The 112,661-nt window shown below is 35.6% G+C and overlaps 2 protein-coding genes across 2 annotated transcripts; both read left to right on the forward strand.

The window, feature by feature from the left end:
- Positions 1 to 1,984: 1,984 nt before the first annotated feature.
- SLC5A8 (solute carrier family 5 member 8) lies at positions 1,985 to 51,407 on the forward strand. The gene is made up of 15 exons (XM_031938043.1): positions 1,985 to 2,345; positions 10,878 to 10,943; positions 15,347 to 15,398; positions 21,030 to 21,097; positions 21,627 to 21,781; positions 31,585 to 31,725; positions 33,292 to 33,421; positions 36,874 to 36,962; positions 40,294 to 40,406; positions 41,447 to 41,514; positions 43,056 to 43,142; positions 44,920 to 45,134; positions 45,591 to 45,694; positions 46,191 to 46,270; positions 47,752 to 51,407. Exons 1-15 carry the CDS (start codon positions 1,995 to 1,997, stop codon positions 47,872 to 47,874), a joined length of 1,842 nt encoding a protein of 613 aa, XP_031793903.1. The 5' UTR covers positions 1,985 to 1,994; the 3' UTR covers positions 47,875 to 51,407.
- Positions 51,408 to 68,214: 16,807 nt separating this feature from the next.
- Positions 68,215 to 107,905, forward strand: LOC100916840 (sodium-coupled monocarboxylate transporter 1-like). Its single transcript, XM_023505537.2, has 15 exons — positions 68,215 to 69,065; positions 70,136 to 70,201; positions 72,601 to 72,652; positions 80,526 to 80,593; positions 81,681 to 81,835; positions 83,726 to 83,866; positions 90,446 to 90,575; positions 92,494 to 92,582; positions 93,988 to 94,100; positions 97,833 to 97,900; positions 98,515 to 98,601; positions 99,891 to 100,078; positions 101,925 to 102,028; positions 103,923 to 104,002; positions 106,539 to 107,905. The coding sequence occupies exons 1-15, from the start codon at positions 68,715 to 68,717 to the stop codon at positions 106,623 to 106,625; spliced, it is 1,779 nt and encodes a 592-aa protein (XP_023361305.1). The 5' UTR covers positions 68,215 to 68,714; the 3' UTR covers positions 106,626 to 107,905.
- The last annotated feature ends 4,756 nt before the right edge of the window (positions 107,906 to 112,661 follow it).

The raw sequence follows: 112,661 nt of genomic DNA on the forward strand, positions 1-112,661 counted from the left end.
GTGCCACTCTTAGGCAGAATTATCTCTATACCAAGACTTGGGCAATCTAGATGAAAAGATCCACTGCCACCTGTTGAATAGAATTCCCCTAAGATCAGAGATATCTGCTAAGACTGGGTGGAGTCTGGCCAAGATTGAGGAGAGTTAATTCAGTGTTCTTCAAGATATTGAACTTTTAAATGAGTATAGAAAAATGAGGGAACTCTGGAACTCCCCAAATCATTGATTGTTAATAACCATTTATCTCTCTCAAAAATCTACTACCCAAAAATCATATTACATAAGGCTTGTGACTTCAATGACTGTGTTATTAGTCACATTTTTAAGGTAATGGGATGCAGTTCTGACTCTTCCTGTACCAGGTCACCAGAATGATGAGGTTAGCCACCAAATGATGAGGTACAGGGTCAGACCCCAAAAGAAAATTGAGGTTACAAGTTGGTGTGGCAAGTTTTCTCAAAAGAATTTGTAGGCTTAGATCCTCCAAATCAAAGAGCAAAGAATTTATTGTGCTGTTCTAGGCTAAATTCTAAGAGAAGTTAGCAAGAAAAAGGGTTTTAACAATTATCAAAGAGAAAGACAAGTTCCCTAATGGACTTCACAATTCACCAGGAGGAAGATGCCATAAGGTGGATTTATGTTATTGACTGGAGGGCTCAATTCTTAGAGAAGTTAGCAGACTAACCCCCAAAATGGGGTTAGTGGGCAAATGGATTACACCATTGACTGGTGGGCAAACCATAAAAGGTATTTAGCCCCCTAAAAAGAGTTAGCTATCACAAGATGTTAACCATTGACTGGTGGGCTAAATCCATAGAGAAATTAGTGTAGATCTACAGGACAAAGAGATGTTTTATAGGGAAATAAAACCTGGGGGTTTGACATAACTGGGCTTTCCGATTGGAGAAGCAAAGGTGGACTTTTTAGAGACCCTCATTAGGGTCTCTAATTAATTATTCTAATTAGTCATTAGTCATTAATCTAATTAGTCATTCCCTCATTAGGAATAAAATTGTAATCAAAAGTCCACTTGAACAACAAGCCCTACTCAATAAGAACAAAAAGCCCAGTTAAGGCTGAGAACTCTAATATTTCTATTTCTATACAGTCAGGGCTCCTCTGAGCTTGGCTAAAGGAGTATTATGATCCTATCAATGCTTCAGTTTTCCCTGCTACCGCCTACTTAGATCCCCAGGACCTCATTGAAATTGCATAAATGCATAGAATTCGCATAATTATTGCAACACAGAATCTTGAATATTATCAAGAGTATGCTTATGTATTATCTGATTTGCAGATGTGTCTTTATAAACATATGTGTCCCAGTATTACTAAGATCACACGCACGGCTGGAGTCCCAGGAGCAGACAAATACGTTTGTTTTTCCTTCCATCCTTTAGAAATCTGGAGAAGGTAAGATCTACGGATCTTTCTCCACAGTCCGAGAAGTTAGCTGTTAAAAGAAAAACCCCTTGGTTTATTTTCCCGTAATGCCAGGAGTTGCAGAAACAGTCTAACACATACTCCTCCTCCTCCAGCCTCTCCCTCTCCTTTTAAATTTGCATCTGCCCTTCCCGATGGGGTGGCCAAAGTTCCCACTTCCTGCTAGTTCGCTGACCAAGGTTCGCAGACATCGCACTCCTTACCTGTGTCACCAGCCTCGCTCAGGTCCCCGGGATCCAGCCCAGCTTTGCCGTCCCCGGAGGCTGCCAAGCAGTGAGTCGCTGGCAGCTGAGTCACTTACACCTGCTCAGTCTCTTTGCGCACCTTCCCACACTTCCAGTCCCGGACTCCGAGTGCCCGGCTCCAGGCGCGTCCAGCTGCGCTCTCCGCCCGTCCCCCCGGTGGGTGGGTGAGTGGGCCAAGCAGGAGATCCTCCCCGGAGAAGACTCCAGGGGTCCGGCGGATTGACTTAGGGACACTTGTGTCACACTCCCCTCCGGCCAGGTGCTCCCCCAGACGCCGGCTCCCTCCGACACCTGCGCTGCGCAGTCATGAGCGCGCCGCGGGAAATCGGCACCTTCGTGGTGTGGGATTACTTGGTATTCGCCGCGATGCTGCTCATCTCCGCGGCCATCGGGGTCTACTATGCCTTCGCGGGGGGCGGCCAGCAGACCTCCAAGGACTTCCTGATGGGGGGCCGGAAAATGACGGCCGTCCCCGTGGCGCTGTCCCTCACCGCCAGCTTCATGTCCGCGGTCACAGTCCTGGGGACCCCCTCGGAGGTCTATCGCTTTGGGGCCATTTTCTGCATCTTTGCCATCACTTACGCCTTGGTGGTCATCGTCAGCGCGGAGGTCTTCCTTCCAGTCTTTTACAAACTGGGAATTACCAGCACCTACGAGGTAAGATGCCCCCCTCGACCTCTGAGGGGTTTGGTTTGGGCAGATCTTACAATACTGAATTTGGCTTTCCCATCGGAGAAACAAAGGTGGGGTTTCTAGAGACCCTCCTCAGGGATGGAACTGGACTCAAAAGTCCACTTGAACAAAAAGCCCTACTTAATAAGAAGGAAAGGCCCACTTAAGGCTGAGATCTCTAATATTTCTATTTCTATATAATCAGTGCAATACACTGATATACAATGCAGTACAATAAGATTGTAGATTTAGAATTGGAGAGACCTTAAGGGTCATCAAAATCAACCTTCCCTTCCCATTGGGTCCCAGAAGAGATTAAATGACACGGCCAGGGTCACTCTAGTATTAAGCAGTGAGTCCTCCGATTCTAAATTCTGTAACATACTTCCTCCCCATTTAGGAAATCCTTTCTCCTTTCCCCATCATCTCTTGGGAAGGCTGCAATGACACTGTCAAATGTTTATTTAGTCATCCTCTCAACCTTGTTGGCTCATTGGGAAGCAGAAGGGTGGAAGGATTTCCACGACAATTTGTTGATTTCAGAAGCTTAACACTGTATCTTTCCCTCCTGAAATTTGCCATAGGGATGATGTATCCCAAATTAAGGTTGGAATGAGGGCTAGAAAAATAATATTTCTAGCTCATATTATGAGAGGGGATGGACAAACTGAGCCGGGAACCAAAAGAGCTGAGCTTGGATCTATTTTGAATTCATTTTCCAGGTAAAATAGTAAAGCACCTGATGACAATCCCCATCCTGGCAATTAACCTCCCTATGTCCTGGCACAAAGCAATTATCCTATTCCTTCCTCCGTTTGTTATCTCTGAAGGGTGAGATTAAGTACACCCTGTTCTTCTCTCATACCTATATAAAGGAAACAAGGCTTTTTCTAGATGATAGATAGCTGATCTTGAGGTCAGGAAGGCTTGCCTTCAAGTTTTGCTTCTCAGTGACTACAGAAAAGTAACCTAATCTTTTAGTGCAGGGCAATTCATTGAAATAAATGACAGCTGACTGATCTGCTTTAATGAAGGGAGTGTTCAGACTGGGAGTTCTATACAATGATGAAATCTCATATCTGGAAACACAGATATATATATATATATATATATATATATATATATATATATATATATATATATATATATATATATTATTTATATATACACACACACAGGTATGTAATAGAGATTGGGACATATACTATGTGTATATGATAGAAATAAACATTATCTTAAGATGTTCATGATACTAGCACTTTTCTCCAATATATTTCTTAGAATCATGGCATACATACACAGAGACACATATATATGTGAGGTGACATGGTTTAATAGATAGAAAAATGACCTTACAATATCATTAATAATATAAAAATATAATAAATATTTATTTATTTAAATTTTATTTATGATTTAATTTATATATTTATGTATAAATAGATCTTTATAGATAAATATACAGAAAGAGACTCGTGTGTATATTTATATAAACATATATGTATAGAGAGAGGGAAGGACAAAGAGATGGAGATAGGAAGAGGAGAAAGAGAAAGAGAGACAGACAGAGATAGAGAAAGGAAGAGAGAGTGACAGAGAGAGTGGAAGAGAGAAGAGAGAGAGGGAGGGGTAAAGAGAAAAGTGGAGGCAGAGACAGAGATAGACAGAGAATGAGAGAGACAGAGAAGGAGGAGGAATGGAGGGGGAGAGGGAGAGGGAAAGAGAGAGGGAGAAGAAGAGGAAGAGAAAGGGAGAGGGAAAAAGAGGACTTTTATTTTTTTTCAGAAGAGGAAACAGGAGGTTAGGGGCAGAAGGACTAATCTACTCTCCTTAGAAAGGGGAAGGTATAATTCTAGAATTCTAATGCTTCATTAAATAGTTAGTTTAGAGGATATGATTTTCACATTCCATCTAACTTCTGATGAATCTTTTATTATTGGGGAAAATGAAACCCTAATTTACATCCAAGACGACCACTTTTTCACAAAATAGAGAGAGGGAGAGAAAAGAGGGAGAGGGGGAGAAAAGGGGAGAGTGGGGAGGGGGAGAAAAGGAGGGAGATAGGCAGAGGGAGACACAGAAGGAAAGGGAGAAGAAGAAGAAGGAGAGAGAGGGAGAGAGAGGGAAAGGGAAAGGAAGAGAAGGAAAAAGGGAGAATGAGAAGAGAGGGAGAGAGAGAAAGAGAGAGGGGGGAGAAAGGGAGGGAGAAAGGGAGGAAGATAGGTAGAGGGAGAGGCAGAGAGCGAAAGGAAATGGGGGGAGAGGGAGAAGAAGACGGAGAGGGAGAGAGGGGAAGGAGAGGAAGAGAAGGAGAGAAGGAGAAGAAAAGGGAGAGGGTGAGAGAGAGGGAGAGGGAAGAGTAAGGAGTGGATTTGTGATTTTATTGTAGTAAGAAACTCTCCCCACTGCAGATCAGAAAATTCTCTGAATCTTTTAGTGTTAGTGAATTTTGCCACTCCCACAGCCATTCCCGTATGTCTGAAGTCAGACTTGCAGCTTTCCTGGCTTCTCCCCATCATCGGGATGACCCCCCAACTCCCGGGACCCTCCTCTCTCTCTGTGATCTTTTGAACCTGTACAGTCCTGACATTCATAGCAAAAAGTGCACACAACATAATTATAGGCTGTGCTTCTGTAAAATACTTTAGAGAAAGCTGTTAGGCTCCTGGAAATCCTACATTGTCCTTCTTTCTACCTGCACTGGGCTGGGAGCTCCGGGAGGGCCATATTGTCTTTTTTTCTAAATTCTCTCTCTCCCAGGCCTGGCTCAGGGGGTGCTCTGCATTCTCAGGACACTGAAGAATCTGTTGACATTGCACAGGGTTGATGCTTAATCAAGATAGCTTGAAATTTAAAAAGGAGGTGGGAGACAAGAGCCAGGAAAGAGAAGGACTTTTGAAAGGTGACACAGAAAGTTCAGCCTTGAATTTGTGGTTGGACAGAGATGCCTTCAGCGGTCATCTTCACCTCCCTCCCTTCCTCGTCTGTTAATTAATACTTTGAATCTCAACAGACAAGTGTTCCATTTCATACAGCATAACAACCAGAGGTCAGCAGTTCCTAGTTAGTCTATTTGCTCCAATCGACAGAACTGATGGGCAATTTCATAGTGAGGATGCTTCCGTTTCCGTGAGGTACAATGGAAAGGGCTGGTTTTTGAGTCAAAGGATCTGAGTTCTAATCCTGATCTTGCCACTTCTGTGACTTATTCAATACCCTTTATGAGACTGTTCGCCTTTCTGTAAAGTGAAGGGGTTGGGCTATCTCTGGTCTCTTCCCTACCAATCCAAGTTTGCATGCTGGCTCCCCTTAGTTTCCTTCAATGCTCAGCTTTTTCTTGGAAAATTTTCCAGATCTTCACAGTTGATATTGGTTTTTATTTTCTCTCATCTCACCCCCAGCAAATTATCTCATTATTAATTTCTTTTAGATTCAGAGCTGGGAGAGATCCTTTCCTTATCCAATTGTCACATTTTAAACGACAGGTTAAGTTACCTGCACAGGTAGTAAGTAGCAGTGTTTAGATTCAAACTCAGGGCCTCATATTCTAAATCCTCTTTCACTTGTCCCAATTATCTCATTTATATTTCACTATATTTAGCTCTATTCTCCTATGGAATGTAAGCCTCTTAAAGCAGGGGCTATTTTTTTTTTTTTGGTTTTGTTTTTATCTGTGTATCTCTAATACTCAGAGGAGTGTCACAGGCAATTGTTTGTTCTGTGGGGAGGGGTGGGGCTCATTCTCTGATTTTATTGGTACTAGAACTGGTCCAAAAAACCACACATACACACAAACAACTCCTACTACTCATCACTGTCTTAAATTATTTTCCCTTCCCCTCCCTCTTCCCTTCTCTCTCCCTTCTTCTCTTCCTTTCCCCCTCCCTTCTCTCCTCCCTCCCTTCCTCTCTCTCTCTCTGTCTCTTTCTCTCTTTTCCCCTTTCCCTCTTCTGCTCTTCTTTCTCTCTGTCTTTCTCCCTTTGTTTTTCTGTCTTTCCCCCTCTCTGTCTCTCTCTCTCTCCCTTTCCTCTCTCTGAACTTCTTTTGCAGTCTGATGAACTTGATAGATCCTTCTTAGGATGATTGCTTTTAAATTCATTAAATACATGAGGTTAGAGAAACCAATTATAATGAAATATAGTTAACAAAATATTGAAGAAAAACAAACAATAGCAATTTCACAATCCCCAGGTTAAGAACTTTTGTCAGAGCAGTCATTTTCAAATTTTAGGTTTTAGGACTCCCTTATTCTCTTAAAAATTATTAAGGAGCTTTTAAAATCTGATAGCTTTTGTTGTTGTGGGTTATATTTACCATTATTAACTGTACTGGAAATTAAAAATCCTGGTATTGTAAGGAAATTTATTTTAACCCCATAGGGTCCCTGAAGGGGTCATAGGATCCCCAGGGATCCCTTAACTCTACTTTGAGATTTGCTGTTTTAGACAGTTGTCTGGAGGAATAAGATTAAGTGAATTGCTCAGTGTCACAATGCTGCAGAAGCAGGAATCAATCCCAGGTCTTCCTTCACAAGCCATATTTCTCTATCCCTATTGCCACTCATATGGTAAGTGCTTGATGACTGCTTGTTGGAATGAACTGAATTGGAGAGTGTCATTTAAAAAAAAATCAGCTGACATTGCTGTGAGATGGATCATGGCTATTTTTCCATGTTCCTGCAGGAAGTAGCATCTTGTTGTTGTTTAGCTGTTTCAGTCATGCTTAACTCTTTGTGACACCATTTAGGGTTTTCTTGACAGAGATACTGGAGTGATTTGCCATTTCTTTCTTCAGCCCATTTTACAGGTGAGGAAACTGAGGCAAGCAAAGTAAAGTGACTTGTTCAGAGTCACACAGCTAGAAAATATCTGAGGCTGGATTCGAACTCAGGAAGATTCCTGATTCCAACCTCAACACTTTTTATCTATTGTTCCCCCTAGCTGCCTATGATTACTCCAGAGTGATGGGATGTAACTCAGGTAGACAGGGTCGAGTCTAGGAAATTATGGGAAAAATGCCTGGATAGAGAGCAATCATTCAAGAGAAATTGGTCAAAAGCGAGAGGAAAAGGGAATTTTAGAAGCACATCAGAAAAATAGAAGCCATGAGTTCCAATGGTCTTGTGATGAAGAGAGACAACTACACCCAGAGAGAGGACTGTGGGAACTGAGTGTGGACCACAACATAGCATTCTCATTCTTTTTGTTGTTATTTAATTGCATTTTGTTTTCTTTCTCATTTTTTTTCCTTTTTGATCTGATTTTTCTTGTGCTGCGTGATAATTGTATAAATATGTATACATATGCTAGATTTAACATATAATTTAAACATGTTTAACATATATTGGATTACTTGCCATCTAGGGGAGAGGGTGGAGGGAAAGGAGGGGAAATTAGAATGCAAGGTTTTGCAAGAGTCTGTGTTGAAAAATTATACATGCATATCTTTTGAAAATAAAACACTTTAATAAAAATAAATAGAGGCCATAGAAGAAGCCACTAAAGAAGGAGATTTTAATCTCTTTTGTATCGTTAATCCCTTTGGAGGGCTGATGAAGCCTATGAACAATGTTTGTCAATGAATAAGATATATATAAGACTACAAAAACCCCAATTCTATTGAAATATAGCTAATAAATTAAAAAACAAGTTTACCAATTCCAGAAAAGCTAAAGTGTTTCTCTAGGACATTCTTTTCATGTAAGATAAAAAAATTGGGGCATCTGAATGGTACAATGGATAGAATACCAGGCCTAGTATCAATAGGATCTGAATTTAGATTTGCCCTCAATCTGTATGGCCCTGAGTAAATTATTTAACCCTGTTTGCCATCGTTTCCTCATTTGTAAAATGAGCTGGAGAAGGAAATGGCAAACCACTCCAGTATTTGTGCCAAGAAAACTTCAAATAGGGTCATGGAGAGTTGATTATAATTGAATAACCCTAAAAATTGATTGTTCAATTGGAAGTGTAAATATTTTCAAGCTCAACCTTATTGCTTGGGTTTCACATCTTTTTAATGTTTTACCTTCCTTTGTCTAACACTAGCTGCTAAAAGTCATTTTGGAAAATATAATTAACTATGTCTTCAGAGCTCTATAGCTTACAAGAAAGGTAGTGCGACCTAGTAGAAAAAAATAGTGCAAATAGGAAAACAAGGGTTAGAATCCCAATTCTGATACTTACTGGCTCTGTGACTGGGCAAATCATGTAACTTTTTTTTTTCTTTTTTTTTTTTTTTTTTTTTTGAATTTTTTTTATTTAATAGCCTTTTATTTACAGGATATATACATAGGTAACTTTACAGCATTAACAATTGCCAAACCTCTTGTTCCAATTTTTCACCTCTTACCCCCCCACCCCCTCCCCTAAATGTCAGGATGACCAGTAGATGTTAAAATATATTAAAATATAACTTAGATACACAATAAGTATACATGACCAAAACATTATTTTGCTGTACAAAAAGAATCAGACTCTGAATTATTGTACAATTAGCTTGTGAAGGAAATCAAAAATGCAGGTGTGCATAACTATAGGGCAAATCATTTAACTTGTCTAAACCTCCTCATCTGAAAAATAGGGAAGAATAATGCAGTTATCACCCACATCACAGGATTGTGTGATTGTGAAGGAAATTTTTTTTTTAATTTTTATCTATATCCCTGTTTTTTCTCCTACTCTGGTTTGATCAGGGGTGTGAGGATAGCTCTTAAGAGATGAGTCTGTCCCCTTTGGGATGACTTGATTGTAAAGAAAGAGGCCTTCAAAGAGACTTCTTCCTAAAGTGTTATAACAAAGTCCCCAAATGGAGAGAAATCTTCTAAACCTGTTTCTTCTTTTTTTTTTTCTCGATAGTATTTTATTTTTCCAAATACATGTAAAGACAGTTTTCAATATTCATTTTTGTAAGACTCTGTATTCCAATTTTTTCCCTCTTTCGTACCTCCCCTCTCTCCAAGATAGCAATCTGACAAACAAACCTTTTAAACACAATTCCATATTTATCATCTTGTGTAAGAAAAGTGAGACCAAAAGGCAAAAAACCATGAGAAAGAGAAAGCAAATAAACAAACAAATTAAGGTGAAAATACTATGCTTCAATCCACAGTCAGCTTCCACATTTCTCTCTCTGAATGCAGATGATATTTTCTATCCCAAGTCTATTGCAATTATCTTGAGTCATTGCATTGATCATCCCATAATCTTGCCATCTACAATGTTTTCTTGGTTCTGTAGAACCTTGCTTCTTAAACTGTGGATTGTAGCCCTATATGGGAACTTATAACTTAATGTAGACATTGAGAAATTTTGATTTATTATTAGTAGTGATTTGTATAACTATTTTATATGCCTATATATCCCAGGTCACATAAAAATTTCTTGGGGGGAAAGAGATCTCTAATGTAAAAGGTTTAAGAAGCCCTGGTCTAGAGGTAGAAGCACACTGGGGTATCTTTGGGATCTCCACTTATGGGAAAGAGACCCTCTTTAACAAACATTTTTGTAGCAGCTCTTTTTGTGGTGGCAAAGAATTGGAAAATGAATAGATGGTCATCAGTTGGAGAATGGTTGAATAAATTATAGCATATGAAAATAATCGAATATTATTGTTCTATAAAAAATGATGAACAAACTGATTTTAGAAAGGCTTAGAAAGATTTACATGAACTGATGCTGAGTGAACCAGGAATACACTGTATACAGTAACAGCAAGATTGTGCAATGATCAACTATGAAAGACTTGGTTCAATGATCCAAGGCAGTTCCAATAAATTTTGGATAGAAAATGCCATCTGAATCCAGAGAGAGAACTATAGAAACTGAATGTAAATCAACACATGTTGCTTTTTAAAAAATTTTTTTTCTTCTATTTTTTTTTCTTCTTGTGGTTTTCCCCTTTTGCTATGATTTTTCTCTCCTCCCAATATGATTCATTAAAAATGTGTATTAAAAAAACAATAACATACATGTATAACCAGAAAAAAGAAAACAATAAAAAAAGGGAAAAACACTCTATTAAGATAATATCAGTCCTCTAGGGGGGATAACATAGACGACAAAAAGTGAGATAAAGGTATTTGTCCTTATTTAAGTCAAGCAACATTCTATGTAGGACTTGTGAATTTCATATAGATAAACAAAGAAAAAAATCCAGAAGTAATAGGGTCCCTTTAATTAACTCACTTCCCCTAACTTTGAGCCCTGTTTTGTTTGCACTGTCATATACTGTAGAGTTGGACTGTCTAATGTTAACTTGGGCCATCAATGGGAATTTCTTCCTTTATCATTAGTTTCATGATTCCTAGATTGCTCTTCCAAGTTCTCAAGGATCCTGAGAATGGTTTATTCATTTGGGGGATGGATGGCAGGTGATGGTCCTACAAAGGATCTGGGCTCTTCTGCAGGGTTTGATCTTCTGATTCTTGTAGATTTAAAACTATGTTAGACACTCTTCTAGGATGGGAAGTATTGGTCATGTCTACTAAAGTATTTTACCTTTTTTTCTTTTTTAAAGTACTTAGAGCTTCGTTTTAATAAATGGATTCGCCTCTGTGGGACCATTTTGTTCATCATTCAAACGGTAAGTAGCTCTCCAGTGTACTTTTTATACTTTTGCAATCTAAAATGTTTTGGTCAAATATCTATGGAAACTGGGTGTCTTGTTCATTGGGAAGCTTCTAAAAGAGTTTACAAAATTTTGGTCTAAGTGAAAAGGGAAAGATAAAAAGAGAAATAGGAGAAAATGAGGATGACAGTATTCCTGTTATTATAGAGTATTGAGAACAGAGTTTTAATGAACTCAGAAAATGTTCTGAGTTTAAATCTTACTAGACAGTCACTAGTTTTGTGATATGGGACAAGTCAAAACTTTTCTGAGTCTCAGTTTCCCCCAGACAATAATAGTATCTACCTCCTAATGCGATATTTCTAAAGTATGTTGCAGACCTTAAAGTACTACATAAATTTTAGTTGTTTATAATAACAATTATTATTGCCACAATAATGATTGTTATTCACAAATAGGATTATTTAGATGAATCTGTAGACTTGGTCTGAAAAAGTCATATAAACTTACTTAACTTTGGGCAATATCTATTAAACCCCAATTTCTTCAATTAAAAAAATTGTTGTAAATAACTTAATATGGCAAAGATATTTGAAGATTTTATTGGAAATGCTCAAGAATTACTGATAATTCCCCACATATAGTTAAGAATTGCAAAGCACTTTTCTCAGTGTACTCCTGTGGGGTTCAGCTAGGTGGTGAATATACAAAGGATTTGATGTGTTCTGCACAGGGGACTCATATTGACAAATATTTGGAACTGATGGAGTTATATCCCTTCATTTTGACAAATGAGTAAACTGAGACCTGAAGAAGAATAGTAATTTTCCAAAGCCACATAGCTGGTAAATAGGGTGGCAAAATTTGAATCTTCATCTTGCTGACCCCTGGTCCAGAGCTCAACGCCTGCTGCTATTTGATCATTGACTTATGTCTTTAGAGCTAGAAAGGGATTTTACAAGTCTTCTTTTTTTACTTTTATACTTGAAGAAAGGAAACTTGAAATGATTTTTTTATTAAAATAAATCAGAATGTGTATTTTTAATATCTGCTGATTATAGGATGGCAAAAATGAGTCTGGAAGTGATTGAAAATAGCCCAAGACAGTCTTTTGTGGGAGAATTTAAGAAATAAATACTTGGAGGAATGGAAACAAAAATACTTAAGCTGAGGAAAATTTAGTTTTTGAAATGAAAATTAAATTAAAAATGAAAAAGCAAAGTTGTAAAATCAGGATTTGAATCCAGATCCTCTGACCTCCAAACTCAACATCCATTCTTTTTTTCCCCTTTTCTTTCCAATCATATGTAAAGGCAATTTTTGACATTCATTTTTTAAAATTCTGATTTTCAAATTTTCTCCCTCCCTTCTTCACCTCTCCCTTCCCTAAGATAGTAAACAATTTGATATAGGTTACATATGTATACTCATGGAAGATATATTTTCATACCACTCATCCAACATTCTGCTTCGTTTTCACTTAAAAATATTATTTTAGATAATGTAAATTTATGGTTATTATTTCCGCTTTAGAGATGAAGATCCTGGGTTTTAGAGCAAGGACCTAATTTGCTTTGGATCATGCAGTTTCTATGCATTTCACACTAAGTTCTTGACTCTCAATGTACTTTTCTATTCATTGGAATGATAAGAATCAAATATCAGGAAGAGAAATTAAAAGCCAACAATGGATACTTGTACAGAGACTCATCATTTTTGTTTGACACTTCGAGAAGAGGAGATTGAAAAAGGCATGCATGAATCAAAGGTGGCTTTCCAAAAAAATTATTAGGTCTTTAATAAAAGAAATACCAAATGCTTACTCAACTGAAAACCAGCTTTTAAATTGGGAGGTCATAAAAATCACACATTGATGAGCTCTCCTTCAAAGCCAAGCATTTCCTCAAAAAAACGATCCAAGAACACAGGAATGTGCCAGGGAAATTGGCTCAACCTGGTTCAAAAGCTTGGCAAAATAAGTCATTTTGAAGTCAGGAATGTTAATTGTTGCCTGAAGTGTTTGGGGTTACTGATGTGGCAAAGGGCTGTCCCAAAGAGCCTCTCTGATTCATCAGGTTCAGCACTTCATCGTGGATAAGGATTTTGGCAAAGCACAGTCAGTCTCTCAGGAGTGAATCAGTGGGAAAAGCTGGAAGACTTTTCTTCTTCATTTTGATAATTGAAAGTCACGTAGACCTTTGTTATAGTGACTTGAATGTTGTTTGGGCCAAACTTTTATCCTGATTCTCCAGGAGGTAGGAGAGGAATAAAGAAGGAGAAAAGGAAAACTGCTCATACTTCTTGGCTTGAGCTACTGAGAGAAGTCTATAGCTAATATGTACAATTAATGATTCCTATTTTCCCTGCCAATTCAATCCTTCCCTAAATCATTCTTTAAAGTGCTCAGAAAAGTGATTGATTAGGAGTGAGGAACTCTCATTCCCCCCCATCCCAAGAAAATTTCTGGACATGTTTATGGTTTTTTCAGTCACCCACACACATACACAGCAGCGAAGATGGAAATGCAATTTTGTTTTAAAAAATGATGTGGGAACAGTTAGGTCACAGTGGATAAAGCACTGGCTCTGTATTCAGAAGGACTTGTGTTCTCAGACACTAACCAGCTGGGGGACCCTAGACAAATCACTTAATCCTGATTGCCTCCCTAAATAGAATAATAATCATAACGGTGCCAAGTTATTAGGAAATAGTTCCATTAAGAGAAGTAAAGGTTATATTTTACTGGCTAGAAAATAGTTAAGCAGACTAAGCTATACCAATGAATATAATATATTCCCATAAAGACAAAAAAGAAGGATATATAGAAATATGAGAATATCTATATAAAGTCCTTCTAATGAAGAGAGAGTAAAGCTAGGAGCATGGGAGTGCAGAATGCCAAAGCTGGAAGCTAGAATGCCCTAACTGAATAGGGATCCCTTTTACATCATCTCCACAATGGGGCAATGGAAAAATCACTAGCTCCAGAGGAGAACCTGAGTTCCAATCTCACCTTTGGTGATTGCTACCTGTTATTTTCGGCATGTCATCTTGGAGCTCAATTTTCTCATGTGTAAAATAAAATGCAGAGTCAGAATTAGGTAGATTCCATGCAGTTCTGTGTCTGAGCCCTATGCTTATCCAGTTTGCATGTGAAGATCTTCATCAATGGGGAGCTCATCTCCTTGAAAGGTTATCCCACTGTTGGACAGCTCCAAATTCCATCTCTGACATTTTGATACTTTTTTCTGGTTCAGTTCTCTGGAGGGGGGAAGAGGATGTTCAGTCCCTCTTGCAGGAGAATCCTTCAAACACTTGAATTTAGCCATCTGGCCTCTCTTCTTTATGACCCTCAGTCCATATGCCACAGATTTTCTCTACTCTAGGCTGACTATCCCCTAGCCCTTTGGTCAACGCCAATTCTGCTTGTCTCTCTGGCGATAGACTCTAGTTTTTCAGTGTCTTTGCTGAAATGTGACAGAATTCAACAAGAGTGGGTGTGGGTGTGATTCATTTTTGGAAATTCCTGAACTGTTCAACAAATATTTATTGAGTCCCTAATTGTATGCAAAACACTATATTAAATACAAAGAAGAAAACAAACTAATTTCTCCACTAATGAAGCTTATCATCTAGTAGGAATTGAAAAATATGTGCATAAATAACAACAATAATGTTATAATAAAAGGTGTAATGTTCAGAGTTGGCAATAGTTACTAGACCCAATTGAAATATTATTCATATGTGAGGTACATTATTTTAAAACATAAATATGAGTTAATGTGTACAAAGTGTTTTGTAAAGTTTAAAGTACTATATAAATACTATAGTAGTAGTTAGATATAGCTATTACTATAGCCACTACTAGATATAGTACTGTATAAATCTTATTATTATTAACTACAAGTTAAAAACACAAAAGAAGGGAATGGCCAGAGAGTAGGAAAATAACTAATGGGTAATAATAAATAAAGTTGAGATGCAGGAGGGGGAAAGCAAGGCTTTCCTAAGGAGTCCTAACCCAGGTGGAGGTATCAGGGTAAGGAAAATTCAAAAGGTTCTCATGGAGCTAATAGAAGAAGACAAGACCATTGGATAAAAGGACTTGTATTTTTCATTCATTTATCATTTAATGATTAACATATATATATAATTTTATTAGTAAAATTATTTACACATGTAGTCAACAAAACATGAAAATTAATTGTTGGGTTCATACAATGAAACTACTTATTCTGGAGATGGAACCAGCTGGAGGACACAAGAGGGAGAGGATATTTTCTCTCCATATACAAAATAAGTTAAATAATAGAGAGTTACTATTGCAAATGAACAATAAATGGGCTTTAAATTTTAAAAATTAATATATTGTTAAGCTGTATTATTTGAGTTTTCTTACTCTGGTTTTCCTTTTCTAGATTCTATATACTGGAATTGTTATTTATGCTCCAGCTCTTGCTTTGAATCAAGGTAAATTTTTGAATCGTCAAGGATAATGGTTTGATGTAGCACCATGATGGAGATGAGCTTTTGGTGACTTTCATGGAATCATGGGAGCCTAGTCTAAGATCAAAGGTTCTTACATATTATAGTTATCAGAAGAGACTTTAGAAGTGAGCTCAATGAACCCTTCATTTTACAGTTAAGGAAACTGAAGCCCACAGAGGTTAAGTAAATTGCCTAAGGTCTCAGAGATACTAAGTGGCTCAGTTAGAATTTGAACTCAATTCCTTTGATACCCCTGCCTTCAAATCCAGTATTTTCTTTCCAGCTCACAAAGTTATCTTTTATAAATTTCATGAGAGATATGGGAAATATTTCCTCCTCTTACATAGTAATTCTCTTTATGTGATAAAAACACTTCCTAGAATCTTAGAATCTTTGAGTTTGAAGAGACATTAAGCTCCATAGTTCCATTTCATAATACTTTATTTGGTATTTTATTTATTTATTTAATATTTTTCCCCAAATACATTCAAAACAAAAATTTTTGAGTTTGGGGGAAGCTAGTTGGTGTAGTGGATAGAGCATTAGCCTTGAAGTCAAGAGGTCCTGAATTCAAATTTGACCTCAGACACTTAACTCCTGGCTGTGTGATCCTGGGCAAGTCACTTAACTCCAATTGTCTCAGCAAAAAAACAAAACAAACAAACAAAAAAACCCTTGAGTTTTAAATTCTTTCCCCCATCCCCACCCATAATGAAGAAACCACATGTGAAGTTCATAAAAGTTCCATAAAAGTCAAGTATATGACACTGTATTTAAAAAGCATATGTTTACTTTTTTCAAGCAAAAAGACTAAGAAAGTTCTACATATTGTAAACTTAAAACTATCCTATCTCTATGTCCTGCTCAACTGCCTTCTGTTTTTATGTGCTTTATTTTTTTATCTTTATTTTTGAATTAATAAGTTTTTTTCTTTTTTGCTTTAAAAATATTGGAATATACAAATCCATAGCTTTTTGTCCCATACTACTCACTTTTAATGTCATCTCCTACAGCTCTCCCTAAAGGCAGTCATCTGTGAAGTCCTGCTGACTTGCTTCTAATATACCTTTAAAAATATTACAGTGACCCAATTTTAGATTTATCTGTCATAATTCTCATTTCTTTTCTTTTCTTTTTTTTTTTTGCTGAGGGAATTGGGGTTCAGTGACTTGCCCAGGATCACACAGCTAGAAAGTATTAAGTGTCTGAGACCGGTAGATTTATCTGTTCTTAATTCATTTTGGCACAGAGATGTCATTTTGGCCTGCTTCATTTCTGACCTCAGCTTATTGAAAACTCCCTAGGCATCCTGGTGTCCTCTTTCATTTTGTCATATTTGTATTGAACTAGTTCCAATACCTGATTGGCTTAGCCTACTAAAATTTAGATCTCTCAAATTCAAGAGATCGGGTAGTCTGTCTTACTGGTAACAGGGTACCTAGAATTACAGTTGTGTGTGTCCAGGGGTCCTCAAACTTTTTAAATAGGGGGCCAGTTCACTGTCCCTCAGACTGTTGGAGGGCTGGACTATAGTAAAAACAAAAACTTTGTTTTGTGGGCCTTTAAATAAAGAAACTTCATAGCCCTGGGTGAGGGGGATAAACGTCCTCAGCTGCTGCATCTGACCTGCGGGCCATAGTTTGAAGACCCCTGGACTGTACCATCACACTCAGCCTAGGGGTAATTTATTTGGGAGAGAAAAAGCTAGGGGAAGCTACATGGTGCAGTGACTAGAGTACTGGCCCTGAAGTCGATCTGGTCTCAGACACTTAGCATTTCCTAGCTGTGTGATTCTGGGCAAGTCAATTTTATCCCCAATAACCTTGCCAAGAAATCAAAAACAAACAAACAAATGAAAAACAAAAAAGAAAGAAAGAAAAGGATCATGGCAGTCTCAAACTTTAGATAGAAATAAAATTGTAAGAGATGACATCTTTTGTTATCTCATTAAAGATCTAAAACTGAAGATGGATTTTATGTTTGGAAGTCCAGCATGGAATTCAGAAAGTCAGCATTGTGCATGCAGCTCCTTAGTGAGGTAGTTCGTGCTTATCTTTGTGCTTATCTTAATTATAGATATGATGTCTGTCATGTAGTGCTGATAACAAACTCTTGGAATTATGATACTATGGAACTTGAACTCTCCTGATTTTTTACAATAGATATTAAAAAACCCTACTAGTCATCAGTTACTTGGGATGTACTTTGGAATCAATGTAATGATGTTTGTCTGATATTCACTATTCTATCCAGAAAGGTCAGAATCTTTTGTAACTCTAACATTGTTATACAATCACATTGGTTTAGTTCATATTTCATGAATACATCTATTAGCCATTAGAAGTAATCTTTACAAACTATTTATTTGCTTCTAAATGAAGTTCAGTTTTAGTTTTAATTTTAATTTAGGGAATAAAAGTCTAAGAACATTAATTTTCATCTATTAAAATATCTGGGCCTTTTATTTTTATTAGTGCCTTGGTCTCTCTAAGAAAGGGAATAGACATTTATACAGCTCCTTCTGTGTGCTATGTACTATGCTAAATATTTTACTAAAGTATTTAGGATATATAATATATACATACTTTATATTTTATATACTATAATGTTAACATATTATAGTATATGAAAAATATATATATATATAAAATATAAAATACTAAATAGTTTGATCCTCACAAAAAACCTGGGAGTTAAGAGCTGGTATTAGCACCCAGATTCTCTGATCCTCTGTTCCTTCCTTAATTCGGCCACAGAAATCTGAATGTATATTCCTTCCTACTAGCTGTGAGATAGTGGACAATTCTCTTAACTTCACCTCAGTCTCAATTTCCCCATCTGTAAAATGGGGATGGCCCAGTATAACTCAGGAAGACGAGTTAAAATTGGCTATGAGACATTGGGCAAGTCATTTAACCATGTTTGCCTCAGTTTCCTATTCTATAAAATGAGCTGGAGAAGGAAATGACTTAACTACTCCGGTATCTTTGTAAGAAAACCCTAAATGAGTTCAGGAAGAGTTGAATATGACTCAAACAACAATGGGGTTGGGGATAATAATAAAAATTCTTATAGTACTTATATCACTGAAGTTTTATGGATTAAATGAGGCATTGTAAATAAATAACTTTACAGCTCTCGTAGTGGTATAAAAATATCAATTATTATTGTTATTATTATTAATTACTATTCCTCTTACCGTGTTTCCTGACACACTCAGTGATAGATTGCTTTAAATATTTAACTTTGACCTAAAAAAAGCCACTAGGTGGCACAGGTGGATAGAGGGCTAGACCAAATTCTACCTTAGATACTTTCTGGCCATGTAATCCTGAATAAGTCACTTAACTTTTGTCTGACTCAGTTTCCTCACCTGTAAAATGTGAAGTAACAGCACTGACCTCCTGAGGTTTCTCCAAGGATCAAATGATATAACATACACAAAGTGTTTTGTACACTTTAATGTATTACATACATGGTAGCTATTTTTGTAATTGGTATTATTTTTATTGCCAGACTACTTCTCTGATCCCCTTCCATTCCTAATCTGCTGGAAGGGCAAACTTTATCCTAACCACTTCTATAATCCTGCTCCTTTCATTAATGGAAGGAGAGAGAACACTTTTATGAGCCCTGTCCTTTCTAAACATACAAGCTATAAGTACTCTTCTCTAACCTGACACCCCACCATCCACACTGACTTTTTTGCTTAGAAAAAATAGAAATATGTGTTTTATTCATTCATTCCTCTCAAGCTTATTTCTATTCTCTCTATGTCTTTGAGATTCAATGAGTTATAAAAGATGGAATTCTGAATCTGGAGTCAGGAAGAATTGGATTCAGATTTTACCTGAGATGCTTACTAGCTGCATGGCCATAGGAAGGTCCGTCCATTAATGACCTTGGCCATGTCCGTTGAGCTCAGTTTGTTCTCTTTAGTTTAAAATCCCATTGAGTTCTAAAGATGGGATTTATGTCTGCTTACAGTCCATCCATACTTTAGAATCATAAAAACCAAGGATAAATAGAACAAGAAGGGATCTGAGAGCACCTTTTCCTCAGCTGTTTTATTTGCTCAGATGTGATAACTACACTAAATTTTTTGAATTGTAAGGTATTAGAGAAGTAATTAGAACATGACATCTTTTTTGTTTATTTTTATTTTTTATTAAAATTTTTATTTACAAAACTTATGCATGGATAATTTTTCAACACTGACCCTTGCAAAACCTTCTGTTCTAAATTTCCCTCCTGCCTTCCTGAACATGACATCTCTTAAACCCAATCTGTCTCATAAACTGATTTGGTGTTGGAGGACGACTTTAATTTAAATCCTGGTTCTTTTGCTATTCATCTGTGTGACTTTGAGTAAATTATGTAGAGCTTTATTTTCCTTCTTTATAGGATGTAGGGTTTCTTTGTCCAAGATCACCTCTCAGGTCCTATCCAGCTCTAAGTCCTTTGAAAAGAAGGAAAGAAGGAAGGAAGGAAGGAAGGAAGGAAGGAAGGAAGGAAGGAAGGCAGGAAGGAAGGAAGGAAGGAAGGGAGGGAGGGAGGAAAGGAAGGAGAGAGGCAGGGAGGGAGGGAAGGAGAGAGGGAGAGAGAGAGGGAAGAAGGAAGGAAAGGAGGGAGGGAGAAAAAAAGGGAGGGAGGAAAAGAGGGAGGGAGAGAGGGAGGGGAAAAGGGAGGAAGAGAGGGAAGGAAAAAGGGAGACAAAAAGGAAAAGAGGGAGAGAGAGAGGGAAGAAGGGAGGGAAGAAGGAAAAGAGGGAGAGAGGGAGGGAAGGAAGCAGGGAGGAAGAGGAATGAAGGAAGGAAGGAAGGAAGGAAGGAAGGAAGGAAGGAAGGAAGGAAGGAGGGAAGGGAGGGAGGGAGGGAGGGAAAGAGGGAGGGAAGAGGCAGGGAGGGAGGAGGCAGGGAGGAAGGGAGGGAGGAGAGGAAAGAAGGAAAATAACTGAAGCTCAGAGATATGTAGTCATTTGTTCAAGTTCACACAGCATTTGGATGCAGGTACTTGGTCAGACTCCAAATTGAATACTCTGTATTGTGACTATATTTGTTTCATGACAACTTTCTGAAGTTTGGAAAGTAACTTTAAAGAAGCTATGGCACCATACTGTGTGGTTCAGACAGCATTTAATAAAAAAAGGCTGGAGAAATATCTAGAAGCAAAGCAAAGTTTATTATACTGTTCGAGACAATCGAAGGGAGGAAGCACCGTAGGGGGCAGGGTCAACACTTTTTATCCCTAACGCAAATACCCCCTCCCACCACTGACCCTCATCCTTACTGGCTGAGGATCTTACATTCTAAACGCAGGAACTACCCAAGAAATTGAACTTGACCAATAAGTACATAGTTGCCCATATTTGACCTAAACAGAAAGACACTGGTGTCATAGGAGGATAACCAGGGGACTTAAGTATGTCCTTAGGGGATAGCAGGAAAGGGACTTAAGTATGCCCTTGACTTGATGCTTAAAGTCCTTCAGGCCTACTCCAACTCTGAAATAGATGAAGCCTTACTCAATTTTCACAACTGTCTTGAAAGATCTCAACTCATCTCGTTCAATACCATTTCATGAAGATGCATTTGTTTTTTTCTGTTTTTGCAGTCACTGGATTTGATCTGTGGGGCGCAGTTGTTGCCACTGGGGTGGTCTGCACTTTCTACTGTACGATGGTATGCTCGTTCCCTGTTTCTACAGACAATTACTCATTGGCTTTGCACAATTTAAATTTCCAGTAGCCAGTCACTGTTCCTTTCCTGACAGAAAATTGATTGCCCATATTTTTTTAATTACACTAGAAGGATTGTCAAGTTGGAATTATTAAAAAAAAAAAAATCCACTAATTATTTCTCCCTCAGTTTCATTTGATTCTTTGGTGGCAGTATAGGGGAGCAGGGTGGAGAGAAATAAGACTAAAAGTTGGAATAAGGAAGAATACTTGGGGAAAGAAATTTTGGATACAGTGCTCTGTTCTGACCTGATGGAGTAGTGTGGGAGGAAGAATGTTAGATTTCACATCAGAAAGTCTGGATTCAAATCTTATTTAATCTTGAATAAGCTACTTATAATATAAGTGAATCTCATTCCTTATGGATAAAAGAAGGTATTGGACTTACTGGCTTCTAAAAGCCTTTTCAGGTCTAAATCTATGAACTTGCCATCAGAATGATAATTTTCCAAATGAACTTTTTCTCAATAAAGGGCGGTCTCAAAGCTGTTGTCTGGACAGATGTTTTCCAAGTCGGTATCATGGTAGCAGGATTTGCATCCGTGATCATACAGGCTACTGTGGTTCAAGGTGGGATCAACAACATTCTTAATGATTCCTATTATGGAGGAAGACTGAACTTCTGGGAGTAAGTTTCCATTTATCTTTTGTGTTATTTGTTATTTGTCCGTTAGTAAATAAGCAGAATAAATTTTCCATAGAAACACAGTACCATTTAAAATAATAGCAAGTGAAAATATGTTTAAAAGGCTTGCATATGTATAACCCACATCAGATTGTTTGCTGTCTTGAGGAGGAGTGAGGTAAGGGAGAGAGAAAGAAAAAATTTGAATCACAAAATCTTACAAAAATAAATGTTGAAAACTATCTTTTCATGTATTAGGAAAAATAAAATACTATTGAGAAAAATAAATAAATAGACCCTGAATAGTGTGGGACCTAGAGAGAAACCAAAGAGTTGATCCCTAAGGCAAGCAGATAGAAGGCACTGGTAGAGATATGTTTAATCCCATGGTCCCACCCTTTGGAGAGATTGTCCAGTCTGGTCCAAACCCCTCACTTTTCCATATCCTGTCAGATATTTCAATCATGTCCCTGAGGTTAAATTTTCATAAAATCTAGTCATGGACCATCCCGTGATTCTGCCTTCCTTTGGGTCAATCCTCCATGGCACTCTGCCTTGTGCTATCTTTTTCTTACCCTTCCCTCATACCATGTGGTATCTACCTTGATTCCATGCTTCTAAATCCCATTTCTCCTCCTTACAGCTAATTAACTCTGTTAGGGTATTCAGGATTTAGCCTGCCAGCTAAGGACATGCTCTAAGCTCATGGGGGGCTCCCTTTCTACTGGGTAATTGAGTTCCACTGAGGAACTTGTCTTTCATACGCTCTTTCACTCTATTTCAGATTTACCATTCCCGATGTCTATGGCATCCCTGCATTTTGTCTGTAATCTATTCCCCTAAATAATACCTTTTGCCAGAGAGAATGACCATTGTGAATTCTTCACATGACTGGACCCCACTTTTGGCACCTATCATTATCTGGTGTCTACTTCATCCATTTTGGTCCTAGACACACATGAACATGGCAAGGGGGAAGGAAAAGGGGAAAGACACCACCAGGCAGAGTGCTATGGTGAGCTGACCCAATAGAAGGCAGCAGCCATAGGATGGCCCATAAGTAGATTTTATAGAGAAAATTTAACCTCAGGGACATAACTAGGATTTCTGATAGGACATGGCAAGGTGAGACTGCTGGAGACCTCTACAGAGGGTGGGGCTCAGGGGTTTGATATAATTTGGATTTCAGAATGGACAGCCTCTCCAGAGGGTGGAACCATGGAGTTCAACTGATTTCTATCAGTGCCTTTTGCCTATCTGCCTGAGGGATCAATTCTTTAGTTTCTCTTGGCCCAAAATACCATTCAAGATCTTATCTCTCTGACTTTCTCTGTCTCTCTGTCTCTCTCTCACACACACACACAGATTGTGTGATCATTGACATATCATTCAGACTTGACATTTCCTACATAACTCTTAGAAAATGACAAATTGGGGGGCTATTTTGCTGGTTTGTTGTGGGTTTTTTTTAAATAAAGAAGCTTTTATATAGACACCTACTATGTGCCAGACTATGCTAAGGGCTTTACAATTATTACCTCATTAGTTCCTTATAATAGCCTTAGGAGATAGACTGCTATTATTATCCCCATTTTGTTATTCTTGTTGAGTCTTTTATTGTTGAGTGTCTGACTCTCTGTGACCCCAAGCCCACTCCTCTATCTACTGCAAGATTTAACTTCCTAGGGAAACATGTAAGAGAGACTAAGAGACTTAATGATTAGGTACTGAATGCTTCGGACAGAGAGAAACTAAAAAACTGACCCCTGAGATAAGTAGGGAGAAAACTGATAGAGATCAGTTTAGCTCCATGGCCCCACCCTCTGTTCATTCTGAAATTCAAATTATGTCAAGCCCCTAAACCTCATTTTTTGTAGAAGTTTCCAACAGTCTCACCTTGCCACGCTCTGTCAGAAATCCCAATCATGTTCCTGAGGTTAAATTTTCCCTATAAAATCTACTTATGGGCCATCCCATGGCTGCTGTCATGCATTGGGTCAATCTGCCATAGTCACTCTGCCTCATGGTGTGTTTTCTCTTTCCCCTTCCCCATACCACGTGGTCTCTCTCCTATTTCCATTATGCTTCCCAACTCCACTTCTCCTTACATCTAATTAACTCTTTTAGGGTGCTAAGTCCCTTTCAGGATTTAGCCTGCCAACTAAAGACATGCCCTAACCTCATAACTGTGAATTCTCCTTGTCGTTCATATGCTCTCTCATTCTTTTTCATATTTACCATTCCCAGTGTCTATTGTATCTCTCCATTTTGTCTGTAACTTATTCCTCTAAATAAATCTACCTTTTGCCCAAGAGAATGGTCACTTGAATTCTTCACATGACCAAATCCCAATTTTTGGTACCTGCCATGATTTGGTGCAAAACCCTACATCATTGCTCATATCACCTAATATGGCTCAGAGATAAGATCTAAACTCAGATTTCTCCCGATTTTGTTTCCATCACTCTTTTAATTGTCCCAGAATAAACAATATGAATACAGCATGCTGCATTTGAGGCACAAACCTACTTGAAATAATTTTATTTAATTTAACATTAATATTCAAACATTTCAGAGGAGGAATGGGGAGAGAGAAAGAGACTGGGACAGGCACAGAAACAGAAAGACAATGTACAAACTGGCATGCCTTACTCCCATTGTCTTTCTCATGACCTTACAAATGTCCTTCTACCCCAACACAACTTGTGGTAACATTTATAACAATCTTTAGTAAAGGAAAATAATAATAATAATATATTAAAATTTAGTTTGAGGTAATATTCCAGAACAAGACTCAATACTAGATTCTTTTCTTGACTATTTTCTTTAAGGATTATAAGGGTGTCTTCCCAGAAATCAATATCTCAATCCTTTCAGAATGGAGAGAGGCTCACTTGCTTTAGGGTGTGAGAAACAAAAGATCTTAACAAGACATGAGGTGCTCTTTGTTTAAAATTTATTTTCAATCCTTAATCCACTTCTTTAGAAAGGCCTTTTGTGTTCAATTTAGAATCCATCTAAAGGGAGGAAAGAAAATCTGGAAAGGGATGTTAGAATGGATAAATATTTTTTCTTAATTTCTATTGAACTCAAAAGGAAGTTTTTAAAGGTACTTTCATGGTTCTCCTATTTTGTGCAAATAGCACAATTAATTGAAGCATAATCTACATTTGTTTATTTTATAGCTTTTTTTTTTTCTGTGGGGGGAGATATTACTTTCCCAGGGTCACACAGCTTGTATTTGAGGTCACATTTAAATTCAGGTCCTCCTGATTCTGTGACCAGTACTGAAAGATCAATCCCCAAATTTAAGATCAATCTTAAATGCTTATTTGTCATCTTCTACTTACATGCCCTCCTAGCTACTATTTTATTTATTTATTTATTTGTTTGTCTTTCTCAATAGCTAGCTGCTCCTATTTGCTCATTTTAGATCTCGATTTTGTATTGAGACACTTAACAGTAGCTGTGTGGCCCTGTGGGCAAATCCCTTAACCCCAATTGCCTTGCCTCCCCCCCCCCAAAAAAAAAAAAAGAACAGTAGCAAAATATTTGGCTCTCATTAGTTCAGAATATAACATTACCTATGCTTTCAGTTAATATAGTTAATTTAGAAAAGAGGCAAGCTATTTTAGATGTTAGAACACTTTGAGTTGAGGTGCAAAAAGGAATAGTCATCAAAGGCACAGTTCAAACATGTCTGAGTCTCCAGCCAGCCATTTACTCTCTAATAGTTGCCAGAAGGATATGCAGATTAACAGTCCTAACTAAGATCAGGGTGGGTCCAATATAAAAGCCAATGCAACTTTATCCTGCTGGTCAATTAGCCAAAGCAGATATGATATGGACTTACTCAGATATTCTGAATCTATATACTGATTCTTTTAACATAATTATAGCTATCACCTGGAGAACATCCTTATTATTTGTACAATCCTACAAATTATTTTAAGTATTATTACTATCCCCTCATCTGAACTTTTGGAGCATACTACAAGTGCATGATTGGAAAAATTATAAAATACCTGGCTTATATCAGTTGACATTATTCTAGGAGCAATATTTTTGACCGACTTTGAGATTTCTTTGAGGGATTGTCACAATGCACTGCTCAGTCCTGCATGCATACTTCCAGACATTCCTAACTCATGTCCTAGATTCATTCATAAGGCCATTGATTGATGAGATGCTGCATTATCATTCTGAGAACCTCCAATTAGAATTCCATAGTCATAGATGGAATCTTGAATCTTTGAACTGTCCAACATTGATGAGTGAGTCCATCAGGTATGGCCCATGGCTTATCTATCATTCAAGAAATTATGAAGGTTGGGGCATTGCTTTGTCTACATCAGAGTATTAATTCGTTGTTGTTTGTACTTTGTTCTTGGAGAGCACCAGGATATCAGGGAGGTGATGCTGCAACATACGAGTGAATTGGATTTAAGTGAGGGAGGGTGGGCAAAGTCACCAGCTTCACTTTCCCCTCCAGAGCCATTGGGGTCCAGAGGCAAGTTATAGATCAAGATGACTGGCAATGACCCTCAGAGAGTGACAATTTCATCCATTGATGGAGAAGGTAGAAGGCTCTGGAACTGATTTAATAAGTTCCTACAAGAAAAGTGCAGGCCTTTTATAATTGTACCAGCTAGTGTATACTCCAGATTGAAATGGCATTGTTAGTTTTGTCAGAGAAATAAAAATGCAATTAAATATGGCTTATTTCCCCTAGGCAGTTAGGCCCCTAAGTGGTAGAGGGGTCTAGTTAAACTGTGTCAGATAGTTTTTGTCTTAGAGCAATGAGTACTGGAAGGTGTTAAAGAGAGGGTAATTTTAAAATCCCAGAAATCAATATCTCAATCCTTTCAGAATGGTATGTCTTAGTTTGCTTGTTTTACCTAATAGCCTCCTTTTAGATTCTATAATAAGAGAGCAATATCTCAGATCAGTTGTACCAGGAACTATAGTTATAATCTATTACCTTTCAAAATGTAGTGACAGTAGAAAGAATAGCATGGTCCTAAGTGATAACAATTTATACATCATTCATTACAGACATTGTGTATACTGATATACAGATTTAATACCTCTTGTAAATGAACAGATTCTGGCCATTGAAATTCGTTGTGTTCAGTCATGTGTGATGGACTTTTCATTGGCAAAGATCCTGAAGTGGTTTGCCATTTCCTTTTCCAGCTCATTTAACAATTGAGAAAATTGAGGCAACCGGGGTTAAATGACTTGCTCAGGTTCATAGCTGGTAAGTGTCAAAAGCCAGATTTGAACTCAGGTTTTCATAACTCCAAACCCAGTGCTCTATCCACTGGGCCATCTACTTGTTCAACAGAAGAGTCCCTTGTGCAATTTCAGTCGAACATTATGAAATAAGAGCAACAATAATATTAACTATAGCTAACATTTATAGAGGGCTTACTATATATATATATATATATATGTATATGTATATTTATTTATTTATATACTAGGCACTATACTAAGTACTTTACAAATACTATCTTATTTGATCCTCATAACAACCTTGAGAGATAAGAGCTGTTATGATCCTTATCTTATAGAAAATGAAGTAAGCAGAGTTTGAATGACCTGACCAGAGTCATATAGCTATTGTCTTAGGGCAGCTTGGAACTCCGATCTCTGTATTTACATCCTAGAAGACTTTCTTTTATTTAATTTTTTATTTTGAATCGTTTATTTTATCTTACTTATCTTTCCTGATGTGTTCCTGCCTCTCCTCATCCCAGAGAACCTTCTCTCATGAAAAAAGACAGAAAAAAGAAAACCTGTTCATTATGTATGGAATTAATTGAGTGAAGACTCTCTCATGGGAATATAGTCTTAAACAATACCTTAATTGTGACTTGAGATTTTATAACAAACAGAACTCTAGTTAAGAAGTTGCAGGTGTTTGTCCCCTCCTGTTTCCCACCACCTCTTAATGCATTTAAGTACCTCTTTTTTTTATTCTCTTATTTCTGGGTTACATTTCTGCCCAATTAGAATGTAATCCCGGACTCCTCCAAATAATCAAGAAAAGACCAGGCTGGGGGTGGGGGGTGGGCTTTGGGGGCTTCTTCATTCAGGCTATTTAATCTTGTATTTTGCAGTTTTCACTTTGCACTCCATTTACTGACAAATATCTTGTCAGATGGGAGATGCCCTTTCTTGAGAGATTGTGATAATCCCCTTTTGCTTTTCCTTACTCTGAAAGTTTGAATGTTTTTGTGGTGAATACTGTCCCACACAGTTATAAGTAACTAAATTCTGATATTGTCGGTAGTATTGCACAACCAAATTGCTCTTCCTCCCATCTGCAGAGAAAGGAGGGGGAAACTTTTTTCATATCTCATCTTTAGGAGACTTTCTTTTAGAAAAGATGAAGTCCTTCTTGAGGATGGGGACAAGGAAATCCTTGTAATCACATGCTCTTTTATGTGAAGGGTTTACTTGATTTTAAGAATAGTTCCTTCCCAGGTCTTTATACCTCTAAAAGCACAACAAATTCATACGAGCCAACAGTGAGATTGTGTAATTCCCTAAGGAAAAGGAAGCAATTCATATCTACTTCATCCCACATTCCCATCTGCCCAGTGCTGAGGGCTAAGCAAGGTATAATTTGGATTAAAATCAGTTTAGTTCCAGAGCTGGGAGATGAATTATAATAGCTTATTATTTAGTTTTAGCTTACCTCTAACAACACACAAGATGATTACAAACAAGGATAGTATCAAACTTCTTTATCTAATGACAGATATGCCCTGATCAAATTCTGCCAGCCTAAGCAGTTCAACTCTGCTACACCAAAAAAAAAAAAAATACAAAAACAAAAAAAACTTCCTCTAAGCATTTAAATGGTCCCTCACTTCTCTTTAGTTGATCATGGAAGTCTTTTGAAGAGATATTGCTCTTGGACCCAGCTGGCTTTTACTTGGGATTCAAGTCACAGAATCCTTTCACCATTAAAGAAAAAAAAATATACTAATATTGCGCTCTGTGTTTTAAGCACAAATCCACCAGAAATAATTATTTGATATTAATCTAATATTCAAGCATTTTTATTTTAGAAAGATATCTAAACTGGTATAGCATAGCCCCTTCTTAATCCTTGTTGTTTAATCAAGATTGATTCTTCATGATCCCATTTGGGGTTTTCTTGGCAAAGATACTGGAGTGGTTTGCCATATCATTCTCCAATTCATTTTACAGAGGAAGAAACTGAGGCAGAGTAAAGTGATTTGCCCAGAGTCATCCAACTAGTAAGAATATAAGACTGGATTTGAATTCAGGAAGATGACTCTTTCAATTACTTAGTTGATCCTCAATATATACCTTTACCTCAGGATGATTTGAAGTAGCAGTGATCTTGAACAAGGAAAAAAAATAATAAAATATTAAAAGTAGTTTGGGATTCCAGAACAAAAATCAATACACTGTTGCAAGAATTTTCAGGGTCCTTACCAGCCACAGCACGAATAAACTAGTATAGTATAGGTAGTTATACTGAAGGTCAGGTGATGGACATATGTGTCTAATAACCTGAAAGATGAGGCCCATAAAATGACAGTATATTAAAGGACAAGAGGGGATGCTAAAAGGGTTATAAAGACCTTCAACATAGCCATTTACATCAGACTAAAGAAAACAATATCTTCTTTATCAGTAAGTTAATTAACATTTGCTAAATTCCTACTGTACATTTTATAAAGAGGAAAGAAAAGGGGGTGAGTTCTTGGAACTATTCAAAAGTTTAGGAGTTTTGGGGGGTTCTTTTGTTTTTATAATTGTAAAGTGATGGGGGGAAAATGAAACTTAGAAGTAGTCATTCAAAAAATTGTATTACAGAAAAATAAAGTAATATAATTAATAGCAAATAGAGCACAAAATGGAGTCAGTTATCTTCTCCTAAAAATCTACTCTCAATACCATTCTTTTCTTGATTCCTCCCCTCAAGTTATTCTAAAAGTCTCCACCCAAAAAACAGTATTTCAGTTCTTTCTAAATGAAAAAGGGTAGGTCACAGCTCATTTATTTCTGAGTTTGAGGGGAAGACCAGGCTCTAAACAAGACAAGAGATATTCTTTCTTCAAAATTTAATTTTCATCCCTAATCCATTTCTTTAAAGAAGGCCTTTTGTCATTGACTAATTAATTGATCACCTTTCCAAGAATAATTGGTCATCTTTTCAAGACCAGAAAGGGAGAATCTTGAATGGTTTTTAGGCCAGGGAAATATTATTTCTTAGTGTTTTCAATTGAACTAAAAAGGAAGTGATAAGTGTCTGAGGTCACATTTGAACTCAGGTCCTCCTGACTTCAGGGCTAGTGCTCTATTCACTGCACCACCTAGTAACCCTAAAATGTTTTTAAAAATATGATTCTGTGATACTCTACTGCACTATCTTTTAAAAAATCAAATAGCAAATATCTCATTGTGCTTGACTTCGGGGAACTTTAGAGATTATTTAGTACCTAGAGGTCAAATATATGGGCTATAGGTAGCACAATATTTCCTAGTATATAAAGAGGTCTTCAATGTGAGATGTGATTAGCAACGGAATTGATAAAAATTAATCCCTGAGGTAGGCTGATAGAGATCAATTTAGCTCCATGGTCCCACCCTCTGGGAAAGTTCCCCTGTCTGAAATTCAAGTTATGTCAACCCTCTGAGCCCTTCCTTCTGTAAAAGTCTCCAGCAGTCTCACCTTTGCCATGCTCTGTCAGAAATCCCAGTCATTTCCTTGGGATTAAATTTTCCCTATAAAATCTGCTTTATGGTCTATCCCATGGCTGCTGCCTTCCATTGGGTCAGTCTACCATAGTACTCTGCCTGGTGGTGTCTTTCCCCTTCCCCTTCCCCCATGCTCTGTGATATCTCCCCCAACTCCACTATTCTTCTCAAACCCACTTCTCCTCCTTATAGCTAATTAACTCTTTTAGGGGTCTGAGTTCCTTTCAGGACTTATCCTGCCAGCTAAGGGAATGTTCCAACCTCATGAAGGGCTCCCTTTCTGCTGGATAATTGTAAGTTCCACTAAGGAGCTTGTCTTTCATATGCTCTCCCACTCTGTTTCATATTTACCATTCCCATTGTTTATGTGTCCCTTTATTTTGTCTGTAACCTATTCTCTAAGTAAATCTACCTTTTGTCAAAGAAAATGGCCATTGTGAATTCTTCACATGACTGAACCCCAGCTTTTAGTCGCTACCATCATCTGGCATCTCTACACAACCCACATCATTTTGGTGCTCTAACCACATCAGTATAGACTCAGATTAAAATGTAATTGGAAAATATTTAATGAAACAATTTTTTAAAAATTTACATATATTTAAAAGAATAGCAAGTAATACACAATAGATTTCCAGTTTCATGTGTATTATTCTTTTTATTATATAGTTATGAAAGTGCTTGTTTTATTCCATAAATTAATAATAAAACAAATAAAATACTTTAAAAGAGAAATAAAAAGCATAAATGTTACATTTTAAAACTAATTCAATTTGTGCTCCGCAGGGATTTTTATGTACAAATTAATGGTGCCGCATTTATATTGGAGTTTGACGCCAGTGGTTTAATCAACACCATTACTTTGTAGAGGAGGGAAACTGAGGAACATTGACATTCATGAGCATCTACATAAAAACAAGGCATCCTTCCTCTCCTTTATGTTTTGAATGTCAAAGAAACAACTTTTTATTTCATCAACCTCAAATGTGAAATAATTCAGCAATGTAATTTTGTGTGTGTGGCAGGTTGACATTGCCTGTCTCCTATTGTTTTCCATTTAGTTTCAATCCAAATCCTTTGCAAAGACATAGCTTTTGGACAATCATCATCGGCGGGACCTTCACATGGACCACCATCTACGGTGTTAACCAGTCCCAAGTCCAGCGGTACATTTCCTGCAAAAATAGATTCCATGCAAAAATGTAAGAAAAATTCCAGCATACATACATATCTTTTAACTATCCTTCAGCATAACTCTTTTATATGATTATTTTATATAACAATAGTGATGATAAAGATGATGGTGAAAGGCAGTTTGATATAGGGCAGTGATTCCAAATATATACATATACATAAATATACTTGTTATTCTGAGAATCTCTTTTATTTTACTCATCACATTCTTTTAGATTTATTTATTAAATGCTTACAATCATTATACTGATAAATTTTGTACCCAAATCTCCAAATTAAACTTTATTTCATAATTTCATATAATTATAAAATATTTTATTTTACTTCTAAATATGAAAACTGATGTAATTGCTGCATGACCACCAAAATTAATGATCATGGTCAATCACTGTAGAAATAGATCTATAATGTTTCAAACATATCATACTTGTCACAGAGGAGAAATATATTTGTAAAATAATCAAGCAACTTCTTACTGTTTAAGATACCATTAAACAATTTTTAGGCCAGCTAGGTGGCACTGTAGAGTGTCAAGTCTGGAGTCAGGAATTCTCATCTTCTATTTGCCTCAGTTTCCTCGTATGTAAAATGGACTGGAGAAGAAATGTCCAACTAATATCTCTATTATTAGAGACCCCAAAATGGAACATGAAATGACTGAACAACAAAAATAATTCTTAGTTCAAATGCTTTATGCCTTTGTGTGAATTAATATACAACACTCCCCACAATTTTGTTAAATGGCTTAGAAATGTTTATAAACTCAACTGGTCTAAATTGAGCTAGTTTTTCAAGAGTAGGGGGTTCTTTTCTTTTGGGTGATTTGCGGAAATGGCACTCTAACATAAGAAGTATCTTCCTCATTAGCTTGCCACCAGTTTCCAATTCTGTTTCTGATACACACTAGTTTTGTGACCTCCTCTATACCTTAGACAGCTCCATAAGAATATAGATAACAGAGCCAATGGCTATCAGCTTTGGATTGCAGGGGAGCTTCCTTAATGGGAAATCCCTATACCAATAACATCTTAGGTCTGGACCCTCTAACTTATCAAAGTAGAGTTTCCTAGTCATAGTAGTAGTAATAATAAAAATGATGATGACAACATAAAAGCTAGCATTTATATAGCATTTTAAATTTTGAAAAGTTTTATAAATATTATCTACTATGAATTTGTGAATTGATTTTCTCTGACACCATAATAATTTTCTGTAATCAGATGCTTTTTGTGGTTGTTATTTTTTGCTCATTTTTTTTGGCCTTTTCCCTTTCTTTTAAATTTGAGGAAACTGAGGCAGACAGAGTTTAAATGATTTAACCACGTTACACAGGTAGTAAGTATCTGAGTCTGAATTTGAATTTAAGTCCTTTTTTTAATATTTCAAAGTCAGAAACCAAATTTATTATTGCACCAGTATAATGGAACATATGAGATACAGTAACTTAGGTCTTCCTGACTCCAAGCCTAGCAGTCCATCATCTGTGTCATTGAGCTATAATTTTAGTTTCTAAAATGCTTTGAACATAAGTGATTGATTTATTAATCATTTGTTATTATTGTTATTTTCACTAGGTCCCTTTACATAAATCTCGTAGGACTCTGGGCAATTCTTACCTGTGCAGTATTCTGTGGACTTGCTCTTTATTCAAGGTACCATGACTGTGATCCATGGACAGCGAAGAAAGTATCAGCCCTCGATCAGGTAGTTTTTTTTATTATTGCCTTAAATGAATTAACCAAGAGAATTACAAAACGATCTCTTCATTTTATTTTATTTTTGTTTTTTAATTAACAAAACTTAATAATTGCCAAATAGAACAAGGATTTCTATATGCATAATAGAACAGAAAAAGAGTATTGTAGTGAGCCTTCTACTTGATCTGCTTTGGGAACTTCTACAAGTTAAACACATAAGAAATAGACATACTAGAAACTCACTTTCATGAACTGCTGGAAAACATTTGGCAAATTTATACTGTAATTGTGATAGATGGATGAAGAATCCTAAACCCAATTTAAGATGTAGAAATGTGAAGAAAAATACTTATAATGATAAGTAGAAATATTTCTATCTGAATAACAACTCAAATAGAACTCAATAATGAATTCGTTTGGTCAGATTGAGTAGGAGTGTAAAAATTGTTGAAATAATTCTCACTTATGTCTAGTCTTTTGAAAAGAAGTGATCCTCAAACTATACATCAGAAACTGAGTTACTGTTTAAAAAAGTCACAAAATTCCAGAAAGCTTTTTCTGAGAAATGACTCCTGAACACGGTTTATCTTTTGAAAAGTTTCTTAATGATGATGAAACAGGTTCATCTCTGTTTACTGAATTCTAATTTAAAAAATACTAGTGAATCAAATGCTACTAGTTCATTCATATGCTAGCATACACATTGTCATAAAATACACTTTGTGGAAAATTTAATTTGTAACATCTTTGAAAATTCTTTGGCAATTAAATTTTCCAATGGGGGAAAAAAGGCTGTTTTAATTAAGAAATTTTAAGAAAATATTCCTCATTTTAGAACCATAGGCTTCTTTGAAAGTAGAAAAACTTTCATATCATTTGACATTTAACAGAGTTTATCCTAAGAAACCAGGTTAGTATGTGTGTATGTACATAAGCATCTATGTATTATACACACATATACATATATACATCTAGATATTTTCAACCAACCTGGTTCCCTTGAAATAAATTCTACCAATGTCAAATAACAGAAAAGCTTTCATATACATAAAAGTGCATATATGTGTATATATATATATATCTTTATATAATGTATATATACATATACACATTATTTATTTTTAATCACCTGACAGTGATATCTCAATAATTCAACTTTTGGATCCAGATCTTTTTCATTAAGGAAATTAAAAGAATAGTTTTTATTCACATAATGCTTTAAGATTTACAAAGGACTTTTCTTATATACTATGATACTAGTAGTATAAGTATTGTATATATTACATCCATTATTATATTAGACTATGACATACAATATGGAATTATACAAAATAATATTAGTAATATTGTAATATTATGTAATGATATAAAAGTATAAATTATCATGATATGTAATAACATTATAATATTTTTATTATCATGATCATGACATATGCCAATTATATTATGCATATAAAATACATAATATAATACATGTTATATATGTGTGTTATACCTATTTTACAAATGAGGATGTTAAAGGTCACATAGGTTAAATTATTTGACCAGTTAGTAAATGCCAGAATTTGAATCCAGGTTTCTTCACTTCAATTCTACAAGGTCTAACCACTATATTACACTGTAATGATTATGAAAGAAAATATTTAATATTCCAGAACTTTGATCAAATTATGACATTATATATGCTCCAATTTCCAGGGGAACCTTTCTTAGAATTCTATTTGAAGACTATTATGAAGGACTTGGAGAAAATTATGGCTTTTAGAAATGTCTTTTTCTTTCAATGTCAGTATGTAATTTGGGTTTTTTTATGATAATAGCTTTTTATTTTTTAAAATGTATGCAAAGATAGTTTTCAACATTCGTCTTTGCAAAACTTGTGTTTTGCCCAGTTTGACTGAGGCAGCCCCCATTCAATGATATAAATTGGAGACACAGTCATCTCCTCAAGAGCAAATGTACAAATTAACTAGAAAGTGCATTTCTTCATATTTGATTTAGAATCAGCGCCAATGAGATGAATAAGTGGGTCAAAGCTTCCTAGGGAGGTATCTGTGGTCTTTCATGTTATTATTGCAGAAACAATGTAGTGAATGTTGGTCACAAGTCAGAGAATCCTATTAACAATAACAAGGATTTTCTAAAAGGTGAGAAAACCATTTGGGGAAGGTGACTTAGTCTTCAAAGGACTGTGTGTTCCACTGTTGTGGGAATTACATAGCTGCCTATTCTTCACCTTACCTTTATGAGAAAGATTCAGATGATCAAAAAGAAAGCTGATCTCAGGGACTTGTTTGAGAAAGCAAACACCAGGATTTCTCTTGGACTTCATGGTCATTTGAACCTATTGTTTAGATCAAAGCTTCTTAAACTGTGGTTTGCCACCCCATATGTAGTCTCACAACTGAATGTGATGGTTGTGAAATTTTGATTTATTGACAATTTGTATATTTATTTTATATACCACCTATATACCTGGATCGTGTAAAAATTTCTTGGGTGAAAAGAAATCGCAAGTGGAAAAAGTTTAAGAAACCCTGGTTTAGAACACTTGATTCAGGCACAGGTATTCTGAAAAGAATAGAAAAGGGTTATCAAAATCTTGGAATACTAAATCAAATTTTTTTTCATAAAAATCATTTCTGTAACAGTAGCTTTTATTGTGTCACAATAACCTTGCTCCAGACCTTGAAACCTTTGCCTAAGACTTCAGGCAGCTTACAGCATAGTTTGACACATAATATTTGTCCAGAAACACATTCAATAGAGGGAACACATAAACACTCAAAGAAAAGTTATTCCTCTAAACTGTGAAAGAGATCATCTGATTCTCTTGCTGTTCTCTGGCCAAGACAATCGGTTTTGCAGCCACATTTTAAGAGCCAGTTTTGGAACAATAGCCTAGAGACTGTATCCCTGTTTTTATCTATTAACTGCAGATAGCCTATACCAGTGGTTCTCAAACTTTTGTTTTCAGTATCTTTATCTTATTAAAAATTATTGAGGATCTCTCCAAAGCGTTTTTGTTTATCTGGGTTATATTTATAGATATTTATCATATTGGAAATAAAAACTATTTTTGAATTTGTAGACCCTCTAAAAGGATTTCAGACATCCCCAGGATTTTCTAGACCATACTTTGAGAACCACTGACTGAAATTTAAGCATTTCCTTAAATTGTCAATGTTTTAAAAAACAAAATACTTTATTCTGAGAAAATGTTCATGGGTGCTTTAGGGGTCCATTGCACAAACAAAAGAATGCAATATAATTTAGAAATATTTACTTTTAAAAAGATAAAAAAAAAGTGTTTGTCACACACAAGTTAAATAGTTATTTGAAATATGCATTTGGGTGGAATACCTCATTCTCTGATAATGATGGATAAATGAAAAATTGATCTAGAATAGTATATGCTAAATGATCAGGAACACATTAGTAAAGCTTGAACTTTTTCAGCTCATGCCCTATCTGGTGCTGGACATTTTACAAGATTATCCAGGACTCCCGGGACTTTTTGTGGCCTGTGCTTACAGTGGAACATTAAGGTATGGATTTTATTTAATTAATGAAATGTAATTTCACACAATAGTGTTTTATAAGAACTTTCATATTCCATAAGCTAAGACAATTTACATATGCATTCTATGCAATACTTTAAGAAACTATTGTAGTCAGGAGTTCAATATCAGTTCTGATGTTTACCTGCCAGTGCAGATCATTGCATCTCACCTTATTTCAATCAACTCATCTGTAAAATAAAGATAGTGATACTTTAAGGACAGTATTATGGAAAAACAACAATAACAACAAAAAAACTATTGTGATTTCATCAATGGGTATACCAATCAAGATTGAGAACCCTCTATTCCTTTATAAATTGCTCTGGACTTAAAAAAATAAAAGCAACACCTAGAGGATACTTATTAGTCATCATTGCCTTCAGATTCGACATGGTTGATTTTTAGACAATGGTCAATTGCTGACCCCATATGAGATGCTTTTCTAAGTTTCAAGGAACCGGCAAAGCTATTCTTTATAATCCTAGAAAGCACAAGATTATCTTCATGATACAATGCAGCATCCAAGTATAACTTTGTTCACTATGTTAACTATATCATAACTGGTTATTTTATAACACTCCAGACTTTTAGCTATTTGAAACTTCTATGTTTAATGACTTTTCATGTGAGTGAATGAACTCCATGTAACTTCTGAAGCTTTAATAATAAATCTCTTTCCCAATTTGTATAGAAGAATCACACATGTTTAACATATATTGGATCACTTCCTTCTAGGGGAGAAGGTGGAGGGAAGGGAGGGGAAAAATTACAACACAAGGTTTTGTAAGAGTGAATGTTGAAAAGTATTCATGCATATATTTTGAAAATAAAAAGCTTTAATTTAAAAAAAAGAAATCTCTTTCCTAGAGATTTCAGTGTTTTTTTGTTTTTTTTTTTTAAATAGATGCCCAATTCATGTATTGAAAATACATGGAAAGACCCTGTAGCATAGTGGATAGAGTGTCAGGAGACAGGAAAACCTAAGTTAAAATTCTGCCTCTGATACTTCTTAGATGTATGAACTTGGACTAGTCACAACTTCTCTGATTTCAACGTAACACTAAAATTGTAAAATATAGAAGCATCGCAATCTGTGTTCTAGGAGGAAGCTCCTTCTATCCCCAAATCACTATTGATTTGTTATTAGACCAACACGGCTACAAAAAGGATAAGGACATGTAGAAGCTCTAAGTACCTTTTCTTCTATTTAATTCAATATATGTATCCCAACTAAGGATGTTTTGTTCTAACCTATGAAGCCATTGCCCTGATTCACCTATTTTGGAAATTTGATCTTTAAGATTCAATCTCTTTTTTTGTTGTCAAATCAATTTAGTCATATCTGACGCTTTGTGACCCTATTTGGGGTTTTCTTGGCAGAGATGCTAGCATGATTTGCCATTTCCTTCTCTAATTCATTTTACAGATGGGGAAACTGAGGCAACAGGATTAAGTGATTTGCTCAGGGTCACCCAGTTAGTAAGTGTTTGAGGCCATATTTGAACTTAGGAAGATGAGTCTTCCTGCTTCCCAACTCACTGCTCTGTGCACTATAGTGTCCCTCAAATCACTTTAATGAATGATATTCATCAGGCTGTTTGTAATATATGTGAGTAAATGGAGAGAAAACAAGTCAATAAGACCTGCATTCAAGTTCTACACAGACTGGTTAGCTCAACCTAGGAGAGAGACTTCACCTATTAGTGTCCCCTGGTTACTTTCTAAAGGACGAGCTTCAGAACAGTTGCTGCTCTGTAGTGATAGAGTATTCATACCTAGTTCCCCATACTAAGGAATCCCAGATACAGATTCTCTCCCTTTCCTTCCCCTGCCTCCTACCACTGTAATATATTTTAATGAAGATGGCCTTTAATAGTCCTTTTATTAGACATCAAACACAAATATACATATATACATGTATGTATACAAGATATACCTCTCAATAAGCATACCTATATACATACACACGTAAATATATATATTATATATTATATATACAGGTAATTATGTGTCAATGCATGCATTGTGTATGTATTTATGTGTGTGTCTACAATACCTGAGACATTTATGTATTGCGAGTATATGTATATTTCTAGGTAAATATACATATATTTATATACTCATATGTGTATATAATGTAAATATTTAGAGAGATGATATGTGTAAATAATATACATGTGTGCATATATGTACATGTAGACATATGGATAGATATACATGTGTGTATATTGCATGTACATGTATACATGTACATATGTATATGTGTGTATAGATAGAAGTTTTTTCTTCAGCCTTGTCAAATCATGTCTTTCTGAATTTCAAAGGCAGAATAATGCAATAGAAGTCCTGAATTTGAACTTAAAATTGAATTCAACTTAAATTTTCAACAACAATATTGTTGAACAAAATTCAACAATAATAAAAATTCAACAGTTTGAACAAAGTTCAACAAAAAATTGAACTTAAATATTGAATTCAAGATATCTCAGGCTTATCATTTATTAATTTTGCCATCAAAGTTATTTTCTTTATCAGAGCCTCAATTACTTCCTTCATTAAATGAAGGTTTTGGAATAAGGTACCTCCAGTTTGAAATCAGATCCTATGAACTTTCAGAAAGCATGTAGGTAATATCAATAGAGTTACAGGAGAATATAAGCTCCTTAAAGGCAGGTACTGCCTTACATTTTTATTTTCGCATCCCCGACATCTAGAACAGGACTTAGTATATAGTTAATATGAATGTTTAGTGACTGGATTGTCAATTGAACTGAGTTCAACTGGGTGTGGAAAAGTATGGAATCAGATAGTGGGGAAAGTCTGGACCAGAGGCCTTGGATTCAAATCCTTCTGAAAATTACTGTCAAGGAGCAGCTAGGTGATGCAGGGGATAGAGCATCAGCCCTGAAGTCAGGAGGACCTGAGTTCTCAGATACTTAACACTTCCTGGCTGTGTGACCCTGGGCAAGTTACTTAACCCCAATTGTCTCAGCAAAACAAATAAATAAATAAATAAAAATACTATCTGTGTATGATTTGGGGCTTAAATTTCCCTCCAGCCATTCTAAGGAATATCTCCCTGAATTTCAGGGTTCTCACGTGTATTAGTTAGATGGTTTCTGGAATGTATAGCTCTAGAATGAAGAGCTTATGAATTCACATTGATGGTCATTACCAATTTTTAAAAAGTTTCTTCTCTTCACTTATTGTTATTAATAATGTTTATTAAAATGTAGTAAATGAATCAATAAAAATAAATAAGCAAATAAATGAATGAATGAATGAATGAGTAAAGGACTTTTCTTTCTCTCCCCAGCACAGTATCCTCCAGCATCAATGCTTTAGCTGCAGTAACAATTGAAGACCTCGTCAAACCTTACTTTCCATCCCTCTCAGAAAAGACTCTATCTTGGCTTTCTAAAGGAACAAGTGAGTCTCCATGGAATATTTTAACTTTTTCAAATGACATCAAAGGGATGGATGTTTACAAATCAAAACCTTTATTGCCAGATCTCTGGCTCAGTTTATGTTGAACAAACATTTTTGTGCTAATGTGAGATCCTAGATTTAGGATTGAAAGCCTAATTCAGATTAGATGTAGATTGTGAAGGGAATCTTATATCATCAGGGAATTATGGAATCTTAGACCTGAAGAGAACCTTATTTGCCATTTCATCCAACCTGTATCTTAACTAGCCTTCCTTCTATATCACATCCATGAAGAAGTCATCCAATCTTTGCTTGAAGACATCCAATGCTGGCACAGAGGGAGGAGGGGACGCAGGAAGAGGATGGCAATCACCTCCTTACCCAGTAGTTTGACTTTTTGGCAAGTTCTAATTATTATAATGGGTAGTTTGGTGCCTCCATAGAGCACCATGACTAGCTGGAATTCTTGAGTACAAATCTGGCCTCAGATACTTTCTAGTTGTGTGACCTTGAGTAAGTCACTTAACCCTGTTTGCCTCAGTTTCCTTATCTGTAAAATGAGCTGGAAAAGGAAATGGCAAACTACTCCAGTATCTTTGCCAAAAAATACTCCAAAGGGGCTCACAAAGAGTTGGACGTGACTGAAACAATATTCAGAATAGAAATGCTTTATTACTGGTAAACTGGATGAAGATATACATTTTCCTCTAAACACAAATGTTTGTGGAGGATTAGATTTAAAACACAATAGTAGTTAGGTTTATAATCCCCACAGTTAATCCCAGGAATTCTTTTCTTGATATAATCTAGTATTTCAACTAATCCTAAACACAACACTAGAGTATTACTTATCAACTTTGCATATTGATTTTCTGACAGAAAAATACATCCCATTTTTACCTTTTACCTTTTTTGAACAGTGTGGCTATTCTTCAGCCCAGTAAATTATCTTCTAGTATGAAAGCCATGATGAATATATTCCATTGAGAATGTTAACTATTAACATTAATCTGAATTTAGCTTTCCATTTGCTGTTTTAGGTGTCCTGTATGGAGCCTTGTGCATTGGAATGGCAGCCCTGGCGTCACTCATGGGAGCCTTGTTACAGGTGAGAGTGAAATTTTGGCAACTCTGGAAAACAATAAATTGTGAGAAGTCAACAATGAGTTTACTTTTCATTTAAACGATACTTCAAATTTTCTGGCTTTTGCTCACTCTGTGAACTGAAAGGCATTTTCATAGCTGACAAATCTACTTTTAATCATTCACTGAAATGTGGGTGATGAAGAGAAATTGAATCTTGCAGTGCCTTCATGAGATGCCATTTCTGTTAGTCATTTCCATATAAAAGTCTGAGATAAACTGAAAGTGTCTTTTAGGCAGCATGTCTTTGTGTATATGAACACACACAAACACATATGTCTATACATGCAAGTATCTCTTTCTATATATGTATATATACACACATATGTATATATATGTGTGTGATTATAGACATACATCTATGTGCATACATATATGTAACATCTATTTCTCTCAGCATATTCCTTTTTTTTTTTTTTTTTTAAATGGCCTTTTATTTACAGGATATATACATGGGTAACTTTACAGCATTAACAATTGCCAAACCTCTTGTTCCAATTTTTCACCTCTTACCCCCCCTCCCACCCCCTCCCCTGAATGGCAGGATGACCAGTAGATGTTAAATATATTAAAATATAACTTAGATACACAATAAGTATACATGACCAAAACATTATTTTGCTGTACAAAAAGAATCAGACTCTGATATATTGTACAATTAGCTTGTGAAGGAAATCAAAGATGCAGGTGTGCATAAATATAGGTATTGGGAATTCAATGTAATGGTTTTTAGTCATCTCCCAGAGTTCTTTTTCTGGGTATAGCTAGTTCAGTTCATTACTGCTCCATTAGAAATGATTTGGTTGATCTCGTTGCTGTCTCTCAGCATATTCCTTGCATCCATCCATCTATCCATCTTTCTTTCCTCTCTCCCCTTCTCTCCTTTTGTTTCCTCATCTCCCTCTCCCTTTTCTTCTCTCCCCCACCTCTTGCTCTCTTCCTCTCTCTCTCTCTGCTCTTTCTCTCTCCTCTGTTTCTTTCTCTTTCACACTTTTCTCTCATTTTCTGTCTCTTTCTCTCCCTCTCTGTTTCTCTTTGTCTCTGTCTCTCTGTCTCTGTCTCTGTCTCTCTCTGTTTGTCTTTCTCTCTCTTTTCTCTCCCCCCATATGTATGTTCGTGTGTGTGTGTGTGTGTGTGTGTGTGTGTGCCTCAGTCATTACTCAGGTACAATCTAAATTTGGTAATGAGTGATGTCAGGGAGCTGATTTCTTTCTATCTACCTTTCTATATTTCTGTATCCAATATCAGTTTACCTCTACTGTAATATATGTACCAACTTCTTGTCCTCTTCCACTTAGGCGTTCTTGTAGTGACTCCCCTCAGGGAGATTTGGCTTTCTTTCTGATTCATTCCCACCTTCCAGCAAGCTTCTTTTCTCCTCTGGGAAAACCAATATGTGTTGTTGACTGGTTATGGACCATTATTTCCCGTTCAAATGGAAAAACTCACCTTTTCTTGAGAACGCACCTTTCATGACTAATTTGTGACATTTTATTCTCTCGATAGGCAGCGCTCAGTATCTTTGGTATGATTGGAGGACCACTTTTGGGCTTGTTTTCCCTGGGGATCTTGGTCCCCATTGCCAACTCTCTTGTAAGTATGAACTAGGATTATGAAGACAATCTCCTCCCCCAGAGTGAATGAATGAATGAAAAAGAAGTCAGTAAGCATTTACTGTGTGCTAAGGATGATGCTAAGCACTGAGGCTAGAACTATAAAGGGAGTTTCTACCCTCAAGGAGATTACACTATAATAAGGGAAGACAGCATGTCAGGTAGTGGTGCTCGGGAGAGGAGTTTTGCTGTGGATAGTGGGTTGATATAGGAGTCGGTCCATTCGCTTGGTCAGTGCTATGTCCAGAACACCATGGGCAAGAAAGAATGTGGATGAGGCACTTGGAGGTGGGCAGATGATAAGCCTTCCTCTGGGGAAGTGGGATGGTCTGTGGAGATATAAAATCATATAAATCTGGAGTTAGAAGGTTTCTCGGAGACCATTTAGTCCGATCCTGTTGAGAATTTAAGTGACTTGCCCAAAGTTTCACCTGGTAAACATCAGAGGCAGGATTTAAACCCAGATCCTCTTATTCCAAAGCCTTTACTCTGTACCAATCTGCCTCCTTAAGAGGAAGCAGTATCTGTTCTCTGGTGCCTGCTAGATGTTATTGTTCAGTGATTTTTAGTCATGTCCAATTGTTTGGGGTTTTCTTGGCAAAAATATTGGAGTGGTTTGCCATTTCCGTCTCCAACTCATTTTAAAGATGAAGAACCTGAGTCACATAGCTAGTAAGTGTCTGAGGTCAAATTTGAACCTAGTAGGATGTAGCTTGCAGACCTGATCTGGTGCTCTCTGCACTATGGGGCCACCCAACAGCCCCTATGAGGTAACTATGTAAATGGTAACGAGCAGGGGAAAGAAGTGAAGATGGGCAACCATCTAAAAGAGAAATGGACAAGACTTAGTGACTGACTGAGTACAGGAATGAACAGGAAAGATCACAGGATCATAGGTCTGCATGGGAAAAGAACCTTAGAGAAGATTGAACTCAGTTTCCTTATTTAACAAATGAGCAGACTGAGGCAGATCTAGATTAAATGATTTTCCCAGACTCAGGATGCAGAATAAGATATCCATTTGTTAGACTCAACAAGAATTTGTTTTCTTCATTATGTATATTTGCTACAAATATTTTCTTTTCTTTTTTTTTTTCTTTTTAGTTTGGGAGTGGGAGAAATGGAGGGAGAAAAATCAGATTTCTAGTTGAAAAAATATTTTAAAACTTTTTTTTAGACACAAAAAAGTTATTTCCCAAAATTATATCAGTAGTAACAGTCAGAATTTAAGCAACTCTGAATCCTAATCCTGAGCTTTTTCCCTTTCCCCACTACTAAATGATAAATAAATATTTGCTAATTCTGTGCTATGTATGCCAGGATGCCTGGCACATAGTAGGGGCTTAATGTTGTTTGTTTGTTTTTAATATTTTATTTTTCCCAGTTACATATAAAACAATATTTTTCATTTATTTTTAAAACTTTGAGCTCCAGATCCTCTTCCTTTCTCCTTCCCCACCATTGAAAAGGCATATATGAAGTTGTGCAAAATATTTCCATAAATCATGTTGTAAAAGAAAACATCCATTTCTCTTTCCCCAAAAAAAGTTATAAAAAATTATGCTTTAATATGTATTCAGACACAATCAGTTCTTTTTCTGGGCATGAATAGCATTTTTTTAGATATTTGTTTATTGCTTTATATTGCCAGGAACTCTGACATGTGAAAAGTTTGCTTCAATATTTTACCGTTTCCTTTTTCCTTCCAAAAAAAAAAAAACTATTATTTTCTTCTCAAAAGTACTTCTGTTTTACAGGGGGCATTTGTAGGACTCATTGCTGGATTTGCCATTTCCCTTTGGGTTGGAATTGGAGCTCAGCTTTATCCCCCCCTTCCAGAAAGGACTTTACCCTTGAGTCTTGTTACTGATGGTTGTAACATAACCAGTCCAGACCACCAGGGAAATTGGACAATGACCACCACAGAAATGCCATTTTCTACAAGTGCCCTTCAAATTCACAATGTTGAAAGGTAATTGAAATAAGTTTTACAATATCATGGTATTTTTTTCCTACTAAGTAAGAGACAGGTAGGAGACAGATGATTCCAAAAACTGTCCCCACTTTGCCTTGGGAATCACTGATGTCTGTATATTTTGGGTTGGTCATCCCATATACCTCCATGGATCTTTGAACTCACCAAGGTGTGAACCTCCTTCAAAAAAAAAAAACCTAGATGCTCCCCAAAAACCCAAACCAAACTAAACCAAATAACCAAAAAAAAAAAAAAAAAAAAGATCCCAATCCCAATATTATTTGCCTGTTCATTTTATTTGACTCTCCTCCATGTCTTCCCATAAGGGGGAGCCAATGTAACATTCTTCCCCTAGTTGTCTTAAAATTCTATGGAGCATATTGATTACTCATTGTTTTTGATATGAAGTTTGTAGATTAATCTTATAATGAATCTTTTCCTTCTTCTTTATAGAACTCCACTAATGGATAATTGGTATTCCTTATCATACCTATACTTCAGCACCATTGGAACTTTGGTCACTCTATTGGTGGGAATAATTGTTAGCCTCATAACAGGTAATTGTTTCTGCATTGCTATTTTTTTGAGATAACTTTTCCATGGCAATTTACAGTCACTTATATCAGTGATTTTGTATTACAATTATGCTGTGTGAATTGTTTCCTCCAATTTATAAATAAGAAACTTGAATGATTTATTTGAATAACAAACATTTATAAAGATTTTACTAATAGGGGACATCGCACTTCAGTGATGGGGATAGAGAGATGAAAAAGAAGTTTTTCTTATTATGTTTTTATCATTTTTCTGAGTTTTAGTTTCCCTTTCTTTTGAACACTTTCCTAAGAGAGAAGTTTAAGACTAAGAGAAAGGAGGAAGAGAATTTTAGTGGAGGATAGTGTTTCTTGGGGGTTTTGATTAAAGACTGATAAAATGTCTTTTCTTCTGGTAAGTCAAGATAGGATTTTAAACTGGAGGAATTTTTATTTCTGAATGTTCTCAGTATAATTAAAAATTGAGATTTGAATATACTTCCATAATTGTGTTTTTCAGGAGGAAGAAAACAGAGAATAGATAACAGTTTCCTACTAACAAAAGAAGACTTTTTATCCAACTTTAACTTTTTAAAGAGGGTACGTTTTTTTGTTATATAAGAAAGATCATTCCTATCATTTTGTGACAGAAAAGGATTACCTTCCTTTCCTCCTTCACCCTTCTCCTCTCCAAACCTAGTGGGAAAAAGAGGCAATTAATAATCCCCTAATGATACCTCCACAAAAGTCTCACTCTAGTGATGGAAGTTGCTCTCAAGAGGTCAAAGCCTCCACCAATGGAATAGGAGCTCTGGCACCTGGAAAATGCTATCTCTAAAAACCTCTCTAGCTATCAGATAATGGTTCCCCTCCCCTTGCCATGGTAGTTTGTAAAGTCATGGTGGAGAGAGAGCTAGCCATAAGCTCAGAAGACCTGAATTCAAATTCTGCTTTTGATGTTATTGGCTGTGTGATTTTGAGCAAGGTAGCTAGCAATTTTGTAAGACTCCAGGTTGCTGATTGATTATAGGTCTATAATGGAAGAAGGAGTTCCTCATACCAATGAAATCATGAAATCACAAAACATATACTTTCTCTGTTTCTCTTTGAATCTGTCTCTCTTTTTCTGTTTCTGTACCTTTCTCTTCCCATATACAGGCTGCTTTAAAACTCTAAGTACAGTTTTAAGCTTATTATAGTTAATTAAAATTTAAAATTGCACTATGACTTTTGGGACACCTGATAGATTTGTGTATGTATGTCTGTAATATATATATATATATATATATATATATATATATATATACACATACAGACACAGACACAGATATAGACACAGACTATATATATATAGATATAGATATAGATATATATATCTGTATAAAATTGGATTTTGCAATGTTAATGTTCTTGTATAAATTTTTCTCCTGGTCTTCCTAGATTTCTCTGAAACATCTCTTTCTACATTTATTACAATACAATAGCATTCTATTACATTGATTTACCAAATCAGCCATCCCCAATTGGTGGGTATCCTTAGTTTCCAATTTTGATTTCACAAAATGAGATGCTATAAATATTTCTGTATGTATTGGACCTTTTCCTCCAAAAGTGATTTTTATCAGTGCATATGCCCTCCACCTATAAACCCTTCTCCAACATGAATACATTCATTTTTACACATTTACAAATATGTGAATATATAAACACATGCACATGTATATTATGCATATGCATATGTGTGTGTATATATATACATAGTTGAGGAACAGTTATATATGGAAGAAATATAAAAACTGATAAAAAATGTTTTTGAGCTTACAAAATTTAATGATGTGTTTGTTCTATATTATTCCCTCATTAGACTAGGAAACCAGTTATAATAATATCAACTAAAATTTATGTGGCATTCTGAGGTTTACAAAAGCTTTATAAATGTTATCTCATTTTATTTATTTTTATAATTTATCTCATTTCGTTTATTTTAAAGCAATTAACCTGAGAGGTTCATATATTGATTGTTGATAAAGCTACCCATCTTCAAAGTATTGATGAAACTAGTTAACTTTTTTTTTTCCTAGAAATCAATTTTAAACCATCAACCTTATGCAATGGAAGATGGCGGCACTTATAACCCTACTTTCAACCACACTGAAATGAGCTTAACAGAAGGCTGGGGCAAGACCAATGAGGCACGTTTCTGAGGCAGCTTTTATACTGGATGAACTTGGATTTTATACTGGATGAACTTTTTATAAGATGATTGAATTGTATTGTATGATTGAATTGTATTTAGATTTTGTTTTAGAATATCTCTAATATTTTTGTACACTCTGCTGAAACTTTTAGTGCTTCAGGTAACTCTCTAGGTGATTACTTTCTTTGAGAAAGGGTGTTTCCTCATTTGAGAATTCCTCCTGCCAATGAAATCACATAATTAATATCCATTACTCTTCTTGCATGCTTTCTGTTGACCTTCCTTTTTTTTCTGATTCACTTTGACTTCTAACATGGCTGCATTTCTGGGTTCTGATGATGTTTCATCCTAATATTTATTCTTTTGGTCCTTGTTCTTCCTGTTGTTTGGAATACCCTTTGCTTTCCTTGGTCCTGATGCTGATAACCTCTCTTTCCCACAATCTGCCGTGAAAAACAAACCAACAAAACCATATATAGCACCTTCTATTCTTGATTTGACATCTCAAGAAAATGTCTGTAATCCAAAGTGGATCACCTAGAAATCAGATCATTCCATTACATCTGTAATCCGTAGTGGATCACCTAGAAATCAGATCTATAATCCATAGTGGATCACCTAGCAATTGGATTATTCCCATCACGTTTGCAATCCATAGTGGATCACCTAGAAATAAGATCATTCCATTGCATTTGTAATCCATAGTAGGTCACCTAACAATCAGATCCTTCCATCATTTCTGTAATCCATAGTGGATCACCCAGAAATCAAATCATTACATTTCATCCACAACAAAATCTTTGAAAATTTAATTTAAAGACACTAAAATCAAGACAATGCTTCAATGACTAGAAAATGTTTTTTCTTGCCTAATTATTCATTCACTTTAATAATTTAATCACTGTGTACAGACATTGAAATTTTTCTTCATTGATGTCCCTCAGCTCTTTAGATACAAAAAGCTGAAAGTTGATTTGTTAACTTCTTTTACCTTCTTTTCAGTCTAACTATCTGGATCTAACAGGATTTAGTTGTAAACTTCTCCACCCCCCCAAGCCCCATCCCATTCTTACAACATATACAATTTGAGAAATATGTAAGTCGCCACGTTTTGGGTTTTTTAAAAATTACTGTTAACTAAATACTAAAAACAGCTTGGCTGTGTCACAGTGGTATCAAATGAACACAGAGTTGCATGTTAACCTGGAAAACCATCAATTAACATTATCTGTATTATATTGTATTTTTATTTATTTTTGTTAAACCTTTCTAATTACACTTTTAAATTAGTTGGCAGGACTGGGCAGTTTTGTCCTTAGCTCCCTCCTCTGCCCTGGCCCTGAGTGAGATATGTCTGGTTTAGTGGATGCTAGTCTAGGACTAAGGGAGGTCTGAGTTCAAGCCTTACCTTTGTGACAAATTCAGACTTTGTGGTCCCTGGGTCATAAAGTATCTGAAGTTCTTAGTGCCTTAAGAAACTCCTTAATTAAGCCTGTGAATTGCAGAGTAAGTCTCAATCTACATTCCTAAAGGGAATTATATCTCTGGGAGTTCTCATACCAGTGAAGTTTCAGGAAGAGTTAAAAAACAAAAAGAAGAAATATTTATATGCCTTTTTAAAGTTTTATAATAAGAAAACAGTTTCTCTACTATTTGAGTAATAGTATATTGTAAGACTATGTTGAAATATTCCAGCACAAAATGTTTTTAAAAATAGAAAGAGGATTATTTTCATCAAAGAACATGAATATTCATGTATTCATTCAATAAGGATTTATCCAGTGCCTGCTGTGAACTTGGCACAAGGAATAAATGTGGAACAGCCTCTACTCTCAAAGAATTACTTTCTATTAGACCCAGAATGTAAACATATACATCTATATAGCATCTAACTAAATTATTTAATATGCATATGCTTCAAGCACTGGTAGAATTCTAGTATTGATACTTTTAAAAGACATGTTAGTGTTTTAGACAAAGCGGTAGTTTTCAGATCAGAAATTATGGTTCAAAATCTGATTCAGACCCTGGGAGGGTCACTTATTGAGAGCTCCCCCGTTTTCTCATTATAAAATGGAGAAAATAGTATAACATTACCTACCTCACAGGGCTGTTGAGAGGGGAAAGCTTTCTTTGAAAAATCTTAGAGTTCTGGAGAAATGTGAGCTACAATTATGTGTAAAGGAGAAATGTAATTAATTTTTCTTATAATTTTACAAATGAGCAGGCTGTTGATGTTTTTATTTTTGTATCTAGTTTATCTAGTTTGACTGAACTCAATTAATATTTATTTCAAAAGTAGTTAAGTAGTATATATAAATGTCAGCCATATTCTGTATGTTAAATGAATATTCATATCAGGTATTTAAATATTGTTTTGGGAATGAAAATCAACCATCTTACTATTGACCTCCTTATTTGAACTGAGCTTTAAAGTGACTGAGATATGAGAAGCTGTGATTCTTATCTTACCAAGAGTTATCTTGACATTTCCAGTCCATCCAGTCACATTGGGAGGATCAGTGGATGATGTGGATTTGAGATAAAAGCAGATACTAAGAAAAGTAATGCAGGTGATATAATCCTGGGGAATTCTCCTTCCTTTTTAATTTTGGTGTATTTTGGACAAAGCTGAAGTGATGGCCTTAAAAGGTGCTATCCACCATAATCAATAGCCAAATGTTTGTCATTCATCTAAAAGTTAGACTGCTCTAGACTTATTTCGAAAACATAAAAGGTTTTATTTAGCTGAGAGCAACCTAAACAAGATTTAAATGCTTAAATGGAGATAGCTAGCATTTAGTTATTCAGAGTTTGGGAAGCATTTTACATATATTAACTCATTTGATTCTCTATTCATTTGATTCTTCCACCTCTCAGAGAGGGATTTCCACAAATGAGGAAACTGAAAGTAATCAGTCCCAGGCAGGATTTTAATTCAGGTCTTCCTGGCTCCAAGTCCCACATAAATATTTATGCTACTAGCTGTAGGGCAGAAACCATGGAAAAAGTCCAAGTGGGTTGTGAATAATAGAAAACAGGTTTGAATCCCACTTGTAATACTTGCTTATCCTGTATGAACCACAGTTTCCTCATCTGAAAACTGGGCATGTGTAGTCAAAGAGATTTTCAGAAGACTGTGGGAAAAGGGAAGAGAAGAACCATTGGTAATATAGTTACCAGGCTGTCCGTAGCCTTCTAGGCACGCCTGTATCTCAAAATCTCCTTTACAAGTAGACGAAATGATGTAAACCAGTAAGTAATATATATAAATGTCAGTTATATTCTGTATGACCTTGGTGATGTCACTTAACTACTAATGCAAATCATATTTTATACTTGTCTACCTCTCAAGATGAATGTGAGCTGCATTTGTGATATGATGACCCAGAGCATTTCTAGTGTATATATTGTGATATTCTATTACAGGCATCAGCATTTGCTTCTAAGTTATTAACTAGGTGACTTTAAATATGCTAGATTGTGAAAAAATATGTGGGTCTTTTGTGTTATAATAAAAATTATTGCATTGTTTCTGCTTACTCATCTTCCTTGATTAAACTTTTCCAGAGATCTTCTACAACTGTGTATTTTTTGGGGAGTGGAGAATTTTGAATTGAATTTCATTTATTTTATTTCACTCTTTACAGAGGGATATCTTACTTCCTGTATCAAAAAATTTTTTTCTTCAAATAGTATAAGTATTTTGTACAGACGTGTAAAAAAAGAAGTCCTTTTCATTTGAGACTACTAATTGACATTTGATAACAGTCTGCAGATTATTTAAAGTCTTTCATCTATACTAGCTGTGATTTCTAAAGTGACTTACTTATGTTCTTTTCTGTTTTTTAAAATATTATTCTTACTTCCCAATAACTGCCCTTCTCAAAAATTAGAACTTTATTCCCCCCCCCCATAAAAAATTGTTATGCAAAATAGATTAATATGGTGGCTGTATATTTAACATTTATACTCTTATACTCATAGTTCCTCTCCATTGCCCAACTCTACTGATAAAAAGGAAGCATGTTCTAGCTCCTAGAACCAAGTGTAATATCCATTCTGGGATTACTCTTAGAACTTATACTCAAATTTGTCAGATTTGGTCTCCAGAGAATAATTGCTACTCCTAGGTTCAGGTGTACTACACATCAAGTATATTTGTGGAGACATTTAGATGGCACAGTGGATAAAAACTGAAATCAAGAGGACTTAAGTTCAAATCCAGCTTCAGACACAATACTTACTGTTTATGTGACTCTGGGGAAGTAACTTTTTTTTTTTTTTTTTTTTGCTAAGGCAATTGGGGTTAAGTGACTTTGCTCAGGGTCACATAGCTAGGAAGGTCACATAGCTAGGACCTGGGCAAGTCACTTAACCCCAATTGTCGTGTAAAAAATAAAATAATTTTTTAAAAAAGTGTACATTTGTGCTCCCAAAATTGTAGCCCCTGAGCCCCCACTGGTAGGCTACTTCTTAACAGTCAGTCTGCAAAAGCAACTAGATCAAAGAAGTAGCAATTACTAAGATGTCATACTAAGAATAGTAGCTACAAACTATTCCCCTCATAAACTAGGGACTCCTCTCTATAGATCATATATTTTGAAGCTTCTTCAGTTGAAATTGTAAATTTTCCAAGTTATTCTTTGGTTATATCTAGATAATGAAAAGTTGATAGATTATTCACTAACTCTTTGACTAATTTAGTTAGTTCATCCAAGCTGGAAAGAACCAGTGCCAACCCTAAGATCCTTAGTCAATACAATCCATTTCATGCACAAGTCCAAAATATCACCCCATGATGTCAACAAACAATAACAACAGCAATGCAATCATCTATAGCAGTTTTTAGGGGTCATTTTGATGCGGGAAAGATTCCAATCTTTGATTCCCAACCCCCCTAGCTAATGTAAATTACCCTTTGACTCACAAATCCTGATCCCTTTGAATTCCAATAGAAGGTCAGGACCTATCCCAGCCCCACCCAGATCTGAGCCAACTTTAGGGCTACACCCCAAAGCCCCTCGAGCTAAGTCTCCTACTTAAAAGGACCATACTGGGAACCCCTCTTTGCAGAGATTCCAAACATGGTCGCCATGTGAGGACCCTCTGTCCACTGGACCCTCTGTCCAGTGCCCTCCTTATCTCTACCTTCACCTATCTCCTACTTCTAAACTCAGTAATAAACCTCTTTTATTAATCTAGCTCTCTGGGCTAATAAATGCTTTTATTGGGAATCCGCGCCGCTACTAGACCTCATATACCGCCGTATCCTTGCGCCGAATCCAAGGGGGTTGCAAGGGAACTCTATTTGACTCCCTGTACCCCAAACCTGCCACTAGACCTTAACTAAACCCTAATTTCATTTAGGTACCCCAAATGTAGACCTCAACATGTGGTCTACACCTCAACATTCAGTTCCTGACCTCAACATTTGGTTCCATACCTCAACAATTTTATTGTATTTTCAACAATAGTCCTTGGTAGGTTTTCCTAAATGAAAAACTGAACGGATACAACAGAAAGTGAGAACAGATTAGAGAGAGAAACAGCACAACCAGCTGCATTTCACATTAGAATGAAGATCCTATCCTCCCACAGTCTCAGTACTGTTAGCTAGGATTTTCAAGCTGGTTTCCAAGGCTCCCATTTTCTTTTTCTAGTCACATAAGTCTCAAAGCTTCCTACCCCAAACAGACTTGTTGGGACCACTAGAAAAAAGAAACCTACTGTTGAGGTTACTGGGATGCAATCAGATTCTCCCCATACCAGGCCACCAAAATAATGAGGTATAGAGATGACAGCCCAAAGCTACATTGGGGTCATGAGGTGGTTTTGCAAATTATCTCAAAAGAATTTGTAGGTTTAGATATCCTCCAAATCAAGAGGCAAGAATTTTATTATACTGCTAAGACTGAATTAATCCCATAAGAATCCTTATCAAGGAAAAGGAGTTTTAGCTATTAACAAAGGGAGAGAGAAATTCCCTAATGGAATTTACAAATAGCCAGAAGGATTATGTTAATGGTTGTAGTGGGTTGAACTCATTGAGAAGTTAACAAATTAACCCTAAAAAAGAGGTTAGTGGGAGAAGGGGATTATGGCATTGACTGACAGACTAAAAGGGATTTAGCACCCTACAAAGAGTTAGCTATAACACAGAAAAAGATGCCATGGCAAGTACCACATGGGAGACTATCCCTAAAAAGGACTTAGTAAAGATGTATGGTATGACCAGATCCTTTTTAGGGGAAATATAATCTCAAGGTCTGACATCAGTTCTAACTGGATATAGTAAAAGTAAAGTCTCAAGACTTCCACCTGGGGTGAGACTGTAAAGTCAGGTTTTCTAGCTATCCAGGACCTTATCACTACCAAGAGAGGAGATTGAAAAAGAGAAGAAAATAGGAAAGAAAGAGACCAAAGAGGGAAGTAGCAGGGAGAGAGGCCAGAATACTACTTTCAACTGATACATTCTGTAAAAGCCCAGACATTGAGTTGAGCACATGTTTTATCATTTCTGGATTAGTCATGCCTCTGGCCATTCATGGCATATAATAGATTGGAAAGTTTATATTACTGTGAATATCAGCTTTTCCTATATATTCCTCAAATATTCCCTGTTTCATAGTTCAGGAAACTTAACTTCAATTCTAAATTCCAACTCTAGAGAATGTATTTCCTATAAAATTCAGCACAAGTCTTTATATTTTGATTTTTTTTTTACTAGCTCTAAAAATTCATTGATGCAGGGGATTGTTGGTAAGGAAACTCTCTTTTCTACTCCAGTGAAAAATCTAATCACTTTTGGCCTGGACTATTACAACAGCTTCTTAATTGGTTGGCCTGCCTCAAAGGAATTCCTCTCTCCAATCCATTTTCCACACAGCTGCCAAAGTGATTTTCAGAAAGTACAAATATGATTATTTCATTCTCTCACTCAATAACATGTGATTCCCAATACTGACAGGAACAAATGTAAAATCTCTGTCTGGAATTCAGAGCTGTTTGCCACTTGACCCCTTTTTGCCTTTCCAACCTCACGTACAAATTCAATCTCTAGTCTCTGTGTTTTCAGCAACCAAATGGTGTCAACATCTAATAGAATTCAACATGAGTCAAGACTGGTTCTCTTGGCCAAGATTTCCTTGACCAATTCAATAGAGATGAAGGATTTTTTTTAAACCATTATAATAAGCTTTCTTTTTTGGAGTAGAGCTGCTCGGTTTTGTATTCTCTTCATTTAGGTTCCTGAAATCTAATTGTTTGAAGAGAAAGTCTAGTCTCCCAGATACAATTGTTGCCCGGGTTCGATTCCCGGTCAGGGAACCAAATGTTGAGGTCAGGAACCGAATGTTGAGGTGTAGACCACATGTGTTGAGGTCTACATTTGGGATACCTAAATGAAATTAGGGGTTAGTTAGGTCTAGTGGCAGGTTTGGGCTACAGGGAGTCAAACAGAGTTCCCCTGCAACCCCCTTAGATTCGGCGCAAGGATAGAGCCCTATATGAGGTCTAGAAGCGGCACGGATTCCCAATAAAAGCATTTATTAGCCCAGAGAGCTAGATTAATAAAAGAGGTTTATTATTAAGTCTAGAAGTAGGAGATAAGGTGAAGGTAGAGATAAAGAGGGCACTGGACAGAGGGTCCAGTGGACAGAGGGTCCTCACATGGCGACCATGTTTGGAATCTCTGCAAAGAGGGGTTCCCAGTGTGGTCCTTTTAAGTAGGAGACTTAGCTCGAGGGGCTTTGGGGTGTAGCCCTAGAGTTGGCTCAGATCCGGGTGGGGCTGGGACAGGTCCGGACCTTCTATTGGAATTCAAAGGGACCAGGATTTGTGAGTCAAAGGGTAATTTACATTAGCTAGAGGGGTTGGGAATCAAAGATTGGAATCTTTCCCCCATCACAATGAGTATTTGTGCATGTCTTTGCTTATGTCTATATTTGTAACTACCTTGATTTTCAGATATGGTAAGCTTTAAATTATCCCAGCATGTCTATTTTTTTAAATTTAGCATGATATTCAATGCTTAGCAACATATCTAGAACATAGTAGGCATTTTAAAAAATGCTTGTTCACACAACTATATCAACTATCCCATCTGGAAATAAACCAGTTTTAATCATCCTAGACCACTTCAGATCCTCCAAGAGAAAATAAGGGGCATGTTTCTTATCTTACTCTTCACTCCTTTGGGAATTCTATGGATCTCATGAGTGTCTGCCTATGGACCTCCAGCTGGCTACAAGTAAAGTTTGGTGTTTCTTCACCAAAAAGAAATGGGATGGGTGTATTAGTTGTAAAAGTTCCTGTTCCACATCATTGGTGTTGAACTTGGTACACAAGGCTTTGTTCTGTGTTTAAACACATAACAGCCTAAAAAGAAGAACTGACCTCAAGGTCAATAAACCCCCCAGAAATGGAAAACATTGTAAGTGATATCACTTTGCCCAGAAAAAGGAATACCAAGTTCCCTGTAATAAGAGTGGAGCTAAAATCAAATTCCTCAGATCAATAAGTTTTTAAGTGATGAGGTTTGGCACCAAATGATGAGGTTAGGCAACAAATAATGGGGTTCAGAGAGCAATCCCTAGTTCAAATATGAGGTACAAGGCACACATGAATTCATAAGGGCTTTTTTGTTTGCCCAAAGGTACTTTTATTTATGAGAAGAGATTACAGACAAAATGAAGAGGAAAAATAGACACTGGGACTAGTAAATATGAAATAGATTTGGGAGAGCACAGAGTTAGCAAGAAAATGGGTTTTAACAATTAACAATGGAAAAGACTAGTTGAAGTCTCACAAGTAACCAGGGGAAAGGGAATAAATCATGAGGTGAGAGAAAATCATTTACTGGCAGCCTAAATCCACAGAGAATTTTTAGCAGCCTAAAAAAGTTAGGAGAAAGACACCTTAAGACAAGGGGGAGAGGAGAGCAAAGACACAATGCAACTTCAGGGAGAGGTGAGAAAAGTAAGTGATCCTACCTAGTTATCTAGAACCTCATCATTTGGACAAATGTCCCACTACATAGATTAGCTCTGTACTAAGTGTCTTGAGGAAATATGGGGAACATAGCATACAAAAATATATCTCATCCATGAAAAATGGACAATTGTATCTCCCCCATTAGGGAAATGAAACATTCAAATTCTTAGAAAAAAAATAGATGGGCTAAAAGTTTTTTACTTTTTAAAAATATATTTTCCCTCAATTACATATTAAAACAATTATTTAGTGGTTTTTTTTTTTTTGTTTTTTTTTTTTGTTTTCAGTTCTAAATTCTATCCCTCCCTCCCTTTCCAAGCATGAAATGGCCTTCCCACTATTCTGTGCTGGCTTGATCTTTTGGTGTATACAGTATGTGATCAGATATAATTGCTACAGTTTATTTGTTTGTTTTAAAGATTTAATCTAAAATTTTTTAAAAATTAATCTAAATTAACAATATATTCAATAGAGTTTTTGATAAGGTCGACTTAAGTAATAAATATTTGTTTTTGTCTTTTCTTGTGAGTCTATGTTGATATATCTTCATTTATTTGAATTTTTTTCTTTCCAGCAGAAAAATGTATATTACAATATCTGTAAACACAACAATATGTTTACACTGATTTTTGAATTCAGTACATTTTGGAATGTTGGAGTACTCATTAAATCCAATGTAACTTGTAGTAACAACAAAAGAGAGAGAAATACATTAAATTAGGATATTTAATGATTAAAAATAGCAGCAGCTTTTGAAAGATGATTTTTATTAAATCAAGTCATTGCACTTGGTAATTTTATTGCTACAGCAAAACAAGGTCATTTTATTATTGTGACACCTTTCGTTTTTTAAGTTTGAGTGATTCAACATAACATTTCCACTCCCTCTGTTATTGTCCGCTGGCATTTTTGATTTCCTTCTCAGATGATTTTTACCTTATTTCTGTAAAGGGCTGAAACTCTGAGTTGATGCACTGGAATTAGACAACCCAGCCCTTAAGGCTAATTACTGATTGGACAATACTCTATTAGCATATGCTTGGAAAATGGCCCTTCCCACTATTCTGTGCTGGCTTGATCTTTGGTGTATACAGAGAATTGTAGGAGGGACAAGGGGGTGGAGTAAGACAAACCAGAGTCACTTTGGCAGTAGACAAGGAGAAGGAAGGTTGTGGAGATCCTGTGTCCATTCCCTTCACTTCTACCCCTAAAGACCAAGAATAAAGACCAAGGACTTTTGCTCATCCTGACTCCGGCTGATTCTAAGATATCCAGGGTGCTAACTCGGTCTTCACATATTTCTAAGTCCAATTTTTCTTGTGCAGCAAATATGGATATGGATACATATATTGTATTTAACATATACTTTAACATATTTAACATGTATTGGTCTCCTGCCATCTAGGGGAGGGAATGGGGGGGAAGGAGGAAAAAAGTTGGAACAGAAGGTTTTGCAAGGATTAATGCTGAAAAATTATCCATGCATATATCTTGTAAATAAAAAGCTATAAAAAAACATATATATTAAAAAAAAGTTTGAGTGATTGTCTTATTCTGCTCATCCATTATAAGTTTTCGTGTGGACAAAATGTTTAAAAATAATTTGGAGCATTTTGTTATGCTATGATCACAATGAGGAAAAAGAAGATAAAGTTCTATGACATCAGGAGTACTTTTCCATTTTCATCATCAGAGAAATCTTAATACCTCTAAAGAAAAACAGTTACGGACACAACAAATATTTTTTTTTAAATTGGGAATATTCATTTTTGATTCCTGTAGGAAGGTATTTGAATATTGAATTAATGCATTACATGTCAAAAACTGACATGCCTATACATGCAGTACATTCTCAGATATTTCAGCATTTTAATGGCCACATTAGATTGTTGATATACCTTTAGTAAAACAATACTTATTTCTTAACAGATCTGAACCCAGTTTAAAAGCTTTTCTCTCCATGACTCCAAAAGTGAAGTAAAAAAGAAAGGAAAAAAAAAAGACCTAAAATCTGTTTTGTAACTTTCAGATCCCAGCATCCCAGCTTTATCAGCTGCTTAAGAACTTACCAGAAAGATATCATTCTTAATTTTTCTCAAAGTTCTAAACTGGGACAAAAGACTTGTTTTAAATGGCCTTGAGGAAAGGAGTTGCTCTGGGATAGGGAGAGGCAAGTAAAATGCTTTAAAAAAAAAAAAAAAAGATAATTATTCATTTTATTGGAAGAGTTTTGTTTATCTGATCTGAGTGATCAGATAGCATTTAATTGCCTTGCAAAATCATTAGGAAGAAATGAAAACAGACCATTGTATCTTCAAGTTCTGAAGTAATTAAATAAAATTGGAAATGGATTTTGTGGCAAAAAAGAAAAATTGCCCACAAATGTGAAGGTTTTATGGTCAATCTTCTAGTAACCAATTGCACAATGGATTAGAAATGCAGAAGAAAATGATGCTAGTTTGTAAAAAGACACATTCAGTGGGAAAAAGAAGGAAAACTGGATCTGAAAATACAATCTGAAATGTAATCTGGATGGAGAGAAATGCCAGCAAGGTTGTGCTGGAGCCAGTTGGACTGACTCATGAATTAATTTTTAAATTTTCTATCAGTATATTTACATTATGGAACTCAGAAAAAGGTTACAGATATAGACTTGGGTTATTTTTCTGTTGTTTGTGACTTTTGAGATGAAGATAATGTTAATAATAATAATAATAAATAGATTAAATTTAAAACTGAGTGGGAGGTACATTTTTTCCCTCAGAGAGCCAATTGTTAAATATTTACCAGCATTCTCCAGAGAGGTTAAGAAATTAGTGTTAAAAGAAGAGGGTAAAATAAAACTGAGCAAACTTTGATATCTTTGCTTTTAAAGCCTATGTATAGGAATTTTTTCAAAGTATAGTCCTCTTGTCAATGACCAGGAAATTAAGAAAAAGGAAATTCTGGCTGCTTCATAACCAAGGTTTGTTTTCTTACTCCCTGTGGAAGAATGCTAATTTCTTTATGTTATTTCTTGATGAGCTTCTCTTATGTAACTTAGAAAACCTAGCTAGCTGAAACAATTTGTATCTTAAGGAATTCCTCCTTACTTTACTCCAATGTTGGCATGATATGTGTGAGCAGAAGATATTGGGGTTAATTGGTTGAAAATTTTTCTTTAATAGCCTGACAATATTAGAGTGCCTATCTTGTCACCAGGCACATATTTTGGAGATCAAAACTAAAGAAAGACAGAGACAATATATCTACAGAGTGCTTTCCTTTTCTTTTGGTTTGTTTGTTTGTTTTTTTGGCAAGGAAATTGGGATTAAATGACTGGCCAAGGATCACACAGTTATTAAATGTTAAATGTCTAAGGTCAAATTTGAACAAATTTGATTCTCCTGACTCCAGAGCCAGTACTCTAATCATTGTACTATCTAAATGCCACTGCGTTTTCTTTTTATTAAGAAGCAAAATGATTTTATTTCAGGGAATAAATGCTACAATGATAATGGGAACACTAAACCAACTTATTCTGATCCTTTATTAGGAAATGCTAAAAGGAGCCCATTCCTAAAACGTGGCACCCAGTTGCAATTTTCAATCATAATTGCACACACAAAAAGGCCACTTTACCCAGACTGTCTTGTTAGCATATGATGATGTGAAGCTGGAACTTTTTTTTTTATTATTTTTTTTTTTTTATTTAATAGCCTTTTATTTACAGGATATATACATGGGTAACTTTACAGCATTAACAATTGCAAACCTCTTGTTCCAATTTTTCACCTCTTACCCCCCCACCCCCTCCCCTAGATGGCAGGATGACCAGTAGATGTTAAATATATTAAAATATAACTTAGATACACAATAAGTATACATGACCAAAACATTATTTTGCTGTACAAAAAGAATCAGGCTCTGAATTATTGTACAATTAGCTTGTGAAGGAAATCAAAAATGCAGGTGGGCATAAATATAGGGATTGGGTCTGCAACTGTTAAATGAAAAATCAAAACTCTAAAGGGTTTACTAGCTGGATAGTTCATCCATCTCTAAGAAGGCAACATTTAATTCCATCAAAAGTAAAGTACAAGTGAAGCTTACAGAGATGCAGGATTCTTGGTTTAGTAGGAAGGCAAATGAAATTAATTTTATTTCTAATAACAATTCAAAGGGTTTTTATCACGTCCTGAAACCTACTTAAGAGCCAAAGACTTATAGTGCATCTCAACTATTCAGTGCGGATGGAGCCACACTGATTAATGATAATGGCATGATCATAAGTCCTCAATAGACTGTCATCTATTGGTAAATGATAATATCACTGTTTACCTCAGGTTAAAATCAATCTCTCCCTAGTTGAAATTCCAACTGAAGAAAAGATTTTTTAATGTCATTTGACTCATTTTCTAATGCAAAATACCTGATACTGATTGAATTCTAGTTGAGATTTGCAAGGTGGGGAATCCACTGAGAGGTCTATATACAAGAAATTTTCCAGATTGTGGGAAAAGAGGAGATTATCTCCAAAAGTTTATGAATGCCTTTATTGTCCATATCTATAAAGTTAAATGAAATAGATCATTCTGCAACAATCACAGTGGGGTTTCTCTCTTAGTCATTTGCTAGCAAGATTCTTACCAGAGTCCTCCTTAATAAGCTGATCCTTCAGCAGGAAGATAGTAATTTACTAGAGAGTCAGTATGGCTTCAGAAAGGACCAGAGAACAGTCAATATGGTATTTGCTGCCCCCAAACTTTTGCAGAAATGCCAGGAGCAGAACAGAGATCTGTACATAATATTTGTGGAGTTGACCAAGGCCTTTGATACTGTCAGTCATGAGGGTTTATGGAAAATTATGTCAAAATTGCCCAGAGAACTTCATCAGTATTGTATGTTGTTTTCACAGCAGCATGCTTCTGGATAATGGATGATGCTCTTGTACTTTCCCAGGCTCCAGTGGAGATTTCCAATGTTTTTAAGCATGATATTATCAATTATGTTGGTAAAAGCCTCCAATGAGGATTAACAGAGTATTAGGGACAATTATCACACTTTTGGTAAATTCTTCAACTTGAAAAAGCTACAAGCCAAGACTAAAGTAGAGGGAATGTTTGTGCAGATGATTTTGCTTTCAATGTAGTGGCTGAAATTGAAATGCAACAAAGTGTGGATCAATTCTCCACTCTGATGCTAATTTTGCCATAACAATTAACACCATCAAAACACAGGTGCTCCATAGGATCAGACCATCCAGACAGGGAACCATTGTTATAGAAAATGAAAAAAATTTGAATACTGTGGATAAGTTCCCTTATCTTGGCAGTATACTTTCCAGGGATGTCCACATTGATTATGAGACTGAAAAATGCATTGTCAGAGCTAGCTCAGTGTTTGGGAGACTCCAAAAGAAAGTGTGTGAAAGAAAAAGGACTAGATTAACTATCAAATTAAAACTCCACAGAGCCATTGTCCTGTTCTCATTGTTATATGGGAAACCTGGACAGTATGTTAGTGCCATGGTCAGGAAACAGAGCATTCTGAACTCCTATTGGTCTGATGAGGCGCAGTTGGATACGCTGTAACTTGATTCTAACACAATGTTATCATTCTGGTCCTCTTCAAGAACAAAGGCCAATAATCACACCATTAACCATTCTTCAATACTGAGTTCATGTATCCTGATAGAAAACAGCCTTTGCTCCTCTGGAGTTTGAGACAAAAAGTATAGGATAATTGGGCTAGTAATCTTTTCTCTAACTAAAGAAGAAAATGCACCACTTTGGAGCTGAGATTGTGTTTTTAGGTAAGGTAAAAATTAAAACTAGAATGTTTGTTTCTAGGGTACAACTGTACCTTCATTCATGATGAATGTTTTTCTTAAATGAAGGAGGAATGAAGAAACTGTGAAAAATTTAATAAGGAGTGTGTGATCTATTGGAACTGAAACTTTTAAATGGCTAACTACATGTATGAACACATCCAGGCTACAAGTATATATATATATATATATATATATTTATATAAATGAGAGAGATTTTATTATTCAAAAAAGTTTTCTGTTGATATCATTGTTTTTATATTGCCTAAACTTTCCCCATAATCCTTCTCCTTCTCCTCCTCCCAGAGAGCTATCCCATATAACAAAGAACTTTTTTTATAAGAATAAAAGAAAAGGAAGAAAAAAACAATTCACAAAATCAATCAATTCATCCAAAACATTTGGAAATATATGCAAATGTCCTCCCAGTGGAATTCTCATCTCTGCAAACTGTCTTCTCACATTTCTTCTTTGAGGTCAATGCTTGTTTTTTTAATTTTGCCAATCTTACTTTTTATTGTAGTTATGTTTGCCTTTTACATTGACTGATGTAAGTCACTGAATATTTTGTTTTCTTATTTTTGTTTAACTTTGTGTCATTTCATGTAAATTTTTCCATGCATACATCATATTTTTTCTTTCTTACAATACTGATGTATTCTTTTTTTTTTATATGTCATTACTTTCTTTTTTTTTTTTTTTTAATTATAACTTTTTATTGTCAGAACCCATGCCAGGGTGATTTTTTACAACATTATCCCTTGCACTCACTTCTGTTCCGATTTTTCCCCTCCCTCCCTCCATCCTCTCCCCCAGATGGCAAGCAGTCCTATACATGTTAAATATGTCGCAGTATATCCTAGATACAATATATGTGTGCAGAACCAAACATTCTTTTGTTGCACAAGAACTGGATTCAGAAGGTAAAAATAACCCGGGAAGAAAAACAAAAATGCAAACAGTTTACATTCATTTCCCAGTGTTCTTTCTTTGGGTGTAGCTGCTTCAATAGAGATGTATTCTTAAAGAGGGCAAATTCAAAGGACAAAAGATTTTATTATGCTACTAAGATAAAGCTAAATTCCAAGAGGAATTAGCAAGGAAAGGGGTTTTAACAGTTAGCAAGGGGAAAGTCAAATTCCCTAGTAGAACTCACAATTAGCTAGGGGGAAGATGCCATAAAGTGATTGGAATGTTTTTTTTAAATACTAGCTTTTAGTTTTTTAAAATGCAAAGATAGTTTTCAGCATTCACCCTTGCAAAACCTTATGCTCCACATTTTTCTCCCTTCCTCTCCCCTTCCCTCCTCTCCTAGAAGCAAGCAGGTTAAACATGTTCAATTCTTCTAAACATATTTCCTCATTTATCATAATGCACAAAAAAATCAGATCAAAAAGGAAAAAAAATGAGAAAAAAAAAAAGCAAGCAAACAATAACAACAACAAAAAAGGTAAAAATACCATGTTGTGATCCACATTCAGTTCCCTTAGTTTTCTCTCTGGATGCAGATGGTTCTCTCTATTACAAGTCTATTGCAATTGGCCTAAAGCATTTCACTGCTGAAGAGCCAAGTGCATCAGAGTTAATCATCACATAATCTTACTGCTGTGTACAATGTTCTTTTGGTTCTATTCACTTCACTTAGCATCATGTAAGTCTTTCTAGGCCTTTCTGAAAGCATCCTGCTGATTCATATACTATAATTTATTCAGCCTTTCCCCAACTTATGGGCATCCACTCAGGTTCCAGTTTCTTGCCACTACAAAACGAGCTGCTAATTTCTGCACATGTGGGTCTTTTCTCCTTTTTTTTTTTTTTTTTTTTTTAATGATCTCTTTAGGATACAAGCCCAATAGAAACATTGCTGGATCAAAGGGTTTGCAGAGTTTGATAGCTCTTTGGGTATAATTCCAAATTATTCTCCAGAATGGTTGGATCAGTTCACAACTCCACCAACAATGTATTAGTCAGACTGAATGCCAACAGAGGGTTAGCAGGGAAGGGGATTGCAATGCTGAACCCTAAAAGAGATTTAGCACCTTAAAAAGAGTTAGTTATAACAAGGAGTAGGTGATTGACTGGTGGGGTAAATTCATAGAGATTTAGGGAATATTTTCAGTACAGGCTGATCTTTAGAAGGTGAAATATAGCATCAGAGATTTGACATCATAACTTGGCTTTCTAATTGGATGAGTACAGATGGGGTTTCTATTGGCCCATCAGGGGTAGGACTATAATCAGAAGTCCACTGGAACAAAAGGCCCATTTAAAGATAGGATCACCCCATCCACACTCTTCCCTCACTACATCCTTGTGTAAATTATCCTTATCTACCTTATCTCCTCCTCCTCTTCCTCCTTCTCTCCATATATATACATACATATATCACTTTGAAAAACTAAATTTTTTTCTAGAGTTCTAGAAGTTTTAGAGTTCTAGAGTTAACATCTGCATTCAAAACCCTCCTCTAATATTTCTTCTGTGATCTTGGACATGTGTGGGTCAGACAGCATTTAATAAAAAAAGCTGGAGAGATCTCTAGAAGCAAAGCAAAGTTTCTTGTACGTTCTCGAGAATCGGGCATCCTACCCATGGAGCAGACTATAGAAGGGAGGAGGCACCGTAGGGGGCAGGGTCACATTTTTTATCCCTAACGCAAATACCCCCTCTCACCACTGACCCTCATCCTTATTGGCTGAGGATCTTACATTCTAATCTTGGGAACTACCCAAGAAATTGAACTTGACCAATAAGTATATAGTTGCCCATATTTGACCTAAACAGAAAGACACTGATGGAGGATAACCAGGGGACTTAAGTATGCCCTTAGGGGACAGCAGGGAGGGGACTTAAGTATGCCCTTGACTTGATGCTTAAAGTCCTTCAGGCCTACTCAAACTTTGAAATAGATGAAACCTTACTCAATTTTCACAACTGTCTTGAAAGATCTCACCTCATCTCGTTCAGACACATGGTTTTAGCTCCCTAGACGTCATATGCCCTCACATGTAAAACCTCTCAGGTTCCTTTCAATTCCAAATCTGTAAGCATAAATCACATTACCATCCAGGATCTCAGTTTCCTCATTTGTAAACTCATTTGCAATACAGAGTCTCTTTCTCTTGAATGAGACAATTCTTGGCTCAATGGATAGAGTATTGTAGCTGGAGTTAGGAAGACCCGAGTTTAAATCCTGATTTCTATTTGTCACACTTATTACTTATGTGTAATGGGCTGAGGTTTGAGTTGATGCACTGAGGTCCCAAGTACATGAGGCTAAATAGTAATTGGACTATACTCTATTAATATACATGATTGGATAAAGAATGGTCCCTGCCCACTCTCTGTGCTAGTCCTGATGTGTTGTACGGGAAATGACGATTTTGGTGGGAGGAAGAGAAGCTGGGAGAGATTGGGCCTGGGTTCTATTCTCCTGGCGGCTGGTCGTGTGGCTGGTGATCTAGCTAGCTTCTGGACTCAGCGGCACACATTGCTATCGCCGATTCTCTTCCACCTCCGATCCTTCTTCACTGAGAATAAAGACTGACGATTTTCCCCTAACCTGAACTCCGGACTCCTGCTGATTTTAAAACACGCAATCTTCACACTTATGACTCTAGACAAATCATTTAACCTCTCTCAGACTCTGTAAAATGAGGATATTAATAGTATCTAATTCCCAGCATTATTATAATGGTGAAATGAGATATTTGTAAAGCATTTTGCAAACCTGAACATGTTATGTACATTTTAGTTATTATTCACCTAAAATTCTATGATCTTCTGTAGGGATATGCCAAAAATGTTGAGGTACTGTGGTAGGGGTTGCAGTGTCCAAAAGAATTTAGGCTCAACCTCTTGTCTAAATTAAGCAAGGACATTTATTGGTCATTTACTTGGGGGTAAGGGTGACACCTTTTGCTCCTCCTCTTTAAAGGAGAAGGGCAAACCAATAGAATGAGGTGAGAAGGGAAAGTAAGAAAAAACAGACTTGGGCAGAGCAAGAAAATTGGATGAATTCAGAAAAAATTTTGCATATATTTGGACTATATATATATATATATTTCCCTGTAATTGGATTAAGGTGTGCTTGGAAAAAGGTAAAAGCTCCTTTCTTCTAACGTGGTTCCTGAGACTGATAGCAATAAGATTATTTGGACTGGGGCAGAAGCTAAAATTTCATGGCTTCTTCCTAAAATGGGAATGATAATCTCCAAAATGTTTATTTATCCCACAAAGGTGTGGGGTGAGGAAGAGTCAAATGAGATGCTTTATGTAAAAGATTTTGCAATAAGAATGAATGAAAGAGCTCATGAAGTAGGGCATTATGAAAAGCCAGTTCAAAAGCTAGTTACCATGATTCTCTTAATACTCTCACCTGGGAATTCCAGGTCATGGAGTGTAACTATTTTTATGGGGCTTGATCTAGATTTCTTTTTTTTTTTTTATTTATTTATTTTTATTTATTTAATAGCCTTTTATTTACAGGATATATACATGGGTAACTTTACAGCATTAACAATTGCCAAACCTCTTGTTCCAATTTTTCACCTCTTACCCCCCCACCCCCTCCCCTAAATGGCAGGATGACCAGTAGATGTTAAATATATTAAAATATAACTTAGATACACAATAAGTATACATGACCAAAACATAATTTTGCTGTACAAAAAGAATCAGGCTCTGAATTATTGTACAATTAGCTTGTGAAGGAAATCAAAAATGCAGGTGGGCATAAATATAGGGATTGGGAATTTAATGTAATGGTTTTTAGTCTTGATCTAGATTTCTAGACCAGATTAGCTTCCAGAAATAACGCCCCTGACTATATTGCTGGGACCCATGAATGAATGGAATTGTTTCCCGAGTAGACTCTCTGCAGCTAAGTTTGTTTTATCATCTCTGTCTCCTGTTCGCCACTCCCCAGTGTTAGAGTGTGAAGTGGTGTCTCATAATTTTTCTAAATTATATTCCTGTGATCGTTAGTCAATTGAACACCAGGCTGGAAAAGTGTTTTTCCAAGACAGAAGCCTTTCTCTCTTCCCCACCCCCACCCCACCCCCACTCTGGTACCAAGACTCCTGTGAAATTGCCTTCACTCCTCTTCCCTTCTATAAATGTATCTGATGGGGATATTCCCAACTCTCTGCTCCAGACATACCCTATAATTTCTGTCAAAATGCTCTAAATGAAGCCCTTTTAATTCAACTAGAACTTAATCTCACTAGAAACTGAACGAGTTTCTGACAAATTGGGCTAAACTGATTTCTTGGTAAATTTAATTGTATTGGCGATGTACATCATTTAAGAAATAGCTGTTTCCTTCATTGACATGCTTAGTAAATTGAAAGTAAACAGCGGTAGAATTAGATTAATTAATCAGACTGGTTAATTTACAACTCTAGATTAAGGAGCCGTAAAGTTCGAAAGCAGAGGAGGATTTATTTATCTTTTCTTAAAGCAGGGAATAGCAAAGATAAAATTTAAACCCATCTTTCCATTGTTCTCTCTTTCTTTTATATTTGCATTTTCCTTAAGGGGTAGCCAAAACTTTCTGCTTGGTCCAGGTCTCAGACCACCAATCTGGATCCTCCCCACCTCCGTCAACTTTGACGTCTCCAAACTAGCCAATCGGAGAAGCCCTCCTCAGCGGAACCGAGGTTAGCCGGGCAATTTTAACTCAGATCGTCCTCCCAGAGTTAGATCTCCTCCTCCTCTACCCCTTCACACCTCGTTGCAGCTCCAGGCGGTTTTCTTAGAGGACGTCTCCTGTCTGAGATTCCGCTGGAGCCTCCCGACGCTCTCTCCACCCAGCCCAGCGGAGCCCACGTCTGCCCCGGTGGCTCAGAGGAGGCAGAAGCGCAGCGCTTCCGGAGTCTGGGCCGTACTTGGAGAGAGCAGGCTGACGGAGACCTGCGGACGGGAGGTCAGGACGCCAGCCCTCCTTGGCAGGGACAGCTGCGGTCTCCCGAGGACAAGGGCTCTCTAAGCAGACAGCTCCCCTCGACGTTCTTTGGAGAGCAAAAAGTTTGCGCCCCTCAACCATGGGCAAGCAGCCGGACGCCAGGACCTTCGATGTGTGGGACTACTTGGTTTTCGCTGGGATGCTGTTAATATCCACAGCCATAGGTGTTTATTATGCCTTCTGCAAGAAAAAGCCGCAGACCCAGAAAGACTTTTTGATGGGTGGTCGGAAAATGACGGCGCTGCCCGTGGCGCTGTCCCTCACTTCCAGTTTCATGTCTGCCATCACAATCCTGGGCATCCCTGCCGAGATCTATCGCTTCGGGGCTGTATTCCTCATGTATGGCTTCTCCTACGTCCTTATGGTGCTCGTCACGTCGGAAGTCTTTATTCCAGTCTTTTATAAACTGGGAATTACCAGCACTTACGAGGTAAGGAGACGTCACTGCCCACCACCTTTCGGGGTTTGAGGAAAGTGTGGAAGAAATAAAATAGATTTGGAGCTGGAAGTGAGATTAGAGGGGATCTCTCTTAACAGAGACTCGGAGACCAGTTTTCTTAACATGCACACACAAGGAAAATGCTTCTGAAGAGGTCCAGAACCCGGGCCACCCTCTCCAGATCCAGACCACTGGCTTCCCTCTAGGTAAACAAATTAGCCTCCCTGCTGGATTCTTCCAAAGAAGGTTAAATTGCCTTTGGAAGCCATCGGGGTTAAGTGACTTGTTCAGGATCAACATCTAGTAAGTGTCTGAGGTTGTATTTGAACTCAGTTAGATGGGGGTGTTCTGTCCACTGTTCCACCTACCTATCCTGTTCCTTAAAAACACGGGGACTATTTTCATTTTTCTCCATGCGCTCAAAGCATGTTGTATAAAACTTTGCACAGAGTAGAAATGTGATTAATAAATGCAGAGTAGAATTATTATTATTTTTTTTAATGAGCAGGATATTTTTGATCATTTGAATGAGCATCTGTGAATAGGGTCTTTGCAGAGTGGAGGATGGAGTCTCTTTTTTTGATAGTGTTGTACCTAGGGGAATGTGGGACAACTATCTGGCTGCAAAGCCAGAAGAAAGATAAGTAGATCAAAAAACAATTTTAAGAAAATAGATCGAGACAATTCAAGGAAAAACTGATCATAAAACAATTCAAGGAAACGGACAATCCAAGAAAAAACAAATCGATGAAAAACAATTTAATAGAGCAATAGAGATTTAATATTTCATTTTAATTTAAATTAAGTTGAAATATTAAAATTTAATGGAGAAATAGATCAAGATAATATATAAAACCAAACTGATCAAAGCCTGCCTTCTGCCACTAGTTAACTGTGACCTTGGGCAAGTAACTTAATTTCTCCTAGCTTGTTTTCTCATTTCTACAATGACAGGGTTGGACTCCATGACCTCTGGGTCCCTTCCAGCTCCAAATATTTAATAGTATGGACGAGTGGGTCATCTATACTAACGATTCTACCCTCATTTTTATTTTTTAAAGTATCTAGAGCTACGTTTTAACAAAAGCATTCGTCTATGTGGAACCTTTCTGTTCATCCTTCAAACGGTAAGTGATTCTCCAGTGTGTCCCATCTGTTTACCCTCATCCTCTTTTGTTAAATATTTTGGCAAAGTTATTTTTATCGAGACATTGCTAAAAGTGAAAAAATGGACAAATTAAAAAAGAGGGCTAAAAAGATCTAGGAAATGAAAGCACAAGTTTCTGCCATTGCGGAAGCCTCAGCACAGAGATATTGAGAATTTAGCTTCCTGAGATGATGGAATGATTTAGATTAAACTGAATTTCTCACCTGAGCAAATCATGCAATTCATTTCCTTTGGGCAATAGCTGTTTGTCCTGAATTTCCTAAATTAAAAAAAAAAAGACTCTGCAGACATAATTCAGATGACAAAGATATTTGAGGGATTCATTGATAGTACTCGGGAAATAACAACGAATAACAAAATCCTTATAATTTTAAGGATTGCAAAGGATTTTCCTCCTAACTACCCATGGGGATATAGGCTGTAACTATACAAAGGATGATAAACATATGAAGACTGTGAATATTCTAAGGATGGGATGGCTTCTGAAAGGGCATTCCCTTTGGGAGAACAGTCTGTGTGGTTGGCAACTGTGGTTTAAGAAATAAGCCTTAAGCATTGCTCTTGAGATAGGACATTTGTGGCTATCTAGCCCAATTCCTAGCATTTTACAGATTATTTTACAGATCTTGACCAGGCTACATCTATAGTGAATTAATGGGTTAGAATCTGAAATCTGCTCCTTTGAGCATTTCAAGGTGCTTGCCTGAGGCATGGAGATATTTTCTGTGTACACTCTTTGTTTTTTTGTTTTTAATATTTGAAATTTTTGAGTTTCAAATTTTCTCCCTCCAGTCCCTTTCCCACCCATTGAGAAGGGAAGCAATATATCAGTTATTCATATGATTTCATCATGCAAAATATATTTTCCTATTAGAGGTGTAATGTTAAGTCATTAGTTCCCATCTACTGTCAGCTATGATTTGAACTCACATCTTCCTGACTCCATTTCATACAGCAGAAAATCACAGAATCCCAAATTTTAGAGCTTCAAAATGACCTTGAATATCAACTGGTCCAACCTTTTTCTTATACTTAACAAAACTGAATTTCAAAGAGATTAAATAACTTGTCTCAAATCAGATCAAGAGAGAATTTGAATTCTCGGACCAGAGCCTCCAAGGGTTTCATATACTCTATTAATATTAATATATTTATTCTATGGCCTTGTGGTGCTTCCCATGCTCTCTCACTTTGAACAATTAATCTTATTACTACCATTGTTCCCATTGACCCCTTTTTCTTTAACCCCATTTTACAGATGAGGAAGCTGGTGTTCATAATTGGGTTTTGAACTCCAGATCTGTAGAGCAAGACTCTGAGCTCCACTGAAATGAGAGGGTGAGAATTGAGTGTCAGAAAGGAAAGAAGAAATAGAAGGGAATAAGTATATTAAGTACCTACATGGGACATAGGGTGCTATTATTATCTTCATTTTACAGTTGAGGAAACTGAGGCAAACTTAAATGATTTGACCAAGGTCATACAACTACTAAGTTTCTGAGGTTGGATTTTAACTTCTTGTGGACTCTAGGCCCAGCATTCTTATCTACTAAGATACGTAGATGCATTGAGAAATTTTCCAAGACCTTTCTAATAACTGCCTAATAACTACAAATTTTGTTGCCCTAAAGAGAAATATGAAGGCTCCCCAGGAATATCTGTATGAAGCTCACAAAATTCTTTTGTCTGTAGTTATTTTAAATGGAATCGCTCTTTCTATCTCTTGCTGATGAGCTTTGCCAGTAATATAGAGAAATGCTGATGATTTGTATGGGCTTATTTTATTCCCTGCAACTTTGCTAAAGTTGTTGTTTCCAGTAGGTTTTTGGATACAAAATATTTGAAATAACATATTAATATTTGAGAAGCAGTTGGGGTTAAATGACTTATTCAGGGCCATATAGCTAGTAACATATAATTAAATGTCTGAGACCATATTTGAACTCTGGTCCTCCAGAGCCTATGCTCTATACACTGCAGTACCTAGTTACCCTCATCTGTAAAATGGTTTTAATAGTACCTCTCACCTTGTAAAATTGAGTGAGGAGTAAATGAGAATTATGTATGGCATTTTGCAAACCTTAAAGAACTTTTAAAATGCTACTTATTACTATTAAATATAAAGTCCATCAAATGCACAGGTTAATGATTGGATTTTATGCAGGCAGCCCAGTTATGCTGGAAACAGAACCACATATGCTGAAGAACATAGACTAGAAAGAGATGGAGCTCTTAATTCCCCACCCAAAATATATTGCATTGATAGGAAGAAAGAGAATAGGGAAGTTGAATGCTAAGTAGGTTATAATTAAGGTTTGATAATCTCTTGTTCATATTTCATACTGATTTTCTCCCTAGGTTTTGTACATTGGAGTTGTCATTTATGCTCCAGCTCTCGCTATGAATCAAGGTAAATTTTGTATGGTAAACAGTGGTGGTCATTTTTGGATAAGCCCAATTAACTCTTGGGGATGGGGATGAACTGATAATACTTTTCCATGATGAACAGGTGAGCTTTGGGTAGCTTTCATGGGTTCCTCTAAGCTCTCAGAAAAAGATGAGTCTTAGATATTGTTGTTTAATCATATCTGACTCTTCATGACTCCCCCGGCCCCCTTGGAGTTTTCTTGGCAAAGATACTGGAGTGGTTTGCCATTTCCTTCTCCATCATATTTTACATATGGGGAAACTGAGGCAAACAGGGTTAAGTGACATGTCCAAGGTCACACAGCTGGTACATATCTGAGGTCAGATTTGCAAGGTCTTCCTAATGTCAGTCCTAACATTCTGTGCACTATATGGCATCACCTAGTGGCCGCTGGAGTGAAAATACAGTAGAGAAAATCCTGGGTGGGAAAGTTCCCTGTGCATTTCTAGATGGATTGTTTCATATCCAGAAATCCTTATTTAGAGAAAGAACTATGGAGTCTGAATGCATATTGAAGCATACTATTTTCACTTTTTTTCAATTTTTTTTCCTTTTTGTGGTTTTCCCTCTTGTTCTGATTGTTCTTTCACAACATGATTAATATGAAAATACCAGATTTGATTATACATGTATAAGATTGTTTACTGTCTTGGGGTGAGAGAAAAATTTGGAGTTCAAAATCTTACAGAAATGAATGTTAAACTATCTTTACATGTAATTGGAAAAAGATAAAATACTTATTAAGTACGAAAAAATAGAAAAGGGGGTGTTGGGAGAAACCAGCCAAGCCAAGAAGGAAGGGGCCAGAAGGGCCTTCCAAAAGTGAAGTTCAGGAATAGAACTTCGACAGGAAAGAAATAATACAGGGTATAAACCAAAAAAGATTGGTCTAGATGACAGCTTTTGAAATGATAGGGTCATAGGAAGATAGTCAATTACCTGAGTTCAAATCTAGCTTCAGACATTTAACACTCATTAGATGTATAAATCTTGAGCAAATCACTGAACCCCACTTGCTTAGCATAAAAAGAAAATAAATGCAAATGTAGCAGTCTAGTGGACTTCCTGTTTGAGTGACCAGAGCAGGATTCAGGTAGTTGCTATTCTGCTCTCAACTCAATAATGAAACAAAGCTCCTTGTCTCTGTGCTGATCTCAGTAACAGAAAGTGTTTATCACCTGGCATTTATAAAGCATCTTGGAATTGTTAAAATACTTAAATTTCCTGAGTTTTTTTTTTTCCTCCTGAAGCAATTGAGATTAACACTTTCCTAGGAAGTGTTGTGTCTGAGGCCACATTTAAACTAAGGTCCTCCTAACTTTAGGGCTGGTGCTCTATCCACTACACTAATTAACTGCCCCAAATTTCTTGCTTTTTTTTTGGGGGGGGGCTATTTCTTTTTTTTTTTTTTTTTTTATTTAACTGGAATTTGGATGGATGCCCATTGGCTGGAGAACAGCTGAATAAGTTGTGGTATATGAATTTTTTTTTATTTAATAGCCTTTTATTTACAGGATATATGCATGGATAACTTTACAGCATTAACAATTGCCAAACCTCTTGTTCCAATTTTTCACCTCTTACCCCCCCATCCCCTCCCCTAGATGGCAGGATGACCAGTAGATGTTAAATATATTAAAATATAAATTAGATACACAATAAGTATTCATGACCAAAACATTATTTTGCTGTACAAAAAGAATCAGACTCTGAAATATTGTACAATTAGCTTGTGAAGGAAATCAAAAATGCAGGTGTGCATAAATATAGGGATTGGGAATTCAATGTAATGGTTTTTAGTCATCTCCCAGAGTTCTTTTTCTGGGCATAGCTAGTTCAGTTCATTACTGCTCCATTAGAAATGATTTGGTTGATCTCGTTGCTGAGGATGGCCAGGTCCATCAGAACTGGTCATCATATAGTATTGTTGTTGAAGTATATAATGATCTCCTGGTCCTGCTCATTTCACTCAGCATCAGTTCGTGTAAGTCTCTCCAGGCCTTTCTGAAATCATCCTGTTGGTCATTTCTTTTTTTTTTTTTTTCTTTTAAATTTAATAGCCTTTTATTTACAGGATATATACATGGGTAACTTTACAGCATTAACAATTGCCAAACCTCTTGTTCCAATTTTTCACCTCTTACCCCCCCATCCCCTCCCCTAGATGGCAGGATGACCAGTAGATGTTAAATATATTAAAATATAAATTAGATACACAATAAGTATTCATGACCAAAACATTATTTTGGTACAAAAAGAATCAGACTCTGAAATATTGTACAATTAGCTTGTGAAGGAAATCAAAAATGCAGGTGTGCATAAATATAGGGATTGGGAATTCAATGTAATGGTTTTTAGTCATCTCCCAGAGTTCTTTTTCTGGGTATAGCTAGTTCAGTTCATTACTGCTCCATTAGAAATGATTTGGTTGATCTCGTTGCTGAGGATGGCCAGGTCCATCAGAACTGGTCATCATATAGTATTGTTGTTGAAGTATATAATGATCTCCTGGTCCTGCTCATTTCACTCAGCATCAGTTCGTGTAAGTCTCTCCAGGCCTTTCTGAAATCATCCTGTTGGTCATTTCTTACAGAACAGTAATATTCCATAATTTTCATATACCACAATTTATTCAGCCATTCTCCAACTGATGGACATCCATTCAGTTTCCAGTTTCTAGCCACTACAAAAAGGGCTGCCACAAACATTCGTGCACATACAGGTCCCTTTCCCTTCTTTATAATCTCTTTGGGATATAATCCCAGTAGTAACACTGCTGGATCAAAGGGTATGCACAGTTTGATAACTTTTTGAGCATAGTTCCAAACTACTCTCCAAAATGGTTGGATTCGTTCACAACTCCACCAACAATGCATCAATGTCCCAGTTTTCCCACATCCCCTCCAACAATCATCATTATTTTTTCCTGTCATCTTAGCCAATCTGACAGGTGTGTAGTGGTATCTTAGAGTTGTCTTAATTTGCATTTCTCTGATTAATAATGACTTGGAGCATCTTTTCATATGACTAGAAATAGTTTCAATTTCTTCATCTGAGAATTGTCTGTTCATATCCTTTGACCATTTTTCAATTGGAGAATGGCTTGATTTTTTATAAATTAGAGTTAATTCTCTATATATTTTGGAAATGAGGCCTTTATCAGAACCTTTGACTGTAAAAATATTTTCCCAGTTTATTGCTTCCCTTCTAATCTTGTCTGCATTAGTTTTGTTTGTATAAAAACTTTTCAGTTTGGTATAATCAAAATTTTCTATTTTGTGATCAGTAATGATCTCTAGTTCTGCTTTGGTCATAAAGACCTTCCCCTTCCACAGGTCTGAGAGGTAAACTATCCTGTGTTCCTCTAATTTATTAATAATTTCATTCTTTATGCCTAGGTCATGAACCCATTTTGACCTTATCTTGGTGTACGGTGTTAGTATGGATCAGTGCCTAGTTTCTGCCATATTAGTTTCCAATTTTCCCAGCAATTTTTATCAAACAGTAAGTTCTTATCCCAAAAGCTGGGATCTTTGGGTTTGTCAAAGACTAGGTTGCTATATTTGTTGACTGTTTTATCCCTTGAATCTAATCTATTCCACTGATCAACTAATCTATTCCTTAGCCAATACCAAATAGTTTTGGTAACTGCTGCTCTATAATATAATTTTAGATCTGGTACAGCTAAGCCACCTTCATTTGATTTTTTTTTTTTTCATTAATTCCCTTGAAATTCTTGACCTTTTGTTTTTCCATATGAACTTGTTATTTTTTCTAGGTCATTAAAATAGTTTTTTGGGAGTCTGATTGGTATAGCGAAATTTCTTGCTTTTTAAAATAGACATAATAATACTATTAATCAGAAGTACTTTGGAATCACTGTAAGAATGGAATTTTGTGTATCTAAAATGCTGTTTGATACAGAATTCTTTGAATGTCTTATAATATTGTCAGAAGTGCCAATGATGACTTTTGTAAATCTCTCATCATTAGAAGTAGTCTTCTTAAATTATTGGTTGGTTTGTAATTCAATCTAAATTAATTAAATCTAAGTTTTAGATTTAATGTAGGTTTTAATTGAATTCTAAGAACACTTTAACAAAACAAACACTTTACAAACACACAAAGAACACTTTAACAAAAGTGGCCTCTGTTTTCACTATTCCCAACGTCAAGGGGTTAAAAGGATTTGGGAGGATCTGAACGGTGAATATTGGCTACTAGAAAAACACCTGCTTTATACTTTGTGACCTAGGAAGATTAAGCTTCTAGCTCCTTTATTGAAATAGCTTGAGGTTAAGTAAGATCCAGAAGCCTTGGTGATGGGTAGCTATAGCAATAAGTGCTTGAGAAATTGATAATGTTTGATTTCAGGTTGGGGTAGGGGCCAATGACGTTGGCATCATAGGAACTAGACTGAGGCTGGATCCTGTTTTTGCCGCTTCCTACCTGTTCTTCAATCACTTTTCTTATCTTTAAAATGATAGGGTTGAACCCTTCCAGCTGAAAATCCTATTATGATCATGTATGGACTTAGGTCTTATATACATTTTATTTTCCTCCAAAAAATTCTTTTTAACAATTCTATTTTTTTTTTTTTTTTTGTGAGGCAATTGGTGTTAAGTGACTTGCCCAGGGTTACATAGCCGAGAAGTGTTAAGTGAGGCCAAGATTTGAACTGAGGTCCTCCTGACTTCAGGGCTGGTGCTCTATCCTACATCCCTAGCTGCCCCCTTTTTAAAGCACTTAATAAGTATTTAGTGACTTGACTTAAAAGAAGGACCATTACACATACTGAATAGCAAGTAAATCCATTTATCCAGTTTATCGCAAATGAAAAATCAGAATTTATACTTATCAGAATATACTGAACAAGTCACAAAATGAATGAGTACTTCCTTAGGGAAGTTTTATCCAGAAAGATCTCTTTCTAAGTTTTTGAGTTTCAAATTCTAACCTTCCCTTCCCTCCCTTCCTCCCTCAGACAGTAAACAATCTGATAGCTGTTACACATGTGCAATTATGTAAGACATTTCCATATTTAGTTATTTTGTGGAAAAGGAACAAGAAAAAGAAAGTGAAAAATAATAAACTTTGGTCTGTATTCACACCCCATCAGTTCTTTTCTCTTCAGGCGGATAGGATTTTTCATCATGAGCCTTCTGGGAGTGTCTTAAATCATTGTATTGCTGACAATAGCTAAATCACTTAGAATTGTTCATTGTATAATAATGCTGTCATGTACACTGTTCTGGTTCTGCTCACCTCATTGAATAAGACATTTTGAATGTGGGGTTTATCTTTCAGAAGTCACCCACTCCAACCTGTGTCCCTTCCACAAACCACACCTATTGTCTTCCTGGAAGCTTCCAGTGAGGGTGGAATCACTATTTCTACAAGCACTGTAAAATTACATTGCAGGCCCTGGAATCATAGAGTCTAGAATGAGAAGCAACATTAGAAATAATCTGACCTCATCCTTTCCTTTCATAAGTAAGGGTACTGAGAATCACTTGTCCCAGCTGATACAGGTGGATTTTGAGAATTTGCTATCTGATTCAAAATCTTGATTCTATGGTGCTTTGAATGAAGAGAAAAATGGGATTCAATGCAGATCGTTTCTTATAGAACAATATTCCATAACATCCGTATACCATAATTTATTCAGCCATTCTCCAACTGATGGGCATCCAGTCAGTTATGGAATATTATTCTATAAGAAGTGACCAGCAGGATGATTTCAGAGAGGCCTGGAGAGAATTACATGAACTGTTGCTGAGTGAAATGAGCAGAACCAGGAGATCATTGCATACAGCAACAACAAAATTGTCTCATCAACTATGACAGACATGGTTCTTTGCAACAATGAGGTGATTCAGACCAGTTCCAATGGTCACCCAGAGAGAGGACTGGGAACTGAGTATGGATCACTGAATAGTTTCACCATTTTTGTTGTTTGTTTGCATTTTGTTTTCTTTTTCCTTTTTGATCTGATTTTTCTTGTGTCGCATGATAATTGTGGAAATATGTATAGAAGAATTACATATGTTTAACATTGGATTGCTTGCCTTCTAGGGGGTGGGAGAAAGGGAATGGGAAAAAAATTGGAACACAAGGTTTTGCTGGTGTGAATGTTGAAAATTATCTATGTATATGCTTTAAAAATCAAGCTTTAATCAAAAAAGAAGATATCACCTTTCTAAACATGCAGCTTTACTTACTTGTTAGCCCTTTGAGCACGTTGCTTATATGCAATCTATATATGTATCTATTCTGTCTACATGATTTTTCTTTGTTTGATCATATATTGTGCTAGTTTATATCTCTTTTCTGTATCTCTTGGAATCACAGGGTTATAAACTCCAGCATATGAAGGATTAACTTGTAAACTGGGTGATAATAAAGCTCTTGAACTACATGGCATTAAGTCCTGAAAACGACTGATCTTGGTGAAAGGAGGAATGATACATTTTAGCAACTTTTTTAAACAGTTCACATAAATATAACTCTGTCATGAGGAGTGGAAGCTTTCTAGTAACATTTTATTCCACAGGAAAAGTGATAACAATCTGGCCTCCATTTGGAAACCTTATGTATTTATATATATGGTTAAGGTTTATGCCCCAGTTCCATCAGAAGGATTGGAGTACATGAGCATATACATAAGTATATATATGAATAATCACCAGAAGAGTTTTATGGCAAATGACAGCTTTTGTGAATATAGTTTCCTATTATAATCTTAGATGATTTTTGGAAATAAAAAGAGAATGTGGGATGACGTGGTTGGTAGAGGAGGAAGAAAAAACCTTAGAGCTCATTTACCCCAGTTCCATCATCCAGATGAGTTAAGTGAATTATTGTTGTAGAAAGAGACTTAATGGAGACAGAATGCGAATCCAAAGCATTGTACTTTCACCTTGTTTTGTTTGCTTTTTCTTTCTTGTTATCTTCTCCCTTTTGGTCTGTTTTTCTTGCACAACGTGACCAATATGTAAATATGTTTAAAAAGATAGCACATGTTGAAGCTATATCCTGTTGCTTGCTGTCTTGAGAAGGGGGAAAGTAACAGGAGTAAGGAAAAACATTTGGAGCACAAAGTTTTATAAAAGTGACTGTTAAAACTATCTTTTATGTGTATTTGGAAAAAATAAAATACTATTTATTGAGAGGAAAAGAGACTTTAGAGATGGCACATTGTAAAAAACATTGGAATCAAAGGAACTGGGTTCAATTCCCAACTCTAATAAATATTTCCAGTTATCTGATTTTGTGGGCATGTCATTTTACCTTTCTAAGCTTGAGTTCCTTTTGTAAAACTCAAACCTTAGACAAGATCTCGGGTTCCTTCAAATTGTAAATTGTGTGTGTGGTGTGTGTGTTTGTGTGTGTGCTTGTGTTTATTGTGTGTGTGCGCTTGTATGTGCACTTTGTTTGTGCACTTGTATGTACGTGCTTGTGTGCATACTTGTGTCTGAGCTTGTGTGTGTGTGCTTTTGTGTGTATGTTTGTGTGTGTGTGTGTGTGTGTGTGTGGGTGGGTGGGTATGGTATGTGTAAGGGATGATTGGGCTTAAGTAATAAACCAGGATCACACACTTAAGAAGTGCTAAATGTTTAAGGCCAGATATGAACTGACTATAGGGCCAGTGTTCTGTCCACTGTTCCATCTAGCTGATCTGTAAATGCTAAAATCTTGGTCATCTAATCAATCCCTTCATGTTGCAAACAGTGACTTAATCATACTCCCAAAGTCTCCATGTATTTAGAACCATGATTTGATTCCCTGAACCCAAATGAAAAGCTTTCCCCACTGACGAAGTGTTTTGTTTTGTGAAATATCATTTTTCCGGCAGCCACGGGACTCAATTTGTGGGGCACAATTCTTGCCACGGGAATGATCTGCACCTTCTACAGCTCAATGGTAAGACTTATCTTCAATTTCCATAGGGCATTGCTGATTATTTATACAGTTATCACTTCTACATCATTGGGATTTTGATATATTGTGCATATGAAATTAGATGGAATGTTGGGAGTTCTGTGGAAATCACAGAGGACACAAAAATTTAGAAACTCAGAAATACCTAAATTATAGACACAATATCGTAAACATGTTTTATCTGTTAAACCATAATAATTCAGGCCAGAATTTTTTACATAGATTTTTCAGATTCTGTGAGTGACGTACTCCTAACTCCCATGACTTGGTAACATTTAAAAGCCTCCTGACCAAGCACCCTATTATAACTTGTACTTTAAACTTAAAGGTGTTCATAGGGAAATATTGTAGTGAAAACCAGCTTATATTCCCTCCTCAGATGATTTTTTTTCCTGTTTATTTTTGTTGACTCTAATGGGAAGAGATTATTCACTTTTTTTTTTTTGATGGGAGAAGGAATCCTGGATTCCTTACAAGTTGCTGGATCTTTTTCCTAGTAAGAATTAGAGTTATATGGGGTTTTTCCTTAAGCTGGACTCAGAAGACTTTTTAAAAAATTCCTGTGTGACCATAGGAAGGTCAGCTCTCTGGGCTGCAGTTGCATCATTTATAGAATGAGTGATCTCAAAATGTTCCTTTTAGTTCACATCTATGATCCTATAATTGGAATGGTAATATGTACTATAAATCAACAATATGATTAATGTAACAGAAACAATATATCGTTATGTGGGGCAAACATATGCTATATTTTATATAATAGATTTTGACACCATTTTATAATGTAATTATCATATGCTACAGATGATATACAATTTATATCATAACATAGTATAATGTTATATAACATACAACCCATATAGCTTATAACCATAGGTATTTATTGGTAGATGGGACTTTTACATTATCACATACAGATTTGTGCGTGTGATATCACATTTATCCATAAACATTTGTGTGCCACATGTGTTAAATGTAATAATTGGATTGCATATAATGTAATAGGCCATAATGTATTGTGATATTAAATGTACGATTTTTATAACACAAAATATTCTTTCTCTAAAAGGGTGGGTTCAAAGCTGTTGTCTGGATACATGTTTTCCAAGCTGGGATCAAGGTGGCTGGAATCTTTTCCGTGATCATACAGGGTACCATTGTTGAAGGTGGAATCAGCAATGTCCTAAACAATTCCTATTATGGAGGAAGGTTAAATTTCTGGGAGTAAGTTTCCATTTTCCACAGGGAATGCATGTGTGTTTTCAAGATAAATCTTCTTTAAGGATGGCATGCAGTCCATCAGCAAGCACTTACCATGCCAGGTCTTGTACCTTGCACAGGGAAAAGAAAAAATATGGAAAGATTGATAGAAGCTGTCCTCAAGAAGCTTACATTCTAATGGGGGAGACATTATACATAGAAGCAGAAAATGATAAATAAGCTAGGATTTAGTTGATATGTCTTGGACCCCATGTTTCAGTGTGGAATAGTGTAGCGAAAAGAATCAGGATGGATCTTAAGTTCAAAAACCTTATGATATTTGTCACTTTTGTGGCCATAGGCTGGTGAAATGACTTCTTTTTCACCCCCTAATTTTCTACGAGATGAGGATGACACCATTAGTGTCTTCTAAGAGGCAGCATAAATGTATTATAAGGATGGCCTTGAGGTGTGGATATTTGGGTTCAAATAATGCCTCTAACGTATTCTAGCTGTGTGAACCTGGTCAAGTCATAATTTTCCTGTGGCCCAAGCAACTCCCTAAGGTTAAAAATTTGTAGATGAGTTGCCACTCTGGATTGGTGGAGAGTATTTCTATGTTGGGATTTCTTTATACTAAAGAAATCACAAAAGTCTTGACTTTAAAAAATATATCTCAGAATAATTATGAGAATCAAGTGAGATCACCAACCATTGCCATTAGAAATGTATTTAAAAGACAGCTAGATGGCTTGATGGATAGAGCACTGGTCCTGGAATCTGTCTTCAGACACTTAATAGTGTCTGCTGTGTAACTGAGCAAGTCACTTAACCCCAGTTGCCTTGGGTAGGCGGGTGAGGGGGGAGAAATTCTCTCTGGGAGATTGTAAGATTGTAACTTTTTATAGATCACATATTTAAAGATTGGAAGTTCCCAGATTTTTCTTCCAGTTTCTTCCTCATGCATTGAGCTATTTGATATTAATTACCCACATGAAGTCACACAGAACATTTTTATATTAGCCATGTTGACCAAAAAAAAAGCAAGAAAAATAAAGTGAAAAAAAGTATATTGCACTTTTAAAAAAGACAAATGCACTTATCTTTAAAAATATAAAAAGTATCTTTTTTAAAACATAGATTTCCTATTTCAAAGAGATGGAAGAACCTACAAAATTCATTTTGAATCTGATTGTCACTAATAATGAAGAGCAAAATCCAGGGGAGGGGAGAATGATGGGACACTCTGGGAGAAAGTGACTACGTTACCTTTGAATTTGTCATATAATATGAGAGACAAGAAAGCTTTACATAGTCTGATGTGTTTTAGATTATGGGGGAGTACATTTCAAAAGGTTCAAGGGAATTTAGCTCTCATAGGGTACAATATTCTGAAGGGAAATTCTGAAGATACAAAGAAAAAAATTTCTGATTTACAGTAAAATGAGAAATTGCCTAAGAAATAGCCACTCTCTGAGAAAAAAGAGTAAAAAAATGAATGATTAGAATCACAGCATATTGGTGCTGGAGGATCCTCTAGCAAGAGGATCATTGTATAATTCCATCCTTTCACAGATGAGGAAACACATTCGGAGATTTAATAACTTGTCCAAAAGGTAACAAATGCTGGGATCCGAACTCAAACTCTGTTTTCTGTGCTCTTTACTTTGTCCCCTAGGACCTCTTGTAAGCCAAACCCCTTATTTCTTAGAGGGGGAAACTGAGGAAAATTATAATTTAATAATCAGAACTGTCAAAGACAGTTCCCCTACCGTTATGTATCAAATTTCAGTGGGAAAACTATTTCACTGATCAATGTGAAATTTTTGGGCAGTGTTCATTTCCTCCTGTAGTCTAATTTGCTTTCTCTGTTACTTGTTTTTTTTTTTTTGTTTGTTTGTTTGTTTATTTTAGCTTCAATCCCAATCCTCTTAGAAGGTATACCTTCTGGTCCATTGTCATTGGTGGTACTATCACCTGGCTTGGTGTCTTTGGTATCAATCCAGCTCAAGTTCAGAGATACAACTCCTGCAAAAGCCGATTCCATGCAAAACTGTAAGAGCTATTCCAGTATTCTCTCTCTATATATTTATAAATTATCCTTTGGTTTTTATGAAAGACTTTCTGTATAATAATCTTTAATTCTTTTAATATATCATATAGAATGTGTATGTGTTTATATATTTCATATATATAATTTATATATCATAATTTTAAAAATAACAATTATATAATTATATTTATTTTAATAATGATGATGAGGGACAGACAATATGGCCTCGTAGTTAGAAGACAAGCATTAGAGTTAGTGAAAATTGTATCTTGCTTCTAATGTATATTAGCTATGAGACAATTTCTGGCGTATACTGGGCAAATCATTTAATCTCTCAGATCCTTAGTTCTTTGCCTAAGAAAAACAAAGACAGTTACAGATGCAATCCATGTTTTGTAAAATGAGGAGATTGAGGCTCAGAAAGGTTGAGGTTTGCCCAAGTTCACGCAGATGTCAGAAGTGAAATATAAACTAGGTCTTTTAGCAAATCAATCAAGTATCTTGCCACTGGAAGTAGATGGGTCAGGAAGAGAAGGTGAGGCTGATGACTTTGCACAGTCCTGCTTCACTTCAATCTAGTTCAATTGCATGTTAAGATATCTCCTTCAGAGTATCGGGGTCCTCTTCAAGAACGAAGGACAAACAATAACCTGTGAATAGTAGTGCTGCTCCACCGGCTTTTTGAGGGGACCAGGAATACCCTTATTTGAAAAGCAGTAGTTGGTTTATATCTTTGAGTCAGAGGAGTGAATGCATTTTGAGGAATGGAAGCCAAGCAGTTTAAAGGCATTGAGATGAGAGATAGAATGAATGCTTTGTGTGTGGAAGTGATAAGATCATTTTTTGGATAATAGAAAAGAAAGGATAGATGGGTTGGAACCCATTATAAAGGGCTGGCTTTATTATAAAGCGGATGACTTTATTTGGAGCAAATATTTGGTAAAAAGAAATAGGATTTATTGGGGTTAATTAATGGAGCATTTTGAATGCCAGATTACTGGAACACAGTAATTTATATGTTAGCTTAAGGAAAAACAGAGGGCTGTATCTCTTTTTGAGTAGGGGATATCTGATCTTCACATAAAACTTCAGGTTGGGATCTGCCTTTGAAGAAAGTCACTTTGGAAGCTATGTGGAGAATGTACTGAATGGGGATACCTTTGTGACCGGAAGACTTAATTAGGAGGGTGTTGGAATAATTTAGGGGAGAGGTGAAAGTCTATTTGAGAGCAGGGTGCAGATGGCGGAAGTGTTGTGGAGTGAGAAATGGCAAGACTTGTCAAGTGATTGGATATATGAGTTGAAGGAGAATTAGGAGTTGAGGGTGTTGCTAAGATTAGGAAAAAAGGTCAATTTAAGAGGGTGGGTTTCTTCTCTGTATAGCACTAGAGGGAAGCACTGGAAAGAGTAATGAATTTGTCATTGGAGCAGTTGAAATCAAATTCAGTCTCTGTAACCTTTAAGAACTTGCTTAACCTCTCTGGGCTTCAATTTACTCTTCTGTAAAATGAGGAAATTGGCAAAGATCGTTATCTTGCTTCCCTTCCAGCTCTAGGGCTATGAAACTATAATTGACCATGCTCCCAAAAAGTTATGGTAAAATATTATTATGTAATAATTATATAACATTTTTAATTAAAGCTTTATTTAAAAAATATATATACATGGATAATTTTCAACATTCATCTTTATAAAACCTTGTGTTCTAATTTTTCCCTCCCCTCTGCCAACCTCTTCCCTAGATGTCAAATGATCTAATATATATTAAACATGTGCAATTCTTTATATGCTAAACATGTGCAGCATGATATTCATGGAAATTGCACAAGAAAATCAGATCAAAAAGGAAAAAATAGAAAAAACCAATGTAAGCAAACAACAACAAAAAGAGTGAAAATACCATGTTGTGATCCCCATTCAGTTACCACTGTTGTCTGTCTGGGTACACAAGACCATTGGAACTGGCCTGAATCACCTCATTGTTGACGAGAGCTGTGTCCATCAGCGTTATAATATTGCTGTTTCTCTATATAATGATCTCCTGGTTTTGCTCATTTCACTTTATCATCAGTTCACTTAAATCTCTCCAGGCCTTTCTGAAATCATCCTGCTGATCATTTCTGATGGAATAATAATATTCTATAACATTCATATACCATAACTTATTCAGCCGTTCCCCAACTGATGGGACAGCTACTCAAGTTTCTAGTTTCTTGTATGGCAAAATATTTTAAAAACTGTTAAAATTGCTCTGTCTTTTGAACTCCATATTCCAAGAGGGAAAATGTCACTTGTTGAGCATCTATCAGGCTAGGAATTGGGGATATGGGATAACACTAAGATGGACCCTTGTCTCCAAGGAGCTAGGAGTCAAGTTAACAAGGGTGTAGCAAGTACCTACTCTGTGCCACATATTGAGAGTACAAATGGAAGCAAAAAGAAAGATGGACACTACACTCAAAGAGTTTTCATTCTAATGGGACTAGATGGTGTAGTACTTGGAGTCAGGAAGGCTCATCAAATCTGACCTCAGACACCTGCTAGCTCTATGACCCATGACACTTAAGCCTCTTTATTTCAATTTCTTCATGTGTAAAATGAATTGGAGAAGGAAATGTCAAACCACTATATTTGCCAAGAAAACTCCAAATGGGGTAACATAGTCAGACACAAATAAAAATGACTAAACAAGATGCTAAATGATCACATCTGTGACTCTGATAAGTGAAACATCCACTAAAATGTAGGGAAGAGGGGCACTGTATTGACAGTAGCTTGAGATTGCATTTATTATAGGATGTATGGAAAGAAATGAACATTTCTCTGGATGCAAATGGCTTTCCCCATCACAAGACCATTCATTGGAACTGGACCTTATAGAACAAAAGATGGACTGAAAGAAATGTTCAGAAAGGCCTGGAGAGATTTACATGAACTGATGCTAAATGGAGTAGAACCAAGAGCATTATACACAGCAATAACAAGATTATATGATTATCAATTCTGAAAGACATGACTCTTTTCAACAGCCAGGTGATTTAGGCCAGTTCTAATGGTTTTGTGATGGGAGAGAGCCATCTGTACCCAGAGAGGACTGGAGATGATGTGTATGGATCACAACATAGTATTTTTTTTCTGAGACAGTTGGGGTTAAGTGATTTGCCCAGGGTCACACAACTAGGAAGTGTTAAATGTCTGAAATCACATTTGAACTCAGGTCCTCTTGACTCCAGGGCTGGGGACTCTATCCACTACACAACTTACCTGCCCCACAATATAGTATTTTCATTTTTTTTGTTGCCGTTTGCTTGCTTGTTTTGTTAAAAAAAAATGAAAAAAAATTTGTCTCAGAAAAGAAGGGAGCTGACCCTAATGAGAAATGTTGTATAAAGAAAAAAAAATGAACTAGGAAAACTTATATCTAAGGGAGTATTAGCAGATGGCTTTATTTGGAACAAATGCTTGGTAAAAAGAAATAGGGTTTACTGGGGTCAATTAATGGAGCATTTTGAATGCCAGACTAAATTTGGATTTTATCCTGTAGGCAAAGGGCTAGACACTGATGATTTCAGACTTAGATTGTTTTTGAGAAACATTATTCTCATCAGGTGTACAGGATTGAATTTTCAAAGAGGATTGCCTCAGGAGAGAGATAAGCCAGTAGTGTAAGCCTGGTGTGGTGATAAAATCCTTGAAAGATGGTGGTAAGTGAGGACAACAAGAAATATTTCATTAAGCCCTTATGATGTACCAAGCACTAAGTTATGTACTAACAGAAAAAAAATTCCTGCTTTCAGGAAAATAAAATTTTATTCTATTAACCAAGCCACATGCAGTTTTTTCTCAATATATTCTTTTTCCAGTTACATGTAAAGGTAGTTTTCAGTATTCTTTTTTTGTAGCATTTTGAATTTCAAATTTTTCTTCCTTCCCCTATTTCACTCCTTCAAGACAGCAAGCAATCTGATAGGTTATACCTATACAATCATTTTTTAACCTATTTCCATATTGATCAGTATGCATAGTTTTAAAGATACATATGAAGGATTTACATAGATTTGTAGCTTTGGAGTGTAAGTTTCTTGAAATTGCGTCTCTAGCACAATGTCTGGTACATAGTAGGAGTCACTTTAGTAAGTGTTTATTGGATTGGATATACAAAGTGACTGGGAGAAAGAGGTTTCTGGGAATTGAAATGGGTCAGGAAAACTCACATAGGAGGTAAATGTTTGAGCTGAGCTTTGAAAGAAACTAGAGATTCTAAGAGACTGGTAAGGAAAGAATGTATCCCAGGTGTGGGGGATAGGATGTATAAAGAGAGAGATAGGAGATAGAATATTATGTATAAGGAGCAGAAAGATCAATTTGACTGAACCAAAGATTAGGGCAAGGGATACGAGAAGGGGGAAAAGAAATTCTCTGCCCTCAAGAAGCTTACATTTTAATGGTGAAAGACAACACCACAAAAAGTTGAAAAGCAGGTGTGATGGAGAAATCCCTAGTAGCTCCACTGAATGGGAAATGGAGATGTATAGTCTGGGTGTTTTGTCTTAAAAGGAGCTCTTTACCATCTATTCATAAGGAAGATGGGGCACCAGGGACATCTAGTATTGATGAGTAATCTATAATAAGATTTAAAGTATATTGGATCATTTCAGAGTCTGATTCTTTTTGTACAGCAAAATAACGTTTTGGTCATGTATACTTATTGTGTATCTAATTTATATTTTAATATACTTAACATCTACTGGTCATCCTGCCATCTGGGGGAGGGGGTGGGGGGTAAGAGGTGAAAAATTGGAACAAGAGGTTTGGCAATTGTTAATGCTGTAAAGTTACCCATGCATATATCCTGTAAATAAAAGGCTATTAAATTAAAAAAAAAAATAAAGTATATTGGATCAAGATTTGAAATGGATCTTGAAACTGCCCCAAAGAGGGATTTACATTTGTTCCTACAAGCAACAGGAATAGGTTGAGAAGTGATTCTTCTCATTTGGTTTTTTAAAAAAAATTATTAATAGTATATTATTTTTCCAATTACATGTAAAAGATAATTTTCAACATTTTTTGTAAGGTTTGAGTTCAAAACTTTTTCCTCCATTCCTTCCCTTTACCTCTCACCTCCCCATGCTAGGAAGCAATTTGATATAGATTATATGTGTATTCATTTTTAATGTATTTACATGTGAGTTATGTTGGAAAAAAATGTTATGTTGGAAAAATCAGAAGAAAACCAGGAAGAGAAAAAACCAAATGAGAATAGTATGCTTTGCTCTACATTCAATCTCCACAGTTCTCTCTCTGGATGTAGCATTTTCCAAAATTTATTGGAATTGGATTCTCAAGTATTTAGATACTGATTATTAGATCCAAAGTTTTAAAACTGGGCCATTAGAAGAATAGTGATAACATCTGAAGAACTAGCATAGTCTAATATTAGGGTATTATATATGTGTGTGTGTGTATGTATGTATGTATGTGTGTAGGTGTGTGTGTAGTCAATGAGAGATCCTTTCCAACTGTTGGAATATACTTAATCTATCATGCGACTTGCACTTGTCCTTTGTATACCCCACAATTATGTTTTCTTCAGATTTTAGTGTTCCATGATTTATAGCCATACTGTGTCATCAGAACATTACTATTATTTTAAAGATTTTTTTTTTGTGACAAGAAATAAGTAATTTAGGATCATTCAAAGAACTATACAATTTAAGTGCAATGTAGATTGCTTTTTTTTAAAAAATAGGTTTTTATTTTTCAAAATGCATGCAAAGATAGTTTTCAACATTCACCCTTGCAAAACCTTGTGTTTTTCACCTTCCCTCCCCATCTCTTTCCCTTCCCCAATCCAATATAGGTTAAACATGTACAGTTCTTCTAAACATTTCCACATTTGTCATGCTGCACATAGCTTGCTCTTTTGAGAGAAAAAAAAGTGACGTTCTAACCTGGATTTAAATGTAGCAGCATGGCTTGGGCCAAATCACCTCGCCTCTTTTTTTTTTTAAATGAACAAGCATTTATTTTCTGTCCTTCCTGTTTCCCCATTAAAAAACAAGAAATATCCTTTGCAACAAATGAGCGTGAACAAGTAGGATAAAAATTTTCCCATTGGCCATGTTCAAAAATGTGTACCTCATTTTGCAAGTTGAATAAATCTTTTAGGTTGAGGGGCAGCATTCTTCACCACTCATTTAGTCATGATATTGAGCAGAATTCTCCTGGTTGTGCTCATTTCACTCTCAATTCCTATAAGTCTTCTCCAAGTTCTCTGAAATTATCCCTTTGGTTTACAGAGCAAAATGCATTCATAGTCATCTCATCTGTTTTCCTTCATCACATGCTGTTATAAAGAGAAATCTGATACTAGAGTAAACCAAACAAATTTTCTTTTTCCAACTAAATGGTTTATCCATTTGCTTAATGAATTAATTTTATTTTATTTTATTTACATTATTTATTTATTTATTTGCTTGATGAAGCTTGGAAGCAAAATGGTAATGCCTGTTTTTTCCTCTAGGTGATGTTTCTTAAAAGCCCTGGCATGTTAATGATATTTTATTTATTTTTTGTAGGTCCATTTATTTAAATCTTATAGGATGCTGGGGAATTCTTGGCACTATGACATTTTGTGGTCTTATCCTTTATTCAAGATATCATGACTGTGATCCTTGGACTGCAAAGAAAGTGTCAGCACCAGACCAGGTTCAGTATTTTATATTTTATACTAGACATTTAAAATATTTTATACTATTTATTTTATAAAAAATTTTTATTTTATAAAAACATTAACCATAGACTATGAAATAGGTAGGCATGCTAGAAACTCTGCTAAGATTGGGCAAATTTGTATATTATGATATACATGGATATGTACACATATATCTGGATGATGAATCCTAGGCATAAAATTAAAAATTAAATGTGGAAACCTGAAGAAGATACTAGAAATTGATATTTCTGGCCGAACAATTATAATAGATCGGTCTCAAACATGAATTTTAAAGGACAATTCAAATATAAATATAAAGCAACAGGAAATCATGCAGTATCTGAACAATATTCCTGGACAAACGGTTATCTGATCGTTGATGAAACTAGCTGTTTTCCACATTCTATCATTGAATCAAATGGCTCAGATTTAAGACATCTTTGAAAGTTCAGTATACTTAACACTTTTGAAGCTTCTAGGGCAATTTTCCAATAGAAGTGAATATTTTTTCTTTTGTGTGCTTTCTTTTGTTTTTATATCATTTTCATTTCTGAATGAATTGCTCTTTTCCACCCAACCTCTTGTAACAAAGAATCTTTAGTAGCATTTTTTCAAATTCATGTAAAGATAGTTTTCAATATATATCTTTGGAAAATCTTTTCTCCCTTTCCTCTCCTTTCTCCCAAGACAGCAAGCAATTCAATGTGTATAAAACATGTGCAATTCTTCGAAACATTTCCACATTCATCATGCTGTACAGGAAAAATCAGATCAAAAAGGAAAAAAATGAGAAAGAAAAAATCAGGAAACAACAAAGAAGTGAAAATACTGTTCTTTGATATTCACATTCAGTCTTCATAGTTCTCTCCGGATGCGATTGACTTTTCTATCACAAGTCTTGGATTTGCTTCATTATTGAAAAGAGCCAACTTTTCAACAACCCCCTCCAACTCAAACACAACAAAAGAAATCAAACTTTCTTGTGCAACATGATAAATGTGGAAATATGTACATTGGAATTGTACATATTTAACATTGTATTATTTCCTGTCTAGGGAAAGGTATGGGAGAAAGGGAGGGAGAAAAATTTAAAACACAAGGTTTTGCAAAGATGAATCAAAATGTTCTTTTATAGTATTTTTTTTACTCTTATTCATCATTTCCTTTGGTTGATCCTGACAAAAGGTACCTGTGATCCATTGGATTACTCTCGTAGAAACCATCTTTAGAAAGTTATTCACAAGTCAGAGAGGATCAGGATTTTTCTGGAAGATGAGGAAAACATTTTGGGGACAGCTGTTTGTTTTATCTTATTCAGTAAATTTTGTCACTGAAGGATAACATTACATTGCCCATATTGGGGCACTTGAATATAATAATACATTATTTCTGACATATTTTGTATTATAATAATGTGTCATTTCTCATGAGCTTGATAAACAGAGAGAAGCAGGGGAAAAATTTACTCTATACAAAGTAAAATAAGCAGAGCCAGAAAAATTATGTGTGTGTGTGTGTGTGTACAATGACTATGATTATTTAATGCTATAATAATTTAAGTTTAAAAATCAATCACAGAATATTCAAATCTGAATATTGCAAATTAAAAAATAATAAGCTTGGCTATAAAGAAAATATGAGAAGACATGGTTCTTCCTCACCTCATTCCTTGGGCCAAAAGGTTAGAAAGAGTATGGGAGGGGCAGAGCTGGAGAGAGGTATTTATTCAGAATAAAATTTAGGTGATATAAAAACAAACCTAATGCAATCTATTTAAAAGCAAAACATTCATCCATTTAAAATAGCTCATTCTCTGACCATACTAGATAAATGCGAAATCGAGTTTCTTCATCAATGATTATAAATTCATTTGTATAAGGACCAACATTATTAAACTTTGGACTTTTTCAGCTCATGCCCTATTTAGTATTGGACATTCTACGAGATTTTCCAGGACTACCAGGACTCTTTGTGGCATGTATATATAGCGCAACATTGAGGTATGAACATTATGTAATGAATGAAGTGTGATTTTTTTTTTTTTTTTTTGGAGTACTTTGTAAAGATCTATATATTTCATGAGCTCAGGATGAATTCCAGCAATAGGAATGATAAGCTTGTAATTTAAATGGTATACTGATACCTTCACAGGCATTCTCAGTATCTTTTATATAAGGTCTTCAATATTTGCTCTAAGCAAGAAAAATCTCAAGTTTATATATGGTTGACTAGTATCTTTGGATTTACCCTGGCTGGTTATCAAACAATAGACCTTTGTTGGGACCATACTGGAGGCCTTTCCTACTAGAGTTAACATTTTACTCTTAAAAGAGTTCTAGATGTGCATTAATCATATCAGAGAGGTGGTTTTTCTATCCCTAAACTCCTAATTCTCAAAATGTTTTCATATTTCCAGTGAGATTTCAATAGTTTTATGTCAAGTTTTTCCACTTTTTTCTTAAAGATTTCACTATTTGTCAAAACAGATGAATAAGTTGAATGGGTCAGTAGCATGAAATAGTAGATAGTAGATAGAATGTGGGAGTCCAAAAGATCTCCATCCAGAATTGGTGCTTCCTAGCTTTGTGATCCAAAGCATAACATTTGACATCTCTGGGTTTCGCTCAGTGCTCTAAGACAGATGTCATCTATCTTGACAATCTTTTGTCAATCTTTTGACAGTTTCTTAGAAAACTGCTTTTAAATGTATAAAGTTGCAAGAAAACCAATTTATTATGTTGACATACATTTTAAAAACTATTTTTAAAAAACAGGTGAACAAGTACTGGATTAGGAATTTCTGTAGAATCTAAGAACTTAACATTGCAATGAGTTTGTGATTGGTGGATGGAGATCCTACAACCATGAAATCCTAGGTTATTGATATATCAGCATACAAGGATGGTTACAAAATGGTTAAAGACGTGCAGAATGTAGTGTAGCCATTCCTGTGATGAATTATACATATTTGCTGGATTTATGTGTATTGGTATGTATACTGAATTATACACATTTGCTTTTTCAAGGATCCTATGTTTTATGCTCAGTCTTTATGAATTATGTCTCTTGTGAACTTGGAATTCTCTAATTTCTCTTATGGAATGAGATTTATTGATAGTTTAAGCATTAGGGATATGGTAGCATAGTGGAAGAAAACTGGCTATGAAGTAAGAATGAAGTGGGGGTTCAACTCCCACCTTGTAGTCATACTGGCTGTTGGCTATGGGTCTCTTCTGTAAAATGGGTTATGTTTGTATTACATAGCTTCAGAGAACTATTTCAGCTCAAGTGTCTGAAATCCTAGAAATAGAATAAAATATTGGACAATACCAATTAAAAAAAATTCTTCCGTTTTCTGTATTAAATGGAGTAAAGCAAAATAAGTTTTTCCTTTGTCTTTTCTAGCACCGTGTCTGCCAGTGTTAATGCTTTGGCTGCAGTAACAATTTCAGATATCGTCAAACCTTTGTTCCCATCGCTCTCAGAAAAGACTGTATTTTGGCTTTGTAAAGGGACAAGTAAGTGACCTGACCATTTCAGTTTTTCATATTACATCCAAGAGAGGGATATTTGCAGTGTCAAGCTTTTTGTCCCTAGGGACCTGATCCAGTTTGGGGGGGAAATGCTTTTGCACTGACAGGAAATCCTAGATTTAGAGCTAGAGGAAAGCTTAGAGGTCACAGAATTTTAGAGCTAGAAAAAATTTCATTTGCTATTCAGTTTATATTGGGTCTGGAAACTGGTGTCACTTCTCCATTGTACTCAGGTGATTATCTTGAAAACTTCTGAAAGGAAGAAAGGATAAAAGGTAGGAAGGGAATAAGGGAGTGAGAAAAGGAGGGAGGGAGAATAGAAGAGAAGCAAAGTAAATATGGAAGGGAATGATGAAAAGAGAAAGGAAAGGACATAAAAAGGGGAAACTGAGGGAAGAAAAGAAGGAAGGAGTAAGAGAAGGAAGGAAATGGCATTTATTAAGTATTTTATGTACATGACATGGACAGCTGGGTAGTGAAGTAGTGAAGTAGAGTGCTGGTCTTGGAATCAGGAAGAGATCTGACAGTGACTAGCTGTGTCATCCTGGCCAAGTCACTGTTTGTCTCAATTTCTTCATTTGTAAAATGAGGTGGAGAAGGCAAGTTATTCCAATATCTTTTCCAAGAATGGAGTCATGAGAATGAACAACAACATATTAATGACTACATCCTAATGCAGCTCATTCCACATTCAGATAATTCTAATAGTTTCTTCTCCCCACCTCCACCCCTTTAGTCAAGGCTAATTTTTCTTTTTTGCAAATTTCAATTGCTTCTTTTGCTCTCTGGAGATAAAAATCCCTCTTCCAGGTTAACAGATCCTAAAATACTTGAATAGAACTATTAATCCCTCTAAATCTTCTAGGTTATGTGATATTAGTTTACACATGATAGATTTTTTTTTAAAGCTTCCCAATTTCATATATTATTTTGTTTGATTCTCACCACAGCCATGTGAGTTAGGTGGTATTATTATCAATTTTATAGAGGAAGCAGCCAGAGATTGAGTGATTTGCAAAGGACCACCTATCCAGTAAGTACCTGAAGGAAAATTTGAACTCAGATTTTCTTCTTTCTTTAAAAAAAAAATATTTTTTAATAATAGCCTTTTATTACACATGCAAAGATAGTTTTCAACATTCACCTTTGCAAAACTTTGTATTCCAAAAAAGAAAACATGAGGAAAACAGCAACAGAAAAATAGGTTTTGTTCCACATTCAGTCTCCATAGTTCTCTCTGGATGAGTCTATTTTCATCTTGTCTATTAGGATTATCTTGAATCACCTCATTGTCAAAAAGAGCCATGTCCTATCACAATTGATCATCACATAATCTTGCTGTGGCTGTGTACAATTCTGTGTGTGTGTGATTCTGTTCTCTTCACTCAGTATCCGATCATGTAAGTCTCTCCAGGCTTTTCTGAAATAATCTTGATTATAATTTCTTATAGAACACTAATATTCCATAACATTCATATACCATAACCCAGTTCCTTGCCACTACAAAAAGGGCTGCCACAAACATTTTTGCACATGTGGGTCTTTTCCCCTTTTCTATGATCTCTTTGGGATACAGGCTCAGCAGAGACATTGCTAGATCAAAGGAAATGCACAATTTTTAGTCTCTTAGGCTTTTTTGACTTGGGCCCTATTACTCACTATTTAGTCTACCTATTTACAATACAGTCTATTTACTTAAATATCCTTAGTTATTTGATTCACCTGCCTGGTTTTACAGATGAAGAAACTGAGTCTCAGAGAGGTTAAGAAATTACACACAAGCAGCAGAGACAAGATTTGAATGGATGTCTTCTATTCATATACAATGGGGCAAAAACTAGAAGCAGTTCAGAAGCTTTATCTTAGACCAAGCAAGAATTAATGAGATCTCCAACCAAATCATTTCTAATGGAGCAGTAATGAACTGAACCAGCTATACCCAGAAAAAGAACTCTGGGAGATGACTAAAAACCATTACATTGAATTCCCAGTCCCTATATTTATGCACACCTGCATCTTTGATTTCCTTCACAAGCTAATTGTACAATAATTCAGAGTCTGATTCTTTTTGTACAGCAAAATAATGTTTTGGTCATGTATACTTATTGTGTATCTAAGTTATATTTTAATATATTTAATATGTACTGGTCATCCTGCCATTTAGGGAGGGGTGGGGGGTAAGAGGTGAAAAATTGGAACAAGAGGTTTGGCAATTGTTAATGCTGTAAAGTTACCCATGTATATATCCTGTAAATTAAAGGCTATTAAATAAATAAAAAAAAAAAAAATAAAAATAAAAAAAAAAAAAAAAAAAAAAAGAATTAATGAGATCTCAACTAGGATAACTGGAGCTGTGTGAGTGGAAAGAAGGTGATCGATGTGAGGGATATTATAGAGATCAATAGACCTTGAATGTTAAATGAATTTGGAATATAAGTAGTGTGACTATATATATATATATATATATATATATATATATATATATAGAAAGGGGCAAAGCTAACTTGAGGTTTTAAATCTGGATGGTGTAAGAGAATAGTGGTTTCTTCAACAGGAACTTTGTGGGGGGTAATTATTTGGAATCCCACAGTGATGTAATTTTATCCTGCATCAAAAGAGGAAGAACTAAGCCAGGAACTGCCAAAAGCCAGGGAGGAATATGTCTTATTTTTGAAGAAGTAATATAGAGTAATGGATAACTTGGTTAATAAATGTTTCCTGGCTTGACTCTAAAGTAGCAATCACAACACATGTTGTGACAGTCTCAACCAATTAATCAACAAACATTTATTAGATACCCAATATATGCCAGGCGATATGCACAAAAGTGAGACATTTCTGGTCCCAAGGACTTTATGGTCTGCTGGGGTGATAACAATCTTATCACTTTCCCCCTGGACTATTGAAATAGCCTCCTAATTGTTTTCTAGTCCTCAAGTGGAGAGTGCAAAAAGGTATATCCATATACTCCAGTTTTCTGATTGGTCTATGCAAGGGTCTGTCCATCTTCCACACAGCTGTCTAAGTGACTTTCCTAAAGTTTTAGTCTCATCCTATTGGCTGCCTACTCAATAATTTTCAAGGGTTCTTTTCTTCTAGGTTCAAATATAAATTTTTTTATTTAGCATTTCAGTCTCTTCACAACTGTATCCATTTCTCTTGTAATCATCTTACGCTTTATTCCCCTTAATGCTACATTATGTCTATCCCTTTTGTTCTACTTGCATATGGTGGTATTACATATTTGAAGTGTTTTTTCCTCTCCTCTGCCTTGGAATATTTGGCTTTTTTTCAAGACTCAAGCTTTAAAAACTGTAGGAAGTCTTTTAATTGCTAGTGTTCTCTCTTGAAAATTATCTCTCTAAAATTATCTTTGTGCACATATTGTCACCTTTATTAGAATATAATATAGAATAGAATGTTTTCATTTTGTCTTTACATCCCCAACATCCAACAGAAATTCCCTGGTACCTAGTAAGCATTTATATTTATTTGTTGATTGATTTCGACTAATCCTGAAGCACAATCCCCAGGAGTCTTATCTATCAATTTTGCAAACACTTAGGAAAACACATGTTTTTTCATTTTTTTTTTTTACCTACTTTTATCTATATGGCCATCCTTCAGGTTAGTCCAATTCTCTAGGTTTGAAATCTTTGAATGTGTTGGAGAATATTAATCATCTGCATCAAAATGATTTGGACTTTGCTTCCCCAGGCTTGTTTTATGGACTTCTGTGCATTGCAATGGCAGCTTTGGCATCTCTTTTGGGAGCGTTGTTACAGGTAACAGTTTTGTAGAACATTCAGAAGTCATTTTGTTCATACATATATTGTAGCTTTTCTTTGGGGTTTTGTGGGAATGAGCTTCACTGAATCCTGCTGTGCTGTTGTTCAGGGTATCATCCTAAAGATCTCTTTCCTTAGTTAAACTCCTAGAAAAATGCTGTTCACATAGCTATCTCTACCTTCTCTCCGATTTCTCAACTTTGTAGTCTGGCTTCTGACCTCATTATTTAACTGAAATCACTCTACAAAATTGCCTTCCAAAAATTTTTGTTAGTTGATAAATCTGACACTTTTCTTAGTTCTCTGCTGCCTTTGACCCTGCTAACCATATTCTTGTGTATTTTTGTCCCACTTGTATCTTCCTGTCAGACTACTCTTTCAATCTCCTTTGCTGCTTCAATATCCAGGCCACAAATCTTAACTTGTCCAGTGGCTCCACTACATCCCTTTGACATGTTTTCAAACTTAATTTACTGTCCATCAAATACTCTATCAAGTCTCTTTTCCATTTTGGAAGAACCACTGTTACTGGTCTCTAATCCATCCTTTTCTGACCAAATTGGAAAACTAGCCCCTCACAGCTAATCTGTGGCACTTTATTCTCCTTATAGGTAGCGGTTACTATCTTTGGTGTGATTGGTGGACCCCTTTTGGCCGTGTTTACTTTGGGCATCTTGGTCCCTTTTGCCAACTCAATAGTAAGTATAAAATATGAATGTGATGTTTAGCCTATATTGAATGTCTTGAGGAGGAGGAAGGAGAGGGAGAAAACATGATGGTGAATGTTTACAAAAGTTATAAAACTCTCTTTGTTTTTGGAAAAATAAAATACTAGAAAAATTTAAATTAAAAAAAAAATTGAATGTTAATACTATGTCTTCCCTTTTCAAGAATAGTGGAAATGAGTGATTTTTTTCCAAAGATAGTCTTTTCCTAAGAGTCTTTGGCTTTCACACCTTCCTAGCCCCATTGCCTTTTTTTCCTTAAGTTCTAATGCATTTCAGGAATTGTTTGAATGAGATAGCTCTCTAAAAGGAAGTTTGCTCTTTTGGGACCAAGACTTTTAAGATAAATCAAATGCTAAGTAACATTTTGTCACCTACGACTTTTATGCTCTTTTCACTATAGCATTCATTCTTAGTGTATACATACCACTGTAATTTTGCTGCATGTACATACTGTCTCTCCCTGGTAGACTGGAAGCTCCTTGAAAGGAGGGGCTAATCTCATTTTTATTTTACATACCCATTGCCTCACTTGGTACCTTGCAGGCACCGAATAAATGTTGACTGATAAATACATGCCAGGTACTTTGCTGGGTTGTAGGGATTCACTGACCAAAATGATACCCATTTCAGACCTCTCACTTAAAGGAGTATAAGAATTTGAGCTTTAAATACTACTGTTAATCACACTAAACAAGTATCTAACCTTCCGGTGGCTGGAGCTGAATAGTGCAGAGCAGTCAAGAGATAGGAACCAAACAGAAGTTTAATTTGTTTGTGAGGAAAATGGCTTGCCAGGGGAGTTTTCTTTGTAAGGAAGAAAAGAAACTAGACACAGGTTGCTTCCTTTTCCTCCAAAAAGGGAAGGGAATTATAAAAAATTTACATGATAATTTTGTCATTTATCTGAAATAAATAGATTGTATACTGTTGATTTTCCATTTCACGTTCAGTCATAATTATTGTACTATGCTATGAAAATGTTTGCTAAAAATTAAGTTAATAAATTTTAAAATAAATTAAAATTTTATCAAAAGTAACAATAGCTTTTTATTTTCAAAATACATATAAAGATAGTTTTCAACATTCACCTCTGTAAAACCTTGTCTTACAAATTTTTTTCTCCCTTTCTCTAATCCCTTCCCCTAGACATCAAGCAATCTAATATGTTAAACATGTGCAATTCTTCTATACTTATTTTCACATAAAATTTTCTCTTGAAAAAGAAAAACTATTGTTTTCCTCTCATTTCTATTTTACAGGGGGTTTTTGTAGGGCTTATTGCTGGATTTATTGCTTCCCTCTGGGTTGGAATTGGAGCTCAGCTATATCCCCCACTTCCAGAGCACACTTTACCTTTGAAACTTGTTACTGATGGCTGTAACATGGAGAACATACCACTAGAAGCTCCATTGTCTCCAAATGCTTTTGAAATTCATAATGTTGAAAGGTATTGAAATACATTTCATAATGTCACTTAAAAAATACTTAAATAACAGAAAACAGAAGACTCCTTATGGCTTTAATCACTGATAATACACTTTGCATTGATGATTATTTTGCTTCACTACTGATATTTGTTATGAGTTTTTTTTAAATAGGAGTTAGAATCTGCAGTCTCATTAATAATTGAACACCTTGTAAAAATGTAAATCTCAATCTTTACAGATTTCTTCCCAACCTGTTTGATCCTCATCCATGTCTTCCCTTGAATACTAATCACAATTGAGGAATTAACTTTTTTTAGCTTATATTTAAAATATTGAATTGAAGTTTTTAATGAGCAAAATTCTATTTTCTCTTTTCTACTCTCCCATTGTCAAATATTTCCCTACCTGTTGGATCCTCATCTATATCTTCCTTTGAATATTAAGTTGGGGAATCAACTTTTTAAAATTACATTTTAACATTGAATTCAAGTTTTTTAATGAGCAAAATTCTATTCTCTTTTATACACTCCCAATGAAAAAAGAAAAAATGATTAGAAATCCCACCTCATACAATAAATAAACACATAATAGAGAGACAGACAGACAAATCTGCCTAATCTTTTCCTTATTTACTGGTCACCTATGACAAAATGATGTCATTAATACAAAAATAATTCTATTTTCTGCAGAAAACCTTTCCTGATCTCTCTTAATGTTGCTGCTTTCCCTTTACAATTATCTCCAATTTATTTTGGCTGCATTTTCATACATAGATGATTGCATCCTGACTTCCTCATTAGAATGTGAGCTCCTTCAAAGCATAGAATATATATATATATATGTATTTTTGTCCTTTCCTTGCATCTCCAGAACTTAGCATAGAGCGTAGCCCATAGTAGATATTTATTAAACACACACACAAATGCAGTCAAGCAAAATTAATTTTCTCATTGGCCAGATATGTGTGTCTTATTCTGAATATTGAGTCCATCACCTCTCAGGAGCCAGCTCGTTTCATCAAGAGTCCTCTGGGATTGTTGTTGGTCCTCATTTTGATCAGAGTTATAAAATTTTGGATTTTTTTTTAAACAAGACCTTATGTTGTATATGTTGTTTTCTTGGTTCTGCTCTTTTCACTCTGAATCTGTTAATACTGTCTTCCTAGGTTTCTCTGATGCTTTTCATTACTTCTTATAGTATAATAGTATTCCATTATCTCCATATGCTACAATTTATTCCATATAGTCCATAATAGTATTCCATTTTGTTCACAAGCCTGTTCTTTTTTTTTTTTTTTTTTTTTTTTTCTTGACTATCTTTTGCTTTTTTATTATGAGTGACAAAAAAATCAACAAATACAAATATTTCTATATACAGAGAAAAAAGATTATGTATGCACCAAATGATACTATTGCATATTTGTTTACACTAATATATATTTATATATATGGAAATATTTTAAATAGTGGCTCCAAAGCTAACCTACTTATTTATGTCCCCTTTCAACTTTCTTTTCATCTTTTTATTTAAAAATAATTTTAATTGAGATCCTTTATTTTTATATCACCCATTTTCCCTTCCCATAGCTGTGAAAAGCAAATGGTTTGCTTTACTTCTTGGTATGATTTTTTTTTTTTCTTTTTTTTTTTTTTTTTTTTTTATTTAATAGCCTTTAATTTACAGGATATCACAAGCCTGTTCTTAATTGATGAACACAGGAAGAGTCAACAAGATAGTAGTATCTTTTTTTTTTTTTTTTTTTTTTTTTTAATGTTTTATGCAACATGACAGCTGTCTATTGGTGTTTTTAAAATATGAAATCTGTAGATTAATCTTATAATGAAACTTTTCCTCCTTTCTTTATAGAACTCCCCTAATGGATAACTGGTATTCCATGTCATATCTGTACTACAGCCCCGTTGGAGTTTTTGCCACTATAATTGTGGCAATAATTGTTAGCCTCCTAACAGGTATCTATCCCTGATTTGCTATTCTTTTGAACTTTTATATGGCAATTTTTGGTTTTGAATCAAATGTTCTTTATTATGGTTCTGATAATATAATATATATAAATTTCTTTGTAAATTAGGAACATAATAATTATTATTATTATTAAACACTGACTGTTTGGGGCAACTAGGGAGTACAAGTGCATGGAGTGCTGACCTTGTAAGACATGAACACAAATCTGGCTTCAAATATTTAGTAATTGTGTGACCTTGGGCAAGTCACTTAACCCTCTTTGCCTTAGTTTCCTTAGATGTAATATGAACTAAAGAAGTAAACTACTCTAGCATGTTTTCCAATAAAACCTCAAATGGGGTCACCATGGATCAGGGGTGATTAAATAACATAAATTAAAAACAAAGGCAAAGAAAGAAGTGATTTGCCCAGAATCACACTGCTAGTATGTGTTGAAGGCATTGGTCAAGGTCAGGTCTTTCTGCCCCCAAGCCCAACACTTTACCACCTGTGAGAAATGTCATCAAAATAAAAATAATCCCAGTTTCTTCACGAAGCCTTGTATGTTTTCCTTGTAAAATTGACTAATTATTCTAGCTACTTCTTATTCACATATAGGTGACTTCCTTTTTAGACTGAGCTTCTTTAAAGCATGAACAGTTTTTTTCCTATTTGCTTTTTGATTTGTCTTTCTTTGCATCTCCCAGTATAAAGCACAGTATTTGGTACAAAGTAGATATTTGATGGGACTAGCCAGGTATACAAAGGTGAAATCAGTCACTACCCTACGAATCAGATACACATAAGTATAATATAATTTATAATTTAAAATTTGTCAAGAAATCTGAAATGATAGGGAAATGCAAGATAAGAAGAATGGTTTGCTGGTAATATTCTAAAGGGAATTTTGCTTCAGGGAAGCAGATTAGATCATGGGCATCAAATTGAAATAAAATGGGAGGCAGTAGATTGTACATACGATATAATTGTACAATATAATGTATATACAATATGATTTCTTTTATAGTACTTAGATTTATTTTGTTAACTATTTTTGATTACATTTCAGCCTCATTTGGGCTGTATTCAGGAATGTCAGCCATTGGCTGTGTGTTCCAAACAAGTAATTAAAACTTAAGAATGTAATTTTAAAAAATTATAATACTTTTTTATTTTTCAAAATATATGCAAAGATAGTCTTCAACATTCACTCTTGCAAAACCCTTGTTCCAAAATTTTCTCCCTCCCTTCCCCCTTTCCTAGATAGCAAGTAATCCAATATAGATTAAGTGTACCATTCTTCTAAACATATTTTCACATTTATTATGCTGCACAAGAAAAATCAGATCAAAAGGAGGGGGGGGGGAAATGGAAAAAAAACCCCAGCAACAACAAAAAAGGTGAAAATACTATGTTGTGATCCACACTTAGTCCCCATAGTCCTCTTTCTGGATGCAGATGGCTATTCAAATCCATCACATAAACTTGTTATTGCTACGTACAAATATTCTCTTCAAATGTGAAAAAGTGAGTTTTCTACTCAATTCATTTAGCATCACTTTGTCAGTAAAGGTCTCTATAAGCATTTCTGAAACCATCCTGCTGATCATTTCTTATAGAACAATAATATTCCTTTACATTCATATACCATCATTTATTCAGCCATTCCTTAACTGATGGGCACCCAGTTCCTTGCCATTACAAAAAGAGCTGCTACAAACATTTTTGCACACATGCGTCCTTTTCCCTTTTTTATGATCTCTTTGAGATCTAAGCCCAATAGTAACACTGCTGGATCAGAGGGTATGCACAGAAGAGTATACTTTTGAATCAGAAATTCTGAAAAATGATTTCACCGAGTAATTGCTTTTTCTGAAAGTACAAATGATGTCTGTTTTTCAGGGGGAAGGAAACAGGTCATAGATAAGAGATTGCTACTAACCAAAGAAGATTTTTTATCCAACTTTGATTTTTTAAAGAAGGTATGTCACTCTTCATGTTTCTTACAATAGGAATGGATTGTAATTTTCTCTGGAAATATGGGTAGGGGAAAAAAAAACCAATTAGTGGACCTCTAATGAAAGGATTCTTCACCTACTTTTGTGTACTGGACCCCTTTGCCAGTAATTCTCAGAATCATGCATAAAATAAATATAAAAGACACAGGTTTGCAAAAGAGGTTTATTGTGTTGAAATACATTTACCAAAATATCCCCAAATCCAAAAATATGGTCATGTACCCCAGGATAAAAATCCTTGCTCTAATGATACCTTCCAGGGGGGGTATTAGTTATGATCTCTTGCTTTTGACAACGCTATCAAAGATGAGCATTTATAGTGACCTGGATCATTGGCTTTATCCTCACAAATGTCCGTTAGTCAATCACCATTTATTAAGCACTTAATATATGCCAAGGGAACAACCAGGTAGTAAATTAAGCAGCACCTGAGTTGAATTCTGCCTTAGACACTTATTAGTTATGTGACACTGGGCAAGTCATTTATCCCTATTTGCCTCAGTTTCCTTATATGTAAAATGAACTGGAGAAGGAAATGCAAACCTCTCTGGTACCTTTGCCAAGAGCACTCAAATAGAGTTACAAGAGTCAGACACAACTGAGAAATGATGAAATGGTAAACGTGTGGCAGGCACTGTGCTTAGCTCTATAAAGATCTATAAAAGAAAAGATGGTCCCTGTCCTCAAGGAGCTCATGTGCTAGTATAGAAGCCAACACACAAACAACTATGTATTCACATTGTCTGTTAGATATGATTACATGTTTATGAATATATATGGATATGTAATGCAGTGTTGGGTTTGAAATCAGGAAGACCTGAGTTTAAATCCAACCTCAAATACTTACTGACTGTGACCTTGGGCAAGTCCCAAGAGTACTCTGCCTCAGTTTCTTCATCTGAAAAATGGCTCATAATAGCACCTACCTCTCAGGTTGACTGAGATTCAAATGATAATATATATGTATTTTAAATAATAATATCCTTTTATTTTTCTAAACACATGCAAAGATTTTCAACATTCATACTTGTAAAACCCTGTGTTCCAAAATTTTCTCCTTCCATCCTCCCCCATAGACAGCAAGCAATCCTAAATGTTATGTGCAATTTTTCTAAACTAATGTTATGCTGCACAAGAAAAATCAAATCACAAGGTAAATGAAAAAAAAAAAAAGAAAAAAACTAAGTAACAATAGAAAATGGTGAAAATACTTTCCTTTCATAAGGGAAGGGAGGTAATCTTAGAGGGAAAGAGTATCTGTTGGACTTCCATGTACTTTTGACATCCTTCTAGAAAGATTCCTTTCAAGAACTTAATTCAAAGAGGAATCCTTTAGCGCTGAGCAGGAATTTGTCACCTGAGGAACCGGGTCTTTGGACAGTTCATTGAAATCAGATCTTTCCAGAGCTTGATATTTTATTAAAAATTTTATTATCAAATCCATTTTATTAATTATTAGTCAATTAAAATTTTGTTAATTAAATTTTATTCAAAATTAAGTTGTGATACATTATAAGATAAAAAATTTTTTAGGTTTAGGGTGAAAGGCTGTTGTATGGAGGCAATATGTTATGATGGCAAAAATAATTTTGATTTGGGTTCAAATCCCACTTTTGATACTATCTTTGTTATAAGCGCTATTACTTAATGTTCGAGTGATCCTGGGCCTCATGTGTAAATGAAAAAAATGGACTATATGGCTTCTGAGCCCCTTCTGGCATGAATTTTTTGATTGATGAATATTCATTAACAACATAGTTTTGATACAGTGAGGTTTAATGATATGTCTATTCTATAGAACAGAAAGACAATATAAGGAGGTTGTTTTTTTTTTTAAAGAAAATCTTTGTTTTGTAGGTGAATACTTCTCCTGTCTCCTCTTTACTCTATTTCTTTTTTAAACTTCATTTTTAATGCCCCATTATGGTAGGGAGTTAATTCTGAACCCTCAAAACCTATACTGATGGAGACCAACCTCTAGTGGATCCACTAAATCAGAAAGGCTTTAAATATGAGTCTGGTAACAGATTTCTTTTTTCCCTTTTTCTTTCATTGGAGGACTAGCCTAGGTAAATTCAGTTCATGCCAAAAATCAAGAGAAAATTTAAAGAAAAAATTATTTCCCCCAGTTAAATGTAAAACATTTTAAAAATATTTGTTTTTACAAAACACCTCAAAAAATAAAGTTAAAAGTATCCTTTTCATCTATATTCAGACACAATCAGTTCTTTCTCTAGGTATTGACAGTAGTTTTCATCACAAGTCCTTCAGAATTGTCTTGGATCACCAAGAAAAGATCTTTGCAGGCTACCATAATTCATGGAGACTACTTTATAAAAGCATAGACGAAGGGGGAGAACCTAAGTCGATGGAACCATCATGGAATTTTTTGAAAATAATCAATAATGGAAATTTTTTTGAAAATAATCAATGGAGTATAATATAATGGAAAATAATCTTGGAAGTTTTTGAAAATAATCACTGTTAACTTTTCTTTCAGAATAAAGTTGTAAACCAGCAGCTTTATGTGATAGAAGGTAATGGAACTAAACCTGATCAACGAACTAATGAATCAACACATCTTTAAAGATCAACTAAGTGAGCTATTCCTATTAGTCTGAATCTGTGAAATGGTCGCATTTGAATCATCATTGCAGTGTTCCATTGGACTGGCACCAATAACCAATATTTTACATATAATAAATTTGCATAGTGAAAATCCAGATACAGTTACCCCTTCCACATCATGACCCATCATGCTTTTGATGTATTAGGCTTGGTATAAAAAATTAAGTGGGAATTTGTGGGGAAGCTATACACAATACAAGAAGGCCAGAAGGTGATGCAGAAACAGTCTAGAAAATTAGAAATGTATAAAATATTTGTAAAGTATTATTATTATCAACATAGTTTATCTTTTAATAGTATAATAATTCAGATTTCTGGCACAAAGGGAGGGCCAAAACCTTTTATGTTAATTATAGATATGAATTGAGATCTACCTGCCAGACAGCTTCTTCACAGACAAATCAGAAGCACTAATGGGTAAAGATAAATGTGAACTAGTCCTGTTCTCAAGGAAGCTCTGGCTTTCAACACATCGAATTGAACTTTGCAGATGACAATAGAAAGATTCTTGCTTGTTGGAAGACAAGCATTTATTAAGTTGCTACTATATGCCAGGAACTTTATAGTACATTTTAAAAATCAGTTTTTGATTTCAAGGATCATATTTTTTTTTTGGAGTGTAGAATGTATGCACATGTGGATTTTAATCATTTAACTGGATTGGGCAATATGTGTTTTCTTCATGTATTTGGATACCTTTAAAAGGTATCAGGATAAAGGGGAAACTGAAGTCAGATTTGGGTTTGACAGTTCAAAGCTATGTGAAAATCCTGTTCTGAACTTATATTTTCTAAATCTGTAAAATGGAAATATTGTATCTACCTCATAGGCCTGTTGTGAGAAGACGTCTTACTTTGTAAAACTCAAAGTGCCATAGAAATATGATTTCTTGTTATTTCTGAACAAAAAGTAAATGTCTTTCTGGTGGTTTTTAAATGGGTGGAATAATGAAATTTTACATTTTTAATATCTATTTTATTATATAATAGTTGTTACTATTTTGGAAATTTCCATTTCTATTTAACAAATAAATTGCTCCTGGTACCAGGTTGAGTCGAAGCACTGAGACCCATCGTCTGTAGAAATACTTGTGCTTTTGGACTGAGTTCAGTCCTAGAGGAGCCTAGTCTTTAGTAAGAGAGATTATACTGACCTTTCTCAAACTCTGGCTAATTATATTTCTACCCTCATGGGGGAAAATGATTTTAGGTTTAATTTTAGGTTCTGAGTTTTGGTTACCAAAATGGAGAGTGGATTGATAAATGGATGAAATGGATGAATGAATGGATAGGATAGATAATGGATGGATGGATAGGTGCATAGCATAAATGTTAATTAAATAAATATAAATAGTCACAAAACAATTTACTGAGCTGTAAGGGAGGATTCAAAGCAGGGAAGAGGAAAAAAATCGTATAATCCAAAGGGTGCTTTAAATGTTCTTTTGTTCAGCTGGGGAATGGCTGAACAGATTGTAGCATATAAAGATAAGATAATATTATTGATCATAAGATGATAAAACAGACAATTACTGAGCATTCTGGATGTATGAACTAATGCAGAGTAAAGTGAACCAAATCAAGAGGACAATTTACACAAGAACAAGAACATAGATTTTTTTTTCACTTTTATATTTACATTTCCAAGTTCCTCTTCCTCTCCCATCCAAAGAAAAATGAAAGCCATTACAAGTATATGTAATGATGTAAAACAAATTTCCACATTAGTCATGAAATATAGTAATACTGTAAAGAAAAATGACTTTGGAAAGCTTGAGAACTTTGATCTAAACAATGACTAATTATGTCTATAGGATCTATGAAGAAGCTTATAAACACCTCTTGAAAGTTGTGATGGACATCAAGTTCAGACCATTTATGGACATAGTCATAGTGGAAATGACTGAATCACTTCTATTATAGAGGATTGCCACTTTTTCACTGGAGAAGGAAGTCTCCTTCCTTCTACTAGGAGAAAGACCCGTAGGATGTTTGGCCTCGAATGAAATCAAGGGAGAGAGCTAGGGGACATAGTGAAAAGAACACTGGCCCTGGAATCAGGAGTTCAAATCCAGCTTCAGAGACTTGACAGTAGCTGTAACATTTAGCCCTTAATGCCTCTCCACTTAAAAAATAAGTAAAGTATAAGTAAAGTCAAGGCTCTCATTGGTGATTGAGGTAACTGATTTCACTTTCTGGGAAACACTTGTTCACTTGCCAATCCTTAAAATAAGGAAATTAAAGTAGAATAAACATATTGCAATAGAACTTATGAAAAGCTTTAGAAACTGTATCTCTCATTCTGCTCTTTAGAATTAAGTACTTCATGTGACTAGTATTTTCTTTTTCCTCAAGGAGACATTTATTGCTTCCCCTAGAAAACTGGTAATTCATCAGTTTTAATCCACAAAGAAATATATGGCATTTTTCCAAAAGGGGAATTGTGCCCTTAATGATGAAAAGCACATATTTTTATGGTATCATCAAAATGATGGATGGTTCGAGACTTAACCATAGTCTACAAAGAAATAAGGAAGTGGATTGCTTAAAGGATCATGGGAACATAAATGGTAGGTCTGAGCAGTTGCCAATGTATTTCCAAGGAATGATAGTGGGGAAATAAAGGAAAGCATCAGTGGAAAAAATGAGGAGAAAATATGGTAAAAAATTTAAAAAGATAGTTGAATCATACCACAGGAGTGGAAACATAAATTGTGGAGAGCCCTTAAGCTCTACTGGTATTCTCCAAGTGTCAAGACATGTAGCCACAGGTTCTCTGGACAGATTGGTTAATACTTTCATTATGGATTTGAGAATATGAACAAGTAAGCCTTTGAATCAGTGGGAATGTTTGGATCAGCATCACTGGGAGGAGTATCCACATTGTGAGATTATAGATACATCAATCTATCAAATATCTATAACCAGAAATGTGCCACTGTGAAGTCAACACCAGAAAAAAATCTACCTTGTCCAAAGGAAGGACATTGCAAGAGGTGGAAGGCCCAAAGGCAGTTTCATTAGTGGGTACACTAATGAAAATCATTACAAGCACATTATTCCACTTTTTACTTTAAACTTTCCCCATTCAATCTTTCAACCCATACTGCCCAACCTGTATCTGACACCTTCAGACTACAATGAAATTATTTCCATCATAACAGTGATTTCTAGTGCAGAAGTCCACATCCTAGTTTCTACTGTCAAAGAGAAACCAATCTTGACCAGCAGAAGTAAAACAGGATTCTAAAAATTCCATTTCAACCACTCTGAAACATCATTTCCTTTTGTACTTTGCCCACCACAAAGTATCTTCCATATCCCTTGGTTCTGAAAAGAAAAGTGGTTTTTTTTCTGTACAAATAGTTAAAGGTCCAATTTCACAGACAATCCAGAGTCATAAAAGGGACCTCAGGTCATTTGTATCTGACCTAGCACTTAGCACAGTGCTTGGCTCATAGTATGGTTATTAAATGTTTATTGACTGACTACCAAGAATTTTAGGGAAGGGGAAATAAAATAAGGGGGAAAAGATTTGGAATGAGAAAACATCTGTTCAACTTCCGGTTCTGATCCTGTAGGCTCTTGGACAATTGTCTTAATCTTTCTGAACCTATCTGTAAAGTGAGAGATTTGCCCTAGATGATCTTTGAGATTCTCTATGGCTTGAAATCTATGATCTTATGTTGTCTACAGTATTACTGACAAATGGTCATCCAGGCCCTCATGTAATTCAAATATCAATGTATTTTGCATAATTGTGAATTGTGGACATAGGAAGGAAACAAGCATATACTAAGTGACAGACTCCATATTAAGAGCTTTAAAAATGTCTCATTTGATCTTCAAAAAAACCTTTGAAAGGTACAAGATATTATCCTCTTTTCACAGTTGATGGAAGAGGCAAACATGTTACATGACTTGTCCAGGGTTATACATCCAGAAAATTTCTGAGGCCAAATTTGAACTCTTCCTGATTCTTGGGCTCTATCCAATGCACCACCTCACTGCCAGAGTATTCCTAGTTATAACTTTTTTATTTTGCAGATTTCCCCATATTTCTGTGCATTATTCACCTTTGTCAATTAGTCTTGATATTAGTCTTAAAAATCAATGCCAGCAGTATAATTAAAGAGTTATGAATCTGTGCATATCTTTTGATCTAGCAATATAACTACTAGATCCATATCCCAAAAAGATAAAAAGCAAAAAGGAAAAGGATCTATAGATATGAAAAATATTTGTTAGATTTTTTTCCCGTGAGGGCAAAGAATTGGAAATTGAAGGGATGCCCATTAGTTGGGAAATGGCTGAATAAACTGTGGTAAGTGATTATGATGGCATAGTATTGTGCCATAAGAAACAATGAAGGACAGCTAGATGGCACAAATAGAGCACTGACCTTGGAGTCAAGAGGACTGGTCAAGTCATTTAACCCCAATTGCCTCAAAAAAAAAAAAAGGTGATAAGCAGGATTCTCTAAAAAAAAAAAAAAAAAAAACAATATGGAAAGGCTGATGCAAAATGAAATGTACTGTGTACAAAGTAACAGTAATATTGTAAGATGCTCAGATGTGAAGGACAACTATTCTCAGCAATCTGAAGGAACTATGATGAAAAATGCTATCCACATCCAGAGAAAGAACTGATGGCATCTGAATGCAGACTGAAGCTTATTATAGAAATGTTTTGCATGACTATATATAATCTATATTAAATTAATTGCATTCTCAATTGTGGGGATGGAATGAGAAAGAAGGAGAGAGACTGCAGCTCTAAGTTTTAAAAATGAATTTTAAAAATTGTTTTTATATGTAAAAATAAAATACTGAAATAAAAAAAAGTAATCAATGTCAGCAAATGCAGCCTCTTTTCCTCAGGATCCCAACCAATGACCTTTAGACAGGGAAGCACATGTCGTTTGTAGTTGTCTTCCCCACAGTAGAAGTCAGATCAATCTAAAAGCTTCTATTAAGAATTCACCATTCTCTAGATATCTGAAAAGTGTACATGACTATGAAAAAGACAGACAAAAGCGAATTAATCCCTGCTCTGAAGGCATTTATATTTAAACAGGAGAAATATATATATATATAAAGCATACATAATATTTTAAAAATGAATACAAGCTAGTCTGGGAGGGTGAAGGGAAGTTGAAGGGAAGAAGGGAAATCACAAAAAAGACTGCAATTCAACAGAAGAAATCAGAGTCCAAGAGACAGAAGTGAAGAATTCAGCACTAGCGGGGGCACAGACTAGATGTTTAGTCTTTATTTCCTTTTTTTTTTTTTTTTTGGTAAATTTAAAAATTTATCTTAAAGTTAAATAGAAAATGAGAAAAGAAAAAAATTGCCATGTACACAGCAGAAGATTTATATTAAATCTTATATATATATATATCATATAATTATATATTTACTGCATAAGCTTTCTTGAAATGAAAATTTATTGTTTTATATTAAAACAAATTTCCATTTCAAGAAAGCTTATATAGTAAACACTCCCCATTGTTTTCAAAACTACTAAGCTTTTCTTTACTTCCTTGTAGGTTTTCTTTTGTTCTTTGTTGTTCACTTTTCATTATTTTTCCTCTCTCTCTCTCTCTCTCTCTGTCTCTGTCTCTCTCTGTCTCTCTCTCTCTCTCTGTCTCTCTCTCTCTCTCTCTCTCTTCCCACCTTTAATCATTATTTGTTGAATTTATTCATCATAATTTGTCTTAATAGGATTTGATCTCACTGGGTTTTAGATGAGTTTCTGACAAGTGTGTAAGCCAATTCTTTTAAGTAAATTTCTGAACCACTCTAAATCTAATCCTATTACACACATTGTTTATTTTGTCATTTGGATCAAAGGTAGGCCTGAGAGGTGAGCCTTTAAATAAGAGGAATTCTCTGGAGACATTCTTTCCCTCTCATTTATTTAAATTTGCTTCCTACTTCCCCAGTTGACTGGCCAAACTTTCATTTTCTTCTGGTTAGCTAGGGAAAGTTCTAGGA

This window comes from Sarcophilus harrisii, chromosome 5, assembly GCF_902635505.1.
Source record: "Sarcophilus harrisii chromosome 5, mSarHar1.11, whole genome shotgun sequence".
In the NCBI taxonomy this organism is placed as follows: domain Eukaryota; kingdom Metazoa; phylum Chordata; class Mammalia; order Dasyuromorphia; family Dasyuridae; genus Sarcophilus; species Sarcophilus harrisii.

Bases quoted from the DNA above. Each gene is read 5' to 3' on its own strand.
- SLC5A8 (XM_031938043.1), top strand. From the start codon at position 1,995: ATGAGCGCGCCGCGGGAAATCGGCACCTTCGTGGTGTGGGATTACTTG. The intron at 31,726-33,291 runs GTAAGAAAAATT...TATTTTCACTAG, and splicing joins AATAGATTCCATGCAAAAAT to GTCCCTTTACATAAATCTCG. The intron at 46,271-47,751 runs GTACGTTTTTTT...TTTTTTTCCTAG, and splicing joins ACTTTAACTTTTTAAAGAGG to AAATCAATTTTAAACCATCA.
- LOC100916840 (XM_023505537.2), top strand. From the start codon at position 68,715: ATGGGCAAGCAGCCGGACGCCAGGACCTTCGATGTGTGGGACTACTTG. The intron at 81,836-83,725 runs GTAAGTTTCCAT...TGTTTATTTTAG, and splicing joins GGAAGGTTAAATTTCTGGGA to CTTCAATCCCAATCCTCTTA. The intron at 94,101-97,832 runs GTAAGTGACCTG...TTGCTTCCCCAG, and splicing joins TTGGCTTTGTAAAGGGACAA to GCTTGTTTTATGGACTTCTG.